The sequence below is a fragment of the Macaca nemestrina genome, chromosome 1 (genome assembly GCF_043159975.1).
Source record: "Macaca nemestrina isolate mMacNem1 chromosome 1, mMacNem.hap1, whole genome shotgun sequence".
Classification (NCBI taxonomy): domain Eukaryota; kingdom Metazoa; phylum Chordata; class Mammalia; order Primates; family Cercopithecidae; genus Macaca; species Macaca nemestrina.
In genome coordinates, this window is record NC_092125.1 from 101,500,045 (window position 1) to 101,614,683 (window position 114,639).

At 42.5% G+C, this 114,639-nt stretch overlaps 2 protein-coding genes and 1 pseudogene across 8 annotated transcripts; 2 read left to right on the top strand and 1 right to left on the bottom strand.

Moving 5' to 3' along the window:
* Positions 1-32,780: 32,780 nt before the first annotated feature.
* On the bottom strand, positions 32,781-39,754 carry LOC105498102 (CD1d molecule). 7 transcript variants are annotated; one of them, XM_011769955.2, is made up of 7 exons: positions 39,610-39,754; positions 36,471-36,842; positions 35,910-36,176; positions 35,327-35,605; positions 34,519-34,797; positions 33,634-33,739; positions 32,781-33,540 (listed from the first exon to the last, which is right to left on the bottom strand). In XM_011769955.2, exons 2-7 carry the CDS (start codon positions 36,529-36,531, stop codon positions 33,519-33,521), a joined length of 1,014 nt encoding a protein of 337 aa, XP_011768257.1. In that variant the 5' UTR covers positions 36,532-36,842; positions 39,610-39,754; the 3' UTR covers positions 32,781-33,518. The 7 variants fall into 7 exon arrangements, with proteins under 7 accessions (XP_011768257.1, XP_011768255.1, XP_070939152.1 ...); XM_011769953.2 differs by having other exon boundaries at positions 33,634-33,742; XM_071083051.1 differs by having other exon boundaries at positions 35,910-36,141; positions 39,610-39,753.
* Positions 39,755-39,815: 61 nt separating this feature from the next.
* On the top strand, positions 39,816-85,260 carry LOC105498104 (RNA polymerase II elongation factor ELL2-like; annotated as a pseudogene).
* Positions 85,261-85,347: 87 nt separating this feature from the next.
* On the top strand, positions 85,348-92,877 carry LOC139359631 (small integral membrane protein 42). The gene has a single exon (XM_071083064.1). The coding sequence runs from the start codon at positions 89,237-89,239 to the stop codon at positions 89,447-89,449; it is 213 nt and encodes a 70-aa protein (XP_070939165.1). The 5' UTR covers positions 85,348-89,236; the 3' UTR covers positions 89,450-92,877.
* Positions 92,878-114,639: the final 21,762 nt, after the last annotated feature.

Consider the following 114,639-nt stretch of genomic DNA (forward strand, 5'->3'; position numbering starts at 1 on the left):
TACTGCTGGGGAATCAAGGAGGGGTGGTGTAGGTGATTCAAGACTGTCTTTCCTACCTACTTTAGTGCCTCTTTCCTTAACAGGATATTAAAGCCAAGTGATGTGACCACTCACTTGATTTTTGGTTCTTAGGAAGGTGCTTTTTGTGTGGATAGTTGATCCATTTGATTTTTCTTCAGGGGAAATGAATGCTAGAGGCTTCTCTTTGGCCATCTTGCTATACCTCCTATCAAGTTATGAAATTTTTAAAGTTACAGCTGGGCACAGTGGCTCATGTCTGCAATTTCAGCACTTTGGGAGGCCAAGGCAAGCAGATTCCGTGAGTGCAGGAGTTTGAGACCAGCCTGGGCAAATGGAGAAACCCATACTGACTAAAACAAAAATTAGCCAGGTATGGTGGTGTGTGCCTGTAGGCCCAGCTATTTGGGTGGCTGAGGTGGAAGGCGCTGAGGTGGGATTTCAAAAGAAAACATAGCAAAGTTAATCAGCTAATTCAAAAGAAGGCAAGAAAAGAGGAATAGATGAATAACAAAAAAGAAAAAACAAACATAAAACAAATAGTAAAACAATAGATCTAAATCCAATCTATCAATAATTACAATAAATGTTAAAGGACCAAACACCAATTAAAAAGTACATGTTGTCAGAATGGATATAAGTGCAAGACACAACAATATGTTGTCTACCAAAAAAAAAAAACCCACATTAAACTTAAAGACACATAATGTGACAGCAGATTGATGAATTGATTGAAAAAGAAAAATGATACAAATATTAAGAAAAACTCTACTGATTTTACTAATATCATGTAAAATAGACTTTAAAACAAAGAGTATTGTCAGAGATTAAAAAAAAGGACAGTTTATAATGATAAATGGATCAACTCATTGAAAACCTAACAACCATTAAGGTGTGAATCAGAAACTTTAAAGAATAATGGATATGTTCATTATTTAGATTGTGGTGATAGTTTCATGAGTGTATATACATATCAAACATCAAATTGCATACATTAAATACAAGCAGCTTAATATATGTTAGGAGTTGAAAATACTAAATATAAGTGAAAAGAAAAGTTATGGCTTTTTGTAAAGGACTATTTAATCAGTCAACCTTCAATTAAGACAACAAACCTTCTGCACAGCAAAAGAAACTACCATCAGAGTGAACAGGCAACCTACAAAATAGGAGGAAATTTTTGCAATCTACTCATCTGACAAAGGGCTAATATCCAGAACCTACAAAGAACTCAAACAAATTTACAAGAAAAAAAAACAAACAACCCCATCGAAAACTGGGCAAAGGATATGAACAGACACTTCTCAAAAGAAGACATTCATACAGCCAACAGACACATGAAAAAATGCTCATCATCACTCGCCATCAGAAAAATGCAAATCAAAACCACAATGAGATACCATCTCACACCAGTTACAATGGCGATCATTAAAAAGTCAGGAAACAACAGGTGCTGGAGAGGATGTGGAGAAATAGGAACACTTTTACACTGTGGGTGGGACTGTAAAGTAGTTCAACCATTGTGGAAAACAGTGTGGCGATTCCTCAAGGATCTAGAACTAGAAATACCATTTGACCCAGCCATCCCATTACTGGGGATATACCCAAAGGATTATAAGTCATGCTGCTATAAAGACACATGCATGTGTATGTTTATCGCGGCACTGTTCACAATAGCAAGGACTTGGAATCAACCCAAATGTCCATCAGTGACAGACTGGATTAAGAAAATGTGGCACCTATACACCATGGAATACTATGCAGCCATAAAAAAGGATGAGTTCCTGTCCTTTGTAGGGACATGGATGCAGCTGGAAACCATCATTCTCAGCAAACTATCACAAGAACAGAAAAGCAAATACCTCATGCTCTCACTCATAAGTGGGAATTGAACAATGAGATCACTTGGACACAGGAAGGGGAACATCATACACTGGGGCCTATTGTGGGGAGGGGGGAGGGAGGAGGGAGGAGGGATAGCATTAGGAGATATACCTAATGTAAATGACGAGTTAATGGGTGCAGCACACCAACATGGCACATGTATACATATGTAACAAACCTGCATGTTGTGCACATGTCCCCTAGAACTTAAAGTATAATAATAATAATAATAAAAAAGAAAACAAACCCACATTCTACAGAATTTAGATTATACAGATTTCTGATAAGGATGATTTATGACATGAGAAAGGTGTGTGTGATTCTATTCTGAGGGGTTCTGAATCAACTATATTGTAGAGTGGGGAGGCTAGTGAGATGGCACATAATGTCTTCTCCTATTTCCAAAAAAGTCATTGCCCCTGGGAATCCCTTAAGAACAAGCAAGGAGAGCACCAGCGAGAAATACCTTTTTAAAATGGAGCTTCTTTGAGATCCAGACAACAAACTCATGCTTATACTAATCTTCCACAAAGCCCAACCTCTGTGATGGAGACTGTTAATACCTTCTTCCCAGAACACAAATGATACATGTACTCATTCTATAATTCTTAGTATCCCCAACATCCTAGAAAATGTTCACTATCAGAAAATTTGATGTCTTTCACATAGCATTCTAAGAACGTGCTTTTGCAAACCCCACTCGCAAAAGAATTTCAAAAACAATGTAACTGTACCACATACTTTTAAGTTGACATCTAAAATTTTCCTCATAAATTTAAGTAGTTCCAAACAATACAATTCCTACTATGTTTTAGATATTGACACTTTAAAATGAACCTGTTATATTACCTTTTTCAGTTAGATATCTAGAGGAATATTAGATATCATTAGATATCTAGAGGAATCTAAATATGATAATTTAATATTTACCATTATTCATTTTAAAAATACACAAGCAAACATTTTTAGACAAAAAAATATATAATTCAATTTTCACCTTGTATTAGTCCATTTTCAAGCAGCTGATAAGACATACCTGAGACTGGGCAACTTACCAAAAAAAGAAGTTTATTGGACAGTTCCACATTGCTGGGGAGGCCTCACAATCATGGCAGAAAACAAGGAGAAGCAAGTCACATCTTACGTGGATGGCAGCAGGCAAAGAGAGAAAGCTTGTGCAGGGAAACTCCCATTTTTAAAACCATCAAATCTCATGAGACTCATTCATTCCCATAAGAAGAGTGCAGCAAAGACCCACCACCACAATTCAATTGCCTCCCACTGGGTTCCTCCCATGACAGGTGGGAATTGTGGGAGTTACAATTCAAGATGAGATTTGGGTGGGGACACAGCCAAACAATGCCATTCCACCTCTGGCCCCTCCCAAATCTCAAGTCCTCACATTTCAAAACCAATCATGTCTTTCCAACAGTCCCCAAGAGTCTTAACTCATTTCAGAATTAACTCAAAAGTCCACAGTCCAACATCTCATCTGAGACAAGGCAAGTCCCTTCTGCCTACAAGCCTGTAAAAGCAAAAGCAAGTTAGTTACTTCCTAGACACAATGAGGGTACAGGAATTGGGTAAATATGGTCATTCCAAATGGGAGAAATTGTCCAAAACAAAGGGGCTGCAGGCCCCATGCAAGTCCAAAATGCAGCATGGCAGTCAAATCTTAAAGCTCCAAAATAATCTCCTTTGGTTCCATGTCCTGCATCCGGGTCACACTGATGCAAGAGGTGGATTCACATGGTCTTGGGCAGCCTCCCTTCTGACTGCTTTCATGGGATGGTGTTGAGTGTCTGCAGTTTTTCCAGATACACAGAGCAAGCTGTCCGTGGATCTACCATTCTGGGGTCTGGAGAACAGTGGCCCTCTTCTCACAGCTCCACTAGGCAGTGCCCCAGTAGAGACTCTGTGTGGGGGCTCCAATCCCACATTTCCCTTCCACACTGCCTTAGCAGAGGTACTTCATGAGGGCCCTATCCCTGCAGCAAACTTCTGCCTGGACATCCAGGCATTTCCATACATCCTCTGAAATCTAGGCAGAGGTTTCCAAACTCAATTCTTGACTTCTGTGCACCCCCAGGCTTAATACCAAGTGGAAGCTGCCAAGACTTGGGGCTTGCATTCTGTGAAACCATGGCTCAAGTTTTACCTTGGTCCCTTTTAGAAATGGCTGGAGTGGCTGGAATGCAGGGCACCAAGTCCCTAGACTTCACACAGCATGGGGACCTAGGCCCAGCTGTTAAAACCATCTTTTCCTCCTAGGTCTCTGGGCCTGTGATGGAAGGGGCTGCTACAAAGGTCTTGGACATGCCCTGGATACATTTTCCCCACACTCTTGGTGATTAACATTGCATAACTCATTGCTTATGCAAATATCTGCAGCCAGTTTGAATTTCTCCTCAGAAAATGGGATTTTCTTTTCTATTGCATTGTCAGGCTACAAATTTTCTGAACTTTTATGCCTTATTTCCCTTTTGAAACTAAATGCCTTTAACAGCACTCAAGTCACCTCTTGAATGCTTTGCTGCTTAAAAATTTCTTACACAAAATACCCTAAATCATCTCTCTCAAGTTCAAAGTTCCACAAATCTCTAGAGCGGGACAAAATGCCACCAGTCTCCTTGATAAAACATAACAAGAGTCACCTTTACTGCAGTTACCAACAAGTTCCTTATCACCATCTGAGACCACCTCAGTCTGGACCTTACTGTTCATATCACTATTGGCACTTTGGTCAAAGCCATTCAACAAGTCTCTAGGAAGTTCCAAACTTTCCCACATCTTCCTGTCTTCTTCTGAGCCCTCCAAACTGTTCCAACCTCTGCCTGTTACTCAGTTCCAAAGTCATTCCCACACTTTTAGGATTAATTAATTTTTTAATTTTTATGGAGGAAAGCAGAGAGATACCATGTTCACATTAGTTAACATATAACAATGAAAGAATTTTAAATACAATGTTACATAATTCCTTGAATTCCAGCTAAGTCATACCTCAAAATTCATATAATGATATATCACCAAAAATTTTCAGCAACACTCCACTCTACTGATACCAATTTACTGCATTAGTTTGTTTTCATGCTGCTGATAAAGACGTACCTGAGACTGGGAAACTTACAAAAGAAAGAGGTTCATCTGAACACAGTTCCACATTGCTGGGGAGGCCTCACAATCATGGTAGAAGGCAAGGAGGAGCAAGTCACATCTTACGTGGATGACGGCAGGCAAAGAGAGAGAGTTTATGCAGAGAAACCCCCATTTTTAAAACCATCAGAACTCATGAGATTCATTCACTATCATGAGAACTATGCAGAAAAAACCCACCCCTATAATTCAATCACCTCCCACCAGGTTCCTCCCAAGACAGGTGGGAATTGTGGGAGTTACAATTCAAGATGAGATTTAGGTGGGGACACAGCCAAATCATAGCACATCTTAAACTCATATTTTCACCACACTTTCTTTGCATAATTTTATCATAATTTATTATGTTTTATGCTTGAAAGTCTTTTATTAATCACCCTCTCATACTTTGGTCCAATAAAAATTTTATACAAATTGAAATTTTAAAAACCTAATTTTCTGTGACTCTAACCTCAACATGTTAAAAGCTCTCCTCTAGATGGAGTTATTATTATTATTAATTCAAGATTGATCAAAACAGCCAAAATATATCATAAATTTTAATGTTATTGTTAAACATATAAAATAGTATTGCATTGAAAATACATCTCTTAATGAGATGAATGATATTGAAATTATTTTCAGTTAGTCATATATTTATGGATGAATGTTACTTATTGCTAGAATAAGACAGGGTTTGACACCAACTCTTTTCTAATTTTTTAATTTTATGGAGGAAAGCAGAGAGATATCATGTTCACATAAGTTAACATATAGCAATGAAAGCATTTTAAATACAATGTTACATAATTTCTTGAATTCCACCTAAGTCATACCTCAAAATTCACATAATGATGTATCACCAAAAATTATTTTTAACAATTTCACAGATGAAAACTCACTTAGATCTCATTTCAGTTTTTTAAATTAAAAAAAGGAACTCCAATTAATTTGAAAAGGGGTTTATTATCTAGCCAACAGAAGAAATTACTTTCTCAACCCCATTAGCAATGTTTCAAGTTGTTCTTTTGTTTAGAACCCCTGAAGTTTAGCATCATTCCTTGACAATACACCAGAATAAGATCTTTAGGGATAAGCTATATGCTTTTCCTCATGGGAAACCAATTATGAAAAGGGTCAAGGGAAGTTAGAAGCATCAAGAAAATTACCTAAGCATGTCAATTTTGGTGAAGAGTATGTATAAAATTTGGAAATTGATCCCCTTAAAACTATCCATCCCTATACCCTCTTTGAAAGTTTTTATGTACCTACTAGGTATATATAAAGTCTTTATATACCTACTAGAATATACTTTGGCAGAACAATGATTTGTAGGCCTATGAAGATCCACAGAGGGATATCACACCAAATGGAGAATTCATCTGGTTCTTGTCCATGTACATTTACGGTATCTCCTTGTTCTAGACACTGAAAGAATCTACCTATATTTTTCTAATGAGCCCTGCTATGGTCTTTGTGCTTGAGTTGACTCCTTCCATGAAACTTCAATCTGCCTTCTACCACCTCATGCTCTTAAGAGATTCACAAGAATCCACAAACTAGCCTGGACCCAATAGGCTTTTATCACTTGAGATTGGCTTCCAAATATTCCACATAAAAGATTTTAGACTTCTATCAATAACATAAATGACTAGAATACTTAGTTTATACACAATAACTAAGAAATACCTTTTGAGAAAATGATAAAGGAGATGTTCCCAACCAGAAATCTAGATTATCCTTATCCATTTAAGGAGTGAAAGTGTTACAGGATCTTTGGGGTGTCAATTTTCTGGCTGGAATCTTCTGTGGCCAGTGGTACCTTTGTCCAACTTTTGCTCAGAGATTGCTGGGCTCATTCCACCCACTTGGTCTAGCAGGCTGCACTTGGCTCACACTACCAGTCTGGATCCCACACCTGTGAAGGGCGAGCCAGGTGCAGAGTGACAAGAGGTATATGAGAGAGTGTGGGATCCAGCCACTGTACACAGTCAGACACACCAGCTGCTGCCATGGGGTGGGCAACTCCAGGTACTGGCATGGATGCCGGCTTTCTGCAAGGCTGTGACTGGATCAGGCACACTACAAGCAGCTTCCCTGGCTAGCACCAGGGAATGCAGTGGCACCTAGAAGGTTTGAGACACCAGGAACTGCAGGACCCCAAAAAGTAATCCACAGTCCTGGCATGGGAGGTTCTCAGGTCTGGGCTCCTGAAGAGCCACAGCTCTTCTCTCCTTCTCGTCACCCACAATGTGGCAAGTAAGCGTCATGTCTCAGCTCCATTTGTGTTACAGCTCTTTTAGCCTTGCCATTTGGTGGGTCCTGAGTTTTTGTCCTACAATCAGGAAGAATGAGGTATGCAGACAAGTGGAGGATGAACAAGATGAAGATGAGCTGTATTGAGCAATAGAACAGCTCAAAGGAGGGCAGCTCCTCTCCATACCCAGTGTGTGCCAAAGGTGTTTTCACCTCCCAGCGGAGAAAGTAGCTCCTCTCTGCTGGGTAGGTCATCCCCACAAGTGTCCAGCTCTCAGCAGAGAGGGTAGTTTATCTCTGCAGCTGGTCATCTCATCATCTCCTCAGCTCTCAACAGAGAGGAGACCCTGGGGTGGGCAGCTCCTCTCTGCAGCTGGTCGTCCTGTCCTGCCATCTCCCCATCATCTCTACATCCTCTCCTGGAATCTGGCTGAGTCCAGGGTTTTTACCGGCCTCAAAGGGAAGGAAGTGCATGCTGATTGGTCCATGGGTGGCCACGAGCAGGCCCAGGGAATAGCACCACGAGTTCCCCCTCTGGTCTGTAGAACTGGCAGACCATGCCCCAAGCTTCAGGCCTTCTGTTGCTTGAAGGTGGGGCTTCAATGGGGACCTACCCCCTTCTGCCCAGGAGCCTGTCTGCCTCCTGCTGCCATTCATGGGACCCAGGCTATTTATGCCAAGAGGCACCCAAAGGCCAGCACCAGCCTGTCCTCAGTTCTCCCTTAGCCTCCCTCCCATGTTTGTCAGAGCCCAAAGTCCAGAGGAAGATGAGGCAACAGGGGGCTGGTATGTCAGGGTGACCTGAGCATGTGCACCCTTGGCCAGGTTGTGACAATGCCTGGGCTCAGATCCACATTGCTCTGAGATCAGAGCAGGCACTTACATCGGGGAAAATGCAGGCAGAAGGAGCAGGTACTTCTGAGCCTTCAAGGGCTGGGGGACCTTCCCAGGCCCCCAGGAGTGCAGAGACGCCTGGGTCCACAGCTGCAGTTTGGGCCGCTGCAGTTATGCCCAGGAGGGTAGGGCTGTTGCCTGCTCCTGGCTCCTGCCGGCTCTGTGGAGTGCTACATCACTGCAGACCCAGCTCCACCTCAGGGCTCCTCTCCGCCTGCTCCTCGTAGCCAACCACGTTGCTCCCCCGCTGGTGGGTAACTCTGCCCAGTCCCATGGCAGCGGTTCCCAGGGCAGAGGGCTTCATGGGAGGCTCCTAGGGGCGGGCCCCAGGAACTGTCTGCCTCCTCCCCATGCCCTCCCCACAGCGGTGGTGGGCGAGAGCAGTGACACGGGGCCAGGATCCAGAGTGGTGGAGCCTCCGGGCCTGGGAGCAGGTACCGCCTGGTTGCACAAGGATGAGGGTGGCACAGTCGGCCATCACTGGGATACAGGCACAGGGAACCCACCACCGTAATTGCTGCTCCTGCAGCCGCTCTTGCTGCCACCAATCATGCCTCCCCACTGCAGCTGGCATGATGGCAGTGGCCACTCCAGGCAACCCTCCACTGCCATCAAAAGGTTATCAAAATGATTTTCCATAAGTAACATGTTGCTAGCCACTCAGAGGCACAGCCAAAATCAGCTCATCAAAAATTTGAGGATAAATGTCATACATCACATAAACAAAAATAAAAACAAAATTGTACAATCACCTCAATAGATGCAGAAAAAGCATTTGACAAAATCCAGCATCCCTTTATGATGGAAAACCCTTGACAAAAGTGACATGTAAGGGACATAAAGTAATAAAAGCCATCTATGACAAGCCCACAGCCAACATCATACTGAATGGGGAAAAGTTGAAAGCATTCCCCTTGAGAACTGGAACAAGACAAGGATGCCCACTTTCACCACTTCTATTCAACATAGTACTGAAAGTCCTAGCCAGAGCAATCACATGAGAGAAAGAAATAAAGGGCATCCAAAACAGAAAGAGGAAGTCAAACTGTCACTGCTCACCAATTATATGATCATAGACCTAGAAAATCCTAAAGACTCACCCAAAAAGCTTCTAGATTTGATAAATGAATACACTATAGTCTCAGAATACAAAATCATTGTACACAAATCAGTAGCACTGTTATATACCAACAATGACCAAGCTGAGAACCAAATAAAAAATTCAATCACTTTTACATCAGCTACAAAAAAATAAAATACTTAGAAATATGTTTAGCAAAGGAGGTGAAAGATCTCTGCAAGGAAGACTACAAAACACTGCTGAAAGAAATCACAAATGACACAGACAAATGGTAACACATCCCAGGCTCATGAATGGGTAGAATCAATATTGTGAAAATGACCATGCTGCCAAAAGGAATCTACAGACTCAGTGCAATTCCCATCAAAGTACCATCATCACTCTTCACAGAACTAGAAAAAAAAATCCTAAAATTCATATGGAACTAAAAATGAGCCTGCATAGAAAAAAAGCAATACCAAGCAAAAAGAACAAATTTGGGGCCATCACGTTACCTGACTTCAAATTATACTACAAGACTACATCTATAGTTACCAAAACAGCATGGTACCAGTATAAAAATAGGCATGTAGACTGATGGCACAGAATAGAGAACCCAGAAATAAAGCCAAATACTACCAACTGATCTTCGACAAAGCATACAAAACCATAAAGCAGGGAAAGGACACCCTATTGAAGAAATGGTGCTAGAATACCTGGCAAACCACATGTAGAAGAATAAAATTGGATCCTCATCTCTCACCTTATACAAAAATCAACTCAAGATGGATCAAAGTCTTAAATAGAAGACCTGAAACCATAAAAACTCTATAAGATAAAATCAGAAAAACTCTAAACGATAAAATCAGACATTGGCTTAAGCAAAGAATTCAAGACTAAGAAGCTAAAATCAAATGCAACAAAAACAATAATAAATAGAAGGGATATACTTAAGCTAAAAAGCTTCTGCACAACAAAAGAAATGATCAGCAGAGTAAACAGACAACCCACAAAGTGGGAGAAAATATCCACGGATTATCCATCTGACAAAGGACTAACACCCAGAATCTACAAAGAATGCAAACAAATCAAGAAAGAAAACAAATAATCCCATCAAAAAGTGGGCGATGGACATGAATAGACAATTATCAGAAGAAGATATAAAAACAGCCAATAAACACATGAAAAAAATACTCAACATCACCAATGATCAGGGAAATGCAAATTAAAACCGCAATAAGATACCACCTTACTCCCACAAGAATGACCATAATTTTAAAATTTAAAAAAAATCAGATGTCAGCATGGATGTGCTGAAAAGGGTACACTTTTACACTGCTGGGGGGAATGTAAGTTAGTACAACCACTATGGAAAACAGTATGGAGATTTCTTAAAGAACTAAAAGTGGAAATACCATTCAATCCAGCAATCCCACTACTGGGTATCTGCCCCAAGGGAAAGAAATCATTAGGGGGAAAAGACACATACTTGCACAGGTTTATAGCAGCACAATTCTCAATTGAAAAAACATGGAATCAACCTAAATACCCATCAACCAATGAGTAGATAAAGAAAATGTGGTATATATGCACCATGGAGTACTACTCAGTCATAAAATAAAATGATATAATGGCCTTTGCACTAACCTTGATGGCGTTGGAGGCCATTATTCTAAGTGAAGTAACTCAGGAATGAAAAACCAAATATTGTGTGTTCTCACTTATAAGTGGGAGCTAAACTATGAGGATGAAAAGCCGTTAGAATGATATGATGGACTTTGGGAACTTGAGGGGAAGGGTGGGAGCAGGGTGAGGGATAAAAGACTACACAATGAGTACAGTGTACACTGTTCAGGTGACAGGTGCACCAAAATCTCAGAAATCACCATTAAAGAATTTATTCATGTAACCAAAAACCACCTATTACCCAAAAACTATGGAAATAAAATAAGATAAAATGTGAGGATATTTAATGAGAGTTACAGAAAAACTAGAAAGGAAAAACCAAATGAAAATATACAAGAATATAAAAATGTATGAATTTACAAGGACCAAAATGTTATTCTTAATGGAATATATGTCTTAGCTAGTACAGCAGATTTCTCTTTCTTTGCCTCTACTCTACCAACAAATTCTCATATGAAAGGTGAAGAACCATAGTTCAATATGTTTGGTCACACAAATTCTGAATTCTTCCACTACACCTTCTCTCTCCCTCTCCCTCTCACTTTCTACCTTCTTCATTCGCTTTCTTTTTCACATATGAATTCCAATCTTCATCCACAATGAAATAGCAGTTGCCTGTATATAAATATCCATCACTGGACAGGGATGAGAAATTCACATTTCTTTGGATGCATGAGCACAACAATCACTGAAGCCATCATAAAGCCCAATGGCATATTTCCCCTTAATTGAGAGGACAAAAAAAGATATATATATATATATATCTTTAAAGACTCAAACCACAAGAGTTTAGTATCACATGGCTAAGAAAAAAGAGAATTTAAAAGCTACAGAAAAGATAAAAATAGTTGCTTTTAAAAAGAAAGGATTTTTTGGCCACCAATTACTCTTGTAGAGTTTATGCAGAATTCTGCTAACAGCCATGATGAACTAATTAGACCTGGACTTAACTTCCCACTATAAACAACTAGGAAATGACCAAGAAAAAAAAAAAAAAAACAAAAAAAAACAACTGTTTTCAGATGTTAACTAATAGTCAGTGTAAGACCATGATCCATTAGCGAACAGAAACAAACAAAATCAGCCATGTGACAGCTGTAGTTTAATGCATAGATGCACTTTCCAGACGACTATGTTGGAGGACAAAGAGTCCCAAAGAGAGCATGACATGCGTGCTGAGTTAAGGAGATAGAGAGGGAGTTCGGGGAGGCTGTGGTGACTGTAATTTGTAAAACAATGTACTAGAAAAGGGGCACTTACGTACACAAAGACTGCATAGGACTTCCCTTGACTCTGTTGACAAATACAAAGCTGTCCACACATACTACAAAATTCCACTCAGTAGAGTGGTGTTATCAAGCTGGTCGCCACTATGGAAAACTGGATCTGACCTCACTGCAATCCTCTCATGAGCAATGAAGATCTTGCCTTAGAATTGTACACCTGAGGGATATGAGAGGAACACAAAGCCCTGACTCCCGTCTCATAATAGTCACGGATTGCCCACTGGGTCTTAATTCCCCCACACTCGCGGTTTTTAGCATTCATAAATGCTAAGTAGCTTCTCACAGGTGTCCCAACCACATTGTGAATAAAGACTTAGTGCAAAAAAGCAGGGGATATGCAGTGAGCTGAGCTGAGGTTCTGTAACCAAGCGCTTCACCAAGGGCTGGAGGAAAACAAATGGGCTGAGGTGTAAGGCAAGGTACAAGAGATGTCTGCTACTATGATGTTTTAAGGTCAAACAAAAAATATATAGACACAAAATAAAAAATCAAATTGTTTTCCCTAGGAAAACTTCAATACGCCACAGCCTGTTCAATAACTGTTTAACTTTCAGCGCCACCTAGTGGTGACATTCACAAGCATCATGTTACAGCTCTTTAATGGTTTCGAGGGAAAATCTTCGTAACATTTTATGTGGCTCAACTTCACTCTATTATGAGTTGAAAATCCCGTGCCTGATGTAGAACACTCACCTGCAGTAACAGCTGTTCATCTGTTGGGACCCTTATCTTAACTCACCACTTTCAGAAGGGCAGACAAACTCAATGTGGTGCTTGTAAGTAAACTATATTGATGTGGGGAGCTTTGTAGATAAGACCTTAACTGTATACGAAGGATTTCAGCTGCCACTGGGCTACTTCCCCCATATTTTATCTCAAAGTTACAGTCATTGTTAAATGAGATCTCCATATTGCATTTGTAATCTAAAAATCCTAATTTATCTAGCCTCCTGGAGTCACTGTTTACTTAAATCTCCGAATTAAAGTATACCAAATAATTCCATTAAGCCAAGTTAATTCTATTATTCGAAAACCACAATTAAATAATTTCTGTTTTTCTCATTTTATCTTTGTTGCGTTAAAAGTATATTCATTAGCATCAACTCTTTTTCATATGAAAAAAATTATTCATGGTGAAAAAAAATTGGTGAATCAAATATGAATTTCACCTACACAAAGGGTTTGCATTGGTGAGTTTTCTTTTGTACCCATTATTTCTTAAAAATTCAATTTTTCCAGATTTCCAAATTGATTTAAATGCTTGTATATGCCATTTTATCCATTATAATCCATTATAAATCATAGTTTGTGTTGGTTTTGCTGCTATTCATATTTATTTAAAGTTTTAGATAAAGCGAAGGTAGCTTGTTAACTCATTAATGCATTTCTAATCAAATTTCTATGATTGTCCTTTGTCCTGAATTGGTTTGCCATATTGCTAATTTGGTTCTCTTACCAACTTTGCAAATTGTATACTAACTATGCAGGCTAGGGACCGAGTTAAAAGCATAGAATGGAATTAAATGTTCTTTGTTGTATAGAGAATGATTATGTCACCTACAAATAAATGTAGTAGACTTATTATTTTCCAGTTTATGACTTTAACTTCTTGCCTTTGCCTAATTAATTCTTAACTAATGAGATTGGGACATCCAGGACAGTGCTGAATAGACATGCAGAGCACATTCTTGCCTTGTTCCCAAGATAAGAAAAGTGTATAATATCACCATTAAGTGTTATATTAGCTATAACTTTTTGTTGTTGCTTTTTGTCAAATTGAGGAAATTCCTTTTTATTTCTAATTTACTAGTAGCTTTTTGTCATAAACAGATGTTGAATGTTTCAAAACTTCTGTTTATCTGTTCAAGTAAGCATATGATTATTTTTCTATAATTCTCTACATTCTCCTATATTTTGAATATAGGAATTATGTAGGAACAAAATATAGGAGAATATAGGAATAAAGTATAGGTGAATTATTGAGATTAATTACACTTTAATTTTCAAATATTAAGCCAATCTTTCTTTTCTATGATAGACTCCACATAATCATGATTTAATAACCTTTTATATATTGCTAGATTTTGTTAAACTATTGAAAGATATTTGTGTTTAACTGTATGAGTAATATTATTTTGAATTTTCTTTTCTTGTAATTTGTTTATAAAGTTTCAGTATTAGGAATATGCTATCTACCTAAAGTAAGATTTCAAGTAAGATTGATTTTTTTGTCTTCTTTAAATGTTTGACAGAATTCACTAAGCCTTCTGGATTATGATTTTTCTTTATGAGAGGAGTTTTTAAAACAAAATATGTTAATTTTTGTTATTTATTATTTTATTTTTACTTTATCTTATTTATTTACTATTTATTTGTTATTTTAATAGCAAATTATTATCATCATAGAGCTATTCAAATGTTCTTTCTGTCTCACTTTTAGTGAATTGAGTTCATTAAGGAATTTTTTCATTTAAAAGTACATTTTCAAATATATTGGTATAAATTGTTTCATTAAATTTTCAACTTATCTCTTTAATAATAGGATTTGTGGTGATATTCTTTTTTTATTATTATATTGGCAATTTGTTATTTTTCTCTTTTTTCTTGATCATTCTTGCTAGGAAGCTATCAATTTTATTAATCTCAAAACTAAACATTTGGCGTTATTGATTTTCTCTATTGTTTGTTTTCTGTTTTATTGATTTCTTGTTTATCTTTATTATTATCTCCTATTTATGTTGGGTTTACTTTGTTCTTTTTGTTCTTGCTTTGTAAGGTTAGCTCACTGATATTAAACATTCCTTCTTGTTGTTGTATAACATGAATATTTGAAGCTCTGAAGTTCCTGTTTGCACCATGTTTAAAGTATCTCATATAATTTGATATGTTGTGTCTTTATTATCATTTATTTAAAAATGTTTTCTAATTTCTTTTTTGAATTCTTTACTAACCCATGAAATATTTAGAATTGTGTTGCTTAATTTTTAAATATTTGGGTATTTTTTAGATTTCTTATTGTTATTGATTCTAAATTCAATTCCACTGTGATCAGAGAACATACTCAGTGATTTCAGTCCTTTCATATTTATATAGACATTTTTATGACTCAGCATGTGGTCTACTTTGGTAAATGTTCTATGTGTGCAGGAAAAAACATATTCAGAAGTTATCAGATGTAATGTTCAATAGGTGTATATCAGGCCATATTGATTGGTAGTATTGTTGAAATCTTCTATATCTTTATTGACTTTTGTTCAATCTATCAGTTGCTGAAAGAAGGTGTGTTAAAAATCTCCAACCATGTTTGTGATTTAATTTTTACTTTGTTTCTATTAATCTTATCATTAATTTTGAAATATTATTAAGTGCATTGACATTTATAATTTTTATTTCTTCTTTGTGAACTGATTAATTTATTATAAAATATTCCACTTATTTACTATTTTCAATTCTTTTCCATCCTTCTTTTGTATCTGAATTTATAACTTGTGTTACTTCTCTTCATCCTGAGAGACTTCTTTTAGCATTTCTTAGTAGGTCTACAGGCAACAAATTCCCTGCACTTTCATTTTTATTTTCAAAATGCCTTTATTTCACTTTTATTTGTAAAGGGTATTTTTGCTGGATGTAGAATTCTAAGTTGATGGATTGTTTCTTCTTGATTGTTTGTTCTTAGCACTTTAAAGATGTGTTTTATTCCCTCATCTCTGGCTTCTATTTCTAATAAGAAGTCAACTGCCATTCTTCCCATTGTTCCCTTGGATGCGCTATGTCTTTTTTCATGGTTGTTTTTAAAATTGTCTTGTTATCATGGGTTTTCAGCAGTTTATCTGTGCTGAAAAGTTTCTCTATGCTTTGCTTGGTCAGTAGTTTGACTATGACATGCCATGGCATAGTTTCTTTGTGTTTATTCTGTTTGAAATTCACTAGGATTTCTGAACTTATAAATTAATATTTTTCAATTTGGGGAAAATTTGGTCATTATTTCTTAAAAGATTATTTCTATACCAGTCTAATTATTATTTTAAAAAGTTGTAGACACTGTATAGATTTATAAATATTTCAGTATTTTTTCTCTATATCTAATTTTGAATAATTTCTGTTAATCTTTCTTCAAGACAATTGACTCTTCCTTCTGCTTTGCTTGTTCTGCTGTTAAGGCCACCAGGTATGTTTTTGTTTTTCAGAATTCATTCGATGAGTTTATTTTTTCAATTTTTATTTATTTTATAAGATTCTTCATATATTCATCCATTCATTTCATCTTTTACTTATAATTTCCCATATATATTTATAATACTAGTTTTAAAAATCCTTTTCTGCCAGTTCCAATGTCTGGGTTATCTGTGAATTTGTTTCTTTTGATTTGTTGATTTTTTTATGGGTCCTGTTTTTTTTACGTCTGTGGTCATGTTTTATGGCATACTGAACACAGTATTTACATCTGTGGTCATGTTTTATGATATACTGAACGTAGTATATGGATAACAGTGAAGACTGAGTTATGCAACTCTTTTGCTTTGTTTTTATCTCCAGGCATGCACAATCTCTTCTATGTGTGGCTGCTACAGTAGGAAAGTGATTATTCACATTTCACTGAATATCAGGTTAATCTTGAACTAAGCAGCAATTTTTAAGATTGAATTCATCACTGGTTAGGCTTTCCTCCTGATGCCACAGCTGATTCTACCAAAGCCTAGTTTTTTGTTTGTTTGTTTGTTTGTTTGTTTTTAGACGGAGTTTTGCTCTTAGTGCCCAGGCTAGAGTGCAATGGTGGGATCTCAGCTCACTGTAACCTCCGCCTCCCAGTTTCAAGCGATTTTCTGCCTCAGCCTCCTGAGTAGCTGGGATTACAGATGCCCGCTACCACGCCTGGGTAATTTTTGTATTTTTTGGTAGAGATGGGGTTTCACCATATTGGTGAGGCTGGTCTTGAACTCCTGACCTTGTTATCCACCCACCCCACCTCCCTAAGTGCTGGGATTACAGGCATGAGCCACCACGCCCGGCCTCCAAAGCCTAATTTCTTTGATCTTGTCAATGTTTAATCCTGGAGCCTAGTGTGTCTTGGACCTGAGTTTTACATTTTGAATCAGTAGGAGCAGAACTCTGTTCCTAGCCACCACAAGAATACGTGGAAAGTTGTTTCTGCTTTTTAGCCCCACCCTGTTCTCTGTAAAATGGGAATGGGACGCCAGAAAGCAATTTCTGAGTTAAGTATATTATTGCTGCATTTGGGAATCTTCTAGACTCCAATGTCCCTGCCTGGCCACCAAAAGTGCCAATAGCTCATCTATCTCAGTCTTTGGCAGGCTTTCTTCTCCACCTTTGCCTCCACAAACTGCCACTGCTAAAAGGGCACTCATAAAGGGCCCTCCTCTCTGAAAATCAGACCTTCTGGACTTTTCTTGCAACTACCAATCTTCAGTAGTTTCATAAATGAGTATGAGTTTTATAAGATCTGAGAGGTGGGGTTTTTTTATGTTACCATAGGAGCAAATATGTTTCATTTTCTACACAGAAAATTGTATATTGTTTAAATCATAGCCAAATTGCAGAGAAAATTATGGTTTCTTTGTTTTGTTCATAACTGATCTAATCTTTCTCATAATTATCTCCTACTAGGCTGAAAGGATTATAACATGTAATTATGTTTAAAATTCCATGTGATCTAAAATTCCATCATTCTATCGTGAGCCCAGGAGCTCCTGCTGCATAAAACATATGCTAATCAATAAATGTGATACATCACATCAACAGAATAAAAAACAAAAAAAGTATGATCATCTCCATAGATGCAGAAAAAGCCTTTGATAAAATTCAGTATCCCTTCATAATAAATACTGAAAACAAATTAGGCATAGAAGGAACATATTTCCACATAACAAAGGCCATATATGACAAACCCATAGCTAACATTATACTGAATGGGGAGAAGCTGAATGCATTTCTTCCAAGAACTGGAACAAAACATATATGCTCTCTTTAACCACTCCTATTCAACACAGTACTAGAAGTTCTGTCTAACGCAATCAGGCAAGAGAAAGAAATAAAGGTTTTCCAAATTAGAAAAGAGGAAGTCTAATTGCTCCCTCTTTGAAGATTATATGATCTTACAACTAGAAAAATGTAGAGACTTCACCAAAAACTCACAGAACTGATCAACACAGTAAAGTTGCAAGATACAAAATCAGTCAACATGCAAAAGTCAGAAGCATTTCTATACACCAACAACAAGGTAGCTGAAAAAGAAATCAAGAAAGCAATCCCACGTATAATAGCTACAAAAAAATAAAATACCTAGGAATGAATTTAACCCGAGGAGTGAAAGATATCTAAGGAAAACTGCAAAATATTATTGAAAGAAATTGAAGATGACAGAAACACATGGAAAAAATATCCCATCTGCAAGGAATGGAAGAATTATATTTTTAAAATAGCCATACTACCCAAAGCAATATATAGATTCAATGTAACTGCTACCAAAATGCCAATGACAGCCTTCACAGAAACAGAGAAAACAATCCTAAAATTGGTATGGAACCACAAAAGACCCCAAATAGCAAAGCAATATTGAGCAGAAAGAATAAAGTTGGAGGCCCGTCACACCACCTGTAGTATATTCAAAATATACTACAAAGCCATAGGAAGCAAACGTCATAGTATTTACATAAAAACAGACACACGGACCAGAACAGAGAACCTAGAAATAAGTCCACATTTACAGCCAACTGATTTTTTTGACAAAGGCACAAGAACATACATTAGGGACAGGACACTCTGTTCAGTAAATGGAGCTGGTCTACTACTATTTGGAAGGTCCTTGGGCTCTACTTCGTCCTTTGCATTGAAAACAGGTGAGATCAATGTGTATGTATGTGATTTGGTTGTTGGGTTGGCTTTGCTTTTTCATTTTTTATTCTCCTTATTTTAAAAGTACATCTTTTCCTCTCACATTTTACTAAATTAATTTCTGCTTTTGAAAAGTTGAGTCTCAAAATGTAAAAACTAAGCCTTCATTTCTAATGTGGATGTGAAAGTGATTTAACTTTATTCATGCCTTATCTTACAGCTTTAATATCAAATAGGTTAGGAGAGCCCAGGGGAAGTAATGGGGGAGGGGAGAAGGCAATTCTTTCTGAATGAATATATTTTTTGTTGTTTTACATGTTTAATATACAAATTCCTCGAGAGATCATGGCCTTTGAATGTGCATACAACATTTGAATTGTGCCTACTTAATTTATAGCAGGATGCTTTGGTGTCCAAAAACTTCTGACTTTCTGGGATTATGATAGTAATTCCCAGCCATATTCCAACTTAATTTTGCCAACCATAATTGAACACTGTAAATTACTGACATATTAATGTTTTATAGCACTTGCGTAGTCTAACTGTGACTTTAATTATGTTTGCCAATTATCTGTTTGAAATCAGTTTGTATCTGAACAGCTATTGAAACTGTTAAGTTGTACAGATATTATTCATGACAGTTTGTACTGTGCAAGGTGCTTAATAAAAAAACAAAAGGTTTGACCTTTATCCAATAAATCACTTAAGTAATGTCAATAAATCAAATATAGTACGATGCACTAAAATAAAATAAAATAAAATAAAATATGGTGCTGTGAAAACTTGCCATCCACATGCAAAAGAATAAGATTAGATTCCTATCTCTCACCATATACAAAAATCAAATCAAAACAGAATAAAGACTTAAATGTAAGACATGAAACTATAAAAGTACCAGAAGAAAACACAGGGGAAATGCTTCAGGACATTGTTTAGGCCAAGATTTTGTGGCTAAGACCCCAAAAGCACAGGCAACAAAAACAAAAATAGACAAATGGGACTATCTTAAACTAAAAGGCTTTATTTGCTCAGCAAAGGAAACAATCAACAGAGTGAAGTAACAACCTGCAGAATGGGAGAAAATATTTGCAAATTATTCATTTAGTTAGGGCCTAGTATCCACAATATACAAGAAATTCAAACAACAGCCAAAAAAAAGAAGGAAGGAAGGAAGGAAGGAAGGAAGGAAGGAAGGAAGGAAGGAAGGAAGGAAGGAAGGAAGGAAGGAAGGAAAGAAGGAAGGAAGGAAGGAAGGAAGGAAGGAAGGAAGGAAGGAAGGAAGGAAGGAAGGAAGGAAGGAGAAAGAGAAAGAGAGAGTAGGGGACGGGGAAGAGAAAGAGAGGGGGAGAGGGGGAGAGAGAGAGGGAGGGAGGGAGGGAGAGAGAGAGAGGGAGAGGAGAGGGGAGGGGAGGGGAGGGAAGGAGAGGGGAGGAGAGGGGAGGAGAGGAGAGGTAGCTTTCCAACCCCAGACCCGGAAGGGAAGGAAAGGAAAGGAGGAAAAAGGAAAGGAAAAAGGAAAGGAAAGAGGAAAGGAAAGAAGTTTTCCAGCCCCAGACCCGGATCCGGACCCTAAAGCTGCCGAGATGTTGATGCCTAAGAAGAACTGGATTCCCATTTATGAACTCCTTTTTTTTTTTTTTTTTTTTTTTTTTTTTGAAACGGAGTCTCGCTCTGTCGCCCAGGCTGGAGTACAGTGGCCGGATCTCTCTGCTCACTGCAAGCTCTGCCTCCCGGGTTCACGCCATTCTCCTGCCTCAGCCTCCCGAGTAGCTGGGACTACAGGCGCCCGCCACCTCGCCCGGCTAGTTTTTTGTACGTTTTAGTAGAGACGGGGTTTCACCGTGTTAGCCAGGGTGGTCTCGATCTCCTGACCTCGTGATCCACCCGTCTCGGCCTCCCAAAGTGCTGGATATGAACTCCTTTTTAAGGAGGGAGTCATGATGGCCAAGAAAGATGTCCATATGCCTAAGCACCTGGAACTGGCAGACAAGGATGTGCCCAACATTCATGTCCTGAAGGCCATGCAGTCTCCCAAGTCCCGAGGCTACGTGAAGGAACAGTTTGCCTGGAGACATTTCTACTGGTACCTTACGGATGAGGGCATCCAGTATCTCCGTGATTACCTTCATCTGCCCCGGAGATTGTGCCTGCCACCCTACGCCACAGCCATCCAGAGACTGGCAGGCCTCAGTCTAAAGGGTGAGCGACCTGCAAGACTCACAAGAGGGGAAGCCAACAGAGATACCTACAGGCGGATTGCTGTGCCCCCTGATGCCAACAAGAAGGCTGAGACTGGGAATGGGTCAGCAACCGAATTCCAGTTTAGAGGCGGATTTGGTTGTGGATGTGGTCAGCCACCTCAGTAAAATTGGAGAGGATTATTTTGCATTAAACTTACAGCCCAAAAAAACTTAAAAAAAAAATCTCATTAAAAACTGGGCACAGGATATGAATAGAAATTTCTCAAAAGAAGACATACAAATAAACAACAGGTATATCAAAAAATGTTCAACATCACTAATCATCAAGGAAATGCAAATCAAAACTACAATGAGATATCACCTTACTCCAGTTAAAACGACTACTATCCAAAAAAATAAATAAATAAATAACAAATGCTGGTGAAGAAAATGTGTAGAAAATGGAACTCTGACACACTGTTCATGGGAATGTAAATCAGTATAGCTATTATGGAAAACAATAGCACTAGTCACAATCGCCAAGATATGGAATCAATCTCAATCCATCAATGGATAAATGCATAAAGAAAATGTGGTGTGGCCACATTAATGTGTACAAACATACGGTTATATAGAAGGAATAAGTTTGGTGTTCAATACCATGGTAGGGTAACTATAGTTAACATATTGTGTATTTCAAAATAGCTAGAAGAAAAGATTTGAAATGTTACCAGGCACAAAGAAATGGTAAATGTTTGAGGTGACGGGTATGTTAAATACTCTGATTTGATCATTATGCATGTATACATGTATCAAAATATCCCATGTACCCCATAAATACATACAATTATTATGTATCAACTTAAGAATTGTTTAAAAAGTAAATAGGAGTGGTTATTCCTTATGAGAGGGACAATGGGAAGCAGAAAGGAAGGGATACTAATTTTCTTTTCTGTAAGCATTTGTTTGAATTTTTAATCATATGTATATTACATGATTTTTGTCAATCAGGACTTATCTGCTGAAGAGGCACAATTTATTTTCTTTGTGTCACTAAACTAGCTATTAATTTTTTTTAAAGAAGTGGATAAAGATGTCAAATTAATAGCTTCAGCTTTTATCATTAAAAGCTAGCAAAAAAAGAACAAACTAAACCCGAATTAAATAGAAGAAAGAAATCAATGAAAAGATTAATAAAACCAATAAACCTCTAGCCTGACTAATCTGTGGAGAAAAAAAGAGGAACAATACAAATTATCAATATCAGAAAAAGTTATTCAGGTTATCTATTTCTTTTTTTTTTATTTTTATTTTTTGAGACAGAATCCCACTTTGTCACTCAGGCTGGATTGCAGTGGTGCCATCTTGGCTCATTGCAACCTCTGCCCCGCAGGTCCAAGTGATTCTCCTGCCTCAGCCTCCCTTGCAGCTAGGACTACAGATGTCAGCCACTGCGACTGGCTAATTTTTATATTTTTAGTAGAGACATCATTTCACCATGTTGGCCAGGCTGGTCTTGAACTCCTGACCTCATGATCCACCCGCCTTGGCCTCCCAAAGTTTTGGAATTACAGGTGTGAGCCACCACCCCTGACCATCTGTTTCTTTTTGGGTGAACTTTGGTAGTCTGTGTTTTTCAAGGTGTTCATTCATTTAATCAGAGTTGTTGAATAACTCTGTATCTATTAAAGAAAGTGCATTTGTAGTTAAAAGCCTGGCTAAAAATGTCCCAAGAGTGCATCTAAATGTTAAAACCAAATATACATCCAACACTGAAAATGAAAAGTAGTCTGAGAAATGTGGTTTTACCTTTCCAGTTTCAGCAAACCGATTCATAGCATCCATGACCCTGTATTTTAGATGAAGTATTTCTTCACCTAGATTCCAATAATTTGGAAAAGAAAAGAGAAAATGGCATCTCCATAAAATAAACTATTTTTCCTCCATTTTGAAAAGCCCTTGAATGACCCACAATTGATTAACAGATTTTGGAGCAAGACAGCCAGCACACTGATCAGGGGAGCTAACAAAGAATTGGTAGATTCCAGGAGGGTGAGGAGTAGAGCCCAAAAAATGGTCTCCAGGGAGTTAGATATCAAGAGTCAGGAAGATGTGCTGTGGTAGTACAAAGTCATGCATTAAGATTTTGCCTACTGGCCGGGCACGGTGACTCACACCTGTAATCCCAGCACTTCGGGAGGCCAAGGTGGGCAGATCACCTGAGGTCAGGAGTTTAAGACCAGCCTGGCCAACATAGCCAAATCCCATCTCTATTTTAAAAAATACAAAAATTAGCCGGGTGTGGTGGTGGGCGCCTGTAATCCCAGCTACCAGGGAGGCTGAGACAGGAGAATCACTTGAACCTTGAACCTAGGAGACAGAAGTTGCAGTGGGCCGAGATTGCACCACTGCACTCCAGCCTGGGGGACAGAGTGAGACTCCATCTCCAAAGAAAAAAAAAAAGATTTTACCTATTCTTTTGAGGTGATAACCAAGAGTAAAAATTTTGTAAAATTTTAGGAAAGTAAATGAAGGTATTATCAGAGTCATATGGTATCTATTGTCGTAATGTTATATCATACTTTCATATTAATTTAAATTATGATATTGTATTTCATCATGCTAAGATGTCACCAACTGTAATTATGCAAATATTTTATGTACCACTAAGAAAAGAAAAAAACTGTCAATTAAACCAACGCAGTATTTTTATCTCTTTGTGTTTTAACTTTTCTTTTTAAGTGGTCTTTTGAACTTTTTTAAACAAACATATTAATTATGTGTAATTTTTGTGAATAAACAAAGGAAAATGTAAGAGAAATAAATTGGTTACAGATTCTCAAAACTTAGTAAAGTTGTTCTAGTTCTTTCAAGTCTAAGTTAATATATCTAACTCATTTCTTTCAATGACTGCCCATTGTTCCATGGTTTGCCTGTAACAGAAATTGCAAATTGCCTCATCAAATTCATTAGCAACAAAACCTGATTTTTAGTTAGGCATATTCTTACTAATGCTAGATATCCCAGCCTCACTGGCATGTAGCTGTGGTCGCATGAATGCTTCTTATTAAGACAGTAGCAGAAGGCTTGCGTTCATGTCTCCTACTTCTGTTAATTCACTTTAAAAGTGGGGATAAAGGCGTTGTCCTTTTTTCTTCCTCCATCCTGCTACCCAGAAAACTCTTGTGATGGATCACACTTTAGCATTTCGCATGGAGCATAATAACGAGTAACAGAGCAACGAGCTCGACAAAGCCAGGTCCCTATTAACCTCAGGAAGCTAGCCTTTGAGTGCTTACATCTGGACTTCTATTCTGTAAGAGAGTAAAAGTCTTATCTAAGACTTTTACTTGTTTAAGCCTCTTTTGGGGGGGGGCTGTTTTTGCCTTAAGCAACTGCACTTAGTCCTAATTAATATCTATTTTCAGTTTTTGGCCACTACTATATATATATATATATATATACACACACACACACACACACACACACACACACACACATACATGAAGGGCTGCAACTATCATCTTGTACATACATCCTCAAACAATGGTGCTTTCATTTTAATAAAATATGTTCCCAAGAGTAGGATTTTTGAGTTCAGGGGCCCGTTACTTTTTCATGTAAAGAGATTTTTGCCAAAAAGCTTTCAAAAAGCTGTTAAAAAAATATATTATCCTCCTTCATTGTTATCAATTTGATAAGTTAGAATGGATATCTCATGATTCTTCTGTGACTACTAATGAGAATGGTTATCTTTGTTATGTTGGCAATGTTAAATTTTTCTTCATGAGTTATCTTTTCATAGTCTTTACCCATTTATTATCTGAGTGTTGAACTTATTCTTATAAATTTGTGAGTGACTATGCTCATTTTTAATACTAACTAACACTATCTGTCATTTGTAATACAGATATTTTCCCAATTTATGGTTGCTTTATGCCATCTATTGCCTTAAAAACATTTTATTTGTTAATATATCTATATTTTATTTTATAGTTTCTGTATTTCTGCTTTGATTAAAAATACTCAAACCTTCCATGTCTTTAATACATCTGGAGTTTATTTATGGTTATTCTATGAGGCAAAGTTCCAATTAGTTTTTTTCTACATGCATAGGAGGTCCATCCATTAATTATTCTTTGCAGTAATATGAAATGACATCTCATACATAGATTAATTTCCTTATGTATTGAGATCTATGTCTTAGCTTTCTATTCTTTTCCTCTATTCTCCTATTTGTCAACTTCTATTTTATTACCATGATGTTTTGATGACATTGGCTTTGGGTTTTAATATCTATTATGGCAGATTCCCCATCTTTACTATTTGTTGTATGTTGGGGTCATTTTAATACTACTTAGAATTGTATTTAATTTACAAATTTGAAGAGATAATTAATATTTAACTATAGTAAATGTTCTAAACTAAGACTATAGCACGGCTTTTCATAAATTCAGAACATGTTTATTGTCCTTCAGAGGACTCTATACTTTTCTTCATATGGGTCCACAATATTCTTGTGAAAGGTATTCTTAAGTCTTTAAAATTCTTGTTTTTTCAATGGACTATTAATAGACTATTATTTCCCATTTACTTTTCTACTTGGTTATTGTTAACAGGAAAAAAATTGTTTTGATTTTCATATATTCATCTTTTTTACCTGTTGAAATTCCCTTATAAATTCTACTATTTGTTTTTCCAAATAAGGTTGCTTGGGTTTTCCAGGTATATGGTAACATCATCCGTGAAAAGAGCTAAGTGTATCTATTCTTTTTCCATGCGTGGGTGACATGACGGTCCCTCTGCCTTAACAGCCAGCTCTCAGGCCCAATAGAAGGCTGCTTTTGCTGGACTCCCCAAAGGCTGCAAAGTCAGTAGGCTATTTCAACCACCACATTTTTGAACTCTCTCGCTTGGTCTAGGATTATACCACCACCATTACATTAACTGTGTCAGGTTTCTTTTGATCATGGTGGTGAGAAAACCACTTCACTTCTGTTTCTGCTTTACGAGCTTCAGTTCTTTGAAGGTCTATTAGGCAATATGATTTTACACCTACCCAAAACTGTTCCCTATGAGCTAGATTCACATTTTTCAGTTGAAATTTCTCCCGGCCCATGCCCATCTCTTACCAAGAAGCTGATGTTGCTGTAGTAACTGTGTTACTATTATTACTATTGTTGAAATGTAGAGTCTGAAATACAGGCCATATATGTAATTTTCCACTTTCCTTCATTTCTAGTTATTTTTCTGAAACTAACAGAATTTAATCCTCTCAGAAAATTCTAACAAGACTGGTTTTACCTTGTTTTTTTCATCTTCCAACCACCGTATGTCCACTATGGGCTATAGATCATTCTATCGTCATCTTACAGTGTTTACTATAGTCTACAGAAGTTTCAGGAATCAGTTTTAAATTCTAAGTCCATCTCCGGACTTCAAATACATGTCCCCATACAGTCACAGCAATTGTCTCAAAATGCACAGGCTCCAGTGCTGGAGGCTATGATTTATCCAGGAGACAGACATGTTCTGTAAAATAATTCTTAGTAATCCCACACAAATCCCACAGGTAATACATGTGAATCTTACAATATCCAACAATATGTTGGATATCGCTTTATTTTCCATTAGTTAACGTAATTTCCAACTCTGAGCATCATTCGTCCAGTGGTAGAAAACATGTAATTTTAGTTTTTCCTGATTTCTGTCCCCAATCCAGAACTCTAACTCTTATACTCACTGACACTCATTGGTTAAGCCATACTGATTATCCCTGAAATAGACATATCACTTTCTGCACAGCCTTTTAAGACACAGTAGCCTTTCTGAGATTTCTGTGCCACAATTATAAGTATGGGTGTTTTGCTAAGCTACCCATGACCTGTTGTCCAGCAGAACGTCATAGTCATTCTCTCTGCGTTTTTGTCCCCTCCCGGATAGTGCTGCTGGAAATAACACAGAATGACTGGGAAACTATTTCTGTTTTCTATCTTGCCACATTCTTCCCCTGAGGCAAAGAGAAATGTGTAAATATCTTACATAGACAAGGAGGAGAAAAGAGGAAACATGTAAGAAAAGAAATAAATGCATATGTTAAAATGTCAAAATATTATCCAGCTATATAACTTTAGGATTTTTGAAAAGAAGGTGTATTAAAAACTAAATAAAAATGCCCCAAGAAAGCCAAACCAGGCCTGGAACAGTAGCTCATGCATGTACTCCCAACCCTTTGGAAAGCTGAGGCAGGAGGACTGCTCAAGGCCAAAAAAATGAAGACCAGCCTGGGCAATGTAGTGAGACCCCCCATCTCTAAAAAATAAAAATAACTTAGCCAGGAATGGTTGCGTGCTCCTGTAATCCCAGCTATTTAGGAGGCTGAAGCCGAGGGATCTCTTGAGCCCAGGAGTTCGAGGCTGCCATGAGCTATGATTCTGCCACTGTACTCTAGCCTGAGTAACAGAGCAAGACCCTATCTCCAGAAAGAGAAAGAGAGAGAAAGAAAGATATTTTCCTACAACAAAAAACATGTAGAAACTCATCAAAATATATTAAACAAGTGTTTTCAGACATTGAGAAAAACAGAAAGTGAGTGTTGTGATACTGAGTATGGGAAAATAATCCAGGTGAGCCTTTAATGATTCCCTGCCTTTCCACCTAGAGGCAGTTTTCAAATCACATCACAGGGAGTGGGAAGCGAGAAGACATATGTGGCCTGAGAATAGGGTCCAGGCCACAAAGGAAGAAGAACCAGTTTAAGCAACTGCACAGCACAAATAGAATGAGCAAAGTTTGTCTGAGCCAGTCTCAGTTTACACCTGTCATCCTGCTTAATGATTACAAGCACCCTCTCAATTATAGTTACCCTAAGCAACAGAGACCCCAGGGAATGAGAGGAGAGGATACACTAAGAGTGGGGCAGTATCAACTCCAGATTGGATAAAGAAAATGTGGTACATATACACCATGGACTACTAGGCAACCATTAAAAAGACTGAAATCATGTCCTTTGCAGCAACATGGAGACAGCTGGAGGCCATTATCCTAAATGAAATAACATGGGAACAAAAAACTAAGTATCACACGTTCTCACTTATAAGTGGGAGCTAAACATTGAGGACACATGGACATAAATCAGAACAATAGACACTGCGAAGCACAAGAGTCGGGAGGGAGGAAGGGGGGCAAGGGCTGAAAAGCTACCTATTGGGTACTATGCTCACTATCTGGGAGACAGATTCATTTGTGCTCCAAACCTCAGCGTCACACAATATACCTTTGTGACAAAACTAAACATATACCCCTTGAACCTGTAATAAATGTTGAGGCTGGGTGCAGTGGCTAATGCCTGTAATCCCAGTACTATGGGAGGCCGAGGAAGGTGGATCACGAGGTCAGGAGTTTGAGACCAGCCTGGCCAACATGGTGAAACCTCATCTCTACTAAAAATACAAAAATTAGCTGAGTGTGGTGGTGTGTGCCTGTAATCCCAGCTACTTGGGAGGCTGAGGCAGGAGAATCACTTGAACCCAGGAGGTGGAGGTTGCAGTGAGCCGAGATCACGCCACTGAATTCCAGCCTGGGTGACAGAGCAAGACTCCATCTAAATAAATAAATAAACAAACAAACAAATAATTGAAGAAAAAAAAGTGGAGCAGGTACTTCCAAGGATGGTTTTGGCAAAAAAGAACATCCATTCTCAGCTCTTAAAGAAAGAGCTACGCCACAAAGCAAAGTGGGCCAACTCTATGCCATAGACTCATAAGCAAAAGCAAATTCAAGTAGTAGCTTTGGAAAGTTCACAGATTTCTGTGTATAGCTGAGAAGACACATGTATCCTCCTGAGTCCAATCAGGAAATGGAAACTCCACCGTGAGTTAAGCAGAGGAAGTTTAACAGAATTATTAAACATAATAAGAAAACAATTATAATATATAAGAAAATTCAACAAAAAACCCTAGGGTGGAAGGAGAATATCCAAAGAAGAGCAACTCGGAAGTGTGACTCCTCCCCAAGGCTGGGGCGCAGATCTTATTGGAGAAGGCATGGTTCAGTCCCATACCTTGGGTAGCAGAGACATTCACAGGTTTACCCAGGCCAAAGCTGGCCTGAAGTAGCTAGACAAGCTGGAAGAAACTGTCCTGGCTTGAGGCAGGGGCTTGCAGAGGAAGTACTGCTCAGTGGAAACCTCCAGGCAGGGGGCAGATTAAGCACAGGTGATGTGAGGGTCTGCAGATAGAATGATGTACTGGGAGGGGCAGGGACCACAAGCAGTGCCACACAGGATGTCTTCACAGCCCCTTCATTGACCCACCATGCAGCAGCTGGAAGCTGCAGGAGAGCCCCTTCCTCCTGCTGTGTCCCTCCAGGGCCCTGTACTGAAAAAGCTTAACAGTGTGCTGACTTTAAAGGAGAAAGTCATTGTGCTGACTTTAAAGGAACTCTGGTCATTATCACTGTGCCTATTATGAAGAATGAATTTGGAGCAGAGTGGTAATAAATTGACAATCAGCACAACACTCAATAAGAAACAAGATATTCATAAAAAGAGTATTAACATGTTCTAAGATGAATTCTTAGGATTATCTGAGATATTTGGAATTGAGTATTTATTTGAAGGAAGAAAAAATTTCCTGGAGAGATAAGCCTTTATTTTCTAAATAAATTAAAATTGTTTAAAGATGAGTCAGAGCTACCATAAATTCATGCAGAGGCGTTTCCAAAAGGACATCAGTAGAGACTTTAACACACGTGCCCTCAGAATGCAGAAAGGCCAGTGGGTTTGGTTCACAAACTTGACACTGCTGGAGGAACCTAAGCTGAAGAGTGCCACCTGAGGGCGATGTGGTACCAAACACAGCAACAGCCTCCACATCTTTTAAGGCAATACACACTTGAACTCCACAAGTCCAGGAGACAATCAAGACAGACATTATTCTCTCAAGTTTGTCAAAGATCAGATCAGCCATCTGATCTTTGACAAACCTGAGAGAAACAAGAAATGGGGAAAGGATTCCCTATTTAATAAATGGTGCTGGGAAAATTGGCTAGCCATAAGCAGAAAGCTGAAACTGGATCCTTTCCTTACTCCTTATATGAAAATTAATTCAAGATGGATTAGAGACTTAAATGTTAGACCTAATACCATAAAAACCCTAGAGGAAAACCTAGGTAGTACCATTCAGGACATAGGCATGGGCAAGGACTTCATGTCTAAAACACTAAAAGCAACGACAGCAAAAGCCAAAATTGACAAATGGGATCTCATTAAACTAAAGAGCTTCTGCACAGCAAAAGAAACTACCATCAGAGTGAACAGGCAACCTACAGAATGGGAGAAAATTTTTGCAATCTACTCATCTGACAAAGGGCTAATATCCAGAACCTACAAAGAACTCAAACAAATTTACAAGAAAAAAACAAACATCCCCATCAAAAAGTGGGCAAAGGATATGAACAGACATTTCTCAAAAGAAGACATTCATACAGCCAACAGACACATGAAAAAATGCTCATCATCACTGGCCATCAGAGAAATGCAAATCAAAACCACAATGAGATACCATCTCACACCAGTTAGAATGGTGATCATTAAAAAGTCAGGAAACAACAAGTGCTGGAGAGGATGTGGAGAAATAGGGACACTTTTACACTGTTGGTGGGATTGTAAACTAGTTCAACCATTATGGAAAACAGTATGGCGATTCCTCAAGGATCTAGAACTAGATGTACCATATGACCCAGCCATCCCATTACTGGGTATACACCCAAAGGATTATAAATCATGCTGCTATAAAGACACATGCACACGTATGTTTATTGCGGCACTATTCACAATAGCAAAGACTTGGAATCAACCCAAATGTCCATCAGTGGCAGACTGGATTAAGAAAATGTGGCACATATACACCATGGAATACTATGCAGCCATCAAAAAGGATGAGTTTGTGTCCTTTGTAGGGACATGGATGCAGCTGGAAACCATCATTCTTAGCAAACTATCACAAGAACAGAAAACCAAACACCGCATGTTCTCACTCATAGGTGGGAACTGAACAATGAGATCACTTGGACTCGGGAAGGGGGACATCACACACCGGGGCCTATCGTGGGGAGGGGGGAGGGGGGAGGGATTGCATTGGGAGTTATACCTGATGTAAATGACGAGTTGATGGGTGCTGACGAGTTGATGGGTGCAGCACAGCAACATGGCACAAGTATACATATGTAACAAACCTGCACGTTATGCACATGTACCCTAGAACTTAAAGTATAATAATAATAAAATAAAAAAAAAGACACATTATTATCCTCCTTTGGCACAGGAGGAAACTGGTTCAGAGGCTAGAACTCCAGGCCCTTCAGCCAGTGCACTTGCTGGTTCACCTCACTGCCTTTGTTTTTCAAAACCCTGCTTCAAATTCCCCTCCCTCCAGGACGCCTTCCCTGACTGACGCCAGGCCAATCTCCTTTTCACTTAGCATTTTGAGGAAGTTGTTGTATAACACTGCACAATGCCTAAGAACAGTGGTTCTCCAACTTTAGCTAAGCATCAGAATCACCAGGGGGCTTGACTATTGAGCCCGCTCCCAGACCCAGAGTGTCTCATTCAGGGGGTATAGGATGAGGCCCAAAACAATTTACATTTCTAACAAGTTCCCAGGTCCTCCTGAGGCTGCTGGTCAGGTTACTACAATTTGTGAACCATTGATTTAGAAGCTAGCACAAATTTTTTTTTTTTTTTTTGAGATGGGGATCTCCCTTTGTCACCCTCAGAGTGCAGTGGCACAATCATAGCTCACACTAACCTGGAATTCATGGGCTCAAGGGATCCTCCCACCTCAGCCTCCAGAGTAGCTAGGACTACAGGCGCTCACCACCATGACTGGCTAATTTTTTAATTTTTTGTAGAGACAGGATCTCACTATGCTGCCCAGGCTGATTTCAAATGCCTGGCCTTAAGCAATCCTCCAACCTCAGCCTCCCCGAGCACTTGGATTATAGGTATGTCCAAGTGCTTTGGGATATGTTGAAGCTAGCAGAATCTTCTCCCATATCCTAAATTCATATGTGCAAGTGTAGTACAGAGAGTGTGAAATGTCACTTTTCTCAAACAAACACTCTCCAACAGTTAAGTCTCACTTATTTTTTCTGGGTGTTCAGGGACCCTGACTGCCAGGAGATTACCTCCCAGCAAGGCAAACATGATTTTGGTCTCCTTATTTCTTTGGCATCAGAAAGGTCTGCTGTTCCTGTAAGTTTCCTGCTTTGTCCTCTCTAAGATAAGAACACAGCATAGCTGGGTTACCATCACCATCATCGCTGCACCTCATGCTTGCCCAAGTGGTAGCCCTTTCCCTGCACTGTCTCTTTTAATAGCTATAAGTAAAGGAGACTGCTATTGCTGCTATTGTTGTTTTGGGAAGGAAGGGATGCCTTCATGACAATCTTCTTCCAAGGAAAAAAAGGGATGACCATTTGAGATAAATATCCCTACTCAGAGTAATTTTTTTCAACATAATACACATACACTATGATTTCTCTTCATTTATTAATTACACCAAGTAAAAATGTGAGACGCCTCTGTTTCTTATAATCTTTTTTTAAAGAGGAAATGTCCTTCTTCAGTCGTAAATCCAAATTTACAATAGAAACTGTGTCCTCCAACTGCCAATATGACATCCAGGGCAAACTTTTTATAAAAGAGACACAAACTCCTGGGTTTGTCATCAGTCAGCAGGTATGTATTTGGAAGTCCTACATAGTATTTTGTAAAAACTTGAGTCAACCTTTTAAAATCAGGCATGTTCGCACAAAAATCTAGATTTCCAGTTTTCTTGAAAAATGGTTAAAGCCAAACCAGGTCCTGCTGACTTCACACTTGGCAACAAGCAAGTGCAGCTGATGCCTTTGGATAGGACATGTGCGTTCGTTCCAGTTCATTGCAGAGCCCGTCACACACACTCACACCCCAGCTCTTACCTGCTTGTCCCTGGTAGGTCTTCAGACAGAAGTTTGCAGGCATCTGCCCTTCTGATTTCACAGAGCCATTTGGGCTTATAAACTTGTAGTGTAATTTTTTTTTAAAGAATTTAAATTCTTTTAGATAAGTGTTAAAAGGGTGTGATGAAAGCTGCCTTATGACTGTTCTCTACTTTTTCAAGGTATCTCTCCTTTCATCTTCAATTCCCCAGCAGACCAGGGCTGAAGTCCTAGGAACCTGAGGTCCAGAGACCCTGGGTTCCAGAGACACAGATGTGGCAAGGCAAGTCACAGGATGCCCTGATAGGAACTGTGAGAGAATAGAAAGGGAAAGACCATTAAGGAAAAGCGGAGCCAGGAATGAAGGGGAGAGAGGTTGAGGAAAAGGAAAGGGGAGACTTACGTTTGCCTCTTAAACCGGAAGGTAAAGCCTACAATGAGTGCAAGGAGGAACAGCAAGCACGCCAGGACTGCCAAGGCGATCAAGCCCACGGAGGTGTGGCTCCCACCTGCTTTGGAGGAACATAGGCTGTCTCTTAGCACGGGACCCCTCCCTCTCTATATCCGATCCCCTGGTCTAGGCATGTGTGAGGGTACCAGGTGCTTCTTATTTCCTCCTCCATTTAAAACACTGATTTCTATTTCTCATAAGTTTAGATTCCCCATCTTGTTTTCAGTGCCTGGGCATCCCAAATTCAGCCCACTTTGGCATTTGCTAGTGTAGCATGGAGGGAAAGGGCAACAGGTTTGTAGCAAGGCAGACCTGAATCTAAATTCAGCCCATCCACTTTCTATGTAGCTCCGGGCAGTTAACCTATCTCAGCCTCCATTTCCTCATCTATAAAATGAGAAGAACAGTACTTGCTTCAAAGAAAACTGTGAATGATGAGATGAGATACTATAGGCAGATTCATCGGCTCCTACACAGGGATCACTCAACCAACCAAGCTATCTTTGCTAACCTGCCTTCCCAAAGGCCTGGCTCCCTTTCTGCCGAGGAATGAATCCTCCTGGAATTGTTTATTCGCTGCCTACTTCTGGATCCTTGAATTTTGTAGTCTTGTTTCTTCTTGTATACAGAACACTTTATCTCAATCCTTTTTAACTTTCAGGTCTTTATTTCCCTCCTTCCTGTATCTGGAACCCCTCTCTCTATCCCTCTTATTGGGGGCCTCATCTCCTAAACTCTTCTAACCTGGGTGTATCAAGCCACATCCTTCCCCAGTGCCTCCCTCTATGCCTGAGGACTACCTCCTGCCATTTCCAGTGGGGCCCAGCTCTTTCTCACCCCAGTAGAGGACGATGTCCTGGCCCTCTAGACTGCTGTGCTTCACCCGACAGGACAGGCCAGCTGCCTCCCCAGCGGCCACCTCCAGGGTTGCTCGGAGATACCATGTCTCATCAGCATTGGGCAGGATGTCCCCTCGCTGAGTGCCCTGCTGCTCCTGCTCACCCCGCATCCACTTCACCCACACGGGCTTTGGGTAGAATCCTGAGACATGGCACACAAGCTGCAGACGGCCAGGGCCAGGACTGGGGCCACGGGACAGCCAGGCCTTGGGCTTCACTGTATCCAACAAGGGAACGGGGGGGGGGGGGATCTTAAAGTGAAAACTGCATTAGAGTCTCCAGGCCTCATACCAAGCTCATGCCCTGGGCATGTTCACTTCTGGAAATGAAGTCTCTCACAACTTTCAATCCATTTGTCCCACCTTCTTCAGGGTGCCTCTCCTGATACTTTTTCTCCTCTGGTCCCAGCCTCCTATAAATGCCCCTTGTCTGTTTTCCTATAACGCCCTTTGTTTGGAAGTAACATATGTAGCCTATTTCAAACATTGCATTAATTAACATCCCCCCACCAAGTAGGGATCCTACCTGCCTGACACCTTTCACCCCCAGTTGTTCATTAACTGAATTCATGGAACCCAAGAGGTGCTCAGTTGATGTCTGTGAAATGAATAAATACCCTCACCCCTTATCCAGCCCCTCTTGGGCCTTCCTCTTCTTTGAATGCTCAAAGGGATGAGAACCCTGGAATGGAAAAGCCCGTTTGGAGCCCGGAAGTGGAGTGCAGGGAGTAAGGAAGACAGGCTGACCTTGCTTCTCCAGTTCCGACTTCCCTGACTCAAGGAGGCCACTGACAAATTGGGGGCAGGTGTCATTAAGGAGCCACTGCACTGTCTCCTTCGTCCACTTGTCCTGGTTGAGCACTTGGATGGCCAAGTTTACCCAAAGTGGGGCCTCTTGGGCTGGCTCCCAAGAAGTTCCTTGGAAACTCAGGATATCACTTCCTTGAAACGCTACATGGAAGAAGTTATGTGAGGCGTTTCCAGGGTGCACCTCACAGCCAGCAGACACCTGGAGCTCCATGGGATCTGTGGAGAGGAATGGAAAGAGATCAAAGAAGGGTTTGAAAGACTGGGAGAGATGAAAGAGAAGAAATTGATGTGCAGGTTATAATGGGGACCCAGACTTCAGGGAAAGGAGAGTAAGTGACCCGGCGTAGGCAGGAACGAGGGACACTTTGAAGAGTCAAAGACTGGGACATCCCCAGGTAGAAGGAAATCAGAAGAGGGTGGACAGAGCAGAGAATCTCATCAGGTGGTGCCACAGTCTCCCAGTTGAGCTTCTGTGGCCATTCACTCCCCTTAGGTACCGGCCCAGGATCCCTCAGCTCACAGGCTAAGCGCAGCATTTTGGCGAATTCCTTCACGTCCCTGGTGAAGCTGCTTCGATAAACCCGAAATACACGCTGCAGCGCCTCCCACTGCTGGTCGCTGAACGTGCCCTGGGACCACGGCTTCAGAGAGCGGATGGTGTCGGAGTCGTTGCTCCAGCTGTGCGTCTGCAGCTCCCCCAGCCACGCCAAACCATCGGTGCGCGTCCAGTTGCTATTGGCGAAGGACGAGATCTGGAGGCAGCGGAGGGGGAAAAGCCTTTGCGGGACTGGGAGAGAATGAACATTGGAGGCGCGTTGCAAGTGGCCGGGGGAGCAGCCAGCATAAAGAGAAAGAAGAAGGAAAGAAACAAAAGGAGATGAGCTTCAGGAGGGGGGCTGATGCCAGCGAACTCTGTGCCGCGCTGCCTCTCCCCGGAGCCAAGGAGTAGCGAGTTTTCTCTCTGGATCGCGCCAGTGCGTCCCTGGTCTCACCCGTCCCCATCAGGTGGTGCCCTCAGTCCCTGCCAGCTCCCTCTCTCCTCCCTCCCGCGAGCGCACCCAGTCGCCCTCGTTCCACCCACCTTCAGCGCTTCCCCAAGCCTGGAGGAGCGCCCAGAGCAGCAGAAACAGCAGGCACCCCATATCGCCGGGCGTGGCGACCTCGCGGAGTATCGCCGGGCGTGTGGGCCTCCCGGAGTTCCGCCGCGCCCCGCCCTCTGACCTGCGCACTCCTCTCGCCTCCTGTTCTGCTCACGTCCCTTTCCGCTGGGTGCCAGCCAATTCCCAAGCCCGGACCCCGGCAGGCCTCCTGCCTCGGCTTGTCAGCGGTTTGCTGCTTCTGCTGAAGGGTGTCCTCGCCCTTAGCTGTGCAAGCTGCAAAGAGGTCGGGGTCCCAAGAGTCCTGGCGCCGCCGCTCACTTCAGTAGGTTTCACAACTGGCGTGTCTCAATCTCCTGTTTCAACGGAGACTTTGGGTCAAAGTGTGGGACACTTTACAACCATTATTTATGTTTTGGAATCAGGACATAAGGTTGTGTCTGTGTTACAATTCCAACCATGGTAAAAATGCAAAGGGAAAAAAGGAGCAAAGTCCTTGCTTTAGCAGTAGATGTCTCTAGGTGGAAGGACTGTGAGTGATCTTACTTTGCTTTACATCTTTCTGTTTTCCAAAATTTCTCAAGTGCAAGTATCACATTTACAATAAAGTAAAAACATGAAAATTAATTTCCTCAGTTGCACATTGAGAGGACTGGATTAGGTTGGCTACAATTCTTTACAACTGTCATATCCCAGGATTCCTCCACCTCAGTGTTCCCTAGCCTCTCTTTCCCCCTGTCATGGTTCTTGCTCTCCCTTCCCCGGCCTCTGCGTTGTCTTCCCTGACTCCTTTTCGGGGGTGTACCCCCAGACTCTCTTCTTGCTCCTCTCCTCCCTGGCCTCTGTCGGCTTACCTTCTCCTCTGGCTCCTCACTCATTCACTCTCCAAATATGCGCCTCTGTTTTAAAGAATAAGTGTAAGAGGACAGTGTGTACCTGGACAGCCAACTCCCCACTTCTCACACTGAAAATAAGAAAAAGTGACCAAAAATCGTGGTTCCAAGGGCTTAGCTCACCTTGAGGAAAAGACTCCTCTTTGGCAACTCAGAACCTGGGCTGCAGCCTGACACCTCCCTCTCCCTCACTCTTTTTAATCCAATCTATCGCCAACTCATCTCTATTTCACTTCTTTTTAAATACCTCTTGAATAAGTTCCTTTTTCTACATTTCCACTGTCACCATCACCCTAACCTTTTGCCTGATATCCTAAAGTAGCATTCTTGGGGTAGAAAACAAAATCATTAGCACAGCCTGCAACATTATGCGCCCTCTAGCCCTGGTGTCTACCTTTTGACATCACCTCACACTCCAGCATAATTTGCTCTGTGCTTTAGCCTGGCTGTTAGCTTTCAGTTCCCCCACTCTGCAAAACCTCTTCCTGCCTAAACTCTCCGCACAAAGTTCCCTTTGCATGAAAGCTCTTGACCTTCTCCTCACCTCACACCCTCCCAATGCCTAGTTATTTCCACTAAGATATCAGTTCCTAGGTCACTTTCTCAGGGAAGTCTTTCCAGATCGGCCAGACTGTGTGACCCTAGGCAGGAGAAGTAGGGCAGTCCCCACCTCCACTGCTTGTACACTAACTGGCTTTGAGAACCTATCCTCTCAGCACGTAGCAGAGCTTATAATTATAGAAATGACGATATGTCTGTCTCCCTCTGTGTCCTCTTCTCAATCAGCTGGAGAGGTGCCAGAATGCAAGGATCATGTCTTCATAATCTGGTTCCTCCCATTCTGCTAATGTTGATGTTTCCCTTCTCCCATATCCTGTTGCAGCAAGAGTCCTAGAGAAAATAGGCTACTGTACCACACTCTAGGCTGGGATCTTGTGGACAGCCCTAACCCAGCCTATCTAATTATGTGTAATTTGCCCAGAAAAGCTTAAAATAACATAGCAACGTATTCTTATAACAAATAAGGTGTTAAATGATTAAATTTGGATACAAAATTGCCTAAATAATGGATAGGAGGGAAGCTATGAGGATGGAAGTAAAAAAAATAATAATTATAAGAATCAGAGGGCAATATTTTTAACTTTACATTCTTCAAATTTCCAAGCTCCCTTTAAAAACTTGAACAGTTCTGTTTAGTTTATGTGGATCTTAAAATTTTTAAGTGCTAACATTCTTGTGCATTTAAAGACAAGAAGCTGGTTTGTGTGTGTGTGGTTTTTTGTTTTTGTTTGTTTATCAACAAACGCCAGGCAGTATTACCTTCAGAAGTTAGGGCCATCTGGAGTTACACCAATATTTTTTGCCAAAGGTCAGTTGAGTTAGACACTTTTTGGCTATTGAAACTTTCACTGCTTTTTTTCTGGGAAAGAAACCATTGAATTATGAAATGTTTTGCAATATGTTACCTAAACAAAATCTTTTGTAACAAGATTGACTCAGAATACCCTAGCACGAAGAGATGGTGATTTACTCAAAGCCTCAAAATAAGCCCATGGTGGGTACTACATGATCTCACTTATATGTGGACTCCAAAATAGCAAAATTTATGGAAACAGAGTTAGGGTAGTGGTTTCCAGGAGCTGGAGGGAAGGGGCAAATGGGTTAATTTTGGTCGGAGGATTTCAGCCTCTCAATTTTGAGAGGCTAACCAATAGCTTGGACTTTGTCACGATCATAAGGGACTTACTTGGTTTCAGCTCAGAATTCACAATTCACAGTGTCAAATTAGTTGGAATCTTATGTGCTTTCTTCATGTTTTTGTTATCTTAACCATAAGGAGCCCATTTAATATACAAAGGATAGCTGCATATGATAATTTAAGACTCTTGAGAGGATACAATACATCAGGGAAACTTTCATAATAGCTATCAGCAGGATAATACCAACGAACTAAAGAACTCTTCTTAATAGGACTTTCCACAAGCCAAACTGATCAAAATCAAACAATTCAAAGTTCAGTCAATAAAGAAACTTCAACGGTATTCAAGTGCAATTGGTCATAGTCTTTGTTCAGAGCATAATGGTGATCAAGGACCATAGTTTGCTGTAAAATGGCCTGATTTAAAGAGGTATTCATTTTTGTAAGTAGCCTGATAATACAAAGCACAGTAACCTGGAGATCTACTAAAAGAAACATAAGGATTAGAAAACCTTGTAATAGCTTTCTTACCTCTCGGACGTCGGGTCCCAGGAGCAAAACTCCAGCGACTTTGGGCCCCGCCCCCGTGAGGGTGGAGGGCGGCCGATGAGGGCGGTTCTGAAGGGAATGAGACCAATGAGACGAGCCCGGGGCGGGGCGCGGGGCCGGAGGGTGGGGCTGGTGGCAGCCGTGGCAGTCCGAGGTCTGGCTCCGCGCAGTATTTGGCAGTAAGTCAGCAGCGGAATGGCTCTAGCAGTGGCGGCGGCTGCAGAAGTCCAAGCAATCGGGGCCGCAGTGGAGGCTAGAGCTGGAGCCGCGGCGGCGGCGGCACCGCGGAGAGTTTAAGATGGCGGCAGGGGGCGCAGCGGGCCAGAGGGAGGAGCAGCGCTATGGGCTCTCGTGCGGCCGGCTGGGGCAGGATGACATCCCTGTACTGCATGTGAAGCTCACCGAGACGGCGATCCGGGCCATCAACACTTACCAAAGCCACAAGAATTTAATTCTTTTCGACCTTCAATTCAGTTCCAAGGACTCCACGGGCTTGTCAAAATTCCCAAAAAATGATCTCCTCAATGAAGTTCATAACTTTAACTTTTATTCGTCAAATGTGGGCAAAGACAACCCTCAGGGCAGCTTTGAATGCATCCAGCAAACATTCTCCAGCTCTGGAGCCTCCCAGCTCAACTGCCTGGGATTTATATAAGACTAAAATTACAGTGTAAGCAACAAACGACTCGGATCAGATGACACGAGAAAGAATGACCCAGGCAGAGGAGGAATCCCGCAACCGAAGCACAAAAGTTATCAAACTCGGTGTACCATATGTAAGGAAAAGAGTGCCAATTCGGCAAGCACCTCAAGCTGTTTCAGATACAGTTCCTGAGAGGAAACGGTCAACCCCCATGAACCCTGCAAATACAATTCGAGAGACACACAGCAGCAGCAGCGTCTCTCAGAGGCCATACAAGGACAGGGTGATTCACTTACTGGCCCTGAAGGCCTGCAAGAAACCGGAGCCACTTGCTAGACTGCAGAAAGATGGTGTCAATCAAAAAGACAACAACTCCCTGGGAGCAATTCTGCAACAGGTAGCCAATCTGAATCCTAAAGACCTCTCATATACCTTAAAGGATTATGTTTTTAAAGAGCTTCAAAGAGACTGGCCTGGATACAGTGAAATAGACAGACGGTCATTGGAGTCAGTGGTCTCTAGAAAACTAAATCCATCTCAGAATGCTGCAGGCACCAGCCGTTCAGAATCTCCTGTATGTTCTAGTAGAGACGCTGTATCTTCTCCTCAGAAACGGCTTTTGGATTCAGAGTTTAGTGATCCTTAAATGAATAGAAAAGCCCGAATATCTCACCTGATGAACAGAGTACCACCAACACTAAATGATCATTTGAATCCCACCAGTGAAAAATCTGCTGCAGGCCTCCTGCTGCCCCCTGCGGCTGCTGCCATCCCCACCCCTCCACCGCTGCCTTCAACCCATCTGCCCATCTCACATCCTCCTCAGATTGTAAATTCTAACTCCAATTCCCCTAGCACTCCAGAAGGCCGGGGGACCCAAGACCTACCTGTTGACAGTTTGAGTCAAAACGATAATATCTATGAGGATCAGCAAGACAAATATACCTCTAGGACTTCTCTGGAAACCTTACCCCCTGGTTCAGTTCTACTAAAGTGTCCAAAGCCTATGGAAGAAAACCATTCAATGTCTCACAAAAAGTCCAAAAAGAAGTCTAAAAAACATAAGGAAAAGGACCAAATAAAAAAGCACAACATTGAGACTATTGAGGAAAAGGAGGAAGATCTTAAGAGAAAAAAGGAAATTGCCAAGCTAAATAACTCCAGTCCAAATTCCAGTGGAGGAGTTAAAAAGGATTGCACTGCCTCCATGGAAACTTCAGCAACTGAACTCCTAGATTATTTGATAAAATGTATCGCTATCGTCTCCTATGAGCAATGCCAGAATTATAAGGATGACTTCAATGCAGAGTATGATGAGTACAGAGCTTTGCATGCCAGGATGGAGACTGTAGCTAGAAGATTTATCAAACTAGATGCACAAAGAAAGCACCTTTCTCCAGGCTCAAAAGAGTATCAGAATGTTCATGAAGAAGTCTTACAAGAATATCAGAAGATAAAGCAGTCTAGTCCCAATTACCATGAAGAAAAATACAGATGTGAATATCTTCATAACAAGCTGGCTCACATCAAAAAGCTAATAGGTGAATTTGACCAACAGCAAGCAGAGAGTAATGGCCCTAGAACTCTGCTTGGACCAGAAGATGTGAGTAAACTTAAGCTTATTTATTTAAAATTCCAAAGGAGTTGCTCTAAATTCTAAAAAGGTGAAACTTTGGCTGTTCAAAGTTTCAGTATTAGTAAACTTGAGTTACTTTTTCTTTTCCATTTTACTTTGCTTCCCTGCATTTCGAAGCTGCTCTTTCTGGTCCTCCCCACCACTCCACTCCCAAGACTTGTGCTTATTAATAGAAATAATTTTTTAGGTTTTGGGGATCCATTGTCCACATTTCAAGTCAGTTTTTTTTCCCTCAAAAACCTGTGTTTGTTATTAGAAATGATTTTTTAGATATTGGGGATCCAGTGTCCAAACTTAAAAGTTGTGTGTGTTTAAAAAACAACAGTAATGTGCAAGGTGAAATGCTTTTGGATAAACATAAGCCTATTTTCTGACCTTTCTTAATGCAAACTCTTTGCCTTAAATGGTAGAATATTTAAAATTTGCACAAAATTTAAAAAATAAACATTATCTTGGAGGGTTACAAAATAGAAAGGTTTATGTGTACAGATTCACATACACACATGTATATACAGGCTGACTTGATCTAGAACGTTAAATCCGCCCTGCATGTTAACCCCCATTGCAATGGTTGCCTTAAGGTGTTTGCTAGTCCTGTATGTAGTGTGGTTAATCATCAGCTACACTGCTTCCCACTTGATTAGAGCAATGGGAAGCATATTGTGGCCTACCAGCATCTGGAAGTGTGTGCTTGATCTGTATGTGTACAGAGGTGGTGTGGATGTGAGCGTGCATAAAGGAAAAAAAGCTGCTACTCCTAGTAGGCCAAACGCTCAGGTTAAACAACTGATGAGTGTTACTGTAGGGTGTTTTTGTTTTGTTTTGTTTTTTCTATCAAATTGCAACTTTTGTTGTGGAAGACAAAAGCATTTCCATTTCAACAAGTTTGTCAGCTTTATTAATGTTGGGCAAAAATTGATATGACATGAAAATGAAACAGATCTATAGTTTTGGGACAAAATTATAAAATTAAATGTATAGGTAACCCATTTATGTACTGCTATAAAGTATTTTTTGAAGAGAGATATGCAGAGAAGCTATTACCTACATAAGATGTACATTTAAAGATTTTTTTTTCATCCTGGTGCCAGGAATATAAAAAACAGTGGATATATTTAACCATAACATACTGTGATTCATCAAACAGCACAAACTTTCATTTCATGGAGTTTATCTGTTGACATTGATTTAAACTGTCACTTGTTTTATCATGTGGGAACATAAGTTATGTGGTCAAAAATATAAGGATTTTGAACTAATGTTGATTCAAGTTGTATTGTCTTACTGTATTGTCTTTTCAAAGTGCTGCCAGTTGAAAAGGGAAGCATTATGTTTACAAATCTCTTTTGAAATTTTTGCCAAACTTTTGATAGTGTCTTTAATAAAGATGTTTGTCTGCAGCATCCAGAAAAATAAATAAATTTGTTGTGGAAAAAAAAGAAAAAGAAAACCTTGTAATAGCCAAGTTTGCCATCCACTATGCAGGATGCCTGCAAACCAATTGTTAGCTGCTCCTGTATACACATTATGTGTCTTTCCCCTAAAAAAAAAAAAAAAAAAAAAAAATTCCTTAATGTATTTGGTGGCAGCATCTAGAAAAACAGCAATATTAGCTACCTTTTTAAGTAAGTGTCAGCAGTAAAATCAGAGAAAAGATAAGTGCAACATTCAGTTTTGTTCAGCACCACATACAACGCCCAATAGGGGCAAAAAGGAGATCTAAGGCTATAAGATGTTTCATTAAGTGTTTTAGAAAGTGTCTTTGGGCCGAGCGCGGTGGCTCAAGCCTGTAATCCCAGCACTTTGGGAGGCCGAGACGGGTGGATCATGAGGTCAGGAGATCGAGACCATCCTGGCTAACACAGTGAAACCCCGTCTCTACTAAAAAATACAAAAAAAACTAGCCGGGTGAGGTGGCGGGCGCCTGTAGTCCCAGCTACTCGGGAGGCTGAGGCAGGAGAATGGCGTGGACCCGGGAGGCGGAGCTTGCAGTGAGCTGAGATCCGGCCACTGCACTCCAGCCTGGGAGACAGAGCGAGACTCCGTTTCAAAAAAAAAAAAAAAAAAAAAAAAGTGTCTTTGACCCTGGAGGTCTCATTGGCTCCAAATTCAAGACTTTTCCCCAATTTAAACAGATTGGTTTCAAACTGCATACAACTAGTACCCCACTGCTGCCAACAGTGACCCACCAAAAACTTGATTGGAACCTTTTCCCAATAGAAAATAACTGATCTTCATCTGTTTTGAGGTTGGTTCTAATTTCAGTTATTGACCTCTTTGGCCTGTGAGTACCCTGGGAAATTTCAGGCAGAGCTTTTTGGAAGGCAGGAGTGGGCAAGACCAAACAGAAAGATCCAAACCAACAAGGAGGCACAACAGAGTACACAAATTCTCCACAGACCCAATATAGGATCTCAGGGACTGAAAATGAGGTGAAAAATACCTACTGGTGTTTGAGCAGAGGTCAAGTTATTAATAAATTTATCTGCCCATAAGTCAGCGTAGCTCCTGAACAAGGTCCAGTCGGAAACTAACCTTTCTGTGGTCCTTTCATAGCATACTATAAGAGTGCATAACCACATTTAGTGGAAAGACACCTCACTACATTTAATCTAGCAACATCACATAAGCAATTACTCTTACCCACATAGGTAGTCCCCAGGTCTTGAGTTTGCAATACCTGGAGGCACAATATCCCTTCTGCAGGCATCACTTGGATAGATTTCATATACTTGGTAGTGATTAGGTTAATTATTGGAAAGGTTGTGGTATTGTTTCCATTGAAGGCAAGAAGCCAAATAGCAGTGATGCTAGAATATCAGGGATAGCTTTCCATTCTTCCTTTGAGATTTCAGGTGGACTGTCATTGGGAAAACAAAGAGGCATTGGCATTAATGGAATTGTTTAATCATTTGGGAACATTAGTCTATAGGCCCCAAAATTGCTCTGGTTTCTTGCTAGAACATAAGCCTTCACTAAAGCCATTCATAGATTATGGTCCCACGGATTTTCCTGTAAGAAAAAAGAAGAGATTAGAATGACAAGAAACACAGTAAAAAAGACAAGACTTTTGTGATACCAGAGAAGTCTTGATCATCAATCTCGGGAAAGCTGTCCACATCTAGAATGCCATCTGCTTATGGCCAAATCTTCTGTAGTCAGCTTCCCCTTAAAATCTCTAATAGGTGTAGTTTCAGGAGTCTCGAGGGCCCATTTTGAGTTAAGAGATGTAGATCCAAGGCTTAAGGCCCTGAAGTTTGCTGCAGAAAACTTGGTATTGTCCCCTTCCACTAGAGTTCAAGAGCCGTCTTTCCCAGGTGTCACTTCCAAAAGACCCATTTTCTGAGTTTTAAACGGTGAAAGATCTGATTATCATCATTTGATGGGCCACAACAGGCTTCTTTAAGCTGGTGAAAATATGCTTTGGGATAATGCATTAAAGCCTGGCACTACTGAGCCATGTCAGAGTTTATAAGAGGGGCCAATACCTGAGTTTCCATTATTAAAGGCATAGGTATTTCAGTAACTATTCCATAAGAGGTCAATGTATGTTTTCCAGTGGTAGTGGATCTAATTGCCATCAACTGGTAACACCTTTGAATAAAGTAATTCAATCAATTCAGTTAGCCGTACCTAATACCATTGTGTTTGAAATATCTGATTTGACTGACTTATAATTTGATCAGTAAAGTGGATTCCTCTGTTGCTGGATATTTTTCCAGGGATGCCCCATAAAGGGAACACATTTTCTAATAATTTCTTTTTTTCTTTCTTTTTCTTTGGTTTTTAGACATGGGGGTTTGGTTCTGCTGCCCAGGCTTGAGTGTAGTGGCACAATCATAGCTCATTGCTGCACTGAACTCCTGGGCTCAGGCTCAGGCAAACTCCCACCTCAGTCACCACAGTAGCTGGGACTGCAGGTCATGCTACCATGCCTGACTAATTTTTTTGTTGTTGTTCTTGTAGAGATGAGATCTCAGTATGTTGTTTTAAACTAGAATGGTTTGTTGTTCTAAAATGAGAAGAGTAAAAGTATAGGATAAAAAGTGAATGAATGAAAAAGTTGTAGGTTTGTGAAAGATGAATCTTGTGAAAGGAATTTTATGTGTGATCAAGCTGGCGAAGATTAGAAGAGAATTAGTTATATTTTTGCTCAGGCTGCAAGCTGATCTTGAACTCCTGGCCTCAAGTAATCTTCCTGCTTCAGCCTCCCAAAGTGCTGGGATTATGGGTATGAGCTAACATGCCCAGTTAAGTTATTACTTCTTAACTATCATCATAGCATCAGCTTTTCTACATGGGAAAGCTTTTATACAATCAGAAAACATGCAAAGTATTACAAGAACATTATGACACCTCATTGAGGGTGGAAATTGAAATTCACAGTCTATCTGTGAAAGTTCAAGTGATCACGCAAATGGTAAAAATACACCACCTAAAGTTTGATTGTCTTATCAGAATTATGGGTTTGACAAGCCAAACATTTAGCACTTTTAGAAGAGTCACCCCACCAATATTTTTTCACAATTTGGATCCTTTTATCTCTTCCATGATAAGTCGTGGAGTGCAGAGCTTTTGATAATGAAAGCTTTAAGAACTCAGGAAGAAGCAGGTAGCCATCCAGGCTCTCCAAGAGTCTATGCTTACCATTGGATTTACATCCTCTTAAATGTCAATTTTGTTTCTCCAATTCAGGTGCATAGCATTGTTTGTTAAATATGTTATCATAGGTAATTTGACTTAACTCAGTCTTATGGGAGTTCATTCAAATTGTATATCTTAATAATTTCAGTACTGGCTTAGTAGGAAAATCTGCCAGGTCATTTCCTTGGTATTTAATTAATTCTTGTTCTGCCTGATGTTGGGTTAGGAGTTTTGTGAACCAGTCACTTATTCCACTAAAGTTCTGGGAGTTCTTGCCTGGTCCAATGGTATGATCTTGAAATTATCAGAAACCTGTACTTGTTAGAGTATTTTTCATTAATCTCCCTGAAGATGAAACACTTCAGGCTTATAGTTACTCAGGAAAGTATCAGAGTAAACAATTAACCACCTGTGAATGACAAGACCTGAAATGGCCATGGTTAAAGATATGATGACAGTTTATTACAATAATGATTCAATTGACAAAGTGTTTTGGTTATTTCTGTTGCATAAAACATTTTAAGATAATAACTAGAATTATAACTGTTGGAGTTATACTGGGACTGTTAGATTTCTATAAACTTTATACAGTTTCTGAAACACATCATAACTTATCTATGCAAATAGGGCTCAAAGAAAATTTGGCATTACTTTTATTATTTGACAATGCTGCCCATGTACTTGAATACGTCAAATAAGCCCAGTTATTTTAGTATCTCTCTTTTTATCAGGAGAGGTATTCCTTTGAAAAGTTCCAAAAGTTCATCTTGAAAATAACAAAGTTTATTTGAGGTCCAGAAAAAGACTTAATTTAGAATTTGATTTTAGTTTATCAAAAATATCAAATAGTTAAAATATTTGATCAAAATAGGATCACAGGTCACTGTGAACAATTCATTTATTTAACAAAGGTAATATTAAAAGACTTCAAAGACAAATATAGGAAGTTAATAGTTATAGAAAAACCTGAGCTCTTTTAGTAGAGAAGGCTCAGTGTTCTTAAGTAATCAAAAACCTGAAAAGGACAACATAAAGCAAAGGAAATTATCTTGGTAAAACATGGAATCTTTGTTTTTTGGGCCAATTACCCAAAAGGTAAAGAAAGACCTTTCCCAATTTCCTATTTAGAGCAGATAAATACTCCAAAAACGATGTGTTGTTTTTACAGGATGACCAAGTTCTAGTTTTGCATCAACGTATTTTTATATTAATGCTCAATTTTTAGAAAAACATATAAATAATTCCATTCACATAAACATATAGACAGAAAAAGACCTTAGAGTTTTTATTCAAAAATTTTAGCCATGTGCCATGGACAATAATGCAAGCTCACTAATTTATTAAAGAGTATCTGTGCTCAAGTTGTTTTTCTAGTCCATAGAACAAGATTTCCAGCACAGATGGCTAAAGCTTTTGACTAATAATTATTAAAAAGACTTTTAAGATTTGTTTTCATTTGGCCGAGTGCGGTGGCTGAAGCCTGTAATCCCAACACTTTGGGAGTCCGAGACGGGCGGATCACGAGGTCAGGAGATCGAGACCATCCTGGCTAACACGGTGAAACCCCCGTCTCTACTAAAAAAAAAAATTACAAAAAAACTAGCCGGGTGAGGTGGCGGGCGCCTGTAGTCCCAGCTACTCAGGAGGCTGAGACAGGAGAATGGCATAAACCCGGGAGGCGGAACTTGCAGTGAGCCGAGATCTGGCCACTACACCACTCCAGCCTGGGTGTCAGAGTGAGACTCCGTCTCAAATAAATAAATAAATGATTTGTTTTCATTTGCCTTTTGTAAGGAACCTTTTAAAGAGGCAGACTTTGATTTAATTTAAATGTTTAGATACTTATACGTACCAATTAGAGAATGTATCACCTTTCCTTTTTGGCATTCTGGATCCCTTCTTTTCTAATGCACCTCATAAGTGAATATTTTTAACTAGTTTAAAACTTCCACATTGTGGTGACTGTAATTCTAAGTTGTTCTTAGTAAAGTTAACCAGCTTTTCCAAAAATGCACAGGTTCTGGGCTCATAATTTTTGTACAAAAGATTAGCTATTGTCCCAGAAAATGGAGTCCTAGTCTTCTTAGATTTGGAAGAACTCATTTCAAAAGGTACTTACCCAAGGTCTCTAACTGGAACCAATCCAGTTAGTTATCAGATACAGTCTGATCTTGGATCCAGTTCAGTAAAAATTCCTCAAATAAAGTTGAAGAGCACACAACACAATTCCATGGAGGTTGAATCTGGGAAAGAACTTACCCAGATCCCAGTTGCTATGAGAGATCAATGGGCACATTGAACGCTAGCAAGTACCTTTACTTGGTAACTCAGTGCTCCTGTGGGTTACTAGAGTTCAACTTCAGATCCCACTTCTTACAGCAATCTATTAAAAGAAAAACTTTAGACAAATTAAATTTAGCAGAGTTTATTTGAGCAAGGAAATGATTCATGAATTGGGCAGCACCCTGAACCAGTGAAGATTGAGAGAGCTCCAACCAGCAACATTGACAGGCATATTTATAGAAAGTAAAAGGAAATTACATACATAAATAGCCTGATTGGTTACAGCTCTGCGTTTGCCTTATTTTGACATGTTTGAACAGTTTGCAGCCTATAATTGGCTGCTATGATTGGCTGAGGCTTGGTTACTTGTTTGCTTGTTTGGGGTTTTTTTGTTTGTTTGTTTTTTCTGAGACGGAGTCTTGATCTGCCACCCAAGCTGGAGTGCAGTGCCACAACCTCAGCTCACTGCAACCTCCTCCCTCTCCCAGGTTCAAGCAATTCTCCTGCTTCAGCCTCCCAAGTAGCTGGGACTACAAGCATGTACCACCATGCCTGGCTAACTTTTTTTTGTATTCTTTTAGTAGAGATGGGGTTTCACCATATTGTCTAGGATGGTCTAGAACTCCTGACCACAGGTGATCCACTCGCCTCAGCCTCCCAAAGTCCTGGAATAACAGGCATGAGCCACCACACCCTGCTGGTTACCTGTCATAAGAATATACTCTTAAGTTATGTTGCAGTTTGTTTACATATTAAGTTAGGTTATACTTCACTACATACAGAGGCAGCTTTAGGTCAAATTTAATTTAACACAATGTATACATATATCAAAATACCAAATTCTATGCCTTAAACATATACAATTTGTATATGTTAACGGTATCTCAATAAAGCTGTTTAAAAAAGTGGTATCTCAATAAAGCTGTTCAAAAAAAAAAAAAAAGCCCAGGGTGGGAACAAAGTCAATCCACTGTACTTTCTGCTTTTCCCGGGGACTGGCTGTGATCTATGCCCACAGACTAATCACTTCCTTCACTTTTAAAGTAGTTTCAGTTTCCAAAGACGTTTCACATATACCATTTTGTTTAATCCCCACAGCAACTATGAGAGTTGGGATTACTATTCTTAATTTGTAAATGAGGAAACTAAATCAAAGAGAAACTGAATCAAACTAAATCTAACTAAATCCAAAGCAGCACACAGTTAATGATTTGGGGATGGAACTGGAATTTTGATCTTTTAACTCCTGGCCCAGCATATTTTATTTCTCATAGCTGCATTCTGAGGTTGCACCTTCCCCTCTGAGGAGGTGTTTAAGTGATATGACTGGTGTGGTTTCTTTCTTTTGGTATTCTATAATCCTGGGCCATCACAACTGGAGGAGAGCATAAGAATTTCTTGGATGGGAAGAAGACAGAACTAGAATCAAAGAATTACAAATGATTTAAGTAAAAATAGCTACAGATGCAATTTGTCATTGAATATTTAAGGTATAAGAAGCCCAAGTAATAGGAGGGCAGTGTATTACTTTTTTTCATTTTATTAGTGAGAGGAATAATGGGTGCCACCTGCTTACTCCTTATTAGCTGTCTGGCATCAAAGTCTCCTGTCTCTCTAGATTGTATTCTGATTGGTTCTGATTGCCATATGTTGATTTGCTTAGTTCTCTTTTAACAACCAGAATTACATTTTTATTCTTTTTTTACTCCTAGCCATACTGTTCAGTTGGCTGGCTTGATTTAAGTTTCTAAAATAAAACTTTCCCATTGGTCTCCAAACTACTTTTTGTTTGCTCTCACTGATTTATGTGAATTATACACACATATCACTATCTGAAATTAAGCGGCTCATTTATGTCATGAGTTTATTTACTGATCTCTTGCCTCTGGTCTTACTTAATACTCTGTCCCCAGTGCCTACTACACTGGTTAGAACATTATAGATAGTCAGCTGGGTATGGTGCCTCATGCCTATAATCCCAGCACTTTGGGAGGCTGAGGTGGGCGGATCACGAGGTCAGGAGATTGAGACCATCCTGGCTAACACGGTGAAACGCTGTCTCTACTACAAATACAAAAAAATTGCTGGGCATGGTGGCGGGTGCCTGTAGTCCCAGCTACTCGGGAGGCTGAGGCAGGAGAATGGCGTGAACCCAGGAGGTGGAGCGTGCAGTGAGCCAAGATCCATCCAGCCACTGCACTCCAGCCTGGGTGACAGAGCGAGACTCCGTCTCAAAAAAAAAAAAAAAAAAAAAAAAAAAGACTCTACAAGAAATTTTCTTGGTTTTATTCACTGCGGTCTTCAGCACCTAAAATAGTTCCTGGGAGAATTTAGGCACTCAATAAATATTTTTGAGATGAAAGAAGTAGGATAGAGTGAGGGAAAGCACAGCTTCAGACCTGAAGAAACAGGAAACTTCCTTTCCTGGGAGAATCAAATCTAAAACATATAGACAGTGAGTACAAGCATGTTTGTAGGGGGAGGATATGTAGAGAATGTTTCTGCATATAGACACAGTATTCGGGGTAACATAACAATATCAAAAGCATAGCAAGCATTGCTGGATAAAATAGAAGCCTAGGGAGCTATGAACACTGTAGATATACTCTTTACATGTTCAACAGGTAACCAAAGAAGAAATGTGCCCTATAGGCTAAGGTCATATAGCAGAGTCAGAGAATCTAAAATTGGATCCAAAGGGTCTCACACCACTTCTGTAGACCCACAGTGGATAGAGACCTACCATACACCATAAATTGAAGTAGAAACTATATATATCAAAAAGCAATCTAGTCTAGATTTGACCTAGCAATTTCACACCTCTGATTTTATTTATTTGGGTATTTTCTTTTTCTCATAGTTAGTCTAGCTAAAGTTTTGCCAATTTTTTTTAACATTTTAAAAGAAACAATTTTTCATTTCATTGATTTTTTTGTACTATTTTTAGTCTCAATTTCATCTATTTCTGCTCTGATTATTAGTATTTCTTTCCTTCTACTAATTTTGACTTTGGTTTGTTCTTGCTTTTCTAGTTCTCTAAGGTGCATCATTAGATTGTTTATTTGAAGTCTGACCTAGCAATTCCACTCCTGAGTACATACATAAATGCATGTCTATGTGTGTCAGGAGATATGCATAAGAATGTTCATAACTACCTTGTTTGTAATGACCCCAGCCAAAAATGTTTTCATATATTAACCCAAGAGTAGTTGTACTTTTTAGAATTAAACCTCAGTATTTTCTTTAGTTTTGTGATTTTCTCATTGTTTTAATGGTTGCTTCACCATCTTATCCTCTACATCTCTTTAGCTTCACTGTGTAATTTCCTTCTGTTTATCTCTGCTATGGCTTGGCCCCACCAAAACTCATGTTGAGACTTGGTCCCCAATGTGTCAGTGTTGTGACGTAGCACCTTTAAGACATGATTTTAGAATTATAAAATCATTAAGATGGATTCATGTCTTTCTGATGAGACTAGGTTAGTTTTCATGGAAATCGATGAGTTCCTGCAAGAGGAGGTTCATATAAAGCAAGGTTGCCAATCATATTTTGCCCATTTTTGTACATGCCCAGTTCCCCTTCCATTTCTCTACCATATTTCGACCTAGCACAAAGCACTCACCAGAAGCTCAAATGCAGCCACCCAATCTTGAACTTCCCAGACTGTAGAACAGTGAGCTAAATAAACCTCTTTTCTATATAAATTAGACAGTCTCAAGCATTCTGTCATAGCAACAAAAAATGGACTAGGATAATCACTCAATGCATTTCTGAGTAGTTTCTTCAGAGCTATCTTTTACTTTGTTAAATTTACCATCAACTATCCCTGACCTGTTATTTATTTATTTTTAACTTGTCCATTGATTTGTTAATATTTTTCACTTCTTGAAAATATAATTTTTTAAACATCTTTCTGTTCTTTTTATCATACTGTCTTCTTTTTCACTATGGTTTCTGTTCCTTCCTTTTGGTCAATAAACATTTTAAGCATACTTACCTCTTTCATATTGCTTTATTACCATTAATTATTGGGATGTGAATTATCTTATTGTATCTGTTGACTCTTTTCCCAATGTAACTTGTGCTTTCTATTGTGTCCTCATCTTCATAGATATTTTTATTAATGTTTTATCATTGTCTTTCCTTGTGGAAGTACCATCCTTTAGGTTATGACAAAGTCCATGTAGAACTATTTTGCAGTTGCTTCTGCCAGGGCCCTAGGAATGACAATGGCTCTGGACCAGTTCTTGTGTTTCTCAGCTTTTGGTTCACGCCTTATGAAAACACCACAATACTGAGGCCCCCAAACCAGTGCATATCGCAGGCCTGGGGTTTTCATTTCTCCAAGATCCTTTTTTTTTCTTCTTCTTCTTCATTAACCCAGAGCCCTAGCAATTTTTCTCATCACTTCCCAGGACCAGTGGGCAAACGTTTTTTTGTCCGTTTGTTATAGACTTTACACTTATTAGAGGATCTAGTTTTAGGGGACCTCTTTTGCAGAGTGTCACCTCCCACTATCCCAAGGTAAAGTCTTCTGTCGCTGCATGGACATTAGAAACTCAGTCCCTGGCACCTAGGCAAAACCAGTACCAAAATACCATGAGCTGATGCTCTGTCCGCTCACCATTTAATACTTCTCTTTGTTATAGGAAGGCTCCCTTGAGCTCAGCTGTGTTGTTTTAAATCTTTAGATTACATTTCACTCAGTATTTACAAGTTTTTGAAGTATGCATTGGGATGGGTGGGCAGTCTCTATTATCTTACTCTGTCTTGTTGCCAGGAATTGTCCACTATGATGTTTCATGTTGTATTGTTTTGAGCACTTTGATTGAAGAAGAACATTTACAATTACAACCTTCCTAGAAGAGGTCCTGCAGAATGAGGAAAGGTCTTAAATCATCAAAAGGAAGAATAATTTAAAGGACTAGACAGTATTTAAAGGTCTGTCAGGAAGAAATGGGAACTCACTTTTCAGTTGCTTTGGCTGGTGACATTAAGCTCAATGTGTGAAAGTTACCAAAAGGCAAACTTTAGTGGAACTGAAAATTGTATAGCTGTTAGACTTACCCAATAAAGGATGGTCTGATTTTTGTGAACTCTGCCATACTAGACCTGGATGATTATCTGCCAAATGCTCTTGAAGAGATTACCACATGGAGGGGGTCTTCCAATTCTGAAGTTCTTCCACTTTTTAAAAAAAGCTTAATTTCATGGGCTCACCTTTCATAATCTATGGTTCAAGAAAGATGGAAATCTAAGACATATCAGAAGGATAATAACCACCAGTGAAATGGAACAAAGTTCATAGAGAAGCCAAAAGATGGAGCAAAACTCATTTTAATGGGTGCTTTCTCAGAATCTCCAATTTTATTGCAAGGAGAGAAAGGAAGCACTTGTCATTTTTTCAACTTCCTTTTCCCACACCTTGACTCACAAATTTACAAAGCAAATCCCTCTGAAGAGTAAGTTTCATGTAACAGACACCTAGCTACACCTGCAGAGATTTTTTAAAACCGCGTGTTACCTTATCTCTTGGATCTTTCATTCCTCTGGACTCCTTCTCCCCCATCATGCTCTCATCCTCCTTCTCCTCTTCCTCCTCCTCCTTCTCCTCTTCTTCTTCCTCTTCTTCCTCCTCCTCCTCCTTCTTCTCTCTCTCCCTATCCCTCTTCCACTCTCATTTACCTATCTCATTCTTCTCTCTATCTGCCCTTCATCTTCATCTGTATCCAGCCAGGTCATCCCATTTCTCCTTCCCTCTCCACGTTCTTTTTCCCTCCACTTCTTTACTTCATTGTCTCATCCCTCTCTCAGCTCTTGACTAGGTAGTCACCCACATCGCAAACGGAAATGTGCCTATAGTATTCCACAGTGGCATCAAAACTGAGTTTCTATCTACCTGGCTTCTCTGGCAGAGTCCTGGCCCTGACCCCTGTGGTCAGTTTCTGTTTCATCCACAGCCTACAACCACAGTGTAGGCTTCGGAGAAGATGAAATGTCAACCAAGGTTCAAATCAATTAGTGAAACTTGAGTTTAGGGAAGTGAACTTGCCTGTTAGTATAACACTTTAGTTGCTGATATTTCTTGAGCAGTTTCTATGTGCCAGCAATACATTAAGTACTTTAATTTTTCTCTTTTGATTCTCACAACAGCCTGGCAAGTTGTGCACCATTATTAATCATATTTTTAAAAACACAACTTAGAAGTGCAAAGAAACAGAGAATGGTAGCCATGGGATTGTAGCCTGGAGACAAGTTCTTAACTCTGAAACAATAATCTTCCCACTAGGGGAGGGAAATGTGAAGAAGACGTCTCACAGCTCTTCTGTTCTATCTAGTGGTATACTTGCAGCAGAAAAGGTCCGGATTATCCAAAGTGAGGCCAGACATCCCTGCAAACAATAATGACAGAGTTTTATTTTTCATAGTGACACTAAGAGAAATTGGGCTAGAAGATTAGCTTTAACTATATCCTTTTTAAAAGTGGAGACACTGTGGACTAAAAGAGCCTAAAAGAGGACTTTAAAACATTTTTTTTTCCACTTTATGGGCCAGCCATTTAATCTCTTTGAGCGTCAGCTTTCTTTTTTATGAAATCAGAATCTCATATGAGGCTTATGTACGAGATTAGATAATGTGTATAAATCACCTGGAACATAGTAGATACTTGGTATTTTTTAGCTGAATCTTAATCCAATTTTCTTAGTAACACACTCCAGCTTCTCCAACCTACCCATTCCCATCTGCAGGCTAATTCCAAGACACTCATCAGTCTCATGCCATTTAATCCAGGAACCTCTCTCATCAACCCCACTCCTCACCCAATCTGAGCTAAGTGATAGTTCTGTTTTTCCATAGAATCATGTGCATGCCGCTATTACAGCTCTCATCACACTGCCACTATCTACCAGCCTGTCTCCCTAACTAGTCTGTGAGTTCCTGGAGTATGGAGACTTCTCCGTTTATCTTAATATCTTCAGTGCTAAGCACACGGTCAGGCACATCTCAAGTACTCAGTAAATGTTTTCTTAATTAAGCCCTTCTTTCAAAATATGTTAAACTGTGGACCTAATACACTTTGGCTTCAGTGGACGTATGAGAGGAGTTGCCCAGATGAGTCAATAGATATTGTGAGCCAAAGACTCAGTCACATAGTTCTCACTTAGGTTAGAAATCCTCAGAATGCAAATACTCCCTTAAAAATATTCCAGGCTTGGTCCATATTCTTCTTGGTTTTATACACGAATCATCTGTGCCCTCATTTTTCTTAATATTCATCTTTAGAGGCTAAAAATTCAAAATCTTTTAAGTCTGTGCTCAGCAGGTCAATTCCTTTTATCTAGCTCCCCAAATAAATATATAAAAATTCCCTCCCCTCCTTTTAGGGCTATTCAATCTTCTACCAAGATCCTGCCTCCTTTCTCTTTCTAGCTCTGCTGTCCTTGCTTTGTTTAAGCATGGATTTGCCCAATAATAAAACTATGTTTATTGTTTGGCTTTCAAGATGTGTAATTCCTAATGGTTTCTGGCATTGTTTCAGCTGCAGCAGCGTAAAATTAAGCGTCTCCAGAAACTCAGCTCTAATGAATCTGAGATTCATTCCCATCCTAGTATGTGGCTGGTAACTTTGAACAAGGTAGCCTGTGTAACTTTGAGTCCCTACTTTAAAATGGTATGACTTCGTAGATTACAACTATAATCTTGTCTATGTACAATTAGCCTCTGGAGATTTTTTTTTAACGTGGAGGCTTTTGATTTTTAAATATTGTTTTTAGTACTTCGTGTTTTTTAATCTAATGTTAACAACAGCTTGCATTATTTTTTTCCAAATTACGTTACCTTTATATTTCTCTATTTAAAGGCTTGCTTTGCACTATAACTTACTTTAACCTATCAAATTTTGTAAGAATTTTCTTCCGTTTGAAACCCCTCTTTGCTCTAACTGAATACTGGAAGAATTTAATGTAATCTATGAATTTGGGGCACTTGGCAAAATTATTGAAGAAGCACTGACACAACACCAATGCCTTCTGTGTCATGACTTGCCCTGCATGTTTTTTGCTACTTTTTCAAAGAAGGGGAAAGATCACAGAACTAATCTGTATTGAAAATCCTGTATTCTTCTGACTACTAGGAGCACACAAAAATTTTCCATTCAAAAAAGTATTCGTTTATCCCCACTCTATATTTGGTATCTTTAAACAGCTCCCTCACACTATAACACAACTAGCCTCCAATGTTTCTACAATTCAATATTTCAGCAGTCTTTGATAAAAAAATTCTGTTTAAGTCCTTCATAAACAAAAATTTGTATAAAATAAGTTCTCTGGGCATGAAGAAAAAAATAAACTTTTTAAAATGCAATAAATACTTAATGAACACTGAGTAGATCTTAAGTTCTATTTTCCACTGAGTAGATCTTAAGTTCTTTTTCCCCTGGGAAGAGGAAGTGCTTAGCCTGAGCGCTACCCCAGAGGCTGGGGCCCTTCTATCCTGTCTCACCCCCAGAACTCTCATTTTAACTGCCTCCCTGTCCCTCACCATTTCTTTAAACTTTCCACCACAGAATCCCAACCACGGTCAAACAAGTCGTCTTCTTTCCCCGGACTTACCTGTTCTTGACTCTAAACTTTGTCACTGGGCCCATGTCTCCTCATTAGTCTTCATGAAAGCAGAGATGTTTTATCAGTTTTGTTCACTGCTATATCTTCCAACACTCAGAATAGTGCCTAGCATTATTGAATGAAGGAACAGTTGAATGCAATTATTACTTGGTGTTTAAGACCAAGTAATAATGTAATTGTTAAACGCCAAGTAATAATTGCATTCAACTGTTCATTGGTCAAAAATTGCACAAGTTTGTCTCATTGAGTAAAGAGTACATCTCAGGAAGTTCAGTGAAGATTAACCTAATGGATATCAAATGTTAGTTTCAGATTCACATTGCTATTTCAGGCTATTCTAGCTTGCCTTTCAGATTCACCTCCAATTGCAAAGTTTTATTTTCTCTTTGGGTTGTGTTACCTTATTGCTTCTCCGCCAAGTTGTTAACTATCTGGTAGCAAATACTTATCTGTAGAGAAAAAATTCCCTCTAAAAAAAACCTAGTGATTCATCTTTTTCTATAGTTAAGAATTATCACCTAATAAAATTGTTTGGTAACTGTCTGATTTTTTAAGCTTTATACTGTCAAGTTAAATCTGTGAGAAGCTAAAATGATCATAAAGATAGCACCCTCATTCAAAGCTCAGACCCAGCAAAATTGCTATATGAATAAAATATGTATACAAACTAATCTTTTTAAAAAACTTTTCCCAAGGCTGTATATGAATATAAAAACCCAGATTTGAATTATACATGCAAACTGTAAAAGCAGAGACACATACTCCCTATTAAGTCTGTGTTCTAAAATATCCAGTTACCAATCAAGAAACCCCAACAGATTCCAAAGCAGCATAGTCTGTAAGAAACCATGACAAGGTAAAAGATTATTGTCTGGGCCGGGCGCGGTGGCTCAAGCCTGTAATCCCAGCACTTTGGGAGGCCGAGACGGGCGGATCACGAGGTCAGGAGATTGAGACCATCCTGGCTAACCCGGTGAAACCCCGTCTCTACTAAAAAATACAAAAAACTAGCCGAGCGAGGTGGCGGGAGCCTGTAGTCCCAGCTACTCCAGAGGCTGAGGCAGGAGAATGGCGTGAACCCGGGAGGCAGAGCTTGCAGTGAGCTGAGATCCGGCCACCGCACTCCAGCCTGGGTGACAGAGCGAGACTCCGTCTCAAAAAAAAAAAAAAAAAAAGAAAGAAAAAAAGATTATTGTCTGGCAAGTGGTGCCTCGAATCAGTTCTGAGGGGGCCAGAAGGGACTATGAATCATAGCGTGAGAAAAGATAATTTGCAGCAAATTGGTAAAATATGTGGGAGGAGCTAAAGTAATTAGGTCTGCCGGGCAAGGTGGCTCACGCCTGTAATCCCAGCACTTTGGGAGGCCAAGGTAGGTGGGTCACCTGGGGTCAGGAGTTCTAGTCCAGCCTGACCAACATGCCAAAACCCCATCTCTACTAAATATACAAAATTAGCCAGGCGTGGTGGCAGGTACCTGTAATCCCAGCTCCTCGGGAGGTTGAGGCAGGAGAATTGCTTGAATCCGGGAGATGGAGGTTGCAGTGAGCTGAGATCACACCATTGCACTCTAGCCTGGGCAACAAGAGTGAAACTCCACCTCCAAATAAATAAATAAATAAATAAATAAATAAATAAATAAATAAGTAAAATAAAGTAGTTAGGTCAGATCATGAGCAACAAGAGGATAAGGCCTGTTTGTCTGGTTGTGTTGCTTTATTGTGGTACTATCAACTGTGAAAAGCTGAGGCAAGCCTGACAGCTTGTGAAAACTACAGAACCAGCCAGTAAGTCCTTGTTTCAGCACCAAATCTAATTTATACTGGCTACGTTAACTTGCACAAGACCGTTACCTTCCTGAATCTGAATTTCCTCATTGCAAATTCAATCTAAGCCCCCTCACAGAGCTGTGGTGCTTGGATTGATCACAGTAGTGCACATATTTACTACATTATCATGCGCTGGACAGGAGCCAGGCCCACCCTATACCAGTTTTCTCTTTTTAATCACTGGCACCTCCTTTCCTACAGTCGTTGAGGCAAAAAACAGAATCGTTCTGTCCTCCTTTCTTTTCTCCAGCTCACATCCATCCCATGAGGAAATCTATCAACTCCACCGTTAAAATATATCCAACAACATTCTACCACTGCTCACCACCTCTACTACAACTACCTGGGCCCCTATCACCAGGTTTCTTTTTTCTTGTTTTCACTTAGGCTATTACAAGAGCTTCCTCACTGATATCCCTCTCTGCCCTACCTTTGCATCCTATAGTTCTTAATCTTAACACAGAGAGAGCCCTTTAAAATATGTCAGGTCACACACAGGGTTCATGCCTGTAATCTTAGCATTTTGGGAGGCTGAGCGGGAGGATCACTTGAGCCCAGCAGTTCAAGACCAGCCTGGGTAATAAAGCAAAACACTGACTCTACAAAAAAAATTTAAAAATTAGCTGGGCATGGTGATGTGTGTCTTTGTTCCCAGCTACTCAGGAGGCTGAGGCAAGAGGATTGTTTAATCTGGATAGATTGAGGCTGCAGTGAGCTGTGACCATGTCACTACCCTCCAGCCTGGGTGACAGAGTGAGACCTTGTCTCAAAAATAAATAAATAAATAAATAAAACTACATGTGTCACATCACAGTATTCATATGCTGAGGCCCTTCCAGTGGCTCAGATCTCACTCAGAGCCCTTACAATGACCCACAAGGCCTGTGGGATTGGGTTCCCTGCCATACCTCCCTGACCCAAATCTCCTCTTCACTAACTTGGTAACAGTCACATTGAGATAAGAGTTCAGAAGGGCTTAGTTTTTAAGACACAGGTCACAATGACCCCACTGATAAAACAAGATACAGTAGAGAAGCCAGCCAAAACCAGCCAGAACCAAGATGGTGATGAAAGCGGCCTCTGGTGGTCCTCACTCCTCATTGTATGTTAATTATAATGTATCAGCATGCTAAAAGACACTCCCACCAGCTGCCAAGACAGTTTACAAATGCCAGGCAACATCCCAAAGTTATGGTGGAAAGATATGGTCGAAAACGGAAGGAACCTTCAGTTCCAGGAATTCCTTGCCCCTTTCCCAGAAAATTCATAAAGAGTCCACCCCTTGTTCAGCTATGATCAAAAATAACCATGGAAATAGCCAACCAGCAGCTCTCAAGGCTATTCTGCCTATGGGGTAGCCACCCTTTTGATTCCATTACTTTTGAATAAATTTGCTTTCACTTTACTCTGTTGGCTCAATCTTGAATTCTTTTCTGTGTGAAGCCAGGAATCCATGTGGCCTCCCAGGCTGAGCTCCACTTTTGAGGTTCACCCTGTGACAACATGTCCTACTGATGCCTTCATTTTAGCACAGTGAGACTCATTTCAGACTTCTCACCTCCAGAACTGTAAATTTGAGGAATTTCATTGTTTTAAGCCATTCAGTTTGTGCCTGCCATCAACACCGTCTCAAATTATTTATTCCTACACCTTATGGTCCTTTGTAAATCATAAGCCTATGAACTCAGAAAATCTTAGACAAGTCTCAGTTAATTTAGAAAGCTTATTTTGCCAAGGTTGAGGACACATGCCCACAACACAGCCTCAGGAAGTCCTGATGACATGTGCCCAAAATGGTCAGGGCACAGCTTGGTTTTATCCATTTTAGGGAGACATAAGACATCAATCAATATGTGTAGGAAGTACATTGGTTCAGTCTGGAAAGGTGGGACAACTTTAAGCAAAGTCAGGAAGACTGACGTCGGGAAGGAGCTTCCAGGTCATAGATAAGTGAGACACAGTTACATTTTGAGTTTCTGATTAGCCCTTTCCAGAGGAGGCAAATCAGATATGCATCTATCTCAGTGAGCAGAGGGGTGACTTTGAATAGAATGGGAGGCGGATTTGCCCTAAGCAGCTTCCAGCTTGCGTTTCCCTAAGTGATTTTGGGGGCCCAAAATATTTTCCTTTCCCAAGCACAATTCATGCTTCCTACTTTGACAGTACATTAAAAGATATGCAACATCTTTACATGATTCACAACCTTCGTGCCAAACCACTTACACTGTCCCTTTTTCCACTACAAACTTCAACTTTCTTTAGATCTGCACTACCCAATATCGTAGCCATTAGCCACTTATACAACTTTCTCCAGATCTGCATTATCAAATATGGCAGCCATTGGCACCAGGAATATGGCTAGTCTGCATTGAGATATGTTGTAAGTGTGTTGTAAGTGTAGAATACATACAAGATTTTGAAAACTTACATATATAAAGTAATGTAAGACATCTCATTAATAAATTTTTTTTTGAAATGGAGTCTTGCTCTTGATATCCAGGCTGGAGTGCAGTGGCGTGATCTCCACTCACTGCAACCTCTGCCTCCTGGGTTCAAGAGATTCTTCTGCCTCTGCCTCCTGAGCAGCTGGGACTACAGGTGCATGCCACCATGACCGGCTAATTTTTTTTTTTTTTTTTTTTTTTTTGTATTTTTAGTAGAGACAGGGTTTCACCATATTGGTCAGGCTGATCTTGAACTCCTGACCTTGTGATCTGCTTGCCTCAGCCTCCCAAAGTGCTGGGATTACAGGCGTTAGCTACCGCTCCCGGCCCTCATTAATAATTTTTAAACTACCGATTACATGTAGAAATTAGTTTGGATATGCTGAGTTAAATATATTATTAAAATTAATGATTGCCAGGCACAGTGGCTCATACCTGTAATCCCAGAATTTTGCAAGGCTGAGGCAACTATTACTTGAGCCTGGGTCCAGGAGTTTGAAACCAGCCTAGGCAACCCAGTGAGATCCTATCTAAAAAATAAAAATAAAATTGTACCTCATTCTTTTTACCTTTTTAATATAGCTACTAGAAAATTTTCAATTATGCACATGGCTTGCATTATACTTCTATTAGATAGTGCTATATATATTCTATAGCCATTGTAACTTCTAAATTTGGGACTAATCATATTGTGCATAGCCTCACTCAACCCTCAGGCCTGACGCAACAATGTCTGGCTTCATTCCTTGACTGTTGTTGCCCACCCTGTGCCTGATCGATAAGACACTCCCATCAGCCATCCAGCAACAGGTGCAGGAAACATAACCATGGACAACAGTGCTGCCTTAAGGCAATTGTGCTCTACTTACTGAAGCTCTACTATTTTATCTATAATGTAGCATTACAATTTTTACAACCCTGTTTTATCAGTCCCATTTGATGGTCAGTGTTTATATAAGGAAAAAAACACTAAAAGAAGACAACTGTTAGGAACACTTTGGTTCCTTCTTCCCAGGCTTGTTTAAACTTTTTAAGTTACATCTTATTAAATGTAGCTGTGTATATTAATACGCTTTTATATACGTGCAGATAAAACTATTGGAAGGGAAATTTCTAAAATGTTAACAGTGTTTTCTCTAGGTAAAGGTAAAAAACAGGTGACTTTTGTTTCATAATTTTATGATTTTTCTGAAATGTCTATAATATACATATATTGCTGTCATAATCTAAGGGTAAGAGACCTCAATTTATAATCAATCAGCCAAGCCTAATAAAGCAGAGCAAGCAAGTCCGTTCCATGTCGCTATGAACACAAGGGAAGGAGTGGGTTTCCTGTGGGGTTTGCTAACCCAAGAACCAAATGAAACAAATCAAGCTGTTGGCTGATTCTCTTTAACCATCTCCAACAGACTGTCTGCAAAGACTCTTAGTGGAAAGAGAAGGAGGTAGTCCAGGATATTGAGGATGAAAATATAGATTCAATGAAGGTGAAGGGGATATTTCCTGAGTAAATCTGCCTGCATCAAGTAGCAGATGAAGTCATAGGTTCCAAAACACAATATCCCACCCTATTTAGGTACCAGCCACCTCAGCCCAAACACACACATGATCAGACAAAAATGGGGTACTTGAGGAAAGGCAGCAGAATCCCCAAAGACACCCAAGGACCAAGATCATTTCCCACTCTGCCCAAATATGCCTCCCTTGCCTCGATGTCTTTCCATGCTGTCAAGGTGCTGTAGTGTGAGTATGTAACCACTGGTATGTCTGACTGAGTGATCAAGGGTCACAACATAAGAAGAAAAAGGACAGGAGACAGAAGTATAAGGTGTCCTCATTTAGCATGTCCATGTTCACATCTGCCTCCCAACAACCCTTCCCTACTAATGCGAACTCCGGGAATGTACCAGAAATGTCAGTGACTCCACCCTACCCTAACCCCACAACCAAACTGCCTTAGCCAACAGAACATAAGGAAAAGAGTAAGAGCCTTTTAGTCAAACAGCGCTCAAACCTTGGTTCTTTCATCTCCTCTGTCACTAACAGCAGTGAGAATTTGAGCAAGTTATTTGTTTCACAATCTATAAAATTGTGGTCAAAGTGCCTCCAGTGGGAGGGAGACCAGTCAGGACCCCTTTCCTAACAGGCAACTTTGCACACTTCAGTAACACTCCCCAGGTACAGGAAATACATAGTCCAGGTAACATGGACCTTCTTGTAGTCCCTTCTACCTCTCCCTCACCCTCCCTTATTCCTTTCCTCTCTAGACTCTCCTGATGGACTAAACCTCCTCATATCCATTTTGACAGGAAAAAAAAAAGGGAACCGAAGCTGACCTTCTACATCTCCCCCTGCACACTGCTTCCAACACACACACACCCCTTCCCCTGCCAAAGCTTGTTCACAGCAATCCTGATCATGCTCTTGCACCTTATCAGGATTCTCTGCACATCTTATGTTTCAAATGGACACATCATCTAGGAAAAGTTTTCACTGGGCCTAGAAAGAATCTTTAGACCCAAAAGACAGGAAAAAAATGAATGCACAATTGGCAAAAGGAAAAATGTGTGCTTGACTTCATAGCACCTCTGAAAAGAAAACTAAACTCAGAAGCACCATTTTGAGTAAAATTGTTCTTCCCTTTCTTGCTTCCCCTTCTGCTGTACAGTTTCTTTTCCCAACAATCTTTTCCTCAAATAGGGTTGTATGAGTCACCTGGGGAGAGTCAAAGGAAGGTTGGTGTGTAACCCCAGGGAATTCCCAATATGAGGAATTTCAAGTGAAAATGAAATGAACAGAGGGAGACTATTTAGTGACAAAGAATCTAAATTCCAGCTTCTGAATCCCAGAGCCGTTTTTCAGACATGAATGTGAAAAGAGAAAATACTGGCAATATTGAGGCCATTGTAAAGAGTATGCTTTCACAATGAATTAGGCAGATGAACAAGGAGTGGTTTTTTGGTGTGCCTTGCTCCAGGGCACCTACATCTATCCAGGAAGACATGTCATAATTAATATAGCTGAAAGGGTGGCAGAAATTGAACAGGCAGTGAAATGAAGAAGATTTCTAGTGCCTCCTAAATGGGGACTTCACACTGTAGTGTCATGATATGCTAGGAAGTAGTATGAATTCCCAACATTAAATATAATCAAATGAAAACACTACTCCCAAACTAAAGAAAGATGAGCCTCTTCACAAGTCTATTCTCTTCGCAGGATGTAAGGATGACTCAGAGTTGATCATCCTTACAAAAATGGCCTACAGTTCAATATCAGCAACAAGCAAGAAATTATTCTGCCAGAGAAATTCCATTTTCAAGTGATACTAACTCAAGACCTATAGAGTCTTCATATTTATTTTAATTTCATAAAATAAGCCTAAGGCTGGAAGAAAAATATATAGACACTTCTGACAGATTTTGATACTAAAAGCAACCATCCACATCCAGTACCTTTCCATGTAGCCAGTGACAAGCAGGCTGGGTTTAACTAGGCAAAATGTATGAACATAAATGGTGGGGGAAAAACTCAGATCTATGGAAAAATGATGGGGACTAATGGGGAACGGGAAGCTCAGAGCTGTGGAAAAATGATGGGGAAGAGGGAAGCAAGAAGGTTTAAAGGGGTTTAACAAAAACAAGAGCTTCACATTCACTCATCTATTCTTTCAACAAGTATTTACGGAGCACTGACTGTATACCAGGTACTAGGAACACAATGCTGAATAGGACATAGTCCATGTCTGCATGGAGCTTACAACTAGTAAGGTGGATATAAACCTAAGCCTGACATAATACAGCATAATTAAGTACTAAAGTTGGGGCAAACAAACTTGAGGAAAGGCCCCTTAACCCACCCTGGGATGTGAAGGGTCAAGAAAAGCATCCCAGAGTAAAGAAGGTCAGAAGCCAAAGCAAATGCCAAGGTGAAAGGCATTATGAACAAATCTCCTTTCCTCTTCGTCTAATGTCTTTTTTGCTTTAACTTATGGCAAAAGGCGATGATCAAAAAAGGTGGGTAAATGGACCAGAGGATGAAACCAGCTGAGACCATGATGTTATAATCACACATAAAGCTATGTGAAAATTTGAGAATACAGGAGGGAGAGTGTAATTCTGAGACTGACAGAGGTGAAGTTTAGGCCAAATAGTGGAGGTTGGGTAAAAAAAAAATTGCAAGAGAATCGTAGCGAGAGATACTGACAGAGTATTCATGGCTGATTGATTTCATCAGCTCAAACAGAACTGTCACCTAGAGTCCACTGCTCAAATTGGCCCCTTCTTTTTCTTCCTGGTAAACTAGCCGACATCTGTGGAGTATGTTCAATTGCCCTTTCTAGAAGGCCTTTAAAAAGTATTTTTTTCTCTCTTCAATATTTTATTTGATGTTTCTGTTAGACTGTCTTATCCCTAAGCAATGGCAGAAAAATACGTTTGCCAATATACAATCAACTCTGAGAGTCAAATGAAAACTGTCCTTCTTTACATGTATAGGTTTCTCCAGTGCTGCATGAAAGTGCAGTTATGTTTAACTTTTTCTCAAACTCAGTACATTTATAGATTTCTTCATCATTGAGGATTTTGGTGTTGGATGAAATGAAGGCACTGAAAGATGCTTCACAGCATTAGACATAATATATGGGACTTCTCTTTCACATGGATTCTCTTGATGCTGAGGAAGGACAGCACACTGAGTGAAGCTCTTCCCACTTACTGTCTGCACAGACCCGCTCCCCTGAAGAATGCTTCTGTGGGACAATCACATCTTAGGAGAAATCACTGACACATTCTTCTTGGTGAGTTGCCATCTTTACCTTTCACTGTCTTCCTGTTGCTGAATATTTTCCAGATTGGAGGATGTGCAGCATTTATGTACCTTTCTTGTAATATTTCAATATAGTGTGACACCCTGGAAATGTCCTGCTAACTAAATCTGAGTAAAAAAAGAAAAAAATACATACCTCAAACGTATATTATTATTATGGGAATCCAACATTTTTCAGAATTCAAAACAAAGCAAGAAAACCAAAATGAGGTACAGTCAACTTTGTTTTCTTTCTTTCTCTCTCTCTTTCTCTCTCTCTTTCTTTCTTTCTTTTCTTTTCTTTTCTCTTTTCTTCTTCTTCTTCTTTTTTTTTTTTTTTTTTTTTGAGACAGTATATCACTCTGTTGCCAAGGCCAGAGTGCAGTGGCACGATTGTGGCTCTCTGCAGCATTGACCTCCCAGGCTCAAGCGATCTTCCCATCTCAGCCTCCCAAGTAGCTGGGACCACAGGTCCAGTCATCACCGTGGCTGGCTAGTTTTTGTATTTTTTGCATAGATAGGGTTTCACCATTTTGCCCAGGCTCGTCTCAAACTCCTGGGTTCTGTTCAACTTTCATTCATCCATTATCACTCTCCACTTTCAACTATCACTCTACATATTTTTTAAATGAACAAGAGCATTGGTTTTATTGCATATTTCATGCTATGAAGGAGATAATAAGCAGATTCTGGAAGTTCTTTGAAAATACAACCAAGGTGTTTTTGAAAGCTAGACTAAAATATGACTTTAATATGATATACAAAAGAAATAGCTTGGGTCAGAATGAGGGGGAAAGGGGCCTTAAAAATGGGAAGAGGAGTATATAACAGAGAAAGATGTGAAGAGGCAAAATACTTCAGAATTAGCTAGGGGAGATATGGGAAGGAGCAGAAGCACACACAGAAAAGCAAAAGAAAAATTGATGCCATTCTGCAATGTTGCTCACCTGTATATCTGTGTTCTCTATAACTAAATTCCCAGCATCTAGGATTCTAACTAATGCATCCCCACCACAGAGCTCACAGACCCCTACACACAGCCAGAACCAAAGAGTTTTTGAAGGTACAAGAAGTTTTACTCTCTCTTCCCCCTCTTTCACCATATATCTCCCTGACGACTTCTTCAAACCTGTTTCCTCTCTTTTTCCAGTTTCTTTCACTTCCCACTCTCTGACCCAGAAGTCAACCCAGGGTTGGGTCCTCTGTTAAATGACAAGCTGTGGAGGCCAGAGACAAAATGGCAGGTCTGAGGGTTACTATCTACGCCACCAGACTTAAGAGAAGCAAAGAGGCTACAGAGAGGTAGAACATAGAGGTGGAACCAGAAGAGACAAGGATCAGAAGAGAAGCAGAAATAAGTGAAATGAAGTAGGATGGTTCAGATCTGCTTGTGCCTACAGACGTTTACCGTGGGATCCTTTTCTTGGGGTCGTTGGCATGACTCCTGGGGCAAGGGCAGAGTGTTAGAGGAGGTCTGTCTAGGACAAAAGCAAGAAAAGGTACTCAGGAGGGAGAGAAGGATGACGATTCCAGGAACCGCGTGTGAGAAAGAGGACTGAAACAGAGCATTTAATAATCGGAGCCCGTATGGAATAATAAAGGGAATCTGTAGGTGGCAGGGGTTTTATAGAGGGAAGCCAAAGATGTGGGAGGAACTGAGCGTTAACAAAGACAAGGCAGAAAGTGACCCTAGAAATGCTGTCCAGTTTCCAGTCCCTGCTCACAGTTCATTCAATGTATCATCCAAAGGAGAAACCGCAGAATTAAGCCACACCCACGCAGCTAGTCCACACTCGATTCCCCCGTGCAAGTAACTTTTTCTCAAAAATCTTCGTGACTCAACTGGTCGCGAAGATTTCCTCTCAAAAGAACCAACTGCTACCACCCTGCAAAAACTACAACACCCATAGTGCCCCGCGCACAGGCCGAGTGACCCATCCTTTTCCGATTCCCACTAGCTAATAGTCCTAGCCAATTTCCTCTGCCGGGAAATGATTTGGAGCACATGCGCACCTCCGCTCCTTGTCGTGGGCTGGCCTCCAACTTGGAACGCGGCGAACCGCCTGACCTCTTCCGGCAGCCTCGTCCTGGGACGCATGCGCACATCGAGACGCCCCGACAGCAGGGCGCGGGTCTCTAGTTATATATTTTGCTATGCTCTAGGCTATGCATTTGGAACAGTGCTTTCCTTTTTATCTTTGTTTCTTTTACTTAACTTCGGGATGCAGCAATGAAGTGTTATTAAAAGAGCCCTAAAGCTGAGGGTGAAATTTGGACTCTGTAACAAGGTCCTAAGCAAGTCACTTAAACGTGGGGACCTCGGCCTCCAAACCAGATGACACTCGAGGCACAGCCTGCCTCCTATCGCTGCTGGAAAGACTGGAAATGGTACTGTTGGTGCCCATAGACCTCCAGACCCCCGTGGGACAGCAGCTGGATGTTCCTCCACCATTGAATGAAGTGTGAGCAGGGACTGGAAACCGGACAACATTTCTAGGGTCAGCTGGAAGGAGAGGTAGGGAAAGAGAAGCTTCCTTAGCCTTTCCCTCGAGCCCACGTCTCATCAGTAAGCAACTCCTGACAATTCTCCACCTACATATCTTCCCACTTTTCTCCATCCACACTGCCATTTCTCTATCCCCACTGCCATACCATTTTCTCTTGCTTAAATGATTTCCCTGTTTCTAGCCCCTACCCTACCTGCTGTGGGATCATTCTAAGATGCAAATTTGATCATTAAAATATTTCATGGCTTCTCTTGGGCCTCAGAATAAAGTCCAAACACCTTAAAAGGGCTCTAAGACACTCATTGCCTGACTTCTTCCTAGTCTTCCAGACTTCCTTCTCTCCGTCTGTGTTCCAGTCATCTTCAGAAACTATCAGTTTAACAAATCAGGCTGCCTCTTACTTCAAAGGCTTTTTGCATATAGGAACAATTTAATGAACATTCTAAACTCTGCTGAACATATTCTCAATGAGGTTTTAACCAGTGCCTTCAACCGTACTCAGTTCTTCCAGCCCTGACAGATTCTGTAGTTTTTTTGTTTACTTAATTATTACAAGTCCAGTCTAATGTAGTCCACTTAAAATCTTAAATCTCATTTCAAGTTTTGCAATGAGATTCGCAAAACTTCCTTCCTTCCCCTCAGCACCAGCCAGACTTCAGCAGTGGAACTTGGTTTGGGGAAGTGGTGTATTCTGTCCTTTAATAGAAGTCTGCCTTTCCCAAAAATACTTACTGTGTTGGAACCCCGAGGAAAAATCAGGGCGGGCTGGGAAGTGAGGGCCAAAAGTCATTTTGCCTGACTGGGCATTAAATTGCAATTGTCTGTTGGTTCTCTCTGCCTCTCAGTTGAAGGCTGATTGGTGATGAATACCTTCCATTTGGAAGGTACCCAAATGCTAGTTCTTAATAGGCACATGGGTTAGTTCCCTGGGAGCTCTCCCCAGTACATAATTCCTTGATGGGAAATCTGCTGCAGCGTAAAACTGTTACTGGTAGAGGGTCTTGACTGCAAGTTGTCCAGATTTCTTGGCGTTTTCAACAAAGGATTGGACAAAACGCACAGCAAAGCAAGGAAAGAAGGAAGCAACAAAAGCAGAGATTTATTGAAAGTGCAAGTACACTCCACAGTGTGGGAGCAGGCCGTGCAGAGGCTCAAGGGCCCTGATACAGAATTTTCTTGGGTCCAAATACCTGCTAGAGGTTTCCCATTGGCCACTTGGTGTTCACCCCATGTAAATGAAGTGGTGGCCCACAATCAGTCTGATTGGTTGCGGAAAGCGACCAATCAGAGACTGAAGTGAAGTTGCAAAGTTCCACTCCTTTCAGTTTCCCATCTACTGTGCAGAAACGGTGTGAATTTATTTAAAGGGAGTAGCTTCTGGTCCTTTTGTTACTTAGGCGTGGAAAGTTAAGGCTTTCGTTTCAATTTAGTTCTAGAAAGTCAGCATGAAACTGCCTTAGGTTTCTTGCCTTCAGACCCTATTCTCCTGCCTCATAACTGTTTCCCACAACCCCTCAGCCCGGCTCTTGGTGATATAACTAGGTTTCCTGGCTTGGCAGCCAATTCTCTTGGAAGGAGAACCGGCAAGATGACCCACACCCTATTGAGTGTTCATTTAACGTACAGTAAACTCACACCGATTTCCACACTATTCATTTGACTCACATCCCTGCTAAACCAAGTGGTAAGAGTGATAGCTCTTTCCCTGTCATCCTTCTCTCCCTGCTCTAGTGATCAGAGTACAGATCAGCAAGCTCATCAGCAGATATCCAACCAGGGATTGAGATATCAGTCTCTTCTTCTTGCCAGCCCACCAATTTCTATGAGTGATTCTCTTGGAGACCCCTCACTTGGAGGAGGTGAGAACAAAAGTCACAGCACTCATTTCCGTGGCTGGGTACACATGACTCCATCAGTGCCCTTTCTCTTTTTACCTCCATATTATCTTCTAGGGGATGGTTTTAAATCTAGGAGAGGTTAAGGATGGGGTGCTGTAGTATGGTTCGGGGTAGCAGAACTAACTTTCCTCTTTTAATGGCACCTCTAGGATGTTAACGCAGGACAATATATTCCAAGGGGCCTTGGACGAACCTAGTTCTCCACTCTTTCTTGCTTGTAATTCTCAAGAAAAACCGTAAAATGTGCTAGGAATACAACATCCTGAGAAAGGAAGGAACCGCTTGAAACTGGGCCTCCTTGTTCCTGTCCCTCCTAGGGAATGTAACATCTGGAGTTGGAGAGGAACTGCCAGGGACAGTCCAGGCTTTGTACCTCTCTCCCCTGGAAGCAGGATGCCCTTCCCAGCTTTGTCCAATGAGTCACATGACTCCTGAGGTGTATAACTCATAGTGGGCTGCCTTTTGGGGCCTCTCATTTGTGATGCACGTGGGGCATGTACAGGCAACACTCAATCCTGTTCAGGAAGCTTCCTTGAGCCTTGAGGACTGCCTCACAATGGATCCTAGCCTTCTTTTGTCCCTTCCTGCCTGCCTATAAGTAATAATCCCACCTCGCAAAATTTGTTGCATGTGAGTGTATCTCCAGTCGACACTGGTAGACCTTCAGGCTAGGATGTAGTGGGTGGAAGTGTGTGGACTCCTATTTCTGGCAATTGGCATAGTGTCAATCTCTGCTGTCCTGCTTGTAGTGGGAGTCTTCTCTTGGGATTGGTTATTAGTGAACCTGCCTCACAAAATTGGTGCTGTGAGCAGGGTGTGGTCTGGTGAAGTGGGACAGTGATATCTCCTGGTATGTGGCCCAGGGCAGAGATGTCAGCCTGGGCATTCAGGAACTGACTGGACATGCAGCTGGATGAGTCATGGGGAGGGAAGGATGATAAGTGAAACATACTCTCCCCACCTCCCCTGCAGATGGGAGTGAGCTGGCTGCATAGACCGAGGAGAGAGTACAGAATATAGAAACAGGATAGAGCAGCGTACAATCCCCTGGGTGTTGGGACTTATGTAATTGCTCATTCCCAGGCCGGAAAGCTCAGGAACTGGGTATTCTGATGGACCCTGAGGCACTTGAGAGAGAACGGGAAAGAGATCCTCAGACTATCCCTGGAACATCTGAGAGGGAACCAACACACATAGGGCAGGCCTTCAAAGATGGGGAGACCCCCTATCTAAAGGATGCATGTGGAGGAAGGCCAGGGAAGTCTTATGCAGCCTAGGCAGTGTGTTTGTTTGATAAAGGACGTTGCAGACCCAAATGTCTCAGGCTGAATGGTGCAGTTAGAAATGGGGCCAAGGTCTCTGGGTCCCCACTGAGTGCCAATGGCTCCATTCTCTGTTAGGATAAAAAGGGGAAGGAAAAGGATTCGGACTTTTCTGGGGTTCTTGTGCCCTGAGGCCCACATTGCAATATTTCCGGATCCCTTTAGGGGAAAAAAGATTAAAGTGATGACATCAGGAGGTTTGGAAGTGAATATGGAAGATCATGGTGCCTATTTGCTTGTGGTGCTTATCTGCTTGTGGGTGGGGCCCTTTGGGCCATTTCAGGGGCCAGTGATCATGGTTCCCATCACTAAGTGTATTGTAGGCATTGACACTTTGGCTGCTTGTGGAACAAAATATCACCACTGCCTGAGGGGGTATGTCCTTTCACAGCTAAGAATTCGAGCCATTAACAGTGGGGTATAGGCCACCCCTGCCTGCCACCTAAGCTACTCAGGACCCATCGGGTTACTAAAATAAAAGCAGTGTTACATATTAAATGGAGAAGAGGACATTACTTGGCTAATTCAAAACTTGCTGCAGATAAAAATGTTATAAGCTACCCTTTCACAGTGTAACTGCCCAGTTTGGCCAGTCAAAAATGCCTTTGGGGCATGGAGACTCACAATGGACTGTCCCAGGCTGAATGCCAAGGCCATCTGGGCTGGAAGCCAAAGGAGTATCCCAGATAAAGTCAAGCAAAAATGTTTAACCCTGATAGTATCCACTAATAAAAAGGAGGCTCAACAACTCAACCTCTTTGGATACTGACAACAGTATGTACCTTACCTGAGTGTCCTTCTGGCCCCTTTAGTCAAAGTGACCAACAAAGTCCCCACTTTGAACAGAGAGCCCTTTGCAATGGCAGGCCTTGGAAGCCATTCAACAAGTTGTGGCACATTCACTAACTTTAAAACCTTGACAGCCTGCTAGCTTAATGGAGTTAAGGTCCACAACCCCCATGCCTGCTGACAGGAGTCTGTGCCAACAGAAAACTGCCACTGGGTTATAGCAGCTTCTCATTTTAAACACTTAAGTTGTGGCTGGACACGGTGGCTCATGCCTGTAATCCCAGCACTTTGGGAGGCCGAGGCAGGCAGATCACGAGGTCAGGAGATCGAGACCATCCTGGCCAACATGGTGAGACCCTGTCTCTACTAAAAATACAAAAATTAGCCAGGCGTGGTGGTTGGCACCTGTAGTCCCAGCTACTCAGGAGGCTGAGGCAGGAGAATCAGTTGAACCCAGGAGGCAGAGGTTGCGGTGAGCCAAGATCGCACCACTGCACTCCAGCCTGGGCGACAGAGTGAGATGAGACTTTGTCTCAAAATAAACAAACAAACAAACAAACAAACAAACACATAAGTTGCCTGAGGCAGCCACCAGATATGTCTCTTCTGAATTCAATCCCTTGCTTGCTATTGGGCAATCTTGGGGACTGAGCATCTTACAGCCTAAAAGCAACATATGACACTGTAACCTGAACTAGCCATTCCCACTTGAGCGCTCACAAACCCCAACTATAACATTGGATGGGCTTGACAGACATCAGTTATCAAACTGAAATGGTACATTCAAAATTGAGCCCAGCCAGGAGCCCAGGGAACCAGTATGCTCCCTAAACAAATGGCTAGCTCATCAGAAGGAGCCAAGCTAGCCATACTGAATGCTCCAGAATGGCTAGCTTTGCTCCCTCTGAGGCAGTCCATGGCACAAGACTCAGAGACTTGCCTACTGATGGCATGGCAGGTTTACTAATGGAGCTGCAAAACAACAAGCAGACAGGTCCATGAGGTTGTGACCGCCATCTGGCCAAGGGATGGTCATACATTGACTGTGACTGAACATGAAAGTTCTGCCCAATGGGCCAAACTACAGGAAATGATGATGGCCATCCAGGCCACCTCTACCATCATATCTTGCTATATTTTCATGAATTTATGGGCTGTTGTCAATAACCTAGCCATTCAGTCAGAGGAATGGCAACTAAGTGACTGGACTATTAATTGATTCCTTGTATGGGGAATAGGACTATGGCAGCAGCTTGCTGCCTGGAAGGGAGACATATATGTCACTCATGTGGATGCTTGGACTACCATAGACCCCCTTGAGAGGAAGTTATGTCATATTTTCGGACACTTCGTGGGACTTTACTCTGATCAAGGAACATCCTTCACTGCCCAGGGAACATGACAGGCACACTCTCAGGGAATATGATGGACTTTCCATGCACCTTGTTATGTGCAGGTGAACGGAGCTATTGAACAATGGAATAGCTAGCTGGCTCAGACAGCAACAGAAAAAGGACATTAAGACAGCCTGCTGGTATGGTATACCCGCATCTAACTAAGGCAGTATGGACACTGAATTCTGTACTCCAATGCAAAAGAAACATGGCACTGCAGCACATGTTTTGAAAACACTGAGCTTGGTGGAGATGGAGGTGAACCAGGCAGCCACTTGATTAGGCTATGCCTGGAAAATCCTAATCTCAGTATTCCCAACCATTCTTTTTCTGTTTTCCCTTAAGAGTGCATATTCTGGAGGTAAGTTCGAGATTCAGGCCATTATAGCACCCTGAACAGGGCCTCTCCAACTCTAATCTGCAGGTGATACTTCCCCTGGTGCCTCCCTTCTATGGGATACCACAGGGATGGGAGAGAGAACCAAGGAGTACCAGGGTGTTAGGGTTCCTCTAGTGGCACTGGGGATGTCAGATCTTTCCAGTCAGGTGGGTAGTGTTATCAGATGTCAAATTTGTACCTGACGTAATTTCCCTACATGGGCTAGACAACTGAGGCTGCAAACCCTGGGTCAAGAAACAAGGGTAATGGGTGCCTACAGAGGTGGTAGCCTGGGGACTGGGACAGACTGGGTCACTACACCACCTCAGCCCAACTCCTATCTGTTAGGCAGGAACTACCTGTACCTCAGGGGAAGGGAAAGGGAAGGGGAAGAAACCTGTCAATCTACTTTATCCATGAGGCAGTAGAAGCCTGGAGGGTAACACTTTCATTAGGCATTCCCAAGCTGTGATCACTGCAGGCTGCCTGACTAAGTACTGTATCCTCCATCCCAGACTTTGTTCTGTTACAGACCGCGGAGACCCTCTCATCCTGCCAATGGTAAAGTACACCAGCATTCCTAAGGCCACAATGTACGTTAACAGAATCCCGGCCCTGGTTACTGAGTGAGGATCTGGCACTTGCCACTTGAGAGGGGGCTAGAGGGGCCTGTTACAACTTAACTAACTCAAAGTGTCACAACCACACCTAACAAAACCTTGGTGGGCTGGTGCTTTGATTCAACATGGTCCTTTGACTACTTGGATCAGAAATGTCCCAGCAGTGACAACAAAAACAAGGACTAAACAAATGCTAGTCCTCTGCATAGGAGCTTCATGAGCATCATCGAATGGAGGAAACTGAGCTCATGCAACTATGTGATTAATGAGGCCTAGCTGGTGAATGCCAATGCCTCCGTACTATGAACAGGTCGCTGAACAATAAAACGGGGGAATGGATGCTGCGTGCATCCGAGGGCTACATCTTTCTCTGAGGGCAGTTGGAGGTGACCTAAGTATGGGAGGGGCAATGTCATGCCCAAAAAGCTGATGGATGAGGAGATCCATGCATGGGGCCTGCTGGAGGTGCCGCTAAACAGCACTCCTTGGGGTGAGGTGCACTGTTGGGCCAGCAGCCTAAACCTGTACACCAGTCTACCTAGGGACCTGCTAGGAGGAGGAGCTGACTCTGGAATTATGTCCTTTATGAGAGCTTTGGTACCATACACAAGAGTCAGAGCTGAAAAAAAAAAAAAAGAATCTGTCCCTGACCATGAAAGATATTGTTTCTTCCACTGCCCCTGCTGTAGCAGCCCAGCAGATATCCTCCAAGTTCTTAAAGAAAGTCGTTTGGGCAACAGAATTCTTCTAGGCTCCCTTTTAGACCAGTTGGGAGGAATGTCGTTGCCAACACTTCCTGCTCGATCTAGATAAACACCTCAGGCATTGTGGAGACACAGGTGGAGGAGATCCAAATGCAGCCCCCCTTGCTGCAGACAGTGGGGACATCTGAAGAATCCTTCTTTGGTCTCTTTAATGAATTCTTATCTGGATCACTGGAACCTTGGGTAGGTCACTGCTCAGGCAGGTACAGCCACCCTGCTTGTGGTTATAATACTCCTGGGCCTAATGAAATGTACTCTGGCTCACTCAGTGATGTTGCACGAACATTGTGTCAGTGAAGGTGTCACATTGACTTGACAAGGCAAACCTCTACCTCCAGATCTGGGGAAGCCTGTGGACATATGAAATGCACTAGCTTTGCTAAGAGGGATATCTGGGTTGGTGGGGGGTGACTACAGGACAGTCCTCCAGGGGACCTTGCACTGACCTAATTCTCACCCTCTTTCTTGCTTGTAGTTTTCAAAAAAAAAAACTGTAGAATATGCTGAAAACATAATACCCAAAATAGCCCCGGCGTGGTGGTTCATGCCTGTAACCCTAGCACCTTGGGAGGCGGAGGCGGGCGGATCACTTGACATCAGGAGTTCAAGACCAGCCTGGCCAACGTGGTAAAACCCCATCTCTACTAAAAATACAAAAATTAGCCAGGTATGGTGGCGGGCACCTGTAATCCCAGCTACTCAGGAGGCTGAGGCAGGAGAATAGCTTGAACCCGGGACGCAGAGGTTGCAGTGAGCTGAGATCATACCATTGCACTCCAGTCTAGGCAACAGAGCAACTCTTTCTCAAACAAACAGACAAACCCAAAACAGGCAGTAACTGCCTGAAACAGCCCAAGCCCCGTTTCTGTCCCTCCTAGAAAATGTAACATCTGGAGCTAGAGAGAGGCTGCCTGGGACAGCCCAGGCTTTATTCTTCTCTCCTCTGGAAGCAGGATGCCCTTCCCAGCTTTGCCCAGTGAGTCACATTACCCCTGAGATATGTAACTCAGGGGGAGCTGCCTTTCAGGGTCTCTCAGCTGTAGTGTGTGGGGGGGGGGGCATGTACACTCAAGACTCCATCCTTCCCAGGCAGCTGTCTTGAGCCTTGAGGACTGCCTCACAATGGATCCTAGGCCTCTTTTGTCCCTTGCTGCCTGTCTGTATTATAATAAAACCACTTCACATTACATGTTGCATGTGAGCATGTCTCCAGCAGACACTGGTAGCACTTCAGGCCAGGATGTAGTGGGCAGAAGTGTGTGGATTCCTATTCCTGGCAGTTAGCATAGTGACGATCTCTGCTGTCCTGCCCGTGGTAGTATTGGTGATTAGTCCTGCTTCATAGTTGTGTGAATGCTCCTGTTTGTCCTTAGTTTGAGGTCATAACTGACAACTCCAGGGTTCCAGATACATAACATTCTGCTACACAGATGCTGTTTCCTTTGCCCAGCACATCTGTCACCCACCTCAACCCCTTCTCTCTTTTCCCCATCTTTCTGTGGGTAGCTCCTCCTCATTCTTTAGGTCTCAGTATAGACAGCACCACTATCAGGAAGGAGTCCTGACACTGCCAGGCCTAAGGCAGGAGACTAATCTTCTGCTTCCAAAGCTCCCTGTGCCTCCCTCATCACAGTGCTTCCCAATTACGTTTCAAATTAGTCTGTCTTCCCCGACTAGACAAAGCATCATGAGAGCCGAGACAGTGTGAGCCCATTTTGTTCATGTTTGCACCCAAAGTGCCTTGTGTACAAAAGGCACACGATATTAGTTAACAAACGTGTGAACACATTTTTTTCTTATGGTTTTGAGGAAGAGGGAGCTTGTGTGTGCTTAGAAAAAGCCTGGACTCCTATTGATACACCACTGTCCATGCAGCTCACTCCTCGAGAGCCACTGCCCTTTATTCCTGCTGCACATGTCAGATTACGTTTGCAGAAAAATCTTTGAAATATCTAAAGGGCTGTATTTGAATCTGCACTTCTATAAATCAGATTTATTTGGTCAACCCTATCCTGTAAAGGCTTGCAAAAGAGAAAACTATGAGACAGCTAAGGATGGGATGTTATCCTGAACTTTTTGCTCCATTCCTCACAAGGCTTTTCTTGGTTAATTAAAAGTCTGACTCGGGAGGGCACGGTGGCTCACACCTGGAATCCCAGCACTTTGGGAGGCCAAGGCAAGCAGATCACAAGGTCAAGAGATTGAGACCATCCTGGCTAACATAGTGAAACCCTGTCTCTACTAAAAATACAAAAATTAGCTGGGCATGCTGGTGCACGCCTGTAGTCCCAGCTACTCGGGAGGCTGAGGCAGGAGAATCGCTTGAACCCGGGAGGTGGAGGTTGCAGTGAGTGGAGATCGTGCCACTGCACTCCAGCCTGGTGACACAGCAAGACTCCATCTTAAAAAAAAAAAAAAGAACAACATCAACAAAAAAGCCTGATTCAGCCAGTAGGAGCTCCCTTCCCACCAACTGACTATAATGAAAGGAAAATTATGGCTTCCTCTACTACTACACAACAGCCTTTGGATGCAACATTTCACCATTTATTTGTTCAACAAAATACTGTTAATATTAACTGACCTTGAAGGGCTGAGAGGGCTTTAATGTACATCTAGCTGGGGCCCTTCATGCTACTAGGGACACAGTGAGTGATGACAGCTTCCCCAAAGTAAGGCTATTCCTATGCTTGGACACTAAGGTAGAGTTCTCAGGGGCTAGGGCCTGTCCTTCCTTTGCTTTCTCTTCCTCTCCACACCTCCACAATAGAACAGAAAGCAACAGTTGTGCCCCAGAAAAAAATGTGCCTTGGCCTTCCGACCCCTGGGGTGACACAGAATATCATTCCCAGGAAGTAGCTCCAGACATAAAATTCTCCCCATATTATCTGCCCTGGATAATCTATTTTGTTCTTTAAAATAGGGGCGGCATTTTTGTCTAAAAAAATCATGTTCCTAGATTAAATAAAACATGAATTTATCCAGAATATTGCACTCATATGGTCACCCAATGAATATATATTGAAGAATATTTATATGCAAGTTTCTGTGGATAGTTAAAGATATAATTCCTGCTCTCAAGTTGCTCAGGATCTAGTGAGAAGAGGCAAACAGTTTCAGCACTAAGCACTATGATAGGGTTATGCATTTATGGCCAGAAAGTGGTGGAGGTCAGGGGAAGTTTCCCAAGGAAAACAACACTGGCTTAGTCTTAAAGTTGGGGTTGACCGAGCAGAGGAGAGTGGAGGGAGGTGATGCAGAATTGCAGACAGAGTGAACACCAGGTACAGAAGCCAGGTGATCATAGATATAAGCCCCTGATGAGCACTTATCCTAGGATGGATGCTACATTAAGAGCTCAACCACAACTCTTTGAAATAGGTCCTTCGCCCGCTTTCATATATGAGGAAACTGAGGCGTGGAGGGGCTAACTAAATATATTGAACAAAGTCACAGTTTTCTTAATAAGTGATGAAGCTGAGACTCAAACCAGAAGTTTGAGTCCAGAGCCACTGCTCTTCACCAGTTCATTACCTGGAACTTGCTATTGATGTAAGGTGTCTTTTGTAAAGGAATATAAGATGCCTGAGAAAGTAGGACAGGAAAAGAGACTAGGAAGTGGACAGAAAAACATATCATGAATGTAGAGTTTATAAGCCCTGTGGTGGCATTTGGACTTATCTTAAAGGCAACAGGGACCCAAGTGATGGATTTTGAGAAGAGAAGTGGCCTGACTTATTTATGTGTATTACTCCCTTAACACTGAATAGTATATATGATAAGGGAATAAGACTACTAGAAGTAAGAAGACCATCGGTAAACTATTGTGGTGACCCAGGAAAGAACTGCTGAGGACTAGGAAGTGAAAGCTTGAACTAACATAGAAGCAGTGAGGATAAGGAGGAAGAGATGCATATGGGGAGGTGTTTCAGAAGTGGAATTGACAGGACATTGAAACTGAATCAATGCAGAGAGTCAGGAAGAAAGAGCAGTCACGAATCCCACGTTCTTTGTTTTAGAGATAGGGTATGGAGGAGAAGCAGATTTGAATGAGAAGATAATTAGGGTAGGTTTGGGTGTGATGGGTTACAGATGCTTGTGGGAAGATTCAACCAGACAAGACAATGGGATGTTCCCTTTATGAGTCTGGAGTTAGGAGTGAAATCTGAGTAGAGATACATATTAGAGAGCCATTGGAACATAGGCTGTCACTGAGACCATGAGAATGGACGAGATAACCCAGAGAGGATCTCAAAAGATAAAGACTGTAGGTGGACACTAGGGAAACACCAAACACACAGAAGGACAACTGGAGGCAGGAGGCAGAGGAGGAGCTGAAGTAGGAGAAAAATTGTGTGGGCATGCCACCACTGAAGCAAAGAGGAGAAAGAGGTTTAGAGAATGAGGAATTGGTCAATTCTGCTATGTCAAGGTAGAATTGGAAAGTGCTCTTATATATGGAATGAAGTTGTTTATTGTTGGCCCTGGGAAAAATTGAGTGGCAAAGATGGAAGAAAAGTTGAAGTGGGCTTCAGAGCACGTGGGAGGGAGGGGATAGAGGCAGCACTTTTCAGGAAGCTTGGCTTTGATAGAAAGTAAGATAGAACACAGGAGCAAGGCAGTTGTTTGTTTGTTTGATGTTTTGGTTTGGTTTTTGTTGTTGTTGTTGTTGTTGTTTTTGAGACAGACTTTTGCTCTTCTTGCTCAGGCTGGAGGGCAATGACACGATCTCGGCTCACCACAACCTCCGCCTCCCAGGTTCAAGCAATTCTCCTGCCTCAGCCTCCTGAGTAGCTGGGATTACAGGCATGTACCACCATGCCCGCCTAATTTTGTATTTTTAGTAGAGATGGGGTTTCTCCATGTTGAGGCTGGTCTCGAACTCCTGACCTCAGGTGATCCACCCGCCTCGGCCTCCCAAAGTACTGGGATTACAGGTGTGAGCCACTGCGCCTAGCCTGGTTTGGTTTTTAAATAAGAGAGACTTAGCGTGGTGTATTAGTTTTCTATTGCTGCTGTAACAAATTACTACAAATGTATTGACTTAAAATAATACAGATTTACTGCCTTACAGTTCTGGAGATCAGGAGTTCTAAAATGGGTTGGCAGGGCTGCATTTCTTTGGGAGACTCTGGGGGAGAATCTATTTCCTTTCTTTTTCTAGCTTCTAGAGTCTTCTTATATTTCCTTGGCTTGCATCCTTCATCAGTCTTCAAAGCCAGCAGTTTACCATCTTCCAATCTCTTTCTTCCTATTTGTCTCTCTCTCTCCCTACCCCTTCCCTCTCTCTGCTTCTGTTGTCACATTGCTTTATGTCTGATTTTTTAAAGAACCTTGTGATTTCACTGGGCCTACCCACATAATCCAGGACAGTCTCCTCATTTCAGGATCCTTAATCATATCAGCAGAGTCCATTTTATTATATGAGGTAACATATTCACAGGTTCTGGGGACTAGGATGTGGACATCCTTGGGGGGTTATTACTCGACTAACCACATATGGTATCTCTGCCTGGCATATAGTAAGTGCTCAAAAATATTATTACAATAAGGATATTAACATTTCCATGCTGAGGAGAAACAGCCATCAGAAAGAAAGACATTACAAACATAGGAAAGAGAGAAAAACAGAGAGAGAGAGAGAGAGAGAGACTCTGAAAGAGAGAAAGCAAGAATCCCTTAGGCCAAAGGGATGGGGCCCAGACCACAACCGGAAGGAGGGACACTCTGGACACTGAGATAATGTACACGCAGCTGGCAATAATTTTTAAAATGTAGCATTCACTACATATTTGTTGGGCTGCCTTATTCCTCAAGTGCTCCTACACTAGTGAAAGATTATGATATCCCTGCCTCAACCTGACAACCCAGCCATATACTATTATTTAAACTCCCCAAAATTTCACCTCTGATTTATCATTGCTTCTTTCAGAGCTCCTGGCTCTTTCTCCTTGGCACAAAAAAAAAAAAAAAAAAAAAAAAAAAAAAAAAAAAAAAACCTCAATAAATGTTTTGGGATAAATAAATTAAATTAATGAATTAATGAAAGAACAAATGAACAGCCTGGAGGACTGGGAGAACATTGACTTAGGGTGATCAGAAAGCAGTTTCTCAGCCTTCATTGACTTCTTCATTGCTCCCACCTGGGACAACTCCCTTCTTGTTCTTTAAGTTTTGTCTTTAAGAACAGGAAGGGGATGTGTCCCAGGTGGGAGGAATTCTTCAGAGATAGAAAAAGGAAAGAAGGCAGGGCAAAGAGGTATGTGGGAGTCAAGTGAAAACACTGGCTGTGGCCCAGCACAGTGGCTCATGCCTGTAATCCCATCACTTTGGGAGGCCGAGGCGGGTGGATCACTTCAAGTCAGGAGTTTGAGACCAGCCTGGCCAACATGGTAAAACCCTGTCTCTGCTAAAAATACAAAAATTAGCTGGGTGTGGTGGTGCAGGCCTATAGTCCCAGATACTCAGGAGGCTAAGGCAGGGGAATAGCTTGAACCCAGGAGTCAGGGGTTGCAGCGAGCCGAGATCACACCACTGCACTTCAGCCTAGGCGACAGAGCAAGAATTTGTCTGAAAAAACAAACAAACAAAAGCAACCAAACAAACACAAACCACTGGCTGAAGTAGTTGAACAGGTAATTAGTAGAGGGTACTACAAACCCCTAAGAATGAGTTTCCAATGATACAAGATACATTGGTGATAGTTGATAATACTGTACTATAAACTGGGAAATTGCTGAGAGAGTAGATTTCATGGGCTCTCACCACTTAAAAAAAAAAAAAGAAGGCTGGGCACAGTGGCTCATGCCTGTAATCCAGCACTTTGAGAGGCCGAGGTGGGCAGGTCACAAGGTCAGGAGATTGAGACCATGGTGAAACCCCGTCTCTACTAAAAATACAAAAAATTAGCTGAGCGCGGTGGCGAGTGCTGTAGTCCCAGCTACTCAGGAGGCTGAGGCAGGAGAATGGCATGAACCTGGGAGGCGGAGATTGCAGTGAGCCGAGATTGTACCACTGCACTCCAGCCTGGGTGACACAGCGAGACTCCGTCTCAAAAAAAAAAAAAAAAAAAAAAAGATAACTGTGTGGGGAAGTGGACATGTTAATTTGCTTGATGGTGGTACTCATTTCACTATGTATCTATATTAAAGAACTATGTTGTACACCTTAAAAATACATTATTTTTATTTAAAAAAAATTTTTAATAAAAATTAGATAAAAAGCTAATGACTCTAGATTTCTCAGAGATATATGAACAGTACTACAACAGAAGCAGCATGAGAATAAAAAAAGCACTGTGCTGGAAAATTTTTTTTTAATCCTAAATTAAATGCTTGATTCTAGCACTAATTTCTGCATGACCTTGAGCAAATTACTCAGTCTCATCGAGCCTCAGTTAGCTGAGAGAACAAAGCAAGCTGATGCAGGTATAACAGCCCAGTAACTAGCATAAGAAAAGAAATAATGCCGGTGGCTCACGCCTGTAATCCCAACACTTTGGGAGGCCGAGGCAGGTGGATCACCTAAGGTTAGGAGTTCAAGACCAGCCTGACCAACATGGTGAAACCCCTTCTCTACTAAAAATACAAAAACTGGTCAGGAGTGGTGGTGGGCACCTGTGATCACAGCTATGCAGGAGGCTGAGGCAGGAGAATCGCTTGGACCAGGGAGCCTGAGGTTGCAGTGAGCCGAGATCATGTCATTGCACTGCAGCCTGGGCAACAAGAGTGAAACTCCGTCTTAAAAAAAAAAAAAAAAGAAAAGAAAAGAAAGAATGCAATAAATTATTGCTGTTACCATCTCTCAGAGTTGTTGTTCTAAATAAAACACCATGTCAAAGCACCTAGAAAATCATCTTAGTGGAGGTTCGGTAAACTTTAATCTCTTCTCTTCCACATTAGAAATTTAAACTAAATGCTCTCAAGGGATGAGAGACACTGGAAGCTGGGAGGCTCTTGGAACTCTGTTGCCATCATCAAGGTGAGAAAACTCAGGGCCTGGTTCAGAGTCCATGGAGGACTCAGGTATTTGACGTTTAAGTGGTTGGTACATAATGTTTCCGTTTTCCACCTTAATATATAACGTGTCTCTTTTTCTCGTCCAAGTTTTGGACCAGTGGAGACAAAGAAATGAGGCAGAGGGCAAAACTCCCCTATAGTGATTAAAAAAAAAAAAAAAACCATGGTGGACTGACTCACCACCCAACATAATTATCAATGAAAAACACAGGCCTCTCACTCCTGGGGACATGCCCCTGGGAAATATACAAAAAGCAGCAGGTGCATGGGGTGCTTTCTGCATCCTGGGGCCAAGAGTGACAGCCAGAGCCTAGAGAGGCCAGGAGTGTTTGTTTGTTTAATAAGGTTTCTGCCCCAAGAAAGAAAACACCAGAAATGTAGAGCAAGTGTTCCCCCAATGGCATGTTCTATTTCTTTTTTTCTACTTAGGCTTCCAGATACAGCCCTCTGGGTCATCCAGAGGTGCCAGCCAGCCCTCACCAGTGGTCAGCTTTTCCTCAGTGGAGTTGTGGGTGAGCCAGTGGAGCTTGCTCTGAAGATACTAGAGGGAACCAAAGCTGTCTGGCCCTTCAGTGTGACTCAGTTTCCAGACTCTATCTCTTTAGACATAAATGAAGAACAAGTGAACCTTGATCTCTTTGACGGTTGGTTCAGGGGATGATGTGTTGTAGGGTTTTCCCACAGGTCAGCAGGCCAACTGCCAGGGCCAGAGCCCCATCAAAGAATCCTCAGTGCCAGCCGGAAAGAATGATGAACTCCTCGTCTAAAGGGAGTCTGGGGCGACCAGTCAAACCATGGCCTCATGAGAAGCAGCTGACTAGGGAATGAGAGAGGAATACAAAAGACAAGGCACTGCAAAGTCAAGTCTGGTTGGGGAGAAGAAATCAATATGCCTGACACAGGGAACCAGAAAGGACTCAGACAAAACTGCTAGCAAGTATGGAGCTTCTTGGGGTAGGTGGTGAAAATATTCCAAAATAAGATTATAGCAATGTTTTAATAACTCCCTGGATATAACAAAAAACATTGAATTGTACACGTTAAATGGATGAATTGTGTGGTATGTGAATTATATATCTCAATAAAGATGTTTTAAAAAGAAGACACAGACTGGGCACAGTGGCTCACACCTGTAATACCAACACTTTGGGAGGCTGAGGTGGGCAGATAGCTTGAGCCCAGGAGTTTAAGACCAGCCTGGGCAACATGGTGAAACTTGGTCTCTGCAAAAAATACAGAAAAAAAAAAAAAAAAGCCAGGTGTGGTGGTGCTACCTGTAGGTATGGTGGCATGCACCTGCAGTCCCAGCTACGAGGGAAGCTGAGGTGGGAGGATCACCTGAACCTAGAAGGTTGAGGCCATGCCACGGCACTCCAGCCTGGGCAATAGAGCAAGATCCTGTTAGTGTGCCAATAATTGTGTGACTTTAGTCACTTCCCTTCTTTATGCTTCAGTTTCTTCATCTCTTAGGTGAAGGAGTGGGAATAGATGACCTCTCTAAGGTTCCCGTATTAACTTCCTGGGGCTGCCATAACAGATTGCCACAAATTTGGTGGTTCAAGGCAACAGAAATTCATTCTCCCACAGCTCTGAAGGCAAAAAGTCTGAAATCAAGATGTAAATACCTCTGGAGGGAGGCTATAGGGGAGAATCCACTCCTTGCCCCTCCCAGTTTTTGGTGATGGTTGTCATTCTTGGCTCGTGGCCACATCTCTCGGTCTGCTCTGTCTTCTTCTCCTTTGTGTTCTGTCTCTCTCAAAACTCCTTTCTCCTTTCTCTTAGAAGGATACAGGTGATTGTATTTAGGCCCTACCTGGATCATCTAGGATAAAGTCCTCCTCTCAAGATCCTTAATTTAATCACATATTTTGCCATTTCCATGCTCTAGGGAATTGATATAGAGATCTTGGAATTGGGGGTGGGGGGCAATTTACTTGTAGATCTTTGCATGTTATAAGAGAGTGAGGGAACTGACTTGAGAAAAATTGAACTACCTTATTTTTCCCAGATACCCCTTCTTCACTTCTCTTCACCTCCATCCTAGATCGTATTTAAAATAACTTACACTTGTATGGAATTTTATGGTTTGAAAGTTATTATGTATTTATCATCTCATTTTATTCTCATAAAAACCTATAAATTCAGTATTATCACCATAATTCCATTTCTGATGAGTAAATGGAGGCTCAGAGACACTAAATGACCTAACCAAGGTCACTAGCATGTAAAGTACTAGTGCCCAGACTCTGATCTGAGTCCTTCGACTTCAAGTCCTGTGACTCCCGCACTGCCATCATTTGCCTGACCCTTGGTATAGCACCAAGGGGTTCTACACAAAGAAGAGTGGATGTACTTGGAGTAGATTCACTTCTTCCCATTCCTCCTGCTAAACTAAACACAGCTAAAACCCCTGGACATTATACATAAAACTAACATAAAAAGACGGAAATGTGTGGAAAAAGCAGCAGACTGACTAGCAACCTTGGAACCTTGATTTTGGAACCCAAGAATTGAATGGTAGTGAGTTCGAGGATTTTCTGTTTATCTTGCATATCCTGAACTAGGTCCTAGAGAAGCAGCCCAGAAATGCCAAAGAGCATGCACAAAATAAGGTCCCAAGAAAAGCCTGCTTGTTCTCTTCAGCCAAAGCACTAGGAAGGCAATTCAGGAAGGCAGAAACTTTTAGAGAACAGCTGCCCTACTCTAGCCAAACACCATGGAAAAAAATCACAGCCCCACCACTGCCCCTATTAGCAAAGGCCAAGTGGGGAGCCTAAACTTCCACCTTTAATTAGCTGTAAGGAGGTACCCTCCCCAGACTCCATCCCTCAGCAGGGTGTTATCAGACAATATGGAGTGGGAAGCTGGGACTTTCAGCCCTATCAAGAGGTAATGAGCTCTCTATCCAGCAGCAGTAACAAGGCACCCTTCCAACCCTGCCAGGGCGAAGTCAGAGGAGGCCATCTGGGAAGTCTGGAATCCCATATCCACCAGTAAAGCACCTTTTTCCCCACTCTGGGTAGTCAAAGGAGGCTAAATGGAGAACTTGGACCTTCACCCTTGCTTGGCATTAGCAAAATGAAACCCCCTCCCCTAACAGGCATGGAGTCAGAGGAAGCCTGCTAAAACAGATTCAAGTAAGATCCAGAGTCTCATAACACCCAAAATGTCCAGTGTGCAATTAAAAAATCACACATCATACCAAGAACCAGGAAAATCTCAACTTGAACGAAAAAAAAAAAAAATCAGCAGATGGCAACACCGAGATGACACAGATATTGGAATTATCTGACAAAGATATGAATACACTTGGCACAAAAATATAAAATCTTATTGACTAGAAGCTAAATGGAAATTTTAGAACTGAAAAATATAACCACCAAAATAAAAAAACCTAATTGGATGAGTTCAATCGCAGAACAAAGGGGACAGAGAAAAGAATCCATGAACTTGAAAATAGAACTGTAGAAATGACCCTAGCTGAGCATGGTGGCTCACGCCTGTAATCACAGCACTTTGGGAGGCCTAGGCGGGCGGATCACTTGAGGTCAGGAGTTCGAGACCAGCCTGGCCAATATGATGAAACCCCATCTCTACTAAAAATACAAATATTAGTCGGGCATGTTGGCGTGCGCCTGTAATTCCAGCCACTCCGGAGGCTGAGGCAGGAGAGTCCCTTGAACCCAGGAGGTGGAGGTTGCAGTAAGCCGAGATTAGGCCACCGCACTCCAGCCTGGGGGAGAAGAGCCAGACTTCATCAAAGAAAAAAGAGAAAATGAAATGACCCGAGCTGAAGAACTTTAAATTGTGTAAATACACAGACTTTCCTTATCTTCTTGAGTTTTCTAAATTGTTTGATGGCTGAAGCAAAAAGTATAACATAGCCTGAATGCAGATCTCAGTGTATATAGATGAAATATTTAATACAATTACTATCATAAGTGGAAAAACAAGGGACTTACAAGAAGGTAAGGTTTCTACTTTTGTATTGAAGTGATAGAATATGGACATCAGCAGATCTTTTTTTTTTTTTTTTTTTGAAACGGAGTCTCACTCTGTTGCCCAGGAGTGCAGTGGCCCCATCTTGGTTCACTGCAACCTCCACCTCCCTGGTTTAAGCAATTCCCCTGCCTTAGCCTCCCGAGTAGCTGGGATTACAGGCGCCCACCATCATGTCTGGCTAATTTTTTTGTATTTTTAGTAGAGATGGGGTTTCACCATGTTGGCCAGACGGGTCTCAAACTTCTGACCTCAGGTGATCTGCCCACCTCCGCCGCCAAAGTGCTGGCATTACAGGCATGAGCCACCGCAACCGGCCAGATCTTTGTGGTGATAAAATAGTTCTGTTATCTTGATTGCAGCGGTGGCTGCAAGAATCTACAGGTATGATAAAACGGCATAGACTACACATTGTACCAATGTCAATTCACTGGTTTTGATTGTGTACTACAGGGCAACATTAGGTGAAGAGTACACAGGACATCTTCTTAGGATCTTTGCAACTTCCTGTATGTCTAAAATTATTTTAAAATCAAAAAGGTTTTCAAAAAGAGGACCAAAAAAAAGAATAAAAGAGAACTGAAGGGGCATCATCACAGGCAACTGGGGAACCCCCTTTTCAATCTGGAGGCAATACGTGAGGGGAGACCGTGCTCAGAGAGCACAGGTTTCTGGACTAGAACCTTTGGTTCAGACCCTAGTCTCACCTTCACCCTCCAGTGACATCACCAAGCCCCAGAAGCCCCACCGACCACCCGGAAGTTTTGCTAACAGAACTATCATCTGTGTTTGTATTGGAAGCAGTTGTTTGGCCTCGCTGAGCAAACGTCTATGCCTTCTCCATTACATCCGAAGGAGAATAGCCCCATGTGAGGAACGGAATCAGTAGATGTTTGGTCGCTGTACCACATCCACTCCTGGGATATAACAAGAGCAAGCCCAATTCTCGGTGTTTTCTTGGTGGTGTGGGCAGTTGGCTTGCACCATGTATCTATCTCAGCTCTTTCTGGAAGCTTATGTCCTCCCCACAACTTCCAGCTTTCTTATGGGACAAGGGTACCCTCACCACTGCCGTATCTAATCCTGCTTACCTGGTAAACGTTCTCTTCTTCTTTACACCCCTGATGACTCTGGTCACTCTACTCATCTTGGTCTGGAAAGTAACCAAAGACAAAAGCAACAAGAACGGAGAGACACACCCAAGAAAGGAGGCAACATGGCTGCCATAAAGATCTGGATCTCTTGGTGGGGATCCCACTGAGGTGAAGACCTGGCTGTACAAGAGGCAGGGCCACTGGAGCTGTCTCAGAACCCAGAGCCTGGGGAGCCAGAGCTGCTTTAGCCACCCTATCCCTCCATTGCCAGATGTCCCTCCAGGCCTCATTTCCTTCCTCTGCCACCACCCCTCTTATAATGCACTCCTTCTGCGCTTCTTTGGCTTGTCCCAGCTTCTGAGTTTGAATGTCTTTTGTGTGTGTGTGTGTGTGTGTGTGTGTGTGTGTGTGTGTGTGTGTGTGGATCTTCAAGACTGAAATAGTAAATGGCCCTTGATTTCTGCACTAACAGAGGAAAGAAACAAGTACATAGAAAAGTAAAAATTGATTACAAAGCCTAAATTTTCCTCTATAAATTGGGCATGGGCTGACCGTGGGATATTGAAATTATTGGGAGCTCACAGCATCTCAGCATCTCAAGTTATATGACGAAGCTATTCTGGAAGCTCATTTCCAGAAGATCCTTGAAATGAAATGGCTCACTCTATGCTGAATTGTAGGCACACTCCTTCCTCCTCTTCACTTAATGCTGGGAGTAAAAAGTATTTTTTTCTTAAGAAATGACTTGAAGTACCATATACTTTTCTCCCCTCTTTTCTCTCACCCTCCAACTTAGTGGGTTGACAAAATTTTAAAATATCATATCCTAAAATGATCATTTATCTTTTTCGTTTTTTGTCCTTTCAGAATTTGGAGCAAGTTAACTCCCTTTTCAAATGAAATCCAAATTAAAGAGGCAGTTTTTTGAAAAACCAAACTCTTATCCAATTCGGGTTGGGTTACTCTAGGGAGGATTTGACCTGAAATGAATGAATATTTTTCTAGGAGAAGAACCTCTTTGACCAGCTCTATTGTTAACCCTTCCTTTTAGAAGCATCATATCAGGTGTCCCCTTGCCTCAACCCGCACACGCATTTGACTCTGGAAGTCTTAAACCAGGGCCCCTTCCCTCTAAACCTTTCCCCACCGCTTACAATCATGGAACTGTGTTTGGCCACTGGAAGAATAAGTCACTCTGGATGTGAGGGCCATGCACTCTGCATCTCAAAGCATGGGTCACTCTTTCACCTCCACTTTAGCCCACAGAAATTTAGAAGCTTGGTCCTTTGGTGCTGTAGAGAGGCTAGGGTTGCTACCAGACCCAAGGGGAGTCCAACCCAGTGAGGGCTCTTACCTGCCTCCTGGAGTGCCTGTTGACAATGGTGGTGGTGGGTGTTGTTTCTGTGGTTGACCAGCTTTGGCAGAAACAAACCACCAAGTAGCTGGTAGATGAAACTGAAAAGCCTCATGGCTGAGAAAGACATAGCCCGGTTGCCTCTGACAGCTGAGGCACTCTTTATTAAAGGCCACTAGCATTCCTCCCAAGCTCGCTATCTTACTCCTTCTCAATGGAGCATGGTGTGCTTGGAAAATAGTGTGTGCTAGGGGTGGGATGCAGAGTGGTGTCTTGACGTGAGTGGGCATGGATTCCATGCCTCTTCTTGTTGGGCAGGAGTTTCACCAAAGGTCTATGCATGTCTTGGAATTGGTAGAAAGATCCTCAGCACTCCTAACACTCTTCAAATCTTTCTTTCCTATCATGCAGATGCCTCTATTCACCCAGCAGATATTTACTGAGCTCTTACTGTGCACCAGACCCTGTCCTGGGTGCTGGGGATACAAGAGTAGCAGAAAGGTGCCCCATCTTCTCTCTCCTAGAGCCCATACAGCACAGTGAGAGAGACAGATGTTAATGAAATAATTGCATATATGATTTTTAAATTATAAATGGAGAAAAGTGCTCTGAAAAAGGAATCTGGCTTTACGAGAGTATATATGAAAGGAATCTCACCTAGACAGAGAAGAATTACCTGAGGAAGTAATGCTTGGGCTGAGAACTGAAGGGTGAGTGGATGAGAAACAGATGAGAGGCAAAAACAGAAGGGCCAGACCCCCGGAGAGAGAGACAGCACCGGCCAAGGCCTGTGAAGAGAGCAGTCAATGAGATAGAAAGATGGTCAGCAGTTCTGGAACACAGAAATTGAACACAAAAATAAAGCATTATGAGGCTGGAGACATAGGTGGAACTGTATCCCACAGAACCCTGGTGGGCAGTAATCACTGGTGACTGAGCTGTGGAGGGGGTATGGGGATAGATCTCTAAGGCTCCTTCCAGTTGGTGCATTTCTGCATTTACCAGTTAGGTGCATGTATTAAAAGACTCCTGGCCAGGTGCTGTGGCTCATGCCTGTAATCCCAGCAGTCTGGGAGGCCGAGGCGGGTGGATCATGAGGTCAGGAGATCGAGACCATCCTGGCCAACATGGTGAAACCCAGTCTCTATGAAAAATACAAAAATTAGCTGGGTGTGGTGGCGCATGCCTGTAATCCCAGCTACTTGGGAGGCTGAGGCAGGAGAATCGCTTGAACCCGGGAGGCGGAGGTTGCAGTGAGCCGAAATCGCACCACTGCATTCCAGTCTGGCAACAGAGGAGACTCCATCTCAAAAACAAAACAAAACAAAACAAAAAGACTCCTGGGCCAGATTGTTTCACTCTTCCCAGGGACTCAAAGTTCCCCTCTTCGCATGGAGCTCAGAGCCATTTCCTTCCATCCTCCAGGATTTAGTTACTCCCTAAACTCCTCAAACCCCCCTACATTCTTCTGTTTCTACTATTGGGACTTAATGGCAAACCAGCCAGACTGCATTCTAAGCTTATGGCCATCAGATGGCAGCAAAAGATCAGCAAACCTGATCCTTGTAGCAACCGCAAAGGTAAAGGGATTCAGCCGGATAGTCAGTCCCTCCCTCCACCTCCATAAAGGACTATAATCAAGTCGTCCACCATAATGGGAATCGCTTTTCCAGAAGATCTCCTGGGCTGGAAATTTCAGAATTTTAAAAACATGTATTATATATTGAGCATCAATTATACACTTGTTCTTAGCCTATGGTATCTTTTTGCTACCTAGCTATGCTGTGAAAAGGGCATTATCCCTCCTATACAAGGAAAATTGAGGCTCAGAGCATCAGGGAGGCTGGTTATCTGTTCAAAGGCCCATAGCAGAGCCTGTATTATTTTCCTCTCCCATGCTGCTCCCTGCATTCATCATGGAATAAGACATCCTCAGCTTTGAGGAAGCTCTTCTTTCTCTATCAGAAATCATTTTGCTCTAAAATGCTGCTGGCATGAGTTTATAATATTCTCTTTAGGGAGATCCTCTGCCAGGGATGTCTTGTGTCTGCCTCCCTTGTCTCCTATGGCTTTTCTCCAACACCCTCCTAGAGGTCTATTGGCAGCTCCAGCTCCTGTACCTTCAGGCACCAAGTCAACAAGCACTGACCATCATGAAGCAGCCAGTGAGCAATGGGCAGCAGAGAGAAGGTGGTGAAGAGCAATGAGATGTTAATCCCTTCTTTTTTTTTTTTTTTTTTTTTTTTAGACGGAGTCTCATTCTGTCGCCCAGGCTGGAGTGCAGTGGCACGATCTTGGCTCACTGCAACCACCACCTTCCAGGTTCAAGCGATTATCTCGCCTCAGCCTCCCAAGTAGCTGGGATTATAGGCACTTGCCACCACGCCCGGCTAATTTTTGTATTCTTAGTAGAGACGGGATTTCACCGTGTTGGCCAGGCTGGTCTCAAACTCCTGACCTCAGGTGATCCACCCGCCTCAGCCTCCCAAAGTGCTAGGATTACAGGTGTGAGCCACCATGCCTGGCTGGATGTTAATCCCTTCTTTGAGGAGCTTTCATTCCAGATGTGGCTAAGGGCTTCCCTTGGGCTAACAGCAGCCACAGACGGTTTCTGAGACAGGTCAAGGATGGGGTGTTGGCATTCTAGAGCCTGAAGGGCCCTTGTGGGCTACAGCAATCAGGGAAAGCATCCTGAAGCAGCTGCAATGTTAGGGAAACAGCCAGGATAGACTTAATAGTGGAAGGGAGTTCACGAGGCATGACAAGGGGGCAGTGAGCCAGCTGCATGATGCATGCAGGCGAACAATGGGGAGTCAGGTGAGAAAATAGCACCCACCCATGGTAGAGACCTTGCATATCAGGCTAGGGTGTTCAATTTCAAGTTAGAGGGAGCCAGGGAAGGAAAGTGACACATGAAATAAACAATCAAGGTTAATCTGGCATGGTTGATGAATAGGAATAGGGAAAAATTAAGAAGATAGGCTACAATGCTATAGTTTTATCATAAAGGTTTCCAAAGTTTATCAAAAACTTTCCTAAGTTCCCTAATTTCTCCCGATTTCCTACCCTTTGGTAAGAAGATAGGCTAAAATGCTATAGTTTTATCATAAAACGTTCCAAACTTCCTGGTTTTTTCCTGTTTCTCTGACTTTGCCTGTTGTATATTTTCCACCTGAATTGCCCTTTTGTAAACATTTCTCTGCTCAGTAGTTTTTTGTTTTTGTTTTTTGTTTTGTTTTGTTTTTGTTTTTTGAGACAGAGTCTCACTCTGTTGCCCAGGCTGGAGTAGAGTGGTGCCATCTGGGCTCACTGCAATATCCGCCTCCCAGGTTCAAGTGATTCTCATGCCTCAGCCTCCCAAGTAGCTGGGATTACAGGCGTGAACCAAAACACCTGGTTAATTTTTGTATTTTTAGTAGAGATGAGGTTTCACCATGTTGGCCAGTCTGGTCTTGAACTCCTGACCTCAGGCGATCCGCCCATCTTTGCCCCCTAAAGTGCTGGAATTACAAGCATGAGACACTGCGCCCAGTCTGTTCAATAGTTTTTAAAGAGTGTGTGTGGAGAGGTAAAAGTTGAATTCAAAGGGGTCCATCTTCAGAACTTTGTCAAAAAGCAGGCAATAGCAATAAGGACCTTTGCTCACTCCCATGTTTCTAACTTGGAGTGCCAGCTGGCTGGGTCAGTAGCTGAAACAGGTGATGCCACAAACTGGGGGTGGGGTGAGAAACTTAGAAAAGTTTGGGACTCACAGAGCTGTCTTCTCATGCGATTGTGAGATGCTCTCTAACTGTTCCAGACCACTGAAGCTCAAAAACTGTGGATTCCCTAAGTGGGCAGGGGCAGCAGCCCTAGAATCAGCACTGCCCAGAGCTGCCATCATCCAGACAGACTGATGGAGTGTCAGAGCCAGAAGGTCCTTGACCCACCCAGAATTTCACTCTCACTTTACAGAGGCCTCTGGTGCCCAGAGGGGGCAGGTGGGGGAGGCCTGAGTGTGGAGGCGTGGCTCAGAGAAACTGGGAGTGGAATACTGGCTCCACCCTTCATACCAGCTGTGCATCCACAGCAAATACATACCAGCTGTGCATCCACAGCAAATTACCTAAGCCAGTGGTTCTCAATGTACGGTTCTGGGATCCCTAGGGATACCCCAAGACCCTTTCAAGGGATCCATGAACTGGAAAGTGTTTTAATAAAAATATTGATATTTTTCACTCTAATTTCATGAGTGTACAGAAGAGCTTTTGAAAGACTACATCACGCATTTTAAAGAGATTTGCAAACATGTAAAAACACTGTCATTCTTCTTTCCAAATGTTATTTCTGTTAATATATAATAAGTTTATCATAGTTATTTTTACATGAAATAAGTATTTTTAAAAGTTTAGTGCTAATTTCTAACAAACAGAAGCTCCTTGGGGTCCTCCACAATTTTTTTTTTTTTTTTTTTTGAGACAGAGTCTCACTCTGTTGCCCAGGCTAGAGTGCAGGTACGATCTCACCTCACTGCAACCTCCGCCTCCTGAGTTCAGTGATTCTCCTGCCTCAGCCTCCTGAGTAGCTGGGACTACAGGCATGCACCACCACGCCTGGCTAATTTTTGTATTTTTTAGTAGAGACGAGGGTTCACCATATTGGACAGGCTGGTCTCGAACTCCTGACCTCGTGATCCACCTGCCCAGCCTCCCAAAGTGCTGTGATTACAGGCGTAAGCCACCGTGTATGGCCTGGGATCCTCCATAATTTTTAAGATTGTAAAGGCAGACTTGAAAAGTTTGAGAACCGCTGATTTAAACTCTTTAGTTTAAATTTCCTTATCTTGCCGGGCGCGGTGGCTCAAGCCTGTAATCCCAGCACTTTGGGAGGCCGAGGCGGGCGGATCACAAGGTCAGGAGATCGAGACCACAGTGTAAACCCCGTCTCTACTAAAAATACAAAAAATTAGCCGGGCGCGGTGGCGGGCGCCTGTAGTCCCAGCTACTCAGGAGGCTGAGGCAGGAGAATGGCGTGAACCCAGGAGGCGGAGCTTGCAGTGAGCCGAGATCGCGCCACTGCACTCCAGCCTGGACAACAGCGTGAGACTCCGTCTCAAAAATAAATAAATAAATAAATAAATAAATAAATAAATAAATTTCCTTATCCATCTCTTTATCTGTAAAATGGACACAACACTTACCTCACAGGATAGTTGAGGCTTTAAAAAGACACCTCATGTAAAATGCCTAGGCAAGGTTTTTGAAACACTGCTTTCTCCAACATCAGCTCAGAGCAGTTCTTGGCTTTCTCTGGCATTCAGAGTCAAGATCTAGTGTCTGGGAAACAAAACTTTGTGAAGGGACAAAGATGCTTTCCTGCTGGAAGCCGAGATCTGCGTGCACAAGGTCCCATCTGTACTTGGGGAAGACCCCTGTGTCAAGAGCACCACACAGTGAGTGACAGTCCTTCTAGACACACCACAGTAAGGTGCCTATCGGCAACAGCTGAGTTCCCAGAACCCGTTAGCGCACCTGTAGCTCACCTCTCTCACCACCTGAGGGCAGAAACCCCGCACAAATAGAACAGCAGAGTGGGCTCAGGACAAAAAGCAAAATAAGCTCCTCCGAAAATGGTCACTTCCAGAACAGGAAAAGTCACTTCAGATAATGTGTCCCTTAAACAGCTGTTTTAGGAGCTGTGACATCTTCCAACTATGAGTAAATAGGGGCAGCTGACCCGGCTATGGGGATGATAAACACCAAGAATAGGGGAATAGGTGACACATCCATGCAGAGTCCCAGTTACCAGTCTTCCTTTAAGCAAGAATGATTTTCATATTGTAATGCCTCCCCAGGCTTTTTTTATTTATTTATTTATTTTTAATTACTGCTGCCTCCACCCCCCGAATCTCCTGAATGAGTCTGTCTCTTTTTTTGAGATGGAGTCTCGTTCTGTCGCCCAGGCAGAGGTGCAAAGGTGTGATCTCGGCTCACTGCAACCTTCGCCTCCCGGGTTCAAGCGATTCTCCTGCCTCAGCCTTCCGAGTAGCTGGAATTGCAGGCATGTGCTACCATGCCAGGCTAACTTTTGGCATTTTTGGTAGAGACAGGGTTTCGCCATGTTGGCCAGGCTGGTCTCAAACTCCTAACCTCAAGTGATCCACCCGCCTCAGCCTCCCAAAGTGCTGGGATTATAGGCATGAGCCAACGCCCCCCAGCTGAATGAGTCTGTCTTAATTCTAATTAGATACTGGAAGGAGTCAGAAGAAGGACTCCTAGACTGACCCGGCCGCTAATTCCCTGTGTAAGTGAGCTTCAGTTTCCTCCTGCGTAAAATGGAGAGGAAAAAAAATACACACATCTCATAGGATTGTAAGGAGCTAAGGAAAGAGACAGAAAGAATCTTTGTGAAGTCTAAAGTGCCCTTCAGTATTTCTTACTGTAACTGTCCCAGGCAGGAAAAGCTAAATAGTTACATCCTTTTTAATATATGCAGAAAAATCAATATGCCTGGCTTGGGTTCAGAAAGGAGCAGTGATTTAGCAAGAGCATGTTCCTTGGAGTTTAGTTGGTCTCCTTGATTCAATTAATGCTCAATCCGAGTAAAATGGTTCTAGAAGACAGCCATACAAATGTGATTTGGGAAAAACTGTACTTTCCTGTTAATAATAATGAGTGCCTATTTAACACTTTAGAGTTTAAAAATGATTTCACCTACATTATCCCAACTCCTTCTAAGAATACTGAGAGGAAGCTAGTCTTCTTTCTACAAGAACAGGCTCAGAGAAGTAAAGTAACCTGCTAAAGGTTTCAAAGCAAGTCAGAGGTGCAGCCAGATCTGCTGAGTCTAAGGTTTGCATTCTTTCTACTGTTCGACCCCAGAAGACACCACCTCAATTCCCAGTGAGATGATGTGGGCAGCTCTAGTCACCACTGGCTTTGTACAACCCAATTTACCCAGTCTGCCAGAGGAGAACCAAGAGGGCCTCTGACCGCCACTCCCTCATCCCCAGTAAATGCCACTGTTTTTTTCATCCCAAATGAATGGTAACCCTGCCTTTCTCTTCAGCTTGAAGGGGCTGCCACAGCTCCTCTGAGGCCGGCTCCCCACTGCCACCCAGACAAATATCCCAAGCAAGGTTTCCTCACAGCTGTGCCACAGTGAGCCACACAGGAGGTATTGCACAGTGTGGAGGAGTAGGGGAGCAGGGCGAGCAACTGAGTGGGCAGAGGAAGAGGGGGACCCGAGACACCCCGCCCAGGGAGGCGGAGGTCACAGAGGATCAGAGTCAGGGGCACTGAAGGATTTGAGCCCTGCTTCCAGTGCTTACCCCTTAGGGCTCTTGGGCAGGTCACCACCCTGGGCCATAAAAATGGTCCCAGGTCCATAAAAATGCCCTATATATTCCAAAAAGCTCTTTGGAGTAGAACAAAGCAAAAGGTAGGCACACTTACTGTCAAATCCTCTCTGTCTGAAGAAAGGCTTTACTTGATCTCCCCAAGTACCTATTCCTTTAAAAAATACCTCTAACTTGTACTTTTAAAATTTACATTAACATGGATTTCAACCAGTTACTTCTACTCTAAACCTGGGATCCATGGATATGTTTTGAGGGTTCTTAGTACTTGGATGGGAGGATGACTAGATTTTCACTAACCTCTGAGTGAACTTAGTATGTGTTTATTACAAGCCCCAATAGTATTAGCAATACCTATGTCTCTGTCACTAATAGAAATCAAAATGTTTTCATATCCTATCAGTTGTTGTAGTCTCTTGAAATATTGTTTAGACTCATCACAACTTGGAAATTATAGTAGTTATTAGATCTGCCACTAGATCTGGTTATTGAATGCATTGTTAAAGAAGGCAGTAGATTACTATGTCACAAATTTGCTTTTTGATGCTTTCAATAACGTATTTCAGTAAAACTGGCTTTCTTTGTAATCCTATATATTTCAGCTTCTGCATTTGGGAACACTGTAAGGGGTCCACAGGCTTCACCAGACTGCCAAAGGGGGCCTGGGCACAGAAACAGTCAGGATCCCCTGACCCAGAATGCTCCTCTGAGTCCTCAGGGGCCGGCCAAGCCCCCAGCACCAAGCTCCTCTGTGTGCAGCAGGACAATGGAGGGCCGAAGGATGAGCCACCTAATTTCTTGAGCTCCAATAAGTACCAAGAGTTGCATTTCGTTTAATTCTCACAAAGATCCAAAAAGATCTCAAGAGGAAGAAACTGAAGCTCATCAGGAAGTGAGCAACAGCTACCCCAGCCCACCCCCTTCCACTCTGCAGTCAAGGGTCCCGCCTCCCATTCACCACCACCTCCACCCCCCCACCGAACGTAGAGCCCCATCTGCTAATGGTGAAAAATCTGGGAGTTAGGTACAACCAGCTGTGTGTCTGGGGGCAAGTCAGTCGACGTCTCTGAGCCTCTAAGTCCTCATCACCACAATGATGATAAACGCGTCCGTTCCACGGGGTTTTATTGTGTGGGCCCAACAAGAAAGCATGTGCAAAGAGCACAGCGTGGTGCCTGGGACCTACAGGCTGGCTCCTAAAAACTGTCATCACTATCACTATCATAGAGCAGGCACTGAGTATATTGCATGTGTAGCTGCATTACAGTCCATTTTAGAAATTATAAGCAATCCTAAGGCCTCTCTCCCACCTCCAACAACGCTAATCAGAAATAGCCGAGACTTTGTTTTCTTTCTCTCTGGGCATTCATGACTTCTTAGAAACCAAATGGACTTCCCCTCCTCCACAGCAAGGAACACGCTGAAAAGATGAAAGCTTCAGTGGCAGGGCCTGGAAGAGGGGAAGGTGGGTGGCCGGCTCCATTGCGGGTATCAGCACCCCTGGGCTCGGCTGAGCTGAGTTTCTTCCCGCAAGCTCGCTGGGGGCCCAGGGGAAGATGGTGCCGCCGTGTCTCTGCGTGCTCGTGTGTCATTTATTTTCCTGCATGGTTGCAGGGAGGTGGCTGAGGTTCCACGAGCTGTACCTGACAGATAATTACACGAAGACAAATTGTGTCCTGCCTTACCCTTCTCCCAGTATGGCAACCTCCAGACTGCGTGTGTTGGGGATGGGGGTGGGGGATGTGGAAGGCAGTGGGTGCTGAACTGTGGGAGGGCAGGAGCCGGGCCAAGCTGGCAGCAAGCTGGGGCAGACTAAGGAGTCAGGAAGAACTGGGGCGAGCTCTAACTGAAGCACAAACACTTCTCGGGACTGAGTAGTGGCTCCCTTAAAGGATGACAGACGCAGGGGGCGCTGGTGCCTGGTTCAAAGTTGTTTGCTTTGTGGGAAGCCAGAACCAGAACCAGAACCAGAACCAGATCACTCAGGGCTGTGCTGCCCCGGCACAGGATTCTCTGCAGCTCCCCCTGGGGGAGAAGCAGTGCAGAGCGTGGAGGAGCCCAGCCCCGCTCCTTGTCCTGATCTAGGAGCTGACAGAATTCTAGTTTCTCACCAGGTTTCTCTCATGCCCTACATTCCTGCCCAGACTCTTTCCACTCCTACTCTCTTCTCCCTGATCCTTCCCATTTTTGTTATTGTTGCCTAGTAAGATTTTTAAAAAATGTTCCTGGGTGAAAACCTGAAAGATGGTATATATAGCCTCCAAACCTACCTTTTAAAAAAGAAATTCAAATGGTAGTTATTTCACTGTAATTTTTTTTTTTTTTTTTTTTTTTTTTTTTTTTTTGAGACAGAGTCTCACTCTGTCACCCAGGCTGGAGAGCAGTGGTGACTCTTGCCTCACTGCAACCTCTGCCTCCAGGGCTCAAGTGATTCTCCTGCCTCAGCCTCCAGAGTAGTTAGGATTACAGCCACGTGGCACCACGCCTGGCTAATTTTTGTATTTTTAGTAGAGATAAGGTTTCCCCATGTTGGCCAAGCTGGTCTCCAACTCCTGACCTCAGGTGATCTGCCTGCCTCGGCCTCCCAAAGTGCTGGGATTACAGGCATGAGCCACGGTGCCAGGCCTTCACAGTAATTTTTAATTTATAATTGATTTATGTTGACCAACATAGACGCTAATAGAAATATAGAAATAAATCAAGTCATCAAGCCTAAAAGCATATTAAGCTTTTTTTTTTTTTTTTTTTTTTAGAAAAGCAGACTGTTCGAGCCCAGAGATGCTAAGATTTTAGTTTTAAATCCTCCCAAAGCTGAAGGACAGCCTCAGCTTCCTCATCAATGAAATGGATGAGGGAGGGCTCTTCCTGGGTGCAAGGCACACTACTTCATTTACTCATTTATTCATGGAGCATCTGTTAAGCACCAATGGAATGCCTGGCACTAGGCATGACATAATTTAGTCTGTATCATCAAAGAGAAAAGTTGAATATGTAAGGGTCTTCTGGGAGGAGCCACCAAGGCAGGAGTGATTGATGTCGTCCACTGAGGGGGTCAGGGAGAGCTTCAGTGAGGAGGCTTTGTGATCAATACTTATCTCTTGGGCCATTTTCTTTAGCCCAGAGCTTGGCCTCTTCTAGTCCCTCAAAATAGATTGCTCCCTGCCAGACTCCCTCTCTCACTATATCTATATAATGTATCTCAGTCTCTCGCTCATCCTCCCCTCCGGCTTTCTCTGAAACCCCAGGCAAGATTAGCAACCCATCTCTGCTCCCACAACCCCACACAAACGACCTTTAGCTCACGGTGAAATTACCTGGGGTTGTATGCGGTCCCCTATTAGACCCCTGGACCTAAGAGCAGGGAGGGTTTCCTCCTTCCCGAGCTGCAGGACCCACTCCAGCACAGACCGGGTTCACAACCACAGCTGAACTGACTGGGCCTCTCCTTGAATCAGTCTCCTCTGGCTCTGTCCTTCCTGCTCTCCCTCTCCACTCTGTCCTCCTTCTCCATTTGGCTTCTGCTCACCCTCCGCTCTCCCTCTCTGCCACGCCTCCTCCCTGCTCCTTTGTTCTTGTTAAGATCTGTAACTGAGGAAAGATTCTCGCTCCTCGTCAGGCCCATTCATTCTCCTCCCTGGCCTAGGCCGGCTCTCTTTGAAACACTTCTCTCGCTGTGGTCCTGTATCTTCTCCAGGCTCCTCCCTCTTTCCCCAGAGCTAGGGGCTAAGCTTTCACAGGTGTTCCCAAGCCCCACCCAGCCTCAGCAGCAACCCCATTCCTGCACAGACCCCCACCCACAAATTCCCATCTAGGCACAGCCGAGTCCATACACATGCCCATTCCCTAACACAGATGTCATTGTGCACACAAGTGCTCCCATCCAAACATACATACCTGGGGACCGTCAGTCTTTCAGTGAGGAGCCACTTCTGCACTCCTAAAAAGGGGTAAAGGACATGGATATCTTGAGGGTAAACCCACAAGTTCTTTGGAGGACACCCCCTGTACTACTGAAAATTTCAGGAAACTTCAAGGAACAGGGTCCTCAGATGTCAACAGGTTTGGAGGAGATTCAGCACAGAAGGACAAGGTCCCCCACAATACAGCTCTTCCCTACATTGAAAGCCATGTGTCCTGGAGGCTCCTGGTCCAGTGGTCCCTGGTCAAGGCTTGGCCTGATCACTGCTCCTCAGATGTCTTTCTTCCAACCAGCACAGGTCCTTCTGGTTCTGTCTGACACCCTCCCAGCTCCTTGCTCCCTGAGAGCCTTTCAACTTCTTCTGCATTGAGGATATCACCTCTGGGGTGTCCTGAAGCTCTGGGCATCAACTCCCAACCCAGTCCCCATATTCTTCTTGTGGCTCCCCTGACATTCCAGCCCAGTCCCTCTTGTCCAGATCTGTTAGATACACACCTACCCCAAGCCTTACCTGCTCCTCTTCCTTTCCTACCCCAGCCTACTCAACCACTCTCTTCTCAGAGAACCTTCCTAAATCCACAGACACAGAGGACACTCTCTTGTTGGGATATTCTCCTTGGTCTCTACCCCTAAAATAGTCATAGATTAACATAGCTGTAGACTTCTGAGTCCATGGAATACAACCTCCTTATTTTATAGAAAAGAACTGAGACTTGAGAGATGAGGTAAGTAACCAAGGGCCCACAGCTCAGTCATCTGTATGTAAATGGCATGCTGCCACTCACTCCATTCAGTGCTCATACACCTTTATACAGACATCTGCACAGACACTCATCCATGGCCTGGTGTGATGGTGAGAGTATGGGTGGGGGGTGAGAGTGGGGAATAATTCTTCGTGGGACTCCTGGGAGACAGGCTGAGTCTCCTCAGTTCTTCTTAATTTTCATTTATTTGTTCATTTTTTGAGATAGAGTCTCGCTCTGTCACCCAGGCTGGAGAGCAGTCTCAGCTCACTGCAACCTTCACCTCCTGAGTTCAAGTGATTCTCCTACCTCAGCCTCCGGAGCAGCTGGGATTACAGGCACCTACCACCACGCCCGGCTAATTTGTGTACTTTTAGTGGAGATGGGATTTCTCCATGTTGGCCAGGCTGGTCTCGAACTCCTCACCTCAGGTTATCTGACAGCCTCGGCCTCCCAAATGTGCTGGGATTACAGTAGTGAGCCACTGCGGCCGGCCCCTGGCCCCCTTTTCCAATTTTTTATTTTATATTTACTGACTTTTTTTGAGATAGAGTCTCACTCTGTTGCCCAGGCTGGAGTGCAGTGGCACGATCTCGGCTCACTGCAACCTCTGCAGTGAACCTCCCAGGTTCAAGTGATTCTCCTGTCTCAGCCTCCCAAGTAGCTGGGACTACAGGCGCCTGCCACTATGCCTGGCTACTTTTTGTATTTTTAGTAGAGACAGGGTTTCACTGTGTTGGCCAGGCTGGTCTCCAACTCCTGACCTCATGATCCACCCGCCTCAGCCTCCCAAAGTGCTGGGATTACAAGCATGAGCCATCATGCCAGGCCAATTTTTAAAATTTTTGTGTGCACTCCTCAACTTCTTTCTGAGCCTTTCTGGGAATCTTACAGCTGGGAAGATAGTCAACTGGTCAACTGGATGAATCAGTCACCCCACACCCCAAAGATCTCCCCAGGAGATGCTGGCCTGGCTTGGCCGTCTTCGGATCTGTCTCTCTGTTTCTCTCTCTCAGCTTCAGGGAAGGAAACATTTCTGGTGAATAAGGAGGCAATGGGCGAGACCTCAGGAGAGAAGGTTGTTCATTCTAGGAATCTGTCTCAGACAATCTTCATCACCCGGAAACGATGGGAGGGGTGATGGGGATGTCTTTCTGTGGGCAAATGGACAAAGGCCAGGGTCGGCTGAGAAAAAGGCAATGAGGAGACCAGAAGGAAAAGGAGAGATGGCCTAGGACAGGCAGGGAGCCAGCTAAGTTTCCGCCAGCCTGAGTTCCGTGAAGGAAGAGATGCCTATTTCAGTCATCTCTGTATCCCTCCTGCCTCCTTCCTCATCCCCAGGTCCCCAGCACTAAGGAGAGAGTGATGCGGGGGAAGGGATGGGGGCACCCAACGAATATGAAGCTAAAAGACAGGGGAAATGGCAGAAACAAAGGACAACCCTTAAGATGCAAACAGTGGGGGCAGAAAGGAAGAGTAGAGACGTGGAGGCGGCAGAAAGGCGGGCCACGGCTCAGGAGTTACGGAGGAGCAGAGGAGGGCAGAGGAGGGCAGAGGAGGGCAGAGGAAGGCAGAAGAGGGCAGGGGAGGGCTCGGCCCGCGGAGTCTGCGCTCCTCCCGCACCGACCTCGGGCTCCGGGCTGCCGCCGGGGGGCGCCGGGTGCATCCTTCGCTACCCGCGCCCCGGCCGCGCCCCCGCTCGCGCCTGGGCCCCGCCACACTCCAGCAGAAGCCATTACAGAGAACAAACTACCTTCTTGTCTCCGAGATGGGTCCCCCGGGAGGAAGGCAAATTGCCTGCCTCTTGCATAATAAACCAGGCGTGGAGAGCAGCGCGGAGGAGGCCGCGGCCACCACCGGGCAGGCAGAGCCTCCCCCCCCCCACGCCCCGCCCGCGCCGGCCGAGCCCCCTGCGGAGCCGGCGGCGCGCAGGTTCGGATAATCTCAAAAGGCTTGGAACACCGGGCTGCTTCCCGGTGCCCCCATCCCTGCACAAGTTTGTGCCTGTAGGCTTATCCCAGGAGAACCACACCAAGCGCTCGGTGCCTTTGCCCGGGATGGCTTTCTTCATGAGAGAAAGCCGGCTGCCCTTCTCATCCTTCTCGGAGGTTACAGTCTCACTTTGAATTCGGCAGTCAGAAGTAATCGCTTCCTCTTCCTGCTAAGGTAGTACTTTGTTCAGACTCCTAGTATTTAGCAATGACATCACGTTTAGAGTTATTTGCATACAGTTACGTCTCTGCTATTGGACTACACATTCCTAAAGGACAGAAACCATAATTTACTTATCGCCATACCTCAGAGACTTAGCACGGTGTCCAGTACCGAATGCATGAATGAATGAGTTTTAAAAGAAGAACCTAGAGTCTCGAATTACCAACCTATCACAGGTTTGTCTCCTCCACCTACTATTATACCCTTCTTGCAATTCCTGTTCTCCCCTAAGATGCTGTATACGGTTGAGGGTCTTTGGATGAAGCCTCCTCAGGGGATTTAGACATTCTCAGGAACTGTGTAGAAGGAGAACATTGAAGAGGGCAGAGAGGAGTATATATTGAGTCCAGTGCCTGCCTTCAAGGAGCTCCTACTCTCATAAGGAAGCCAGGCAAGTAGACAGTGACAACCCAGCATGCTAAGTGCATAGAAAGAGAAAAGCAAGGGACCACAGCTGTTCCTGAGATAAGCCAACAGCCACAAACTTGTGTGTGACTCGAGTGCAAGGATGGGGTAGCACCTAGGACAAGCCCACAATCCAGACAGGAGCAGGAGAGAAGGAAATCTGGGAGGAGGTGAAGCCTGATATAGTTCTGTAGGATGACCATGAGTCAGGAAGAGATAAATGGGGGTAGATAAAAGTGTTTCGAGGATCCATTCCAAGGAGCTGAGAAAGGCAAGAAATGGCATGGCCCACATCATGGAGAACTGTTAAGTAGACTCAGGTGGCCTCCTAAAACCCTATGAAGGGATTCAACAAGAGGTGAGGCCACAGAAAGGGGTACTGAGGTCAGTTTAAGGAGGCCTTCAACCAACTTGCCAGTGGGCTTAATTTTATCCCGACCTTGACAGAGAGCCATGGAATGATTTCAGAGATGAGAATATCATATCAGATTTGCATTTTAGAAGGATTATTTCAGAAGCAGCAGAGTCAAGGATGGATTACATGGGGTCAGACTGAAGACAGATCAGATAGGAGGTTCTGGTATTAATCCAGATGAGAAGTGAGGAAAGTCTGAACCAAGGCAGGCATAGTAGAAATGGAGAGAAGCAGTGAGGCTGAAGGGTGAGTGAGAAGACAGAAGGCATGTACCAGAAGGTGACTGATTGGACATGAGGAGTGAGGAAGGAGAAAGAAATAAGCCTGGCTGTGAAGAGTTTAGATTAAGGACATGTGGACATGGTAACTCACACCTGTAATCCCAACACTTTGGGAAGCTGAGGTAGGAGAATCGTTTGAGACCAGGAGTTTAACACCCAATCTGGGCAACATGACCTGTCTCTACAAAAAAAAAAAAAAAAAATTAGCCAAGCATGTGGCTCATGCCTATAGTCTCAGCTACTCAGGAGGCTGAGGTTAGAGGATCACTTGAGGCTGCCATGAGCTCACTTGAGGCTGCCATGAGCTGTAATGGCCACTGCACTCCAGCTTCGGTGACAGAACAAGACCCTGCCTCTAAAAAAAAAAAGGACCTGGGTAAAAGGTCTTACCACCCCAGGAAGAAAATGTGTGTTTTGTAGGTAAGATATGTTGTTTTGAGGTACTGCAGGGATATAAAAAATTAAATGTGGTTCTAAGCTCAGAAGGAAGCTGTGCTGGAGATAGAAGTTTAAGAGTTTTCAGCATGATTTTGGTGGTTTGAAGACAAAAAATAGATGAGATTACCCTCAAAAGTGTGAGTACAAGGAGAGAGAGCCCAGGATAAAACACTAGAAAATATTTATATTTAAGAGAAAGACTGGCTGGGCACGGTGGCTCACACCTGTAATCTCAGCACTTTGGGAGGCCGAAGCAGTTGGATCACTTGAGGTTAGGAGTTCAAGACCAGTGTGACCAACATGGTGAAACCCCATCTCTACTGAAAATACAAAAATTAGCTGGGCATGGTGGCACATGCCTGTAATCCCAGCTACTCAGGAGGCTGAGACAGGAGAATCTCTTGAACCTGGGAGCAGAGGTTGCAGTGAGCTGAGATGAGATCATGCCATTGCACTCCAGCCTGGGAAACAAGAGTGAAAATCTATCTCAAAAAAAAAAAAGAGAGAGAGAGAGAGACAGACAGAAGAAGAGGAGTCCACTTCTGCTAAGGATAGATAGAGAGGTGAGGGGGGAATCTGAGGTGACACCACAGAGCAAAAGAGGAGTTTCAAGGAATGGTAATTAGTGTGAAATGCTGAAGACAGGTCAAGGAAATGTCAGGAAAAATTGTCAGGAAAGACTTTAAAATGGACCAAAAAAGATTACTGAGTGTCCGGTCTAATTTACCCATCAGGGTTATCTCTGCCTTACATTGTCTATGAGCTATTTTACAACTATGTAAATTGGAGAAACTGATAATAATGCAGATGATTTTTGCCCAAATAAATGCAAATTAGTTGTGTCTAGTGGAATGCAATTGATTAGTGCCCTGTGGATAAACCAGTTTTATGACTATTTGTAAATTCATTTCTAAATTCCTGGTTGACCTATATAAGTGTGGTACTTTGAATTTTCCTTTGAAGTTAGTTGAAATATGTTACTGGAATCCTCATTAATTAATGGATCAAATGCAGTTTTTGACATGTGTTCATTTTATATCTGTATGAAAGTTGTGATACAAAATTTGTGTAGCTGGGCACAGTGGCTCACACCCGTAATCCCAGCACTTTGGGAGGCCAAGGCAGGTGGGTCACGAGGTCAGGAGTTTGAGACCAGCCTGGCCAACATGGTGAAACCCTGTCTCTACTAAAAATACAAAAATTAGCTGGGTGTGGTGGTATGCACCTGTAATCCCAGCTACTCAGGAGGCTGAGGCAGGAGAATCACTGGAACCTGGGAGATGAAGGTTACAGTGAGCTGAGATTATAACACTGCACTCCAGCCTGGGTGACAGAGCCAGACTCCATCTCACAAAAAAAAAAAAAAAAAAAAAAAGTTTACAAATTCCATAACAGAAGAAAATAACTGAAAAGTGACCACTGGATTTGACCACTGGAACAATGTCTCTGTGGGAAGGTGGAGATGAACAGAAGACAGATTGTACTGTGTTGAGAAGGGAGAGAATGAAATGAGCAAATAAAGACAATGGCTTTCCAAAAGCTTAGATGTGGAGGGAAGGAGAGAGATTGGACCTTAGCTGTAGGGCATTTTCTTCTTTCTTTTAGACAGGAAAATTTTTTTTTTTTTTTTTGGAGATGAAGTCTCACTCTGTCACCCAGGCTGGAGTGCAGTGACACCATTTCAGCTCACTGCAAACTTTGCCTCCCAGTTTCAAGCAATTCTCCTGCCACAGCCTCCCCAGTAGCTGGCATTACAGGCACGCCACTATGCTGGGCTGATTTTTGTATTTTTAGTAGAGACAGGGTTTCACCATGTTGTCCAGGCTGGTCTTAAACACCTGACCTCAAGTGATCTGCCCACCTCGGCCTCCCAAAGTGTTGGGATTACAGGTGTGAGCCACTGCACCAAGCCAAGATTTGTTTTTAAAAAACGGGCATGACTTCATGATGGAGATGACAGCTGGCACTACAATTCCTCTTTAAATTGTCAATAACTTAGTAAGCTGTGCTGGGTATAAAAACAATAACAGAGGCACATGAGACCATAGGGAGGGGGCACCAGGAGATGACAAAGGAGGAACACTTAATTTGGCATGGTGGGGTGCAGACCTTCTGTGAGGAGATAATGCCTGATTTGAGTGTTTAAATAAGAATGAGCCAAGCCAGGCATGGTGGAACATACCTGTAGTCCCATGTACTCAGGAGGCTAAAGTGGGAGGATCACTTGAGCCCAGGGGGCCAAGGCTGCAGTGAGCCACGATCATGCCACAGCACTCCAGCCTGGATGACAGAGCAAGACCATGTCTCAAAAAAAGAAAACAAGAATGAGCCTTGTTGTCTTTTTAAATGACATTTATGGAGGCTCAAAAAGAGTCAGAGATATTGCACAAAGTCAGTACCAAATGATATAGTTTGGATCTGTGTCGCTGCCCAAATCTGAGGTTGAATTATAATCCCCATTGTTGGAAGTGTGACCTGGTGGTAGGTGATTGGATTGTGTGGGTGGATTTCCCCCTGGGGGCTGTTCTCATGATAGTGAGTTCTCACGAGATCTGGTTGTTTAAAAGTGTGTGGCACTTTCCCCTCTCTTGCTTCCTCCTGCTCCAGCCGTGTAAGACATACCTGCTTCCCCTTCACCTTCTGCTGTGATTGTAAGTTTCCTGAGGCCTCCCCAGAAGCAGAGCAGAAGCTAGCCTGCAGAACCGCGAGCCAATTAAATCTCTTTTCTTCATAAATGACCCAGACTCAGGCATTTCTTTATAGCAGTGTGAGAACAGATTAATCCGTGTTACGAAGAAAGCAAGCTGTGGAGGGAAAGCCTTAGAGCCAAAAGACCTAGATCCTTGCTCTTGCCACTGATTTGCCATCAACACTGTAGATACAGAAACTGAGTTCTGAAGGGAAAATTGGTGCAGAACATTTGGAATTGTACTTTTCTGAAAATTCAAGTGGCTTAGTTGCCACCACTTTGACATCCCTAAAAGAGATCAGAATCATGGAATCCTACATGTTAGTGTTTAGAGAGAAATTAGAAATCATTGATCCAATTCCCTTTTAAAAATGCAATTCTAGTCCTTTACTTTAAATCTCAGACCCCCAACTTTTTGCAGATAAAAAGACATGCAGGTGTTTCCCTACCCTGAGAGTGCTTCAGTGTTATTGATGGACCCCACATATCTGAATTAGACATGCTTAACCAGCCCATTGGCCTAAACTTGAATACTAGTTTTTGTTTTGTCTCCTCAATCCACCAAAATCCCAGTGGTTCTACACTTGCCTTTAAGATCTTTTACCCCTCTGAAGATTTTAAATGCAAGAGGAACCTGTGCCCAGAAGTGAGGGTCTGTGTCCTCCCATCAGAAACAGACTGATTCTTGAGCAATGAGGTCTGTTTTCCTTTATGTACGCTGTCCTTTTAAAAGGAGGATCTGGGATTTCAGGCCTTTTTTTTTTTTTTTTTTTTTTTTTTTTTTTGGCATGTAGCCAAGACCTAAGGGACAGTCTACAAAAAACATTGTTTTAATAAGTGAAGAGACTGTTCATAACGCTTTAGGTTATTAGGAGGAGAAAGTTGGAGCTTCGGGGGCCCTGAGGCTGGAAGCCTCTTAGGTTTATTTGCTGAGCTTTTCTTCTAGCTGGCTCACTGGGTACTGGGGATGGAGGACAGGGGAATTCCCTGTAAGGTCTAACTTCAGAGGCCCATTATACTGAAAATTGCATGTAATCACATATATGAAAGTGCCTGGCTCACTTATTAAATATTAACTCTTTCCCTATTGCAAGCCCCCAACCTGAGCATCTCCGTAAGAGGGTTTGGCATTTTATCCCATGATAGAGTGTCACAGACAGCAAGGTCAGTGAAGCTGGAATGGCAGGTGGCAAAGTAAGAATGGAGAGAAGGTGGGCAGGAGCCAGCTAAGGCAGGGCTTGTAGGAAATGAAAGAAGTATGGATTTTATTCTAAGTGGGATAGGAAACCATAAAGTCTGAAACAGGGGAGTGATTTGATGTGATTTACATTTTTAAAGGATTACTCTGTTGTTGTCATACAAAAAGGTTGCATTTTATTGTTGTTAAAGTCTTCTATGGCTTGAATGCTTGTGTCCCCCCAAAGTGTCTATGTTGAAATCCTAACCCCAAGGTGATGGTATTAGGAGAGGCCTTTTGGGAGATGAATAGGTCATGAGGTTGGAGCCCTCATGAATAGGATTAGTGCTCTTATAAAAGAGGCCCTATACATGGTGGCTGATGCCTGTAATCTCAGCACTTTGAGAGGCCAAGGTGGGTGGATCACAAGGTCAAGAGATTGAGACCATCCTGGCCAACATGGTAAAACCCTGTCTCTACTAAAAATACAAAAATTAGCTGGGAATGGTGGTGCACACCTGTAATCCCAGCTATTTGGGAGGCTGAGGCAGGAGAATCGCTTGAACCCAGGACGCAGAGGCTGCAGCGAGCTGAGATTGTGCCACCGCACTCCAGCCTGGTGACAGAGCGAGACTCCATCTCAAACAACAACAGAAAAAGTGGCCCTATAGAGCTGCCATGTCCCATCCACCATGTGGGAACACAGCAAGAAGGTGCCATCTATGAACAAGGAAATGGGCCCTCACGAGACCCTGGACTTTGCAGCTTCCAGAACTGTGAGAAGTAATTTCTATTGTTTATAAGACACCTGGCTTCTGGTATTTTGTTATAGCAGTTCAAACAGACCAAGACAAAATCGAATGAATTTTAGTATTGATAATGAAACTAACAATAGGTAGGGGACTGCTACCAATGCTCTGCTGTGGAGAACAGACCCCTGGGGCACAAAGACTGGAAGCAGAGACCACTTAGCCACTGCAGGAGTCGAGGGAGAGCTGATGGACCCTTGGACTTAGGGATAGCAACAGAGGCCTTGTGCAGTGGTAGGATTTGGGCTACACGCTCAGTACCTGACTGTGCTAGCTCCTCCTTCTGCTAGTGGGGTAGTATCATTATTCTCATTTTATGGATAAGAAAGCTAAGACCCAGAAATTTCCAGTAACTGGTCCAAAGTCAAATGGCTAATAAGTGGAGTTTAGACTAGAACTCATGTTTTGATGTAAAAACCAAAGAGAAAACAGACCTAGATTCTGAGAGCAGAAAAGATCTGGGTCATTGTGATGCTGACCATGTTGTTAAAAAATTAACAGTGGACCCGCTACATAGAGCACATTAAGTATCTTGGGATACCCCTGGAGAATCTAGGTTGCAGTGCCTGGCACGGCCATAGCTGAGCTGCTGGACCTGGAAACCCCTCTCATTTCATCTCCCCGGGATTTCTGCCTGAGAATCTGGCACCATTCCTACTTCATTGGAGGGGATGGGTATCAGGACCTTTGGGAGGTAAAGGCGCCACCACTCCCTCCTGGGGAAAAGCCAGAATTCAGTGTCTGTATTTACTGAAGATTAGGAGGTGAAGGAACATAGAGGATCTTAATGGACTGAGATGGGGAACTGTCCCTCAGACTGGTAGGTTGAAGTGGGAGACGCTGAATTTCTTAATGTGTGTTCAGAGTTCACCCAGAAGAAAGGGTAAGCACAAAGGGAAGAATCTGAAAAACAACATATCCTAAGAGAACGGGTTTGAAGAATCGGAAATATTTAACTGAGAAAAGAAACTTCTTAGAAGAGACATGATATCATGACAACTACATTTCAATATCAAAAGAACTGCATGGAGAGGGAGGGGAAGGGGGCAGACTACCCAGACAGCACTGTCCTGAAGGCAGAGCTACAGCCACTGGGTAAAAATAATAAAGAGGCCTGCTCAGCCTCAATAGGAGGAAGAAATGCTTTTCAATTAATCCTGCCAACATAAGAGAAAGGCTTGTTTTTTAAAGGTGGTAATAATAAATCAACAGTACTGTACGTTTACATGCATTAGGTTGAACCATATAAAATTGCTGCTGTTCACCCATTTTTGACCTACAAAAACAGTTCATATGGCTTGATTTACTACGTCCTCTCATCTCACAGTAATTTTCAAAGCCCTTTCAATGGCCTGCAGTTCTCACAGGATCTGTTGCATCTCACCCCTCTCCGGATTTCTCACCGCCCTCTGCTCGTACTGTTCCCCCAGCCACATTCCTTGCTGGCCATTGACTCTCTAACTAATTTCTGCCTAAGATCTTTGCAGGTGCTGTTCCCTCAGACTAGTATATTCTTTCCCCAGATATAAGCCCAGCCTACTGTTCTTTTATCCTGGACACTCTTTGACCATCCAACATAAAATAGCACATCTCTCTTCCCAGTGTCCCACTCTACCCAGCCCTGTGTCTCTCCTGACTCCTCTCTGACATTCATTTGTTTGTTCATTGTCTATCTCCCATCATTACAGTGTTTAAGTTCTGAGAAAAGAAAAGAACTTTCATTTGAGGAATGCAAGTCCTTTTAATTATCAGACCCAGAGACACATTAAAAGAGATCACAATCATGCCTCACTCTTCCCTTTGAGCTATGTACTCATCTCTTGAAACTGCTTACTTTTGCCACAAGGAGCTATAAATTAACCTAATACTGCCATACAGAACACTATAACCCACTCCCTATAGTTTAACAATGTATAGCCAATCACTAACCAATGTTATTTCTGTAAACCAGTAAGAATTCCTGACAAACAACTTGGTAGCAGTCCACTCCCAGTCTGCTTTTTTTGCCTTTAAAAATCCACCTGTAACTGCTGCTAATTGGAGTGTATATTCAGGGCAACTTGAGTCCATGCTCCCAGGTTGCAATCCTCAAGCTTGACCCAAATAAACTTTCCATGTGTATTAATTTTGCCTCAGCTTCTTCCTTTTAGGTGCGCAGTCCCATGAAAGCAGGGACGTTGTTTTGTTTCCTCCTGTATCCCCAAGTTTTGGTGTAGTTTCAGACACATGGAAAATGTTCAATAAATACTTTTTGCATGAATGAAAGACTTTTTTTTTTTTTTGAGATGGAGTCTCGCTCTGTCGCCCAGGCTGGAGTGCAGTGGCGCGATCTCGGCTCACTGCAAGCTCCGCTTCCCGGGTTCACACCATTCTCCTGCCTCAGCCTCCTGAGTAGCTGGGACTACAGGCGCCCGCCACCACGCCCGGCTAATTTTTTGTATTTTTAGTAGAGACGGGGTTTCACCGAGTTAGCCAGGGTGGTCTCGATCTCCTGACCTTGTGATCCGCCCACCTTGGCCTCCCAAAGTGCTGGGATTACAGGCGCGAGCCACTGCGCCCGGCGAATGAAAGATTTTTATGGATGAGACAACCGAGGCCCAGAGAAGGCAAATGGTTTCCCCAAAGGCACAGAGTTGGTGCCTGCAGAAGCTCAGGGGAATCAAACATTCAGATCCCAAAGTCCGGACCCCATAAAGAGTCACCCTGCTTTCTGGTGCCCTGTTGGTCTTGACGCAGAGCCCATTTGTCTCTGAAGCTGAATTGGGGCTTCTGCTTTGGGTCCATAACAGGGCCAGATGACCCCAGAGGTGCCTTCAATTTTTGAGATCCGATTATCCAGTGTTAGGGGTCTGTTTTAGTGAGGGAATCATAGAGGCTCTGAGAAAAAAAAGTCATCCCTCAGGTGACCACCTGATTCTGGGAGCCAGACCCTTTGCTAGAAGTGCTGACATGATACTGTTCGAATAGAAGTCCCAACCAGTGTCTCTTTTGGGGAGGTAGAACATTAATCTGATCCTCAAAATATGAAATATTCCCCAGTTTGCAAATGAATGCAGGATGTGTTTGCATAGCGACCACCAAGAGAGCAGTATTATGTGGAGAGGAACAAAAAGACAAAGCTCCCTGGTTCAATCTGGGGAGCTGATGGCTCTGCTCTCCCCGGGAGGTTGCCTCTGTGTAGCTAATTACAATGAGTAAAGGAAATGGGAAAGTGAGTGCCAATGAAGTGATCTTTCTCCTCCCCCAGGTTCCTGCTTTACAAAGAGCCAGTCTTTTGGTTTTAGAACCCTGGGGGCTGGCAAGATGGGCTCTATCCCACCCAGCTGGATAGGCACATTCTCCTAATATCAGGTCACTGCTAGAGCAGCATTCGTGTTGTGTTTGTGGCAGCGAGGTGTGTAGCGTGGGATGCTAGAGAGTGGGGCGCGTGGGGTTGGGGGGTAAGATGCTTCAGAGAGTTAATAGACCAAAGTAATCAACTCACATTTGAATAGCATTTGGCAATTTACAAAAGGCTTTTGTGTATCTCATCTCATTGAGTTTTT

Bases quoted from the DNA above. Each gene is read 5' to 3' on its own strand.
- LOC105498102 (XM_011769953.2), bottom strand. From the start codon at position 36,531: ATGGGGTGCCTGCTGTTTCTGCTGCTCTGGGCGCTCCTCCAGGCTTGG. The intron at 36,177-36,470 runs GTGGGTGGAACG...ATTCTCTCCCAG, and splicing joins GGCTTGGGGAAGCGCTGAAG to TCCCGCAAAGGCTTTTCCCC. The intron at 33,541-33,633 runs GTAAGTCTCCCC...ATTCTCTCACAG, and splicing joins TTCCGGTTTAAGAGGCAAAC to TTCCTATCAGGGCATCCTGT.
- LOC139359631 (XM_071083064.1), top strand. From the start codon at position 89,237: ATGTCCTCCCCACAACTTCCAGCTTTCTTATGGGACAAGGGTACCCTC.